Below are 144,179 nucleotides of genomic sequence, written 5' to 3' on the forward strand. Positions count from 1 at the left end.
CTATTGGCTTCGGTAGGATGGGAGGTTGAGTGAGGTTCTCCTTTAGGGCTTGGAAAGCTTTCTCACATTCCTCGGCCCATTGGATATTCTTGCTGCCCCTAAGTAAATTAAAGAAGGAGACACACTTGTCCATAAACTTCAATATGAACCTACTGAGGGCTGCTACTCTCCCTGTTAAGCTTTGCAATTCTTTGATTGTGGTAGGTGACTCCATGTTGATCAATTCCTTGACCTTCTCGAGGTTAGCCTTGATTCCACGTGAATTGACTATGTATCCAAGAAACTTACCAGAACCAACTCCAAGCGAGCACTTGAGAGGATTTAACTTCATGAGGTACTTTCTAAGTATTGCAAAGCATTCCTCCAAGTCTTGAACATGCCCTCCAGCTTCTTTGGACTTGAACAACATTTCATCGACATATACCTCCATATTTTTGTCGATCCAGTCTCGGAACATGCCATTCACTAAACGCTGGTAGGTGGCTCCTGCATTCTTCAAGCCGAACGGCATTACCTTATAACACTACATTCCCTTGTCTGACCAGAATAAGCTGGTATGTTCCTCATCGAGAGGGTGAATACTTATCTGATTATACCCAGAATATGCATCCATGAATTAGAGTATTTCATGACCTGCAGTTGCATCAACAAATTGGTCTATTCTGGGTAGAGGGAAGCAGTGTTTGGGGCAAGCCATGTTCAGATCTGTGAAGTCCACGCATGTCCTCCACTTCCCGTTTGGTTTTGGGACTAGCACGGGGTTTGATACCCAGTCTGGGTAGTAGGCCTCCCTTATAAAACTATTTTCATTGAGCTGCTCGACCTCCTCCTTCAAGGCTTGAGATCGGTCTTTGTCAAGCAGTCTCTTATTTTGTTGCATCGGTGGGTAGTGTTTGTCCACATTGAGGACATGGCTTATCACAGACAAACAAATTCCAACCATGTCCTTATGTGACCAGGCAAAGACGTCTTGGTTCTTCATCAAAAATTCTACCAACCGTGCCTTAATCACTTCATTAGTCCTCCAAACCAATTCTAACCAAAATACTTCTTGTCTCTCATCTCATTCCTTGTCTCACTATATCTTATTTAGAGTCATTCTAATTGTTAACCGGCATTCATCGCTGTGACAATCCAATCAAGGGATCGTACTTACCTCAATGTCTCGAAAACTTACACATTCGAGGTAAAATTCTTACAGTCTGGGTCGTTCTTTCAGTTGACAGTCTGTCTAAAGGTAACCAATAATTCTATCTTATACTCATCACCCTCTATGACCCTTTTCAAAACTTGGGAGGATCACAATCCGACACTGTCGACTTCGGTGTCCCACGAAGACATACGGTCTCCCTTCACACATATGCATTCTTGTGATACTTATTCACACGAATCAAAGTGTGCTAACCCAATCTGTTGAGTCAAAGCTTTTCATATCCACTCATGTTACCTGCAATATAAGGCAATCCACCCTTATGGTCCATAACTATATCCCTCCGTACTAACTCTAGGATACCCTAGAGTCATAATAGACTTTCTGGCTTATAATTATCATCTCCGACATTCTAGAAAAATTAGGCAGTGCACCTCCCTGTATACAAATTTAGGTCCTAATACCCATTCCAACTTCTTGGATACAACAATTATAAGGAGGTAGTACAAGACTCATCCAGAATCTCCACCTCAACGCCAACTTCCATCGGATCACTCTCTTGATCCTTGTATCATAACCTAACCATGCTAAAATAGTAGGATTGTTAACCGTTCCAACATGATCTTCTTTCTGTATTTCATTTTTCATAGAGGTATACGTGCCAACTATCAACCGCAGATTCTATTCCAATCCCCGTCATTAACTCATCTAACTTTACTGTAGTCCATGGCGAATCATACAATTAGCATGAACTTTTCCCACTCAAGGTGTTAGCCTCCACATTAGTCTTCTCTAAGTAATAAGGATTCCAATGTGTGTTCTTCACTAGTTCCCACTAGTGCCTTTATCTCATGGTTAACCTCCTATGGGTGACAAAACTCTTAAACTTCCATGCTAGGGTACGCACCTATTTTCCATAAGTGTTGTCACCTCACCCTAACCATGGCTATCTGGCATTGCTGTCAACTCAATGAACCATGTAGAACATCTATGTACTTATACCTTCATCCACCGTGAAGCACGAACAATCGCATTTTCAGTCTACACACGGGGGCACCTAATCTTTGAAGCACGCACTATAATTTCATGTTTTTAAGCAAGCACAGTATCCATCATGTCGTCCTCCTATATCATCCCATCACATACATATTCTTATACCATGGCATGCTAATCAGTCTTTAATTCAACTCCTGAAATTCTCGTGCGCGACTATTCATCCAGAAAAACTTTACGTTCTTACATTACTTCGGTCAAGGGTATGGTTGTCTTCGTAGATGCTTCAAGTAATAACCAAGGCGTTCCTTTCGCAATTTCCTTATGGTTTCTATCTTAATTACCTCATACATGACCCCATCACACCCCTTAACGTGACCTCGAATATAATCTAGAGGAATCGGAACTTGTTCCTTCTGGAACCTTACCTGCAATCCCTGCTTCCTCGGCCTCGGTAGTATCAGAGAAGTTGTTATTCGCGTTCTACGTCTAATTGGGAATAGTCTAAAATATTCTCAATTGATCCGAATACGACTTGTCCAAATCATCTTTGTACCCTCTTCTTGTTGAATTTACATGGGACTTTGGAGCATTGGTTGGTTCAAGAGCTTTCGCTGATAATCCATCACATCATACTTGGTGTGAGAGGTAGTTCTTGAAATGTCTCTTCCTTGATCCTCAACTAGTAATAACTAGATCGAGGGTCCATTCGTAAGAGTACTATCCTACCTTGCAACCAGGCAATTGAATCCTTCATTCTTGGCAACGGGTACATATTCTTAATAACTACTTTACTTGGCTATCCATATGTTGTACACATTCTCGCAAACTTGGCCTCCTTCTTGACAAATGGTGTTAATATAACCCATGGTGAGATGCCCCGTCCAATCAACCCTCAAGTCAAACAACTTCTTTGACCAAACCTTTAATTATTTCTTCTTAGCTATGTCGTTCTTCTGATGTCTCTGATATCGGTTCTATCCCTTCCTTAATCCCGAAGCATACTTAATTCCTTAACGCGACATTGATCCCAACGAATCCTTGTTAACCCATTTGAAACCTTACTGGCTGTTCTAGTTTTCATATGGTCTAACTGATATATCCCTAGTGGTACTTACTGTAGGAAATACATATTGCATGATCTTTAATTATTTTCATGTACATATTATCAAACAAACATGTAAATTCCTAGAACATGCTCCTATGAAATTGATACAAAACATAGTTAAGTACGATAACTTCCATATACGCAGCGGAACTGGAACAACTCCTTCAATCTCTCTAACCCTTGATTCCTTTCTATAGCAGAGTATTATCAAGAGATTGAACTAGACCTAGAACTAGTGTGGGTTGGTTCTCAACACATGAGATAGAGATCTAGAAGAGATAATAGCTAAGAAAGGATTAGATTGTTTAGGTTTTCACTTACCCAATGAATCAACTGTGACTTCCTTATGAAAACCCTAGATATCATATTCCTTCTATAGCCAACTTAGTGGAATTTATTTAAATTTAAATTAATTAAAAATAATAAACAAAAAAATAAAAGCCTTTGGCTCCCACAAAAGGACTTGGGCCCAAACTTTTTGTTTTGAATTTAAATCCAAATTTGGCCACAATTCAAAACTTTTTATTTATTTATTTTAATTAATTAATTAAATCCTTATTAAAATTAACTAATTGCAATTTGAAACATGGATTGACATTATATATTTATATTGACACCAATTTATCAATATTAATAAATTTACCCAAAGATTCTCTTTTATTCTCTAAATCTCATATCTCTGTAAATTTTCCAAAATTTACCTAGTCAACTTTAAAAATATTAATTGATAATTAAATCAATTAATTGAGACATTCTAGATGATTTAATCAAAGGTGATGTGGGACTATGGATCCTTGAAATCAAGCTCCAATAAGTTACCATGAATTTATTTATGAATAATTTCACTACCTTATTAATTCCTTGTGACTCCACTATAGACTCAGAATTGAACTCTTGAGTTCATAGAACGTATTTTCCAAACCATAAATACGTTATCCATTGTTATGACCATTACAGTCAGTCAATCCTCTATCGATGACTTACTAATGAGTTGGGTGCAAATTACCATTTTACCCCTCATTAGTATTTTATCTTTTACTCCCACTAAGGTCCTTATAAATGATATTTCTGTGAACTTAATCACATAAATGAGATCTCAACCATTTAACATTTTGAACAAACCAATCAAGGAAATCATCTTTTCACTTCTCATGCAGAAGTTATAGATTTCATATCTATGAACAATACTCACACCCAATTACACTACTAAATCTCTAAGATGTAAGTATGGGCTAGACTGTAGGGTAAGCTGATGACGAACAAGTCAAAAGATTTAAATAATATAATTAGACGAATATTATCACTCAGAATTAAGATTGACTTAACCTATGGTCAACATTTTGACATTGATTAAATCCGATAACAACGATACTTATTTATCAATCAATAATCAATATCGATCCTAGTCCGATGTCCATATACATCTGATCTTATCTACTTTGTCAATGCTCGTGACAAGACATCACACCCTGAATGTGTAAGTAGATTATATCGTAGATTACCAGATTAGTGAAAACCCACTGCACTGACTTAATCTTAGGAGTCGTTCTTTTGAACATATAATTACAACTATAATCCATTGTAACGTAGTCACTATAATTGTAATTATCCATATGTTCGGGATTTTAAAATTGTTTTATTATTTCAATAATCATGTAATAAAGTAAGCAAGAAACACAGTTATCAAACTAAATGATTTCTACTACTTTTATTGGCAATATAAAATCGTGCTACATGTCCGACATGGTTTTATAAGGGCATAAAACCCAACAAACTCCCACTTGCCCTTTTAAAACAAATGGGAAATGTTTCTCAAAAACCATGCATTCTACATGCTTCACAACTATGCTCTCTGCTTATATCTTTGTAAAGGGATATCAAAGATTGCCTTCCAATGCTATCTTCGTCACCTTCACATCACGCCTTCACCACACATCCTCGATAATGTGGTGCTTTCTCGCTATATGCTTTGCTCTTTTGTAGCATCGAGGTTCTTTTGAATTGTTATTGCCACATTACTGTCACTAGACAAAATGAGTGGTTTATCCATTTCTGGAATAACAGTTAGATTCGTATAGAACTTCCTCAGCCAGACTATTTCCTTAGCCGCCATAGATGCATCTATGTACTCAGCCTCCAAGGAGAATTATGAAATGGCACATAGCCTAACGCTTCTCCAAATCACAACTACTGAGATGGCAGACAACCTATCGCTTCTCCAAATCATAGCTCCACCCCCAAGAGTAAACACCTTTTTTCATAAGTATACTTCCTGTCATCAACATCAGTCTAAAATCTGAATCTGGGTAGCCTAACAGGTTCAAAGATCCACCTAAAAAGACAAACATATAGTCTCTAGTCCATCAAATATATCGACCTCCATCTATTGTTTATTTCCAAGGTTTTACTAGCACTTGCTCACCACTCCCACTGCATAGCAGATCTTCGGTCACAATACACAACATAGCATGCATTAGACTTATAATTGCAAATGCATAAGGAATTTGTGACATCTTTTTTTTCTCTTGTGGAGTCTGTGGAGACTGTATCTTAGAAAAATAAATTCCATGTCAAGATGCTAAACATCCTTTCTCAGAATTTTATACATAGTAACGAACAAGCACCTCACCTAAGTAGGTCGCTTGAGTTAGAGCCAAAATTAAGTTATTCTATCCTTGATGGTCTGAATACCAAGAACATGACTTGCTTCAACGAAATTTGGAATTTCGTTTCCAGCCAGTTCTTTATGTCTGATAATTTCTTGACATTGTTTCCAATGAGTAAGATATCATCCACATAAAGGATTAAGAACACCAAAATGTCTTTTTGTTCAAAACCATAGGTCTTAATGTTTCCATTCAACCTTAATTCCAGGAGCACGAAGCTTGTTTAAGTCCATAGATTGACCTACTCAGCTTGCCAAATTTGTTGTCCAACTACTTTGAATCCTTCTGATTGATCCATGTAAATGGTCTCATCAAGATAGCCATTAAAAATGCTTCTTTGATGTCCATTTTCCTTATCTTTTAATAAAGAGTTGTGGCTATGGATAAAAGTATACTAAATGAATTTTAACATGGCTACCGGAGAAATTTTTTTCTCTAAGTAAACTTTATCTCTCTGCCATGAGCTGAGCCTTAAATGTCTCAACCTTTCCATCAGCTCCTCTCTTCTTCTTATAGATCCACTTGCACCCCATGGCCTAAAGTCCCATGGCACATCTACAAGATCTCAGACAAATTTAAAGTACTTAGGCTCTATTTCCTGGTACTTGGCTTTGAGTCAAAGATCCCATTCAGACTTACCCATTGACTGTTTAAAGGACAACGAATCATTGTTACTTGTGTCCCTAACCAGCTTGTGGGTTTCACTATCCATTTCATAGGTACCGGGTTCCGAGAAACCCTCCCACTATGACGAGGCACCGTAACTTTCTGACTTGGATTAATGGTTTCTAAATTTGCCTTATTTTCACCGACGCAAAACAATAGTTTATTGTTTTTCCATCTAATATTATTTTTCTACGAGGCTTGAAATTCTTTATGTAGTCGTTATCCAGAAAAGTAGCATTTCTAGAACTAAACACTTTCTTGTCTACTGGACTATAAAACAGACCACTATGAGTACCTTTAGGATAGCCAACAAACAAACAAACCTCAGTTCGTTGTTCTTGCTTTCCTACCTTTTTCCTCAGGACATCCCCAAATTCCATAATGACGTAAACCAGGTTCACGACCATTCCATAATTCTAGTGGTGTCTTGGAGAAAGCTTTGAGACGGCACAACATTTAAAAAATGTCACATGCGGTCTAGGTAGTATGTCTCCAGAAAAGATCTAGGTAAGAAGTTGGTAGAGTTGAATAGCTTATCATAGAACACACATGTTCATAAAGGCGCGATTCACACCGCTCAGCAACATCGTTCTGTTGCGAAGTCTTTAGGACAGTTGCTTTAGACAATTCTCCAAGTTCAATTAAATTATTTTGGTTCTAATTATCCAAATATCCTCCACCCCAATCAGATCGCCAAATCTTTAACATTTTACCTAATATAGTTTTAAAGCCATAGCAATGTATTTTTTTTGAAATTCTTAACAAATTCTCAGAATTCCTATGCTATAGGTACTTACATGAGTCTCTAGAGAAATCATCGATGAAGGTGAGGAAATACTCATAAAAACCCCTCACTTGACCATTCATTTGTCCCCAGACATCTGAATATACTAGCCTTAGTGGTTCTTTGGCCCCTTTCTCCTATCACAGAGAATGGACTCTTTGTCATTTTGCCCTCAAGATTAGATTAAAAAAAGGTAGGTCACCCTAGGTGAGTTCCCTCAAAGGCCCAACTTTTGTTAGTCTTTGAATCCTACAATAGCAAATATGACCAAAGCGAAGATGCCAAAGGTATGTCATTTCTAACGTTATTGACCTTTTTCGTTTAACGGTCCTAGAATTAGCTATCTTAAACAACTCATTATTTTGAAAATAGGGTTCATTTAGTTGCAATAGGTATAGCCTGTTTTCATACATCCATCTCACAATTCACATCCATTTAAAGAAATAGGATTTTATTACTTTTGAAAGTAACTAGAAATTGTTGTTGATGTAATAAGAAAAGCTTAAATTAAAAATTTCCATTGAAAATTGGAATAAAGTAAACATTTTCTTAAAATAATATATTTATTTCCAAAATTCATTCAAGCTTATCCTTTTTCCTTGTTTGATACGAACAACCCTTGATGGATTCCAAGTTGTGGTTTTTTATCCTTCATGGCTTTCCTAGTGCTAAAAATTTGTGAAATGGTACATGCATGTTTAGTAGATCCTGATCTAGGGATCCAAAACTGATGTATCATCCTCTAAAATCACTTGCATCCAAGAAAATTTTCATTATCTTGGGTTCCATATGCTTTGAGTGTTGGGCAATCTTGTTCCAAATCCAGTCTCCTTGCAGTTGGAAACACTCCCCTTTTCGTGTACTTATAATCAGGCCTTGCTCCAAGATACTTTGCAGCATTTGGTGTCTTTCCAGTGGACTTCTTGTTCCTTTTGTTTGAATTTCTTCCTCATTTTCTCTTCAAAGAAGAAGCTTAAAGCAGCCTCTCCTTGGGCTTGTTTAGTAGTATTAGCATTCTTTCATTTGCTCGAACCACCATCAACAATCCTTTTTGAATGATTTGGTGATCATTGCATAGGGAAAATATGAATATCTTTTACTATCACAAAATCGATGTTGTCCATAATCAACACCATGTTGATGTTAGACAAACATTTCGTGAGGTTCTCACCATATAGTAACCTTCTAGAGATTAGAGAGAGTATGGGGTGGGAAGCCTAAAGCTATGATTATCAACTAAGTAGAAATCAACACATTGCTTGACAAACATGTATTCATTAAATTTTTAGAAATAGCATAACATACAAAATGTTTTTAGATAAGAAAAATACTAAAACACTTATCTTCTATTTCTTAGGTACTTTAACTAGCCATGAACCCATGTGTCTCGGTAGGCGAGAGTCACAAATATTCACTTAGTTAAATAGAGAAACATCTCAATTAATAAAATTTCATAGAATTTTATTAACTACCTATCCATACGATAAAAGTAACGAAAACTCATGTGTCCCAGTAGGCGAGAGTCACAAATATTTCTTACTTTATGAGTTTGACCCACAGTTTCGATTATTATAGACTTAATTCCTATAATCATCATAGGGATGAGTCTATAGAAAGTCCATCTATAACCATCTATCCTAAGAAATTTAACCGTGTTAAGAAGTCCAGCGACCACCTTCCGTAGGGAGGCAAAATCAAAGTGCCATGAGGCACCACTGAACTCTAACCTTGTTAAATCAACTATGGAGATCGAATTCAACTTTATAAAACTCATTATTAAATCTTTTAGTATTTTTATTCTTTTTGAAAAATATTGATAAATGAGTTTTAGACTCATTTATCTATGTGTTTTTTTAGGAAAAATATTAGGTGTTTGTTTTGTTTTGTTCTAGTTTACGTTTGTTTTTGTATGTTTTCAGGTGTCGAAGGGCTTAGGTGACTTGGGTGTGGAAACATGGTGGAAAATCGACAAAATGAAAAAAATTGGTGGAAAATGTGTTTCGGAGCACTTTCTGCGACCGCATGAAGTGTGTCTTGCGGCCGCAACTCCAGAGAAGTTTTTGCATTTCTAGAGCATTCCTGCGACCGCAGGAATGACATCCTACAACCGCAGGATATGTCTACAAAAGAGAAAAATGCAGATTTTTAATTAAGGGTGTTTTAGTCATTTCATGTTTAACAAAACACTAATTAGGTTTAAATGATGATAAATGAGAGGGAAGAAGGCACTTTTTGATATCTGGACTGGGAGAGGAGGCTAAGGAGGCTTTGGATGACGATTGGATTGATCATCTACAGTTCTTTTCTTTTCTTTTCTTTTTCTTTTAGTTTATGTTAATTTCATGATTATGGATTTCTTAATGATAAACATGAACTAAATTTCTGTTTAGGTTTTCTAATTGACTCTCTTGAAACTCTATTATGATTTAATGCATTTATCTATTTCTTCCTCATCTGAAATCTATTCAGTTTGTGTTTATTGTGTATGTGATTGATTGATCAACTTTTACATACGAATTATGAATTTGAATCAAAATCTGAAAAGTGAGATTTAAATATGCTAAAATTGAATAGACATAGATTTCAATTTAGAACAAGAGTATCAAATTGGTTTATATGATTTATGACTGTATTAATTGCTTCCTATTGTTTGAATTGATCATAGAAATATAGGGAATTCACATTAGGTCGAGTTTTCTATTTCTTAACTCGAATAGTTAACACTTTTGCATGCCGATCATTTCAGTGAGAAGAGTTTCAGTAATAATTGAATTAAAGAATAATAGAGTGGATAGTAGAGAAGATTAGGATTCCTAATTATTTTACAGTGAATTTAATCCTTGTGTTCTTGTTATTATTTGATTTCTGCAATTTTTATTTATTTCTGTTTTCTTGTTTTAAAAATTCACAAATCTAGTTTTCATTAGTCAAATAGAAACTAAAAATTAATTATTTGGTAATTGATAAATCAGTCTCCGTGGGAACGATATCGGTCTTACCGAAATAAACTACAAAAGCGTATACTTATGTAGCTTTAAATTTCACAACAAGTTTTTGGCGCCGTTGTTGTGGACTGAAAAATTATCAATATTAAAATAGTTAATTTTATTTCTAATTTGGTTGTCTTTCACATAATTTCTAATTTGTTTGGCTGCGGTTGTTCTTTATTTCAGGTATTTTCCTTATATGCGCAGTAGAAGGGGAGTTGACAGTCCAATTCCAATTAATCTTGAGATCGAGAAAGAGTGCAAGCGAAACAAAAAAAACAAGAGGGCTGAAAGTTCCACTGTTGTTATAGCAGATATTAATAACAACAGTGTGGAAAACATGAGCGGGGGAGCACCACAAAATCATAATCCTGCCCGTCAAAGAGCTCTACGGGACTATGTACTCCCTACTGTCACAAGGGTACACTCATGCATCCGTCCTCCAGCAGTAGAGGCAAATAATTTTGAGATCAAGCCTGCTATATTGCAGATGGTCCAAACTGCTGTTCAATTTAGTGGCCTCCCCACTGAAGACCCCAATATGCACATAGCCAATTTCCTGGAGTTGTGTGCTACTTTCAAGATGAATGGGGTGAGTGATGATGCCATTAGATTGTGCTTGTTCCCATTTTCACTACGGGAGCGAGCGAAAAGTTGGCTGAATTCACTTGAGGCCAATACTATCACCACTTGGGATGCTCTAGCTCAGAAGATTTTAGCGAAGTTCTTTCCACTTGCTAAGGCTGCTAAACTGAGAGGGGAGATCAATAACTTCTCTCAATTTGAGGGAGAATCCTTGTATGATGCTTGGGAGAGGTTCAAGGATTTAATCAGAAAATGTCCCCACCACGATATTGAGAAGTGGATGTTGGTCCACTACTTTTACAATGGTTTGTGCGATACCACTCGCACAATCATTGATGCAGCAGCGGGTGGAGCGTTTATGAGCAAAAGTGCTAATGAAGCTTATGAACTCTTAGAGGAAGTGGCCACTAATAATTACTAATGGCCAAGTGAACGAGCGGGCAGTAATAAAAAGGTTACAGGGGTTCACGAATTAGATGCCATCACAACCTTAACTGCTCAAGTTGCGTCTCTAACTAAGCAGAAGCAACAAAATACCATGTCTGCGCAGGTTGTGCAAGCCCAAGTAATGTGTGAATTCTGTGGTGGGGTCTCATCCTTTTGACCAGTGCCAAGCTGCTTTAGATCCCAACAATGTCCCATTAGTTCAAGCTCAAGTTCAGGCAGTGGGTAATTTTTAGAGGCCCTACAACAACCCCTACTCTAACTCGTATAATCAAGGGTGGAGAAACCATGCTAACTTTTCTTGGAGAAATAATCAAGGCCAAAAACAATCGTTTCAACCACAGTATCGACGGCCTATGACTCAAGCTCCACCACAAGCATCAAACTCTCAGTAACCTAGGCCACCAGCTCCTACAGAACAACCTAGTGAATTGCAGGCTGCCCTATTGACTCTCACCAACACTCAAACTCAGTTTATGACTGAGACTAGATCCGCCAACAGAAATTTGGAGATGCAAGTGGGGCAATTGGCCAATATGTTGAATACTAGGCCTCGAGGGAATTTTCCTAGCAATACTTTGGTAAATCCTAAGGAGAAATGCAAAGCTATCACTCTGAGGGGCGGGAAAGAAATTGAGGGTCCTTCTCTAAAAGGGACTCAAGAAAAAAAGGCAGAAGAAGAGGAGAGTTATGAAAAAGTTGAGTCCCAAGTGGAGAAAAAGGTTACTGAAGATCTTACAATCCAAGAGAAGATTCAACTGGTAGTTGTTGATTCTAATGTCAAAATCCTGTATCCATAACGACTCCAGAAGAATTCTCTTGACAAACAATTCTCAAAGTTTCTTGAGGTGTTTAAAAAGCTTCACATTAACATCCCATTTACTGAGGCTTTGGAGCAAATGTTGAGTTATGTGAAATTCATGAAGGAGATTCTGTCCAAGAAGAGGAAGATGGAGGATTATGAGACGGCGGCGCTCACTGAAGAGTGCAGTGCCATTCTGCAAAGGAAGCTTCCTCAGAAACTAAGAGATCCTGGGAGTTTCACAATACCCTGCACTATTGGGAATTTTGAGAGCATGAATGCTCTATGTGATTTGGGGGCGAGCATTAATCTAATGTCGCTTTCTGTGTTCAGAAGATTGAAGCTTGGGGAAGCAAGACCTACAACAGTGACTCTTCAGTTGGCAGACAGATCAATAGCACATCCTCGGGGTATTATTGAAGATTTTTTGGTAAAAGTGGACAAGTTCATCTTCCTAGAAGACTTTACTGTACTTGATATGGAGGAGGATGCCAACGTCCCAATCATTCTTGGAAGACCATTCTTAGCCACAGGACGAGCTTTAATCGACGTACAAAAGGGGGAGTTAAGGTTGCAAGTCCAAAATGAGGAAATAAGTTTTAATCTTTTTGCAGCAACTGAAATTCCTACCTGTTGTAGAGTTTATGTGGTGAATGATTGTCAAGAATCAATTGGTAAAAAGAAGAAGAAGAACAAAGAACGATTTCGAACAGTTCGACGTCGTATGAAAAGATTATTGTGTGGCAAGTTTGAAGGTTTCGATGACATTGGGGGTAATTTCAATATTCTCAACAGTGGAAGGGAATTCTCCTCGTATGACACGATGGCTCTCAAGGATGCAAGGGGTGGACTTGACCCAAGTTGAAGGTGTAGAGAGTTCAGCATCCGGCTAAATGATGTTAATGACAGCGCTTTTGGGAGGCATCCCATTCTTTTAGTTGTTTTGCTTTAGTTTTGAACAATTTTAAGTGTTGTTTTGGTTTTTATTATTTTGGACTATTTTGTTTTTTGATTATTTTTGTAAGTTAAACCGTGAAAAGCGTGAAAAAAAAAAGGAAAAGAACAAAAATAAATAAATAAACAAACAAATCTGAAAAAAAAAATAGAAAAAAAAAAGAGAAGAATAAAAATTGATGAAAGTGTGGTTTATAGAACAATCCTGCGACCGCAGGAATCACTTTCTACGGCTGCAGGATCAGAGAGCTGGGCGAAAATAGAGCTATCCTGCGACTGCAGGATGAGCATGTTGCGACCGCAGGTCCAGAGCTCCAGGCGAAATGGGGACATTCCTACGACCGCAGGAATGGTGTCCTGCGGCCATGGAACCCCGTATTCTTCTTTTAAAAAAAATAATAATATATTTGCATCAGGCTTCTTCTTTTACTATTTTCATTTTCATCTTCTCATTTTAATCTTCTTTTTCTCCCCAAAATCTGATTCTCTCCTTCTTTCATTTTTTTTTTTTATTTTCTCAAGAGGCCATCTCACTCTAAGGTTTTGTAAGTCTAATCCTTTTCTACTCATTTTCATATCTCTCCATTATCATCTACCATTGTAAGTCCCCTCCCTGTTTCTCCTTTCAATTTCTACATTGTGTTCTTAAGAAATTTTTCATGCTACTCTCTTAAATCCAAAATTTGTGTGCAGTGTTTGATAAATATATGTTATTTCTGGATTTTTAAGATATTGTTGAAATAATTGTATTGCATGTTGGTGGATTAGCATGTGTATTGAGATTCTTTGATTTTGCAATTGGGAAATTTTGACCTAATTTTGGGTCCGAATTTTTCTTTGTGATTTGGTGAAATTTAATTGACATTGGTGAAATTGAGAACTATAGTTGCTTATTTTTATGTTCAATTTCATTGGGTCTTCAATTTATTTGGACAATTTTTCCATTGTCTTATTATAAGGTGTCAATTTGGGGCTTTTGCAATTTGAAGGAATTGTTTTGTGCTTGTTTTGATTGGGGAATTTTTTTAAATTGAACATTGCTATCACTTTGGCAATTGGTGCCCTTGAGTAAATTGTTGGTGGAGTGAGCACTATTTTTAGTAGTTTTGGTTCCTGAGTCATAATGTCCACAAGTAGAAAACGCCCTAACACAGGAAAAGCTAAAAAACGTCAACTACCTTCCCCACCCATAGAGAATGAGGATGACCTAAATTTTGAGGATGTGCCTAGGTTTTCAACCCAACGGCCAATTCTAGGTACATTCAAGATAAGGAGCGTAGCCTTATTAGAGAGAGAGGGTTTTCTACCAATTGGAAAGATGAGTTTATTGTCCCTGAAGAGTATACATCAGTGATTAGAGCCCATAAGTGGGAGGTTTTCTGTGCTCCTCCAATTGCTTCTATTATCCCTGTCGTTAGATAATTTTATGCAAATGCTTTTCACCATGACTATATCTGGGAAGCAACTGTTAGGGGCAAAACTGTGAAATTTCACAGAAGTGATATCAATAAAATTTTCAAATTGCCTACCTTAGAAAATGATGAATGTAGGGACTTACAGGACCAACTTTGTGAGGAGAGTACCTGGGACACTATCTTGCAAGCTTTAACCCCGCCAGGTACTGAATGGACCTTCAATGGCACTCATTGAGTGGGGTTTCCCTTCAATTTGTTGACGAGGGAGAAAAGAGTGTGGTTGTATTTTATTTGTTCAAATCTGACACCCACCAAAGCCTTTACCATTGTCACCCCTAGTAAAGCGGTATTGCTGTATGCTGTCTTACACAAGAAATCTATAGATGTTGGCAATATTATTGCTGCTAATTTAAATGAGTGTTGTATCACTGGTTATGTGGGGCTTTATTTTCCTAGCCTCGTCACTAGTTTGTGTCTGCAAGCAGGGGTCCCCATTAATGACTTAGAGGAGAAATTGCCCCCTCTAGTTTATGATTTGATCAAGATTAACAAGGTCAAAACTTTTTCAGCTGATCCTAGTGCAGGTACCTCAAATCAGTCTGCTCGTCCACCGCCCAGAACTCAGAATGTCAACCAAAGGTTAGACACTTTGGTGTCACAGTTCCAGCAGTACCACTTGTGGAGTGTCAGCGTGGCGCAGAACCAATATGCCTACAACCAAGCTTTCGCCACTCATTTTGGCATTGACACAAGTGGCTTTCCACCATATCCACAACCACCCAATTTTGCGTATCCTCCACCTGAGGGGGATGACGAGGCCGGCCCTTCATCGTGAGTCTAGTCAGGTAAGTTTCCTTTCCTTAGCTTTTATTTAAACATTGGGGACAATGTTTTTGGTAAGTTTGGGGAAGGGGAATTTTCTTTTAGTTATTTGTGTTATTCTTTTTGTTATTTGTGTTAAGTTAGTTGAGTCAAGTGGCTGTTTCGTTTGATGTTTTGTGTTTTGTTAAATTGTGTTTGGTTTTTTTGTGTTAATAGTGTTTTGTGTTAGGGTATTGAGAGAGTCTGTCGAATCAAGATAACAATGATTAGCCGATGAGAATACGTGAATGACTTGTAATATAATTTGAGAAAAATATATATAAAAATCTGTGTGCTTGGTTTGACCACTTCTTTGGATTACTTTAATTCATTATAAAACTGAATATTTGATCATGATTGGTAAATTTTTATATTTAAATATATTTACACTTGCTGAATTTTGAATGTGGAAAGAATGTATGAATAATTCTAGAACTTGCTTGCTTACTATTTGAGGCGAAATCATAGACAATGCTTGTTTAGGAAAATGATTTAGGCGATTTTTTTTGGAACGTTTGAGCCTTTCAAGCCATCCTTGATTAATTGATCCTTAGTTACCATTTTTCGAGCCTAAAAGTATAACTTTTTATTGTTAACCACTTATTTTGAGCCGAATTGAACATTTCATTATAAATTTTTCATTCCCTTGATCTATACCATAATCATATAAACATATAAATGGGGATTGAATTGTAATGGGTGTTATTTTTTGATTTGTTTGTGACAATAGAAAAATAAAATGAAAGATTGAGAGGAAAATTCAGAAGAGAAAAAAAAAGATTGAAAATAAATTACACTTCTTATGGTTGTTCACATTGAAAAACATAAGTTTGGGGAAGTGTAGTTGAAGAAAAAAAAATTCAGAAAAAATAATAATAATACAATTAGTGTGAATTCTGCTCAATCTTGGAAAATAAAGGGAAGTTTAGGGGTGTTTGGATTACAATGTGGATATCAGGTTTGAGTTGTTTGGATTATGTGCTTATGGTATATATGAGCCTGAATGACTATCTTATCTACCGTTACCTAAGCCTCTCAATAGAAGCCTAAAAAGACCTATTGATTCTTGAACAGGCATTGATTTATATTAGTGGAGAATAATAAGTTAGCAAGCATATGGAAATTTGGGATTTGATGGATTGATGGTGAGAGTTCAGCATTTGTAAATTATTTTAAATATGGTTTATTTACTGTTCATGATTGAGTAGACAAAAATGATCAATGGGTTAAGGTAAGTTGAAGAAGTGGTTGGATTGAAAATCTGGATTACTTGTAAGTTATTTTTCGAAAATTATATATGATTGTCATTCATTAATTTTGAGGCTTTTAAAAAAAATTGTGGTTATCTTGATTCATTTGTTTAGTGTTTGTATCTGTTTGTTTAGTTTTTCTTAAGTTTTGTTTTCTTTGCTCGAGGGTGAGCAACGGTTAAGTTTGGGGAAGTTTGATAAATGAGTTTTAGACTCATTTATCTATGTGGTTTTTTAGGAAAAATATTAGGTGTTTGTTTTGTTTTGATCTATTTTACGTTTGTTTTTGTATGTTGTCAGGTGTCGAAGGGCTTAGGTGACTTGGGTGTGGAAACATGGTAGAAAATCGACAAAACGACAAAAATTGGTGGAAAATGTGTTTCGGAGCACTTCCTGCGACCGCAGGATGTGTGTCTTGCGGCCGCAACTCCAGAGAAGATTTTGCATTTCTAGAGCATTCCTGCGACTGCAGGAATGACATCCTGCGACCGCAGGATATGTCTACAAAAGAGAAAAACGCAAATTTTTAATTAAGGGTGTTTTAGTCATTTCATGTTTAACAAAACACTAATTAGGTTTAAATGATGATAAATGAGAGGGAAGGAGGCACTTTTTGATATCTGGACTGGGAGAGGAAGCTAAGGAGGCTTTGGATGAAGATTGGATTGATCATCTACCGTTCTTTTCTTTTCTTTTCTTTTTCTTTTAGTTTATGTTAATTTCATGATTATGGATTTATTAATGATAAACATGAACTAAATTTCTATTTAGGTTTTCTAATTGACTCTCTTGAAACTCTATTATGATTTAATGCATTTATCTATTTCTTCCTCATCTGAAATCTATTCAGTTTGTGTTTATTGTGTATGTGATTGATTGATCAACTTTTACATACAAATTATGAATTTGAATCAAAATCTGAAAAGTGAGATTTGAATATGTTAAAATTGAATAGACATAGATTTCAATTTAGAACGAGAGTATCAAATTGGTTTATGTGATTTATGACTGTATTAATTGCTTCCTATTGTTTGAATTGACCATAGAAATATAGGGAATTCACATTAGGTCGAGTTTTCTATTTCTTAACTCGAATAGTTAACACTTTTGCATGCCGATCATTTCAGTGAGAAGAGTTTCAGTAATAATTGAATTAAAGAATAATAGAGTGGAGAGTAGAGAAGATTAGGATTCCTAATTATCGTTCTTGTTATTATTTGATTTCTGCAATTTTTATTTATTTCTGTTTTCTTGTTTTAAAAATTCACAAATCTAGTTTTCATTAGTCAAATAGAAACTAAAAATTAATTATTTGGCAATTGATAAATCAATCTCCATGGGAACGATATCGGTCTTACCGAAATAAACTACAAAAGCGATTACGTATACTTCCGTAGCTTTAAATTTTGCAACAAATATCAACTTAGGTTTGCCAAATTATTAAAGTAATCAATAAACCAACTTAGGTTTGCCAAATTATTAAAATAATTTTCCCATTAATTCTAAAATTACCATTGAAAATTATGTCAAAATAGAATTAATTTGTTTCTAATCAATTATTTGGTCCAACTAAAAAAATAACCTAATACAATTAAGTCCAACTTAGGTGAGTTGGGTTCAGTATGTCAGACCCACTACTAAGCCTCCCTAACTTCCACACAAATCTCAAAAGACAGGAATTTGAACCTTCGTTTTATTAATTGTTATTCAATTGATTAAGTTCAATCTAGTAATGCAAAGCAAATGGGCCTTCACAAGTGGGAAAACCCACAAGAGAGGAATTTAATTTTTACATGTTCAATTGGGCCCAAATAAAACCTAACATTTTATGAAAGTTTTATTTGAGTTTTCACACATATTTTTTAACACAAAAATTGCGTCATCATTATACTTAAATTTAAAGCCCAAATGCAAAAAATAACTCAATTATGATGCTTGATATGTTAATAATTGGATGGGTCTAACATGTTACTATATAAGCATGTATTATTAAATTATACAAATATACCGCAACAATATACTATTTTGCAAAATACCATAATTAATTAACATATAATTCATCAAAAAAAATTCAATATAATTAATTGAACAAGTTGCAAAATATTAAATTAATTAAAATATAATTTATTAAACAAAATTCAATATCAAATAATTAATTTAAACTTGGTTGTTAAGTTATTAAGAATAATAAGATAAAATATTTTAACCAATTTTAAAATATCAAAATATATTTTACCAAAATTGAAAATATCTAAAATATCTAGAAAAATCTGATAACTAATTTCAAATATTTTAAATAATAAAAATATCTTGAATAATCAAATAACTAATTTTAATATTTCATTTATAACAAAATAAAATAATATCTTGTTTATGAGATAACCAATTCAAAATATTTTTAAAAGCTAAAATATCTAAAATAATCAGATAATCAATTTTACATATTTTAAACTTAATTGTACAAAATATCAAATTTAAAAAAAAAATTGTGAAAAAGCTCGTTGTGGGCTCGCGCGGGCCTGCTGTACGACCCCGGGGTCCTAACAACTGTTTCATGCGTGCTCGGCACGCATAGTGCCCAATCAGTCCAAAATAAAAATAAAAAAATCTGTGCAATTTTTCAATCCCAAAACAAGCAAAAAATCAACCAAATTATTGCTAAATTTACATAACAAAACATAAACATGCATCAATAACACGTACCATCCAATTGACACCCTAACATATCAATCAATTTCATACATGTTCATTCATGAAAATAAACTAGCAACCTATGGCTCCAAGGCCAATTGTAGGAAATACATTTGCATGATCTTTATTTATTTTCATGTAATTTACATATTATCAAAAAAACATGTAAATTCCTAGAACATGCTCCTATGAAATTGATACAAAACAGAGTTAAGTACAGAAACTTACATATACGCAGCGGAACTGGAACAACTCCTTCCTTCAATCTCTCTAACCCTTGATTCCTTTCTGTAGCAGAGTACTATCAAGATATTGAACTAGATCAGCAACACAGTCTTCCTCACCAAGCCTTTTATAAACCTAGAACTAGTGTGGGCTGGTTCTCAACACATGAGATAGAGATCTAGTAGAGAAGAAGAGATAATGGCTAAGAAAGGATTAGATTGTCTATGTTTTCACTTACTCAATGAATCAACTAAGACTTCTTTATGAAAACCTTAGATATCATATTCCTTATATAGGAAACTTAATGGGCTTTATTTAAATTTAAATTAATTAAAAATAATAAACAAAAAATAAAAATATTGGGCTCCCACAAATGGACTTGGGCCCAATATTTTGTTTTAATTTAAATCACAATTGGGCATAAATTCAAAACCATTTATTTATTATTATTTTTTAATTAATTAATTAAATCATTATTCAAATTAATTATATTGACACTAATTTATCAATATTGATAAATTTACCCAAAGATTATCTTTTATTCTCTAAATCTCATATCTCTATAAACTTTTAAAATCCTAATTGATAATTAAATCAATTAATTGAGACATTCTAGATGATTTACTCAACGTTGATTCGAGAACCATGGATCTATGAAATCAAGCTCCAATAAGTTACTGTGAATTTATTTACGAATAATTTCACTACCTTATTAATTCATCGTAACTCCACTATAGACTTGGAGTTGAACTCTTGAATTCATAGAACGTATTTTCCAAACCATAAATACATTATCCATTTTTATAATCATTACAATCAGTCAATCCTTTATCGATGACTTACTAACGAGGTAGGTGCAAATTACCGTTTTACCCTTCATCAATATTTTATCATTAACTCCCACTAAGGTCTTTATAAATGATATTTCCGTGAATTTAATCACAGAAATGAGATCCCAAACTAAATGATTTCTACTACTTTTATTGGCAATATAAAATTGCGTTACATGTTCGACATGGTTTTATAAGGGCATAAAACCCAACACCTACCACAATAGCTAGGCATCCCGTAGACGCAGCCGAGTCCTTTCCTTTTAAACCCAGAAGTCACCATCATTTCTTACAATCCATGGTTTTCCCGTATTTGGAAAACTAATCCATACTCAGGATCGTATCAAAATCCTCATATGAAAAACTCAATCAATTCTACTATCAACCTTCTACCAATAGTACTCTAACCCTTCTTCTTGAATTTACAATTTTCCCGGCAGGCACTAAAATCTCAAGCCCCATGTCGTAATAATCATTCACCATGTGCCACTTATCTATGTCCCTTCTAAGAGGTACATAGTACCAAACTCATTCAGCACAATATAAATGAACGGGAGCTAGAAAACTGACTTGCCGCCTCTAGGGGACTAGCCCCAGGCTCTGACCGCGTCAAGACAAACACTCGTGCTAGGGTTGAGCTACCTGTACTCCTTGGTTCTCCCTTCTTTAATCTTGGGAAATCCTTCTTGGAGTGCCCAACCATTCAAAATAGAAAACATGCCTTCACTCAGAATTCTCCCATATGGCATCTCCTGCACCTGGGGCACACTGGATAAATCCTCCAGACCTTGTTTCCACCATGGTGGCCACCCTGTATACTATAACCTCCCCTGTAAGGACCAGGAATAGTAAAACTATCACGGGTCTTTCTTTTTTGGTTATTGGGCCTTCGCCCTTACGTGATCTCGCAATGGGGATACCATTGCCTGAGCTTCCTACCCTACGACACTCTCACTCCATATCTCATCTCTTCCGTCCTCTATAACAAGGGCCCTCCCTACTGCCTAAGCGTAGGTAGAAATATCATACACTAGAGCAAGCCTAACTCTCTGGGATGCCCCAGAATTCAATCCGTGAATGAATCGTTCCTTCCGGACCATATCTGTTGGTACCAAATTAAAAGTGAATTTGGCCAACCCTTCAAATTTATTGCGAACTCAGAAATTCCAGAACTTGTCCTGCGTTTTCCCCGAACCAAAACCATCAAAATTTACCCTAAACATAACTAAACCTGAAAATCGAGTCTAGAATCCACAATAATACAACTCAAAACTAAATAAAGTCAAGTCCATGTCCTCACCAAAACTTGAATTCAGAACTAAATTTTAAACCTCAAAAAACACTTAAACTTTAATGAATATTCTCTCAAAACCAAAGCATGAGTCTTACCTCAGCTGGACAAATTTGAACCCCTAGCTACACTCTTTTACATCCTAGCTTTATGAACACTTCCAAGCACTTTATCCCCAAGATATCCTCTTCAAAAGCTCAAAGAAACTCCCAATTGCCTCAGGGAGAGGGATAGAATCGAACATAGAGAGAGAGAGAGATAGTGTGTGTGTGTGTGTTTGTTGAGCTAAGTGTTCTGTCTTGTTCTGGTTTCTAAAGGCTTCTAAGGTATTAAGTCTATCCCCTAGCAAAATGACCATTATACCCCTGCCTTATAACTCTCCCATCAAAGCCCCTCAAGGGCAAAATGATCTTTGTGTCCCATTTCCCGCTAGTCCTCAAATAACACTATAAATTCCCAAGTAATCCTGACATACCCAAGTAATCACCAAATAACTACTTATTACCCGATAGATCCCGAGCACTCACTATGTTTCCCCAAAATACCCCTAGGCTCACCCCGAGCCTGATATTTAACCCAGTTGTGACTATTCCTCTAATCTACTCACTAGGATCACCTCAAACTATGCTTCTCAAATATATCCACATAATAATGTGGCATCAATCATTTAACACACATATAATCACATTTATACCCTCAATGAGTCAAAATTACAAATGTGCCCTTATTAACAAGAACGGGCCCACATGCATATTTAATACACATAAACATGCACATATATTCATATTACCATATAAATCATGTATGCCACATAGTCACACATTTATTCGATCAATTCCACATATATAAATCCACTTATGCCCTCTTGACACACTAAACAAGGCTCTCGGCCTTAATAGAAAATTTGGGACGTTACACGTAGTCTATATTTAGTGCAGTCCTTTTTGTATTAATTCAGTATTAACACCCCAGAATAGGGGAAGTTTGTATTAATGATAGATGATTAACATTAATGACCTCAGCCGCTATAAATAGGGATAGGGTATCTCCTTGTAAATGGTTCGGTTTTTTAGAGAGAGAAACTCTATAACTCACTGCAATATAAACACTACCTGAGAACCACCATTGAAGCTTTCTATAACAATCTTCAAGCTCACTAAATAATGGAGACTCGTGGACTAGTTCTCTTTTATAGCCTGAACCACGTAAAATCCTTGTGTTATTTCCTAGTATTTCCTTTAATCTTTTAGATTAATTTGATAGCGAAAAATGCAGTCAACATTTTGGTTCTTTCGTTGAGAGCTTGAAGGAAGCTTGACGAACATAGTCTTGGTGACTGATGCACCCAAAACGGGTATGTTTAAAAATTTATATATCGCAAGCGCACGAATCGTCCATATAGAATAGTGATCGTAAGCAAGGATGTCGAACCCAAAGGAGTTGTCTAAAATCGAAAATGAAACTATTTTAAATCAAAAGTAATAAATTCTAACCTAGTTCCAAAGATTGATAAGTTTCAATATCATGAACATAAAATAAAAGATTGACAAATAAAGCTATTTAAGATAATGAAAATAAACCAATAATGAGTTGAAAATAAGTGTTAAAAGAAAAGATTATTAAGATACTAGAATCCACAAAATGTAAGTTTAATAATATTTATTAGTATATTGATTCCCAAGTTTTAGTGATAGTTAAAATAATTTAAACTATCATTTTCCAAAAATATTTATAATTTTAAGCACAATTTTCTTATAAAAAGATAGGATTTTTCTTCACTTTTCAAAATTATAATTTCAAAGCATTTAGTGTAAATCAATCTAATGATATAACAAATAAATCAATGAACATTATTTATAAGGCAAAACATAATATTTTTGTTCTAAGCATGGATGTGTACAATTTAATGACACATCTTACACAAAGAATATTATGTTTATGCACTAATGAAGAACAAAGTGTAAAAATGTTCTAACAATCTAAAATACAAGATATTTAAGATGAAAGAAATATATGAAGAAGAAAAATCCATAGACTTTGTTGTATTACAAGGGAAATCAACATACAACATAAATATTACCTAGTTACAAGTTGCTTCATCATGATCTTAATAATCTTATGAAAAAGATTAGAAGCACATAACTAGAGTAGAAATTACAAAATAAAAGACATACATACTTGCAAAATGCTCTTGAAAAACCCAAATGGAAGAGAGAATGGTAGATAGAAAATGAGAGAAAAAGATGGTAACCAAAACATTCAGCCCCCTAAAATGGTCTTCAAAACCCTTATTTATAGCCAAAATGAGATTATTAAAATAATCAATTTAAATTAAGTAAATTGATTAAATTAATAATAATATGGTAAGTAGGGGTAAATTGTAGGAGTGATGATGATTTTGGGGTAAAAATTGTGTAGAAAATGGGTAAAAATGTGGCATTTTAGACAAGGGGACAATGAGTAAATTTATGGGCTCAAGGGGCGCTTGGACAGCAGTGACAGGCGGCTGGGATGCTTAGGGGCCTGCTGGGCCGTACGGACGGGCTGGGGCAAGGCTGGGGTTGGGCCTTGTGGGCTGAGTGATCCGAAGAGGCCCAAGGAGCTGGCCTTGGAAGGGGCAGGCGGTTTGCTCTTGCTGCTGGGAGAAGTGCTGGGTCATGTGAAGGCTGAAGGTTGAATGACAGCTGGCGTGGGAGGCTTGCCAGGCGTGAAGACTCAAGCTGGGAAGAGAGGCTGATGGCTGCTTTGTGGGCCGTGGGCTGCTGGTGACTGCTTCAGCGTCCGTACGGCAGGCTTGTAGGAAATGGTGGGCCGGCTGGAGCATGGGCAGGAGGCACGGGCCTGGGCTTCACGTGGCTGGGCCGAAATTGTTACAAAAATGCTACAATTTCTTTGTTTCTTCCACAAAAATGTCACAAATGAAATAATTATCCTACAAAATAAATTATAAACTAAATTAAAATTAAATATTTTCATTAATAAAATATACCATATAACTCTCATGAAAACATTAATTAAAATTTAATTTACATAACATTTAAGCTCAAAATTGCATCTTTTAACTCATTACTTAACAATATTAATTTTAAATAATTAAACTATAACATAACACAATAAAATATCTATAAAAACATATAGAAAATCTAGAAAATTACAATAAGACTAATAAATGCAAAATTACTTAAAAACTTAATAAGTTAATTAAAAACTCAAGAACTAAGCAACAATTAGCATATAAAATATGGTAAAATAACTCTATTTTGTAGAGTTATCAGTGACCACTCGAAGAAATGCATCAGACAATGTCGCACCTCATGCCTTAGCTGAGGCAGGAGAAACCAATCGTCTAGCATCGCAAGACCTCCCCGAGACGGTGGAAGACTACGACAAAAATGTTGAATATGACAACATATATGACGAGTATTATGAGGAGGAATATCCTTATCCCATGGACGTGGAGGAGACACCAAAAGTGGTGGCACTCCGCAACCAGGTGGCCACTCAGCAGCAGAAGATCAACACCCAAGAGGGTAACATCTCCTACGGGGCGGCCCAAGGGCTGCGAGTGGACCCCCATGGTGAAGTACCATCTAGGCAGCCAGTTGGTGTGCCACCTGTGCACCCAACTGGAATGCCACCTATCGACCTAGCCGGTGTGCCTCCCGAGAATTCGGCTGAGTTGGCACGAGATCCGCGAATTGGCCTGCCCTCCGTGCACCCAGTTGGAGTTGGAACCGCACATGTGCCACATGACCGTGGCAAAGGTAAGGTTGACGATAACACTGCTCCCAAGCCAAAGAAGGCTCGTCAGACCTCCGAAGACAATCAAGCCATGAGGGCGGCCAGTGTGGGTGAAGGCTTAGGAGCCCAAGGACATTGTCACGCCATTAGCACCCGTGGAGCCTGGGGCATTCCACCCAGGCCCAACAATACAGATCGCGCGAGGCTCGGAGGTGGTGTCCCCCCAACCCCAGCATCCCGCCATCACCACAAGAACAATGGCCAACGGGCCAACAAGTGAAAGGTCTCTGTCAGTTGAGAACGCGACATCAACATCTCACTTGACAATGAGAATATTGAGTCCGACGGGGAAACAGAAGTGGAATACCTTGAGGATAGTGGTGCGGTCCAAGGTTAGGCTGACCTATGGGATGACCTTAATGCTCATCGGTGCAATAAGGCCCACAGGCGTGAACCCGCGAAGAAAGGTCAATCGGATCTTAGAGACAATCTCAACGCCCGAAGGAGAAATTACCCAACACAAAGTGCCAACCAAAACCATGACCTGCTCCGCATAGAGTTAGAGAGCTTGAAGAGGATCATTCTCAGAAGGGTCCGACGATAGGGCCATGACTTCGACTCGAAGGATGAAGATATGGAGCCATGCGCTCCTCACATAGTGGAAGCCCCTTTGCCACAGGACTGCAAGATGCCTGCCATTATGTCTTATGATGGAAACACAGATCCCACCGACCATCTCTCAAAGTTTAATAGGTTGATGTCGGTGCATCGCGTCTCCGAAAACGCCAAGTGTCATGTGTTCCCGATAACTTTGACAAGACCAGCAGACGAATGGTTCAAGAAACACAGGTCAGGATCCATTCATTCGTGGCACCAAATGTCATCATCATTCCCGAGACAATTCATAGTAGCTTTGAGGTCAATGCTTTGGCAACCATAAAGAAGGACCCTTCAAGGAGGAAGCTGCAAGGACTGAGAGGGATGATGACGGCCAACAACTATTGGCCTTACAGGCCGGCATCCATGCGGGGTTCCCATTGTGGGATGACCTCCAGCGGAGAGGGTGTCGATAGCTCGACAACTTCATCCGTCAAGCACAAAAATATATCAGCTGCGAAGACGCCAATATTGGAGCATTTGGGGGACCCGTTGCCTTTCCCACTCTGACAATGCCTGGCCACGTGGCTTTCAGGACCCAGTATCCACCCTACCCTCTTGTCCAACCGAGTATGGGGGGAGCCTAGCCTAGTCTGAACACCCCGTCAACTGGCTTTAATGTCGTGTCGACTGCTGGATTCAGTGCGGCTCTGACGGGATATGGAGCAGCGCCCATTAGATACAGTGCTTATCAGCCTACATACAGTGTTGGAGTTGCTGCTCCATCCCAGTCCACTGCACCTAGTCTAACCCTCAACAACAATAGATGTGGGGGCAAGGGGAAGGGCAGAAAGCCCAAAGGAAATGGGATAGCGTAGGCTGAACAGGGAACTGCCCCTGACTTAGTGGACTCTTAGGAGAATATCTTTGTGGCCACGAAGCAGCATGTCCATTACCGAAAGTTGCAACCCATTCAGTGGGACCGGAGAGGCGAGATCCCAGCAAGTTTTGTTTCTCATAATGATATAGGGCATCACACAAATGACTGCAGCCAGCTCAAAGATGAGATTGAGAACCTCATCAAGTTGGGACACCTCCACTAATATGCTCAAAGGCCAAGGGCCTCAAGATTTTCAATGACTTACAACTGGTAGTTAATCAGGTCCTCTGGGAGTACCAGGCTTGAGGAACGGAAAAGGCCGTTTACCTAGCGAAGACCCAAGAGATGTTGCATGGCTTCAAAAAATTCACAATTTGACAAGTGTTGCGGGAACAGAACTTGAACACTAACGCCCTAGCCAAGCTTGCAACCACCAAGGACACTGAACTGATCAATGTAGTCCCCATCGACTACTTATCTTCTCAAAGAATCTCAGCTCCCAAAGAGGTGGAAGCAATGCAGACCCAGGAAGGTTGGATGGAGCCCATAGTGAAATATCTCGCCTCAAGGGAGTTTCCTCAGGAAAATAAAGTAGCTCGGGAGCTACTATACCAGGTTCCTCGGTATATTATCATGGATGGGAAGTTGTACAGGTAGGGATATTCATTTCCCCTGCTGCGATGCATGTCCTAGTAAGAAGCCAGTATGATACTTCGAGAAGTGCATGAGGTTTTTTGCGAGGACCACGCTGGGGGCAGAGCCTCGCCATGAAGATCTTGAGACAAGGATACTTTTGGCCCATGATGAACGAAGATGTGATAGACTATGTCAAGAAGTGTGATAAGTGCCAACATGCATTGAGCTCCTCTGAACGAGTTCACTCAGTTGACAAGTCCTTGGCCCTTTGCGGTCTGGGGCATTGACCTTATCGGGTCATTGCCCACGAGAAAAGGAGGAGTGAAGTATGCGATAGTGGTGGTTGACTACTTCAAGAAGTGGGTCTAGGTCGAGCCACTCATTACTATCACGTCGAAGAAGGCTCTAGATTTCGTCATCATGAACGTAGTTTGCTACTACGGGTTCCTTAGGAAGATAGTCTCCGAAAACGGTTTGCAATTTGATTACGAGGTGTTCATGGACTTTAGTCAGTGGCACAAGGTTATGAAAATCTTTTCCTCATTCGCCCACCCGCGGGAAAATAGGCAGGTGGAAGCAGTCAACAAGATGCTCGAAGCCACCTTGAAGAAAAGGCTTGAACAGGAGAAAGGCGCTTGGCCCGAGGAGCTGCCTAGGGCATTGTGGAGTTATCGCACCACCGCTAGGACCTCCACTGGCCACTCACCATTCTCAATGGTCTATGGGTATGAGGCCATGCTCCTAGTTGAGGCAGAAATCTCCACGCACCGATGGGACACGTATGCCCTGACCACAAACCACACTTTACTCCGAGATTCCCTAGACCTCGTGGAGGAGCTTCGTGAAGCTTCTCTGCTTTGAGTAGCGTCTTACCAGCAGAAAGTGGCTAGGTATTTCAACTCTAAAGTGAAGGATAGAAAGTTTGGGGTCAGAGATCTAGTGTTGCGAAGAGCCTTCTTAACCACCCGAGACCCCGATGCGGGAGTGTTGGGACCTAACTGGGAGGGCCCATACCAAGTCCAGAGCATTGTATGACCAGGGACATACAAATTAGCCCGACTGAATGGGGAATTGATACCCCATCTCTGGAATGTCGAGCATCTTCGCCGGTATTACAAGTGATATGAGCAGTGAACTTTATTAAATTTTGTATTCTCCCTTGTAGCTTTCGGGCACATTTAATGAAATAGTGTAGATAAGACACAGTAAAGAAGAAATTTGTTTATGTTTCTTCTTATATTTTTTAGTTTCCTTTATTCTGTATGTACTATGCGTAGAGCACCCACTTGCTGGCCTGGACAAGTGAACGCAGACTAGTCTCCGATCACTTGGGGGTCATGGAGTTAGGGTAGCCTTGCAAAGCATCTTGCCTCACAGGAAACGACCTAGGAAACTAAGCTTGTCAAAAGCGGAGTAAGCATAGTGTCACTACCCCGAGAATAGAAAAACCTAGAAAACTAGTCTTAAGTCCGTGACCTAAGAAACTAAGCTTGTTCAAAGCAGAGTATGCTTAGCATCTAGAGACTAAACTAAGAATCTTAGTAGTGCGAGAATGGACCTGTGTCACCTCCCATGGACATTGCGCTTAAGGAGCTCTAACCAAATCCCTTAATCTCGAGCTTGTTCAAAGCAGAGTAGGATTACCATCTAGAGACTAAACTAAGAATCTAAGTAGCGTAAGAACAGACCTTCGTCACCTCCCGTGGACATTGCGCCAAAGGAGCTCTAACGAAGTCCCTTAATCTCGTGATGCGAACGGAAGACTGAGTACTTTGTACTCGGTCCCGGGGCATGGACTTGGGGCACCTTCCGTGGAGATTGCACCTGAGGAAACCTGACCAAGTCCCCAGTATGCCTCGATCAAAAGATCCAAGTAGCGCGATATTAGATTTAGCATATTCTCCCAAGGACGGCGCATGCCCGAGGAGTAATACAAAAATTACAATCCTTGAGATGTGAACAGAAGCCCGAGTCGTCAATACTCGGGCACGAGCTTAAATCGCCTAAGACTTAAGTAGAATACTCTACGGGACCATGACACTAGTTGCCCCAAAGTAGTGTGAGAATGAACTTGGGGTTACCCTTCGTGGATTCCATGCTCGGGAAGTTAGAACCAAGTCCCTCGATCTCGACATGCAAGTTGGGGCCCAAGTCACTTGCACTCGGAGTCAAGAATCGACCCTAAGAGTAAATAAAGCCCAAGTAGTGTGAGTACGAACTGATGTTACCTCCCAAGGACACCGTCCCAAAGGGCAGTAACTCAGTCCTAAGATCTTGAGATGCGAACGGAGTCCCGAGTTGTTGGAACTTGGAGCTAGACCTCGAGTGATAAAGCTTGAATGTCGCGAAATACCTAGTTAAAGGGCGGGGAACTCAACCTCCTGGGCCTAGGAAGATGAGTTCACAACTTCCACATGATTAGGTCCAGAGTTGTATACTCGGGGGGGGGGGGGGGGGGGCAAACCAAAAATCCCAAGCTAGCCCACAGGTGACCACGTACCCAGGGGCAGATAGCTTAGTGTGGTTGACCTCCTAAAGTTCCGAGTTATCAGGACTCAGGGATATGGGATGACATTAAAGTTTCTTTCAAGGAAATTGAGCCTAGAAGGCAACATTAAATGTCTTAAGCGTCGAGCACTAAGGCATAACCCTACAATACAAGACCTCCTAAAAGCCCGAGTTGTGGAAACTCGAAGGCGTATGGGGAATTTAGTGCAGTCCTTTTTGTATTAATTCAGCATTAACCCCCAAGAATGGGGGAATTTTGTATTAATGATAAATGATTAACATTAATGACACCAGCCCCTATAAATAGGGATAGGGTTTCTCCTTGTAAATGGTTCAGATTTTTAGAGAGAGAAACTCTATAACTCAGTGCAATATACACGCTACCTGAGAACCACCTTTGAAACTTGCTATAACGAGCTTCATGCTCACTAAATAATATAGACTCGTGGACAAGGGCTCTTTTATAGCCTGAACCACATAAATTCCTTCTGTTCTTTCCTAATATTTCCTTTAATCTTTCAAATTAAGTTGATAGCGAAAAAAGCAGTCAACATTAGGCTTGATTAAAGATTGGCGAGGAAGATTATGGTTGCATTTTGTAAAGTGCTTCAGTTCTTGGCAATTCCTAGTAGTTAGAAAATGACAAAATGATAGAAAACTGAAAGGGTTGAGTCTTTCATTAATTCCGCTGCAGATAACTAAATAATTTATTTTGTCTCTGTTTTATTATTTATTTCAATAGATACTTGTTCTAGGATTTCTATTTATGTTTTTATTAAATGAGAAATCAGATGATGATAAGCAAGATTCGGTATATTTTTCCTACGTATATTATCAAGATGGAGTGAGCTATGTGGTCAACAATGGAAACATTTAGACCTGCAAACAGCCAATTCTCTCCAAAATTAAAGGTCAATCATCAAAAAAATGCAAACAAAAAGAAACGACACTCAACAACAGATTAAACACAAATTAATTCAGCAATTTTAAAATCTCCAAATTTAAATATGCAAATATGAGTTTCTAAAAAAATTAGGTACTAGATAGTGTAACTGGTTACATTATTTCTGCAAATTTTAGTTTGAATGTGAGTTTAATGCATAAAGATGATTTTAACAAACATCATACAAAAGCATTGCAATCCATGCTTAAAAACTTTTTGCAGCAACGAATGATAAAAACTTGAAACTTGTTACAGTTTTATAACTTGGTTTTGTTATGGTTTATTTATTCTTTTGTAACTAGTATGGGAAAATGGAAATGAAGCCCACGGAACCTTCATAGAAGTTTGAACAATAGCCGAAACTAAAATGAGAACCAATACTGCTTGATGCTAAAATTTGAGGTAATAATTGCACCAAAGAAACATGAAAAATAAAATAAATCTGGTTTGTTTTTTCTTCATAAAAAATGCTAAAACCAATAACAAAAAAAACTATATAAATTTAGGCTAAAACGTAAAAAAATTTGTAACCGATTACATATATCAAAATACCAAAAAAATGTAATGACTAACCAAAACTAGAAGCTCTAATACTCAATATTTTATGAAAATCTTAGATAATCTTTTATGTTTTATGTAACTGGTGACAGATGAACCCTGACAACATTATGCTATACCAAGTGTTGACTGTGAGAACTCGTCAACTAAGCTAAGTCGGAAAAATCACAGAGCTAAGATTATGCAAAGAAAAACTCTCAGAATCTAAGTATCAACTCTAAGAACAATTGTAACAGAACAATAGTGAAATCAATTTTCATTCACTAAGATGCACTTGCTACAGTAAATTTTCCAACCCCCCTCAATGTTGAAGAGGGGTTCCTTTTATAGGGGGCTCTAATGGCTCATGATACATTGTGGTCCATGGGACCAATTTGTACACAAGTACGCTATCAGGAGAATGGTATCAGATGTAGTGGTGTCGGCTCTGGTACACAGTCAGAGTTCATGGGAGCACCTCAGCTTTTGTACCCGGTCATGACACCACCACTCGCCTTGTATGGATGTCAGAGACTTGGTGGTGGTGTAGCCACTCCTCGTACTATTCCCAACCGCCACTATTTGTCGGGTGTAGGTGTCAGGCCTGTCCCATGATCCTTGCAGGCATGTACGTACCCCTTTAGAGGTACCTTGTTCGTATTCTTTTTGTCTCTTGTGGGCCACCTCGAACACTGGCATCATGGACGCGGGGCCTTGGGACGAGACTCATTGGGGCGAGGTCGCCATATACGCTTAGCTCTTTGGGAGAGGCCCTCACGAGATGCCGAGAGGATGGCACGGCCTCGCGCAAGCGAGCTGAGAGCAAGGCGGGGCCTCGCGCCTGGGCACAGGCGAGGGCCTCGCATGGCCTTGCGTGGCCTCGGGTGACTGGCGCGCGGACACGGCCTCGCGGCTAGGCACGGACGAGGGCCTCGCGTGGCCTCGGGTGACTGACACGCAGACATGGCCTCGCGGCTGGGCACGGGCGAGGGCCTCGCATGGCCTCGCGTGACTTCACGTGACGGATGCGCGGACACGGCCTTGCGGCTGGGCATGGGCGAGGGCCTCGTATGGCCTCGCGTGGCCTCGGGTGACGGACGCGCGGACACGGCCTCGCGGCTAGGCACGGACGAGGGCCTCGCATGGCATCACGTGGCCCCGGGTGATTGACGCGTGGACACAGCCTCGCGGCTGGGCATGGGCGAGGGCCTCGCATGGCCTCGGGTGGCTGATGCGTGGACACGACCTCGCGGGCCATATGGGCGCCCCGCGAGACGCTGAGTGGGTGACAACGGCCTCGCGCTTGGGCACGGGCGAGGGCCTCGCATGGCCGAGACTATATGAGGATCGGGTGGCTCGGATCACCTAAGGCTATATGAGGATAGACCCCCATATTTTCCCTTGGTGGATTTTGAGCATCCACACTTGCCCCCCAGTCTAGGAGAGGACCTTTAGGTGCTTTTGTAGACTATTCTCCTTTATTCTTATAAATAGGCCCTCACGCAAGGCTTATTTTTTCCACCTTACTTCATTGGCTTAGTGGTTTTGAGAATCCTTCCTCTTTCAAGAGGTAAGAGGTTCAATCCCCCACATCCTCATTTTTGCCATAGTTTCCTTCATTTTATTTTTTCATTCCATCATTTTTTTTTATCTGAGCTAATTTTTTGGTATGTCTATTTGAAGGCTAACACATCCTTTTGGTCTATTTTTGCAGACGCATATGTTCGACCATTTGGTGCTTTTGGCCCTCAACATCCTTTTGACCCCGACAGCGCTCCATTTCACCTACTTGAGGTATATTTTCTTTTTTCCTCACGTTCATTGGGTCCAAATTAGCATTATTCGGGATGGGGTACCTTGGCCTGAGCTTGTATTGAGTTTGCCCATTTGCATGCCCCTCTTTTTTATACCCCGTAGTGAATCATCTAGGGAGCATGCCTCTAGAGGTTTTAAGCCCATTCCTTTGTGTTTTGTAGCCATCCCCTCATTCATACGTGAGCCCTTTTTTGCTTTCGGGACGAGGTCTCATGGCCAGTGACAGTCCGTTCGACGTACCTCCGGGGGTTGAATTTGTTGACCTATCCTCAGACTCAGAGTCCCATGAGGAAAATCCTTACCAATACTATTATTCCTTAAGGCAGACCCGTATCCGCCATCTTGAGCACCTAGCTGAACTTAGGCGTAAAATTTGGGTGGTGGAGAGCGAAATTGACTCGGTGTTGAGAGGAGACGGAGCACCTTTCCCCCCAGACCTTAGTGACCATGTAGCGAGCCTTAGGGTGATCCTTTTAGAGTTGCAGAGAGAGTTGGAGTTTATGGAGGGACACCTTCTGCTTGAGCCCTCCAACCCATCCTCGCCTTATGACTGTCATGGGGCCACTACCACTTCTCCTCAGCCCTTAGTCTCGATTTTCCCTAGCTTAGCGCTTCCGCAGTCGCTCCCCCGATGGAAGACTCTTGATAGGAGGAAAAAATGGAGGGTCAAGTGTTCCGTCTCTTTCTCACCTTTTTCTTTTGGTTTTGCAGATATGCCGAGGGCACGACGACAAGTGGCTTCCAACGAACCGGACGATGCTCCTTTACTGGCATCCGAACTGGTGTCGCGCGTGTCCAAAAACAAACTAAGGGACATTGTGGATCACTATCGCATCCCTCCAGAGTACACATTATATGTTCCTCAGGAGACATGCCGGGCTGACTGTCCTAGGCCCGGTTTCGTGGCCCTCAGCGAGCACATCCTGAAGGCGGGTGGTACCATCCCGTTACACCCGTTCTTTGTTGCAGTCCTCAACTACTTCGACCTTGCCCCGCTTCAGCTGGCACCCAATGCCTGGCTGACTTTAAGTTGCCTCTTCGTTGCATTTACAAAGCTGTTGAAACGTGCTCCTACGGCGACAGAAGTGCATTTCCTCTACAACCTCATGCCCCTTCCCAAGTCAAAGAGCTTTTACTATTTACAAAAAGCTAACAACGAGGCCTCTTTGATAGAGGGCTCGGTGTCCTATCCGGGGTCCTGGAAGCAAGACTTTTTCTTCGTGGAAGGCCCTATCTCTGTCCCCGAGGACTTCCGGGCCACCCCCAGTAAGTACCCTGAGCATCACTTTCTCTCTTTTACTTTTCTTACAACTTATTGTTTCATGACTTACGTTCATATCGACCATGGCATGTATTATGCAGAGCAATTCGCCGAACCCACAATTGTTGGGTCAGAAGCGAGAGACATGAGAAAGTTCCTCAGCGCTGACCCCGCTACGAAAAAGGCGGTGTGCCTATTCACCGTGAATAATCTAAACCGCCATAAATTGTCCCCTGTCTCGAACCCCAAGTTGCTGTGGACCATCTCTGGGTCTAAGAAGATGAAGGGGGTATTGGCCGAGCCTTGCCCAGATGACGATGAGGCTGAGGAAGAGCCAGAGGAAGCCCCCCTTGACCGCGGGGGACCTCACCAGCTGCCTCCATCTCCTGGGGGATGCCCTCCATGTGCCTCTTATAGTCCGGACATAGCCCCTCATTTTCAAGACCAGCAGGCTGTTCTGGGGTGTTTTGTTTGTCCTGACCCTGAGGGCTATGACGCCTTCACTCATGCTCCTCTCGACCCTGGACCATCAGGGACTTATTTCGCCGATCTTCCAGAGCCTCCCTCTGATCTACCGGGGCCTCACTTTTCCACTTTCACCGCGGCCCCTCCCATTTCAGCGAGCGGGTCGTCCGTCCTCACCCAGCTAGGTGCCCCTGGTGTGGATGGGGAGCCCTGGGTGACTCAGATGGCGATGTCTTACGGGCAGCGATACATCCAACTTGCCTTGGGCCTCCCCGTATCTGACTGAAACGGTCTTGGGAATGTTGCTCTGTCGGACCTTGGGGAAAACCTAAGGCGCACCATGACTTGGGTGAGTTCATGCACCTTGCGTCGGCCCTATTATGTATAGATGTACGTGCATATATTTTTTGTTTTTGTTACTTATTGTTGCTGTTGTTAACTTTCTTGTGCAGGCCTATACTGTGGCTCTACGGTTTGTCGACTCGACTAGCAATCTCTCCGCGTCGTGCACCGAGAGGGACCGTCTCGCAGCATGGGCTCAGGAGCTCGAGAGAGAGCTTAATGAAACCAAGGATAAATTGACAAGGGTTCGAACCAAACTTTCCAACTCGTTAAAAAAGAGGAAGAAAGCTATTGCCAAGGCCTCGAAGCTGCAGGACACGGTTACCAAACTAGAGAACGAGCTCCAGGGTGCCCAGGCTACCGCGGCTACTGCGCAGGCGAGGGTCTCTTCCCTAGAGATCGATCTTGAAGCTGCTAGAGCTGAGGTTGCTGCGTCGCAGGAGAGGGTTGCCTCTTTAGAAGCGGAAAGGGCGACTACTGAGCATAGGTCTATAAAGCGCGCCCTCTATGGCGTATGGAGGCAAGACCCCAATCTTGACTTCTCCTCCTTTGGCGAGTATGCCGTGACTCGGGCGGCTGGGTGGAGCGCCCGGGGCAGGAGGCCCTGAGGTTGCTATTTCATTACCACTACCAGCCCGTTGTAGATGTATGCTCGTTTGAGCCATTGTAATATTATCGTTCTTACTATTTTTCTTTTGTAAATCTTGTACTCTCTTCAAAACTTTCTTTTTCAATGTACATATACATGTGTTGCTATTTATCTCTTATTCTACTGCAATTGAGGTCCTTTTGAGCCTGTATGATGGGCTTTGGTTGGTTCCCCTTTTTTATTTACCAGGCTGGAGGTCCTTTGGAGCCCATGTGAAAGGGTTCACTGGGACCTCTTTTGGTGCCTCTTGATTACTTTTATAAGGATATTTTGACCCCTTGGGTCCTAGCTATCCTTTTATATATTCTTGCGCGCGCTTATTATTTTTTCGCGAGAAGCGTCCTTCTCGTCATTATTCATAGTACTATTTCTGCAAGGGTCTCTTTTAGGACCTTTTTTGGCTAGGCGGCTTGGTGGCTGCTCTAGACTTATTACTGTCGTTACCACTTTTTTTTTTATAAGTCCCTTTGGCCTCCTTGATGTTCACAAGGGTAGCTAATCCTTGTGAACCCCAAGATATGCCTTGCAAGGTCCTCTCCCTGTTTACTAGGGTTCGCCATGAATTATATTCCTCTTTCAAAGAATTTTTCTTAAAGCTCTAATGCAGGGGGTCCTTTTTAGGATCCTCCTGATAGGGGGTCGTTTTTAGGGTCCTCCTGATAAAGGGCCCTTTTTAAGATCTCCTGTTAGAGGGTCCTTAATAGGATCCTCCTGGTAGAGGGTCCTTTTTAGGAGGGCAAGGGGTCCTTTTTAGGATCCTCCGTTAAAGGGTCCTTTCTACCATCCTCCTGATAGAGGGTCCTTTTTAGGAGGGCAAGGGGTCCTTTTTAGGATCCTCCATTAAAGGGTCCTTTTTAGGAGCCCTTTTTAGGTTCCCCTTGCTAGCTGTATGTTTTTGCCTCCTGTCCTACCCCCCAAGTGTTTGGTGAAATTTATTTCGGCAGGCACTTTGGCTGATGCTCGCGTAGCGAAGAAAAATAACACATGAAGTTGCAAACAGTTTCATTCATAGCATGTGGTTTACAGCCAACCTTGTAAATAAAAGGGTTACATCTAACTAGGAGGTTACCTAGGTAGCCTCTTTTATTCTTACTTACTTAAGCTACAACTGTTGGGGTTTTATGCCCTAATTAAAACCCAAATTCTTTGTAATCTCATTTTATTATCAATAAAAGAATAAAAATCATTTTTTGACTTGGTCAATCACTTTGCTCACATGTTTTATTTTCATGATTATTTGTTTAATATAAACTCCTATTAAATCCTGAGCATATAGTTAATCTTATTTATAGTGACGTAATCACAGTGGAATATAAATATGATTATATGTTCAAAATAAGTTAGTCCTAAGATTAGTCAGTGCACCGGATTTACACTGACTTGCCAATCTACGATATGATCTACTTACACATTACAGTATTATGTTCTTTCCAGAACATTAGCAAAGTAGATAAGATCGGATGTATTTGTTACATCGGACAGGACCGATATTGACAGTTGATAAGATAAGTAAACATACCGTTATTATCTATTCTAGTCATATCATATAGTTGACCATAGGTCAATTCAATCTCAATTCTGAGTGGTTAGTATTCTAACTGATTGTATTATTTGAGTTCTTTGACTTGTTCGTTACCAGCTTACCCTACGGACTAGCCCATACTTACATCTTGGGAACTCGGTAGTATAATTGAGTGGGAGTGTTAATCATAGATATGAACATCTATAGCTTCTAATGAAGAAGTGAAAATGATGGTTTCCTATCTCATTGTAGACTGTCTATAGAGGATTGAGTGACAATTATGGTTGTAACAATGGATAATTAATAGCGTATCTATATTTGTTATAGAGCGTTCTATGAATTCAAGAGTGCAATTCCAAGTCTATAGTGGAGTCACGAGGAATTAATAAGTTAGTAAATTTATTTGTTAGATTTATGATAACTTATTGGAGCTTGAATTCATAGGCCCATGGTCCCCATTGTACCTTGGATAAAATCATCTAGATAGTCTCAATTAATTGATTTAATCATCAATTAGAATTATCAAAGTTGACCAGGTCAATTTTGGATAGTTTCACAGAGTTGTGTAATTTTGAGAAGAAAAGAGAAATTATGGCAGATTTATTAAATAATACAGGCCTTGATTTTAAGTCCAATGGGCTTATAATCAAATGAGAATTTTCATGGGCCTAAAACCTATGATAATTTTGACCTAGGACTTCAAATTTACTATTATTTTATTGATTTTTTAATTAAATTAAATGGCCTAATTGAGTCTATAAAATGAGTGCTTAGAGAGAAGTCAAAACAACAAGTTTGACAAGTCACAAGTCAGATTTTCTGATAGGTTTTAGAATCTCTCTAAACACAAGTCATTTTCTAAGCCTCTTAGTTATTTTATCTTCTTCTCTCTGTATCTATCTCATGTGTTAAGAATTGCCCACACTAGTCTAGGTGATTCTAAGGATACATTGGAAGACTGTGAAGAAATTAGAAGAATAGTTCAGTTTCTCGATAATACTCTGCGACAGAAATGATACAATAGTTAGAGAAACTGAAGGAATGACTCTTTCATTCTGCTGCGTATACTGTAAGTATTCTTATTTTTTTTCTCTTTGAATTCTATTTTAGAAACATGTTCTAGGTTATCTCATATTAATTTGTTTAATATTAGATCTACATGAAAATAAATTAAGATCCTGTATAAGTTACCCAACATTAACCTAGTGACATGCTTAATGAGTAGTTAAATGTTTTTAATGGTGGATAATATTATGAGAAACCCCTAGTTTTCTCTAATCCTCTTATTGGACCGCCGCCCACTTTCTTCATTGCCTTAGGCTAGGGCTCACTTAACCTTTTTAGGGTTTGGGTGTGGCCTTGGTCAGGAGGCATTGCTATGTGCATATCAGATGCTCCAATGGTCAACATCGTTCCCCTCTACCTTGGGTTTTTCTCTCTTCTCCTGCCCCGTGGCTCTCGTGTTGTTTGGATCATGGGGGTCTCTTTCTCTAGCCTGTGTGTGGGCCTCTCCTCTAATTGGTTCGACTTGGCTGGGCTGCAGTTTTCTCGTCTGAGAGGTATGGGCGCCTGGTCTGGCCTGCATTGGTGAGGATGGTGGTGCGTCAGTGGCTCACAAGAGATAACTTTTTGATGATAGTGGTTGGCACCGGAAGAGCAAGGGACTTCAAGGTTGGGTTGGTGTTGGATTGCATTTGGAGTTCTCTCTGTTTGTGTTCTAATGTCTCAGTTTTCTTTTATTTTATTGTCTTTTTTTTATTTCCAGAATAAAGGTGTAGTTTATCCAATGCCCTGCTAGATTAGTGGGGGGTTTAGTTTGTATGGCGAATGGGGATAACTTTGAGTCCTATTGGGTGGTTGGTGTTTATCTAATTGCTAAATTTGCTTTTGCAGGGATCTCGATCATGCTTTCCTTCAAATTTGGGGAATTCCTCGATCTCTATCTTTGACCCTGTGCTTCGTGAATTTTCATTCTCTTGAGCCATGTTTCATGAGCATAGTTGGGCGTTACTATATTGCCCTTATTTTTTGTTTGAATAATGGATTTGTTTTTTCTCAAATTTTATTGGAAGACTTTTGGCTAATTGTCATTAGTGCGATAAATCTATCAGATGCTCATTTGGTTTGGAAACCTAGTTTACCTCACACTCTTTTGATGCTCGATAGTTGGCGGCTTATTGGGTTTTTACTTGGGGTAGCTATTAGGGTTTTCTTAATTTTTATTGCAAACGACTTGGTAAGCCTATTATTATTGATCATGCTCTATGAGCGTTATCTTCATGTAATGGACTATGTTCGATTTTTCTATTAATGGAAATTTTCTTACCTTTCAAAAAAAAGTTAAATGTTTATTTATTTAAATTGTAATTAATTGTTAAATTTTGAGAGATGCTTACTTTTTAATATTTTTTTAGAGATACTTACTTTTTAATAGGGTTGTGCAAAAAATCCAAAATACCGAATAAACCGCTCAAATCGACTGCCCGAAGACCGAAAAAATCAAAACCGACGGAACCAAAAGTCACTGAAACCGCCTTGGCAAAAATTGACATTAGGTCGGTTAGTTTATAAGTTGGTCGCAAACCGACCGTACAAACTAAAACTGACCGAATATGCTTAGGTTCCAAATTTATGGATGTAACATTGTAACCATGTGTTTAGGTTTTCCAATCTTAAAGTTAAAATCTTCAAGTTAACAAATTAAATGAATCATTTTCATATTAAAGAAAAGCTCAAAATGGATTCCAATAGTCTACACTTTTTTAACTTAAATTTCATAAAAAAAATATTTAAAAAAAAAATCAAGTTCGCTTTGGGCAATTTTAACCAACCAAACCGCAGTCTAAATCGGTCGATTTTTTTTGATGTTGTAAGTAGGTTGGTTGGTTTTTGGATTGCACCAATCCGAACCGAAAACTGAAATCTAGATTTTAGAATAGTAAAAAAGTATCCAAACCGACCGATGCTCAGTCTTACTCTTTAATATCCGAAAACTGAAATCTAGATTTTAGAATAGTAAAAAAACGTCCAAACCGACTGATGCTCAGTTCTACTCTTTAATATTGAATTTCGATAGTTCATATACTAAATTGTACTAGTTATCTTAATTGTCAAATATATATTCTTCTCAAATTTTAGATATGTTATAAAACTATCAATAATTATGAAAACCTAAGTACTTGTGAAATTAACCTTAGCGAGTGATCTCTCTCATATCTACATGGCCATGTAGCATAACCACATCCAATAAACACAACAACAACCTAAGTTACACACTTACGTACCATGGGCCCTACTTTTCAAATAGTGTTTATGAGAAAACAACCAAGTCTCCCAATCCCAACCCAACTCCGTTTTCTAAGAGATAAGTCATAAGTGGATAAGACCCCAAAATGGCCGCCTCAACGCCCATCCTCTCATCCCCGGCGACTACCTCCGCCGCTCCCACTGCCACTGCAACTAACCAATCCTTCCCTCACTCCTCCTCCAGCAGGTCTCTTTCGTTCCCTAACTTCCCCTCTAAATCTTCTTACAACTTCAACAAACCACTCACCAAGCTCCACGTGTCCTCTCCAACGAACAAGCCCTCCGTCACCGCCGCTGGTGCCACCTCCAAAAAACCCACCGAAGAAACCATCTTCTTCGACGGTGGGGCCCACTACGGTGACCTGGTGTCGAACCTTCTTCTGGGCTTCACTCTTGTTTGGCTGCCTCTAACATTAGCGGCGGTTTCAAGGGCCTTCTTTCTGAGATACAGGTTCACTAACCTGAGGGTGACTGTCATATCGGGACTGACGGGTCAGGATAGGAGCGATTTTTCGTACAAGGTGATAAAGGACGTGCAGGTGGTGCCTCGATTCATCGGTGAATGGGGTGATATTATCATTACTCTCAAAGACGGTACGAAGGTCGATCTTAGGAGTGTTCCTAAGTTTAGAGAAATTGCTAAGTATTGCCTCTCTTTGGCTGAAAACCCTGAGCTTCTCAGCGAAACCGGACCTAAAGGATTTTAAACCATTTATGACCTTCCTACTTCTGTCTCAAGAGGTATGCACATCATTTTGCTACCTGCTCTAATTATTTATTTTTGTACATTGTATGATCATGAACATGATCATCTTGACTATTCATTTCCATAGTTTGCCCATTACATTGAAAATTATTGCCTAATGTTAATCTATTTGTTCATACGGTATTAATTAGAGTGATCAAATTTGTTGCCTACTATTATTATTTAGTTCTCTATAGTCTGGAATATGCTATTTGTGTTTGAAAACTTAAAATTTGTTTCAATGAGGCCGTGACTAGTCGATGAGGCCATGAAATTGAAAAAAAGACGGGATCAAATAAGTTCATTACTGAACTAAAAAAAATGTTATTTTAATGTTTAATGTATAATAATATGGCATTAACATGTAGGAAACTTTTAGAAATGAAAACAATTAAGGAATAAGGTATTTTAAGGTTCTTTAACGGGAATTTACTCATTTGGTACCTATGATTTTGCAAAGTATTATTCTGGTACTCTCTGTTTTCAATAATGCTCATATGTTATATTTTAAAATTATATATATTTGATACCATAGACTCAGATTTTGATAGATAAAATTTTGTCAATATGATCAAACTGTCATCAGTTATATGTAATTAAATTTAAATTTGGAACTTACATAATTGACAACAGTTTGATTAAATTGGTAAAATTTTATTAATTAAATTTAAGTTTAGGGTACCAAATATGTACGATTTTAAAATACAGAGTATCATATGAGCATTATTGAAAACAGATGGTACCAAAATGATACTTTGCAAAATCACAGGGTACCAAATGGTTACCTACCCGTTCTTTAACAAACATTCCAAATTTAATTTTGAAATTTTGAGGCAAAATTAGCGAAACCCCAATAGAGAAATAATAGGAAATAGCCCAAAATAAAGCCATCAATAAGCTAATGTCCTCATTTTTAAAATTGTAGATAAATGACCATTTTACATTGTTGATTACCTAAATTGCCATTTTTTATAATTTATTTATTTATTTAGGATTGTATGACTTTAATATAGTGATATATGTATATTAGTTTTGTTTAATTAGTTTTTATTTTAAAGTTATATTGATTTTTTAAGTTTTTTATAGGTTGTTGGTATATCATTTTCTAATTAGTGTATATGTTTTTTTTGTGATATAGTATATAATTTTTCTTTTGTAATATTTAATTTATATTATATTATAAATAATGGTAGTATATAATTTTGTATCATGATATATACATTTTAATGGTAGTATATAACTTTGTTAGCATAATATATACGTTTTTGAGTAATAATTTTGTAAGTTTTGATGGTATATTATTTTTCAACTCAATATATATATTTTGTGGTATGGTATATCATTCAACAACCCATAAAAAACGAAAAAAAATCAAAATAACTTTAAAATAAAAACTAATTAAACAAAACTAATACACATATACCATAATATTAAAATATTTATAATAAAATAATAATTTGTTAAATGATGTATTTGGTAATATGTGATATTAAATAAATGATTATGTTATTTTACTACAAAATTAAAAACATGAACATTTACTTACTTTCACACAACATTAAAAATCATTTTGCATCGTTCCCTTCCCATTCTCGAAACTCCTTCACTAATTCTCCATTCATGATTCTTACCTTCCCACTTAGGATGCTCCTCCATTCACGATCTCAAAACAAATAAACCGTTTTTATTTTCTTTTTTCATTTTTGTTTTTCAAAAAAAAAACAGTGAAATAGGAGTAACGTGGCTACATGGTAAAGTGAATTGAAAATTGGGAAAAAAAAATATACAATTACGTGGCATACCTTTTTTTAATTTTAAAAAGTTAAGAATTAAAACACAATTTCTAAAATATCATTAAAAAATAATACAACTTAAATATACAAAAAAACTATAGCTTAATTAAAAACTCAACTGTTTATATGGTAATTTAAATGACATATATTTGAAGAAAAAAAAAAGCCATACAAACAATAAATAACATTGCAAAAATACCATAAAAAGAATGAAAAAAAATCATACACCATGTAAATTCCACAAAAGAAAAAGCATGTTAATAAATTGACTTGATGATGAGCCTCTAAAAGATTTAGTACTCTAGCGACATCACAACCTGGCTACCAAAGATATAATTTTATATTAAAAAAATGTGCATCAAACATATTATTAGTTTATTCTTTTTTGAAATATCTCATTTTAATTAATACTGCATGTACATATGTTTTATTTGAAAAATAGTTATAAAAAATATTGGCTCTAATTTCTGTCAACTACAAAATAAAGAAAAAGCTTGTAGAAAATTGTAAAGAAAAATAAGAGGATTTTTACGTGGTTCGGCCGCTAATGAGGCCTAACCCACAAGTGATTTGTATTGTTGAAGGCTTGCTAGAATTCTAAGTCTTTTAGGGTTTACAACTTGGTCAGATGATAGTCTTGCTCCAAGGTAACAATAGGGGATCTAAAATAAGGTTTCAGTCTCTTACAAATGACCCATCAATGCCTTATTTATAGGCTGCAATGAAGGATTAGTACAAATAATTAAGTAGAGAGATTAGTGATAATCCTTCGATTAAGTGGAAGTCGTGCATGGGATGCATGACACTTGTCGACAAGAGGGAGGTTCTATCATTGGTTTGGTGAGGTAGGTGGGCATGGAGACTACTAGGCATATCTCTCGTGGGTCCCACCTTCTGGGAAATCCGCTAGTGTGTCCCCTGGGGAGGTTTCCTGAGTTCTCGAGAAATTGGTGTGCGAATATGCTCCTGATTACGTCCCTGGGGACCTCTTCGATAAGTTTTCACTGGCAGGTTACTGAAGAAGTGTTCTCGGATCTCGAGTAGTTAACGACCTACCTTTGCCTCCGATCTCTCCTCTCGAGGAGTTGGATATTCTGGTGAGTACTGGGCACGTGTCATGGATTGTTGATGTGGCATTACCCTCCAAGAAAAACCTAAAACAAAAAATATATTCTTTATAATTATTTTAACAAAAACAATTATTATTTTTCATATAATACTAAAATATCATTACCAATTTGACATTTAAAAACAATAAAGAAACAAAAATGTCTCAATATTTTAGTCATAACTTTTGATCCATGATGTAACGTCCTGGATAACCAAGACCGTTACACTGTGTGTTTGAATAGTGCAAGACTTGCTAGTCAAGTCATTTGATTCAAAATGTGTAACTAATGATGTAAGCAAGTTAGGTTAAAAAGAAATTTGGTTATAAACGATTAAGTTTTACCAAAACACATGTTTGATACATGAGATCCCAAAACAAGGTTTAAATAACGTAAATATAAAATTCTTGTTAACAAATAGACAACCGAGCCACTCTAATGGCAAAATTCACAGTTTAGGTTCCGGTCCCTGTACAATCCCTCGACCGTAGTGGCCGAGCAGCTGACAATGTACACCTCGCCCCCAGAGCTCTCCAACCCATGGCCAACTAGCATTACCTGCACCACGTAGCACCCTTGAGCCGAGGCCCAGAAAGAAAACATAACATCATAACATAACAGTAGTAGCAGCTAAACAGTTTGTTGAGCATAATCCAAATAATCATAAGGCATTAATCAATTACCAGCACACCATAAAATACATTCAAAGCAGCACACTGGCCAATAACCAATAATTTAACTCCAGATACTCATCAAGTCGTACACCATAATCAACAATAGAACCTATACCAAACAATAGCTAGGGTTAACGCTCGCAGGCCGCACCCTCTGTTTAATTCACTATCTTTGGCTCGCTTAGGCCAATCCCTGTGACATACCCACTGACTCCGGCCAGCTTAACCGAGCTCAGTGATTAATAAGCTGTCCTCAGATACCAGTGTCCGAGCCGCGCCATGTGCGCAAGTGTTGATTTCGGCACCCTTAGGCCGCTTATCACATGTCCCAGTGGCATAATACCACCTCATGACATTCATATAGTTATAGGGAACTCTTAGTCCCAACATATTCTCATAGCAATACAAACAAATATAGGGAACACTTAATCCTAACCTATCCACCTACATAGGTGTAGTTTTCTTACCTTGATTCCAAGTGCTTTAATTAGAAAGGACGACCCCCGAGCACGATCCACTTCCCGAGCCCTAGCTTATCACCTAGTCACAACCAAGATAATGGATTCCATTAATATTCAAGTATAGGTTTTCGTATACAAAACTAGCTTCCAGGAATTCGAATCCCACCAAGCACGGTGGTGAGATTGATCCCGAGCACCCTACTTTAAGACCTTGAATGTTCAAGTATGCGTCTAAGGGCTGCGGCCCCTAAAGCTTAGCTGCAGCCCTGCCCTTAAAACAGAACCAAGGCCCTCCCTGAAAGAAGAAACGCGCCGCGACCCTTGCCTTGGGCGCCGCGGCGCTCACCCTTGGCCGAGCCCTCCTGGCTCATCTTCATCCTAGGGCCGCAGCGCTCTAGAACAGAGCCGCGGCCCTTCCCTTCGAGCCCAGAATTTCCACCATTTCCAACCTCCAAACCTTACCCAAAATCATCCCAAAGCTCCCTATTTTAATATCAATCATTCCCAACACCTTTAAGACAACTTTAACATCATAATTCAACAGAAACCCAATCTAAGACCCATTGCAATCCATGTTTCAATCTCTGAAACTCAAGAACATCAAACACCAAAACCAACCATACAAAACTCAAATTTAAGCTTCTAAATCATAAATTAAAGTTTACCTTTTCAGCTGAACCCCTTCTCTAAGCAAAATCTCAGCTAGTTCCTAAGTTTCTAGCTTCAATTCAACCTTAAACACCAAAATTATAATTATCTTACTACTCAGAAAAACTCAGAGGTTCTAACCTCAAAAGCACAGTTTGATTCTCACCTTGACTTTGATTAAATGTTCCTTGGACAATCCTTGAGCTAAGCTTTTGAATCCCCACTGAAACCCTTTGAAATCCCAGCCTAAATCCTCCAAGTTTCCTCTGTTTTCCTTGTGTTTTTTTCCTAGTTTCCTTGAGAGAGAAGAGGGAGAGAGAGTGAGAGTCGGTCTAATCTTCCTTTCCACTAGCTTCTGTCTTAACCAAGTCTATCATTTATCCCGTTAAGTCAATCCCGAGCCTCGGGGTGCCGGAAACGTCCCCGAGGGAAAAATGGTAAAATTCCCCAATATTCCCGCCTAGACTTCCTAACCTCAAATATATCTCCATATATTTATTTTCATAACCCGATAGTCTAAATAACTACCCGATACCTATAATACCCCTGACTTATCCAAAGTCAACTATTAAGTCTCGTTGTGACTTTCCTGCTACTTGCTCCCTAGGATCGCCTTGTGCCGATAGCTACAAATGCACACACATGTACACATATATATATATTTATCTATCTATCCACATAATAATGTGGTCTCAGCAATTTATCACACACATTCACATTTATGCCCTAACGAGCTAAAATTACAATTACGCCCTTACCAGCCCAATAGGGCCCGCTTGCTTATTCAGTAACCATATCCATATTTTCTTGCCATTAATTCTCTTAACCTCCAATTATGCCCTCCCGGCATACTAATCAAGGCCCTTAAGCTCTATTAGTAATTTTGGGTCGTTACACATGAGTTTAATTTCAATGAATTAGATACTATTGGAAATATAATTGAAATATTTATCATTTTGTGTGAAAATAGCATTTTTTTTTTTCAGATTCAAATTATTTTGGGGTCAAAAACTCATCGTAAGTTACAGGTTTGGTTAATAATGAAATTTCACATTTATTATAAAATTTTGATTTAATTTCTTATCAAAATTATGTTTATTTGACTTGATTTTGGAATTTAAAACAAAAAGTAATAATAAGGATGATAAAATTATTCCATTTGAATATATGATTGGGATATTCACATTTACGATTTTATATATATAAAAATATTTATTTATCTATTGTACAGTGAACTAACTATCTCAATTTATAATATATTTTTTAATTCACATTTTAGGTAAAAGTGTTTGTGTTCTAAAAGTCTCAAGGTAATATTTATGCTTTCTAACATAATGGGGTAATTGAATTTTTCATTGCTCTTGATCTTTACAATTATATTAACAAAAATAGTTATTATTTTTCATATAATACTAAAATATGATTAGCAAATTGACATTTAAAAACAATAAAGAAATAAAAATACGTCTCAATATTTTAGTCATAATTTTTTATCAATGAGTTGATTATTTTTAAAGATTTAGATATTAATTGAATGAGGTATTTGCGGCATAAATACCACATGTTTTCAGTTTTATAGACTTATATACCACATCTTTTTTTTTTGACGGATTAAATAACAAATGTTATGATTTGGGCAATTCCGTCACTACCACTCCGTTAAGTGTTGATTGAGATAATTCGAATGCCACGGGTCAACATACTGTTGGTCCAAGTCATATTTTATTAAAAAAATATTAATTGATTTAAAATTATAACAAAATAATATTTTAAAAAAAATCAAAACTGATTTTTCTCTCTCTCACTCTCTCCTTCATCATCTTCAACCTTCATCGTCCGGAGCCTCGAGCTCTTCGCTGGAGGTTGTGAAGCTCTTGCTTGATGCTTCGGCTGATGTTGATTTGGTCAGCGCTAATGGAAGCAAGGCTCTTGACTTGCTTGCCCCAGGCGTTAAGGGGCCTTGCAGTTCAAGGAGGAAAGCAATGGAGTCTCTCAAAGTTCAAACTTTATTGTATGCCATGAAATACATTAGGACCAACAACCTTAAAAGGCTCTTCTCTCTTAAACGACGCAGTTTTGACGAAGCAGCTGTAGAGAAGAAAGCTCCAAATCCCAATGGTGAAGAAGACTGTGTTGGAGTTGTAGGAACCGAGTCTTTTCAGATACCCATTTGGAAATGCTTCTCTTTTGAAGAAATCTCCGAGGCCACTGATGGTTTTAGCTCAGGTTAGCTTCTTCTTCTTCTTCTTCTTCTTCTTCTTATAGTTCTTCTCTTTTTGCCATTTTTGTTCTGTTCTTTTGGATTATAATGGTGTTTTGTGATGTGGGTATCAGATAATTTGGTCGGAAAAGGAGGCTACGCAGAGGTATATAAAGGAGCTTTGAGAAATGGAGATGAAATAGCTGTGAAAAAGCTCATGAAAACAGCTTCAGATGAGAGAAAAGAGAAAGAGTTTTTGACTGAGATTGGAATCATTGGCCATGTCCACCATAAAAACATTTTATCACTCCTTGGCTGTTGCATTGACAGTGGTCTTTACCTCATTTTCCAATTCTCTTCCATAGTCTCTTTTGCTTCTCTTCTCCATGGTAAAACTTAGCACCAAATTTTTTTGGTTCTCATGACTGGACTGAGTGTCCATTTGTTCTCCCCGGGGAGAACGCCAGGAGGAGGGACCCAATGAAATACCCTTACAGAGAGAGAGGGGGAGGGTTGGATCAGTTTTAATTTTTTTTTAAAATAGTTTTTTGTTATAATTTTAAATCAATTAATATTTTTTAATAAAATATGACTTGGACCAATATTATGCTGACGCGTGGCATTCAAATTATCTCAGTCAACACTTAACGGAGTGGTTGGGACATAATTGCCCAAATCATAACATTTGTTATTTAATCCGTCGAAAAAAAAGATGTGGTATATAAGTCTATAAAACTGAAAATATGTGGTATTTATGCCGCAAATACCCCTAATTGAATTGATGTTGTAGGGTATTGTGAGTTATAGTTTATATAATTTGATATAAATATGATGATGTAGTAATAAGTTTGAGAAGACTGGTTTGATTGTGATCATAGCAATATGTAAATGATTTCATGTGGAGGGACTTGTATATTGATCATAAAAACAAAATCTAAGGGTTTTAATTTTCGATTCTTAATAGACCGCCTTAATGTTTTAGTCATAACTTTTAATCCAAGAATTTGATTTCAGTGTTTCAGATATAGCTTATCTTTTATTATATATAACATTAAAAATTTATTTGAAATTTATATGACAATTAAAAAAAATTCTAAATAAAACTAAGTAAATATGCATCATACACTAACTTTTAATCCAAATCTTTCCCTTTATGTGCACATATTTTGGAATTTGGCTCCATTGGCGTTGAAATTGGCTTGCATTCGACCATTACAAACCTTTCCAACAAATCTTTGGAATATTTTTGCTGACAAAGAAATATTCCTTCTCGCGAACGATCAATCTCTAGGTCAAGAAAGTATTTGAGTTGACCATGTTCCTTCATTTGGAAGCGTAATGATAAATTTTTCTTTGTTTGGAATATTTATACCTCATGATCACCAGTTAAGATTAAATCATCCACTTACACTAGGACGATTGCTAATTTTCCTCCAATGGCTTTCACAAACAAACTGGAATCTCCTAGTGTTACTGAATAACCACTTTGTGTTAGGAATTCAACAATTTTACCATACCACACTCTGGGTGCTTGTTTCAACCCATAGAGTGCTTTTTGAAACTTACACACATATTTAGGATGATATTAACTCTGAAAACCCATTGGTTGAATCATGTAGATCTCCCGATCTAGCTCTCTATGAAGAAAAGCATTATTCACATCTGTTTGCCATAAATTTCAGTCTTTGTTGGCTGCAAGTGCAAGTAATACTCACACGATTGTAATTTTTGATACCCGACTAAATGTTTCATCATATTCTAGTCTATATTTTTTAGAAAAACCACGAGATACCGATCGTGCCTTCTATCTTTCGATTGAGCCATCAAGACGATGCTTTATCTTATAAAATTGTTTATAGGATATGGGTTTCACATCTCTTGGTTTTGGCATCAGATCTCAAGTCTGGTTTTGCTCAAGTGCTCCAATCTCTTCTTTCATCACAGTCATCAACTCAAAACTTTGTGAGGCTTCCTCAAATGTCTTAGGTTATGTGATGCTTATTTCTTCGACTATAGCTGCATTGGCATATTTGGGATTTGGCCTTCTTGTTCTTGTTGACCTTCAGAGTTGAGATTGCGGAGATGAATCTTCTATTTCACCAAGTCCTCCTTCTCCTCTCTGTTAGTGATATACACTAGTTTTCCAAGGATTCTGAGTCACTGTTTGTTCAACATCACTTCCAATTGAATCTTCTGATTCATCTAAACTTGGTTGAAGTTGAGCAATATGCTCCCCTATCTTTTGTTGTAGCTTGTCTTCAAAATCTCTTGAATCAGGTAACACCTTCTTCTCTAAGGACCACCAAGAAGATGCTTCATCAAACACCACATTTCGTGAACTGTAGGATCTATTACTTGTTGGATCACAACATTTCCATCCCTTTCTTTGGCTATCGTATCCCACAAAGATACATCTAATAGCTTTCTTGTCAAACTTGTTGCGTAAATGATTAGGAACAAAAACATAACAAACACAACCAAATACTCGAAAGTAACTACCTGTAGATTTCATATTCCACAGTTTCTCAAAAGGTGAAACAAATTCTAACCTCTGTTGAGGAAGTTTGTTGATCAAAACGTCTGCATTCCTTGTTGTTTCAAGCCAAAACTTTCCCGGTACATTCTTTGCATGTAGCATACTACGACAAATTTATGCAAGATGCATATTCTTCCTTTTAGCTATATCATTTTTCTGCGGTGTATTAGCACAAGTGTATTAATGACATATGTGGTATTCCTTCAAGTATTGAGAGAACTCGTTTGAACTATATTCTCCCCCATTATCTGTGCGCAAGCAATGAATCTTTTTTCCAATTTCTCCTTCAACTATCTCTCTGAACTCTTTACACTTTCAGAAAGTGTCAGATTTTTCTTTCATAAAGAAAATCCACACATATCTTGAGAAGTCATCAATGAAAGTGACCATGTATCGCATACCACTAATCGACGATTGTTTAACTAGTTTGAACACATCAAAATGAACTAACTCTAATGGTTTTTTAAATTTTGATTCAATGTATGGTAGTTGGTATGCTTTACCATGTTGGCATTCTGCACATATCGCATCCGTCCGCACTTCAAGTTGTGGTAGCCCTTTCAACATCAACTTATTTGACCTCACCTTTAGCATATAATAGCTGATGTGACCTAACCGTATGTGCCATAGATCAGTTGTCTCATTTTTTCCTATCTTGACCACGTATGCAGACTCAGCTGAAAACATGTAGACTGACTCCACTCGTCGGCCATCCATTGTTGGCTTTTATAAGATTTTGATGTCACGATACACCTTCACATCTCTGGGACCAAACATAACATAATTACCTAATGATGTTAGTTGAGCTACAGATAACAAATTTTTCTTTATTCAGATAAATTTTGCAATGTCTGTTTATCCCCTGTCATATGATTTCAGCAGCCTGAATCTACAATCCAATCAATCTTTTCTGATGTTGTTGCCCCAAGATCTAACTCTTCTACGTTCATAGCGAAAAGTCCTTCCGCATCTCAACCTTCTTCATTGTCCTTAGAAGTAGAAGTAACATTATTACTTTCAACATGATTTTTCTTCGACCAATAATCCTTTGCCATGTGACCAATTTTCCCACAGTTGTAACACTTACCATCAAACTTTTTAATATTACAGCGATTCTTTGAAGCTCCCGATCAATGAGAATCTTCCTTTCCTTGTTGATGCGTCTTTTCACCATCCTTTTTAGATCCACCATTATTATGTCACTTACTGTTGCTTTTGTTGGTGTAAAGCACTTCCTCTTCACTCTTCAACAAGACTTCTCCCATTTGCTTGGCCATAGCTTCTTGACCAGCAAGAAAATTTTCAAACTCAACAAGTGATGGTTGTGTCAGCCATCCTTGTATAGTGACAATCGAATCCCCAGAAATGCACATTTGGGGTGGCCTTCGGGAAATTCCTCGTATATATTGTGAGCAACCGAGGAATAGAAGCAAACTCCGAGAATATCAGAGCGCTGATCGAGATGCCATACCCTAGGAAGCACAAAGACGTGCAGAGTCTGACTGGTCGAATAATAGCTCTCAGGCGCTTTGTATCGAAGGCCACAAACAAGTGCATTCCCTTCTTCAACATCCTCCGAGGAGGTCAAATGTTTGAATGAACAAAAGAATGTGAGTGTAACGCCCTGGGTAACTAAGACCGTTACACTTTGTATTTAAAATAATGTAGGACTTGCTAATAAAGTCATTTGATTAAAAGTGTGGTCCTAAAGTCAACAATTAGGTTAGGGTTAAAAGATTTTGATCGTAAACGGTCAATTTTCATTAAAATAGATTTTTGGTAAATGGGATCCCAAAAATAGGGTTTAAGAAATAATTTTACAAATTCTCAAAAAGTTATATACAATCTAGTCACCACTCTAATGGCAAAATACAAATTTTAGGCTCAGTCCTTGCAGTTTCTCTCAGGCGTTGCGGACGAACAGCTGACAATGTACACCTCGCCTCCAGAGCTCTCCAACTCATGGTTGATCGAACTTGCCCTTGCCTTTACCTGCACCACGTAGCACCCGTGAGCCAAGGCCCATCAAGAAAATCAATCATTCAATCACTAGACAAATATTTCAAAGCTCAACACATCATAAATATCAAATTGATAACAGTCAACATGTACATTCAATTCATAACTCAGATAATACGCAAATGCTCAGGGTCGACGCCCTTAGGCCGAGCCCTCTATTTACTCCACTGACTCCGGCTCACTTAGGCCGAGTCCAGTATTTATCTAGCTGATCCCGACTCACAATGACTGAGCCGCGTCCTGTGCGCAAATCATCATCCCCGATTCTCTTATGTTGCTCATTCTCATATGCCAAATCAATCATTCAACCATACAATACACATGTTCAAGTATTGGGAATTTTAGTCCCGTTACAACCACTCAAGGGTGCAGTTTTCTTACCTTGAATTCCAAGTGGAGATAATAGAACAGTCCCAAGCACGATCCTCAGTCCTGAGCCTTGGCAATAAACCTAGTCATAATTGCCAATGGGTAATCGCCATCTTCTAATCCAAATAAATACTTAGGAGACATAAACTAGCCTCCGGGACCTCAATTTCTACTAAACCGGGTAGTAGAAATTGTCCCGAGCACCTAGGTTCGAGCCCCCCGAGCATCACTATCCTAGAACCCAACCTAAGGCAAAAACGCCCAGGTGGGCCGCGACCTGGCCCTGAGGGTCGCGACTTGCCCCCAAGTCAGAGGCTCCATCTTCAAGCACCAGGGGAGGCGGGCCGCGACTTGCCCCCTAGGGTCGTGGCGCGCCCCCAAATCAGAGAGCCACCCAAGGCCATCTGGGCACGCGGGCCGCGACGCCCCTGAGCTGGGTCCTGGTGCGCCCCTTTTTGCCTAGAATTCTTGGGTTTCCTTCACACTTTTTCCCCATCCAATTTAAAAAAATTCAAACTCAACAAAACTCACAACCACACCCAACTTAGCTACGAATTTAAGACCTTTACTCACCCAATTTAAACACAAAGCCTCAACCCCAAATCAGAACTAACCAAGCACTTATAATTCTATCTAAAACCCAACCAGAAACTCAAAGATGAAGAACTAGAATTTACCTCAATTGCAATTTGAGTTCTCCAGCAATCCTCTGCCCTTCTTTAACTTAATTCCTCAGTTTAACCCAGCCAAGATCAGCTTCAAATCCCAGCTTGCTCCCTTAGGTTTTCCCTTCAACTTAGCCTAAGTCCTTCTCCTTCAATTCATTTAGCTCCCAAGCTCAAGTTCTTCTATGTTTTCTTCCTTAGCTTCAAAGCGTAAAGAGAGGGAGAGTGAAAGAGAGAATCATGAGGGAGAAGGAGAGTGAGAGTTGAGAGTGTCTACTACTTTCTGAAATAATTTTAAGTGGTTACTGAATATATCCCTTGTTTAACAAAAGACTTTTGCCCCTTAAGCCTATTAGTCCTCAAATTGTTGCTAGAGGTAAAATGGTCATTCCGCTCCCAGTTCCCGCTAATTCCTCGAGTGTTCCTAACATTCACCCATTAATCCCGTCATGTCCAATTAATTACCAAATATTTATCCAATATCTATAAATCCAAAAATATTCTCTAAATTCCCAAAAATACCCCTAGGCTCCCCCGAGCCGGGTATTAAACCCCGCTGTGACTATTTCGCTAATCCGCTCACTAGGACCGTCTTGAGCCATATGCTGCAAATATATCTACATAATAATGTGGTCTCAACAATTTATCACAAATATGCTCTTATAAGCTATAAATGGCCCAGATGCATATCTAATACTCATAAACATGCATATCGCATAATCATATTAATCATGGACGCCACAAAATCATGCATTTTGACAATTTAATCACACATATACCAATTATGTCATCCGACACGCTAATCAAGGCCCTTAAGCCTTATTAGTGATTTTGGGTCATTACAGTGAGCATGTCTTCCAACAACTCAGGGCGCTTATGGAAAATCCTCCGATACTATCAAAGTCAGTAGATGGAGAACCCCTACTCCTTTACATGGCCATCACAGAGAACGCCATCAGTGCAACCCTAGTACGCGAGGATGCCCGCTCTCAACAACTTGTCTACTATGTTAGTAAAAGACTCCTTGGAGTAGAGTATAGGTATCCGCTTATGGAGAAGCTCACATTTTTCTTACGATAGCTTCTCAGAAGCTATGGCCTTATTTCCTAGCACACTTCATTGCAGAGCGCACTAGAATAAATGAAGGACTCGAGGAGGCCTAACCCATTGGACCCATATGGAAGTTGTACGTGGTTGAGTCATCCAACGAGAATGGGGCTAGAGCAGAGCTAATCTTGATGTCCCTCAAGGGACACAAAGTTCATAGTGGCTTGAGATTTGGGTTCGACGCCCCGAACAATGAAGATTAATACGAAACTCTCTTAGCCGGATTACGAGTTTCCCTGGAGCTTAAAGCTGAGGGACTTGAAATCTACAATGATTCTTAGCTGGTCGTGAACTAAGTCCTCGGAGAGTACCAAGCTCGAGGAACCAAGATGGCTGCTACGTGACCACGACCCAAGATATGCTACACAACTTCAAGAGATTCACCATCCGACAAGTTCCACGAGAACAAAACTCCAACACTGATGCTCTAGCCAAGCTGGCCACCACTAAGGACGTGGAGATGCTCAATGTGGTCCCAATTGACTACTTGGCTTCTGCAAGCATCGTAGCACCTAAGGAAGTGGAAATAGTCCAACCCTAGGACAGTTGGATGATGCCTATAATGAAGTACCTTGTCTTCAGAGAACTAAGGACAAGAAAGTGGCTCGAAAGCTACTTTATCAATCTCCTCGGCCCTGATCAGGGACAACAAATTATATAAGCGATGATATTCACTATTGCTACTCCGATGTGTGGCCAAGCAAGAATCCAAACTCATCCTCCGAGAAGTGCATGAAGGCTTCTGTGATGACCAGGTGAAGATCGAGTGCGCAAACTCCCTCATGAGCTTCCCCATCTCTTGAGTTGTGTTTCTTTCATATTGGCAGAATCACCTCACGTGGAATGAAGTCACATCATCCAAGGGAACAAAGCCCCGAGGAGGAAGTTGTCTCTTCAGATGGCAGAGACGGTAATCAATCATGTCTTGGTAGTTTTGGTACTCCTCCTGAGTCTTATGCCGATTCGAGGTAAGGCCGCACCTAAGAAGGAACGGAAAAGCCCAAACGTGCTCGAGACATACCTTATCTCCCACAAACATAGCATTATAAACTATGTGGGGAATTTACCTTGATCTATGGAGGAGGACTCAATGCCCGCCTGAAGCTCCTCCTCGAGCTCCTAGTCTAACCGAGCTTCCTAGGCTACTTGGGCGGCTTGAGTGTTGTCCAAACGCTTATCCATTATACTGGTTGCGGGTCAGTTTGTCGATGTAGTTGATGTGGGTTGCAGCCATCGCCCAGGACTTGGTAGAATTCCTAGAACTAGTCAAGTCCAAGTTGCTGATGCGCTGCCCCCTCCGGAGAAGCCCAATGGCAAGTAAGTTCTCCTCCATTACTAGTTGACTGAGCTCCAAGTCTACGTTCAGGAGCTCCTTCATCACAACCAAGAGGTCTTTGAATGCCTGGACGAAAGGCGTGCAACAAAAATGACCTAAACAAAAGGAAAATCACTAAGTAATAAAAAACTCACCAACCCTGGAGAAGGAAACTTGGAAGGTAACAAGGAACTTACCAACCCTAGAGAAGTCTAGGATAAGAGTATGGTTGATCCGGAGCGGGAAGTTGTTGGTGAAGAAGAAATGGTCCTTGAAATCACATGCATGGCTCTCGTTTAGAAGGTCATTGTACGTGAAATTGGAGAACTTCATGAGGGTGTAGAACCCGTCAAGATCAGCCCCTTTCTTCTTCGGGCAGGACCGGAAGCTGTAGAGATATAAAATCTCTATTGGAGAAGGTTTGGGCCAGTTTTTTCTCTGGTACATGATGTACAAGCCCGCGAGGACCCTGTAGTCGTTGGGGATCAATTGGAAGGGAGCACTTCCTACATACTTTAAGAAATTCACGAAGTATTGATGTAGGGGTAGAGTAGCTCTAGCTTGAAGGTGCGACTGGTTCCAAGCTCCGAGGTCGTACACGCTCCGATGGGATCTCTCCTTCTCCTAGCTAAGATGGACGAGATGGTCATCCCCAATCCCATAGTGATTCATGATGCTGCTCATAGCATCAGGGTGGTATAACTTGCTCGGGATCTGCTTTGCCTAAAATCTCGAGGCCTCGTACCATGTTGTAGGGTGGGGGATGGGAGCCTCATTTACCTCCTCCTTTTGACGCCTCTCCGCCACTGGAGTGACCTACCTCAATACAAGTGCCCTCGCTTCCTCTGATGTCGTCCACCTTCTCAGGCCATCGTCGTTAATTCTCTATCAAAAGTATAGAAATCCTGCTGGTGTAGTTCACGAAGCTCCTCAGATATCTGAAACAAAACAACCCGTTAGCGCTTTTAATCAAGGAAAAATGGCCAAAATATGAGAGTATCCTAAGACAACTACTTGGGGACAAGGAGAGGGAGAATTTTCTAAACAAGTAGTTCCCTAGAGCACCAAAATGGCCCCCAGAGACACCACCGGAAGCTCAAGAACACCATCGAAATCTAGAAATTTCCCCGAAACTGATTTGGTATCAAAAAATGCAAAAACAACCACTTACACTGGGTCTCGACACCAACAATGGCCCAAAACAAGGCTAAAAAGAGGTAAAACAACCTCTAGTCCTACTAATCCAATAGCCAATCAGAAACCTAGAAACCCTAAAATCCACAACAACAAGCAAGAATAAAAAAAAAGTAGTGGGGAGAACTTACTCGATATGTAGCGCCTATAGGTGCTAATCGAGTGCGAGCATGAAGATATCATGTCTGGTTCACTAAAAAATATTAGGATCTTGTCCAACTTTCCAGAGTTGATGACGAGAAATTTCTGGAATTAATAAGCAAGTTCTTGACGAAATGGGAGTTTCTTGAGCTCTGGGAATGAGAAATTTTGAATACAAAAAGTGAAGTGTGTGAGACAATTTTTTTTGAATATATATTCCTAGACATGCGGAAAAAGCAATTCACCCCCAATCGTTGATCACCTAGGGAGTAAGTACTCGAGCGTGATCCAACAGTCACACAAATCAAGGCGAGGACCGTACTCGAAAAGTTTAAAGGGCATCTTGGGTACGAAAAGACCATACATTAAATGACATCAATTAATGGGCTCGACAATAGGGAGCCGACACGTGGCAACCCCTTTTTTGGAAATGTCAATTTTCGAGGACACCCAATGGTTTCGACCTGAGTGCAATCCCTCGAGGATACTCTTCCAATTTAAAGTCTCCACTGCCTGAGGACGAGTGAAGACTTGGGGGGCGGGGGGAATATTGTCCGTGTTTTCACCAAGTGACACGTGGCACACTTTAAAGGGAATCAAGATTCCACTTAAGCTGACTAAGTCTCCAGAGCCTACTTTGGGCTCCACGGGAGATAAGTCCATCCTTCAACCACAATTCACCATCACTGGAGGAGTAGTTCCTCCAAGAAGCATTACTTCTCGACGACCATGTTTAGAGATGGTGATCCAAGTCTCACTACAAGGCCTTATCCTCCACTCACTTCCTCCAAGTATACGAGGACCTTCCTCTAGCCTAAGAGAAGAGTAGCACAGTGACCCTGGACCACAACAACTTTCTGACATCCACTATCACATGGATCGTGGTGTCGACTCCGTACAAGCGGCAAAATGGCTCTACCACAACACCGCCTGACATGGGAAAATGTGCAGCTACCACTCTGAGAGTGTTAGAGGTGTTTCTGCCAACAAAATAGTGGGTTGACATTCCTCACAATGGTCCCACCAAGATACGCTGGAGCCCACCAGCTCATTTACTACGAGAATGTTCATTTATCATGTAATAAATCTCCATTAAGGGAGAATAATTGTAATCTTCTTTGATTGGCGAGCTTAATTGCCCCAGCAGCCTATAAATAGGTCTAGGATACACATTGTATAGAATCTGAATTCTTATTTTCAGAGTGAGCATATATGCTACCTGAAACCCCAAGAGAACTTGAGCTTTGCAAGTTCTTAACATCCTGAAACAAGTGACCCACGTACTAGGGTTGATTCACAACCCCAACCACATAAAAATCATGTATTCAATCTTCTTTTCTTTAAGCTTTAGTTTAAATAGTTGTTAGCAAAACATAAATCAAGAAACAAATAAATAATTCAATGGAATAAAAAAAATTAGAGATTTTATTTTCATTAACTATCCACTCAATTATTGTGTCTAATCAAATTTCATGACCCTTCTTCCTATAATTATAGCAAGTTCACTAAATCAATCACATTGTTTCTCAATGTTCACCATGTTTTTTGGAAACTAGAATTATGAAAGATAAGAGAGCTTAAAAAGAAAGGATTTAGAAAATGCAAACAAGGTTTTTATGTGGTTGGGGCGTTAATGAGCCTTAGTCCACGAGTCGGTTGTATTAGAGCTTAGAGAGCTTTTGACAATGGAGCTTTCTGCAAGTTTGAGCAGAGTAATTGCTTACAAGAAATATCTGGGATCCCCCTCTTCAATGCACCACTATTCATATTTATAGGCAAGCGAGTGCACTGGGCTTGGGCCGGGCTAATCCAGGCCCAATAAGGGTGTAAATATTATTTGCTCTCTGATAAAGGCTAAATACAAATGATTGAAATATAAAACATATATTAACCAAGGCCCATTGGGCCAGCCCAAACATGATCACATTACAAGACTCGCGACAAACAGTTGCTTTAGTCTGGGTGTTATAGGCTACGAGGAAGATTTGGGGGACAAGATATGTCAGTGCAGTGGCGACGCAATTCTGAACCAACAACGTACATTCCCGAGGTAGCCTCCTCTGCAGGTTACTTATGGGGACACAACTCCACACTTCTTGGGATGATGTCAGTATCGGGGATACTTTTTCACGCCAAATTCGGCCAACCGATCCAGGTCTGTTTACCAACATCCCTCTTCATTTACCAGGGTCCCGGTTCGTTTACTAGGACCCGGGTTCATCCACAGCGATCCCAGCCTAATCTCAGACTTGGGAGCCACGACCTCTTTTATTGCATCTCGGGAGACATCCCGGTACGCGATCCCGGGTTTATGTAACATGCCCCAGCGATGGTCCTGGCTTATGCTCCCGGATCCCCTTTGGGCTTTACCGAGACTTGGGTTGCCAATATTCGTTTTCTCTTCGTCTACTGGGCCCGATCTGGGCTTTAACTCCCTGGAAGGCGACCCATAACTTAGAGTGTGGATCCATACACTTGGGGAGAAACGGGGATAACACTCAAGTTATATGATCTCAATTTACATGTGAATTCTTCTACATCTTTGTGATTAGTCTAACATGTAAAAGGCATTAAGAATTAGAACTTAAAAGCTACACAAATCATACATGTATTCTCATCCAATATGTATTTATGATCATTTAATTATAGCATATACAATTCTCATTTTTCAAATCTTGAATCAAAATCATAAATCATGTAAATAGTGATCAAGCATCCACAAACATAAAGCTTAAATTAAAAAATTCAATATAGAGATAAAGAAGAAATCATAAAATTATCATAACTAATAATATAGATTCAAGTGACTATATTAAAAACCTATAAAAGAAATTTAGTTCACTATAATAACAAAAAAAAACCATTGAAATAAAATAGCAATGCATAGAGAAGAAGAAAAAGAAAAAGAAAAACTCTAAAAATGCTCTCCAATAGCCTCCAAGGTGTTTTCTATGATTCTTGTCTTCCTCGGATCTGTCTCTAGGGTTCCCCAAGTTCTATGTATAACCCTCCAACAATTAAAAATACCTAAAAATTGAAAAAGGGAAACTTTCTGGAAATTTTCATCTATATGCCCGTACTTCAACGTCGCGACCCTCTGAGACTTGCCTGCACCTGGATTCTACAGCGCCAACTGATTGTATTTTGGCCATAACTTTGTCAATATAACTCATAATTGGACAATTCTAAAAGTTGTAGAAAGCTAAGAGAAATATATGCATCTTCTTTTTGTAGGAGGTTTTCTAAAAAGTGAAGAAATAATGGTCGAAATGCAACTTGAAGTTTCAAACTTTCGTTATCGAGCATAAACGATGCATGTTGAGCATCTTCAACTTAGTATTTTCCACCCATAATATATCAAAACTCTACACTCAATGCTAATTTCATCATACTCATCTTATTTGACATGTTTATTCTCATTTTACTCCATATCATATATTGGACTATTAAAACTTGAAATAACAGAAAATTAAGCATAAAGCGAATAAAATAAGTTGGAAACGCCAAAATTACACATTAAATTATGTTCTAAAAACTATCTTAAAATCAACCTAACAAAAAAAAATTGTGACTTTTGAAGGCTTGTGATCCTAAGAGCATCTCCAATGGAGATGCAAATCTGTGATATATTACTAAAATATAACACACTTCAAACATGGTGTGCTAAAAGTTGTGCCAAATTTGACAAATGCTAAAAGTTGATCCAAATTTGGGTCATAATATAACATGATTCAAATTTGGATCAACAATAAATGTTTACTTTTTTATTTAACTTTTTGCCATCATTTATTATTTTATTATTATTTTTGGTGTCTTATTTATTTTGGCATTAAATGTTTACTTTTTTGTCATTACTAATGATTTTATTATTATTTTGGATATCTTATTTATTATAGGCATTAAATGTAAACTTTTTTACCTCAATTTTACATCTATGTGTATTGGAGCACAATTATAAATATTGTACTAAATATGTCATTTATTAACTTTTTGTGATAAATTCATCTCTATTTTTACATCTTTTATTGGAAACATAAATAGGAATAACAATTGAGGAAAGTGCGACAAATAGGACATTTCTTTTTACAAAATATATGGGATTATCTTTTTAAAACCGCGATAACTATGACAATTTTTTTCTTAAGTTTTGTATGACATATTTTATTTGTTTACATTATTATGAGATTTTTTCCCATATTTTTATAATTTTATTAACATATACCATATAAGTAAAAAGTTTTGGTATTAATTTTTTATTTACTTTTAGGGATATTGTAACGCCCTACTTCCTTAGAGTCGTTACTAAGTGAGTTTTAAACGTGCATTTAACTCGCTAATCAAGGTTTTTAGGTCAAAAGTGTAATTAAATCATAAACAGTGAAATAAACTTTGAAAATAATTCCATTTACTATAAATCGTTGAGTAGTTGACAATTGGGATCCCATGAAACTGTTTAGAAATATTTACAACGTATAATTTACAAATTTAAGTCGACTAGACGACAAAATCTAGGTTTTAGTACAACCATCTCCTAAAACCACTGGCCGTGGCAGCCAGGCAGGCCAAACATGTACGCGCCGCTTCACGCTCTCCGTACTCATGGTTGGTTGACTTTCCCCTTGCTCTTACCTGCACCACAGAGCACCCGTGAGCCAAAGCCCAGCAAGAAAACCCTCACAAGCAGATAACATATAAATAATAAACATTTATCAGTTAAACAGGCCATCAATAGGCTAAACACATACGGTCATGCCGTCCCAGGCGCTTTACCAGGCCCTGGGTTCGCGGTCCACACCGTAAGGATATCTCAAGTATCCTTTAGGGTCTCACCTTGCAACTTGCACTCCACGTGCTCAACGCTGCTCCCGGTCCCTTGCCGTACTCGGTCTAGCACTCAACGTGCCCAACGCCGTTCCCGGCACCTGCCGACCTTGGCCTGTGCCGTTCCCGGCTCTCGCCGAACATTCATCTAATCGCATTCATAGCATAACAAACATATAATGAATACTAACAAATTCAATCAAAGGGCTACGCCCTGCAATTCAAACATGTTGGGCTCAGCCCTGCATACAAGCTCTATGGGAATAGTGGTTTTCTTACCTGTGTCCCGAGCTCCTTAAGCACTGAACCCTCGAGCACGATCCTCTAATCCGAGCCTCTCCAAGAACCTAGTCACAACACATAAATAGCATCCCCATTATTAACCAATTTAAAACATCTCCCGGAACCAATCCCGAGCTCTCAGGACCTCCCGGACCCCCACACAAGGTGGCGGAAGCGTCCCTATGAGCCCCTTGAGCAAAAGCCTAAAAACTGAATTTTCCCTACCCAGAAATGGCCTAGGGCCGCAGCACTAGCCCTCGAGGGCCGCGACGTCCAGCGTGGCCTCCTTACCTGATGCAACCTAGCGCCGCGACGCCCATTCGCGAACCCAGAATTCTGGGTTTTCCCCTGCATTTTCCCCGAGCCAAAACACTCCCAAATCAACCCCAAAGCATACCTAAGTCCCAAATTCAATTCAAAAACCCACATAGACCCTCTAACAACTCAGAAACATCAACAACAAGCCTAAACACACAATCAAATCCCCAATTCACAAATTGGCTTAAAACTTTATAAAACTTGAACCAATAAACTGGAAACTTGAACCACAACAGCTAATACATAACAGAGATGCATAAAACCCTTACCTCAAGTAGAAATTCGCCCCTGAACCTTCTCCAAGTCCAACTCCAAGAAAATCCCTCTTATTCCCAAACTGAACGTAGGCAAGCTTCATCCTCAAGAATCCACCAAACAGCCGTACATATCAGTTGTTAACCTAACTATTTCTCTGCAGAATTCAATCAAGATACTGAATAAAACTTACCTTTGAGCCTGGGTCAATCCCCCAATTCCCAGCCTTGAATCCCTTGAACCCTAGCCTAGAATCCTCCAAAACTCAGCAATTCTCCAATCACCAAAGAGATGAAGAAGAAATCGCATGGAAGGAAGAGAGAGCTGAGAAGTTCTGTTTTCTTTCTTTCCTTTGTTTTCTAAACCGTTCTAAAATTCCCTCAGCCTTATCCCATCATAACCAGCTACCAAATGACCCAACTACCCTTCCATCTAACCCATACTCTAACTAATCCTCAAGGACAACTTAGACCTTTCCTAACTTCTTACAAATATACCATTTCCTCACTTAGAGTAACCATCCTCAATGGTTACCTATGGTTACCCAAGCTACTAGAACACCATTAGCCATTAACCAAAAATCCCCAAACCCAATTTATAAAATTCCGAAAATACCCCTAGGCTCCTCCCGAGCCAGGTATTTAATCCCGTTGTGACTTTTAAACTAATTAGCTCCCTAGGACTGTCTCGGAACGTGCATCACAAATATATCACCGTTATATCAACATCATCACATATATTTCATTTATGCCCTCAACGGGCTAGAATTACCAATTTGCCCCTAACAACCAAATGGGGCCCACATGCATATTTATTTCACCTAAACATGCATTCTAACCACATATTCATTAAATTCACATAAGTTAATACAATTTAACAATTATTGCCCTCCAGGCACACTAATCAAGGCTCCAAACCTTATTAGCAAATTTGGGTCGTTACAACTATCCCCTCCTAATAAAAATTTCGTCCTCGAAATTTACCCAAACACATCAGACAGTAAACCCCGTACCTCTGACCATGATTTCCAAGGTCCACCACTTTTACTTACTCCTTGATAACACTCTTACGAGAGTAACAATCTTGTTCCACAAGATCTTGTCTAATAGCCATACTTTCGTAAGCCCCCTGCTTACACCACAACCCTGCTGAAACTTCAGGGCCTTCTTAGCTCACAATGATCACCCCATTGTCTTATTCCTGATTCTGAAAATACCCATAAGTCATCACCCCTACTAGGGTGAGATCAATTTATAGGCCCCTGGCATAACCCTTGGTACAACTTCAGAATTTATGTTGAATCAGGAGTCAGAACTCCCCTTTCTTTCTCTAAACACCATTCTATTCCTTGTCTGCTCTTACTTAGAGAGACACAAATCTCTTATCCTGGAACTTTATTTTCCAAAATTTAACAATGTACAAGTTCTTTTATTCTTCTAGATAGGCAGACATTCCTGCCTTAAGAATTCCAACAACCTCCTTGGCTTTCCCTCTAGACCAATACTAAACTATAGTATTCACTATCTTTCACCTCTTACCATGTCCTATGTTCATGTTACCTTAGCCAGACGCCAGTATTTGTCACCATGACTAACTTATCAAGGATTACACTTTCCTTAACATCTCAAGTATTCGCATACTTAACACTTAATTCCTTAAGATATCTGTTAAGCTCTCAGACTGCTATTCCATTTGCAACCAACCGATAATTCCAGGTTCCCACTCTATTCTCTTCGTTCTTTAGTTCCCTTCCAAAACTTAGAATATTATAGGGTCTCAATTCAGTACCATTGACGTTCTACCCTGTTACCAGTTCACCTGAACCAACTACATTAACTCATCCAGCTGAGTTAAAACTTTTCATGTCCAAACACCTTTCTTATAGTCCAACGTGGTCTATTCCTATGATACACCACCACATCACTTTACCCTCCTGTGTCCAAAAGAAGACACTGAATTCTGTCACCCGCTCAACCCTCCCGGTACAACATACCCTAGGAGGTGGAATGATACCCATTTAGAATTCTCATTTCTACGCCAAATTCTCATTGGATCTTTCATCCGATCCTGGTATCCCAACTTGTACTACCTTGACAGGGTTCTTCCCTGTTTCAACCAAAGCCAACACTTTGGACTCCATAGTCCAGTGATACTCACCTGTTTATCATAACATACTAACGCAACACCAATCCCAGTCGTTGCCTTGTCCACTCTATTACAATCCGTGGCGTTGTTCTTTGACTAACACACGTCTCCCAGTTAGGAGTTCCGCCTCCAATTAAATTTCCCCTCGTACAGTCGAGGATTCCAAACACCAATCACCCATCTGTTGCTTTTCACTAAATCTGGGTCTTAGTGTTATCTTTCTTACGAATGACCAAATATTCGGTACCTTTTACTATGCGTACTCTGCCTACCCATTAAATCAAGTAAATTTACCATGTTCTCACTTTACTTCCCACGAGGCTTAATCCATCCTCTCATCAGTCTAAGCCTGGGCGTGCCCCAACCTGTGATGCACCCCTCACAGTTTCCTATCTTCACCAAAAGTTAGATTCTTTACACTGTAACAGTTTATCCAACCCAAAACATGCATATCCCCGCTTTACCAAGCGCTAATCAATTCTTACCCTGTCCTTTGAACTCCTGATCTAACACTATCCATTCAGTCTATCTTCAAGTTCTGATGTTTTCCCCCAATCTTCGGAGTAGGTTTCTGCAAAGATATTTGTGTAGTGGATGACGCGTTTGCCAAACTTGTTGTGCTCTCTATCCCTCAGACGTTCTTTAGTAGCTTCTCTGTGGCTTCAAACCAAACCTCTACATACCTGTCCCCTCTTCTTCTTGTAGCTTTACCCTGAATACCCCTGGCGAGACCAAATCGACACTTCATGGAGCTTTGCCTGTGACTCTGCTTCTCTAGTACTAACATCTTCAGCACAATCGTTCACTTTCTACTTCTGACTTGGAGTAGTCCCTCACACCGTCCATAAACCTTGAAGGAAATTTGTCCGTACAGTTCCTATACATTCTACCTGTAGAGCTCACCTGAGTCGCTAACGCTTAAATCAATTAAGAACCTTTGTTACCAATTCATCACACCTTACCCGGTATAAGCTGTGATTCCTGAAATGTCTCTCTCCTTGACCCCCAGCTGGTGACAACCAGACCGTAGATCAACTCCTGGAGACATTGTCCTGTCTAGTACCCGGGTATCTAAACTCTTTATTCTCATCAAATGATGCTAACAATTTCCACAATGCGATGCTCTAACTAATTCACCTCGTGATCAAACTTCTTCAACTGCTTCAGTAGTTTTTTTTTCCCTTGTCAAACCATTATCATCTTTCATAATGTCCCTGATACCGAACCTATCTGTAGCCGAGTTATGGAGCGTGCCCAATCCTTCTTTGTACACCTACCTGAATCCCTACTAGTCAACTTAGTTGCTATACCGTCTAACCAAAGTATTCCAATTGATTTTCCCCACTATCCATGGTTGTTTCTTAACAAATTTATTCCCATTCTGACTCATACCAAGACTTCCATATGACAAGCTCTATTACTCTCACCACGAGCCCTTCTATCACCTGTGCCCTAATTCCTCTTCCAAAAATTCCTAATTCCTCTTAATATTTCTAGCCCCTCGCAAAGTATCTTGAAACATATGCTTTATGTCCAACTCTTTCTTGACACACTCTCAATACCGAACTCTTCCAGCCCGTTATATATCTAGAAACGTGAACTTCCAGTTAACCGGTCAACTTTGAAAAAACTAGCCTCAGCTTCAAATGTAATAAGGCATTCCAGTCTTCCATCCCCTAGCCATGGAAAATCCATCCTAACATACCGAATCATTCTATGTAGAAGCCATGCTCTCACCTGACATCCTCCCAGGTGGCATCTCCTGCCTCTGCTGCATAGTAGACAACTTCACTGGTTTCCATCACTATCCTGACGACTATCTTATCAATAAGATTTTCCCCCCTTTCTGACAAAACTAGGAACCATAAAACTATCCGGGGTTCTTCTGCTTCGATTACCGAGAATCTATCTTTACTAAACTCCATCAAAGGAAGCACTGCCATTTGTAGCTCTGGAACTCATGCTCTATACATCATCCCCAGTTCTTCGAACAACTTGGCCCTCTCCGCTATCCACATATAGATGATGAGTTCTTACATCGGAGCGGCCCAAATACTTTGGACTATTCCAGAGTTTTAATCCTTAAATGGGTCATCATCATTTCCAACTACATCCATCTGCATCAATTTTCCCGAAATGAATTACCCAATTCACAAAACCCATTGATTTACACTATTGTTACCCTATCATTCCAAACCAAGCTTATAAGCCCACCAGTCTCCACAGTTCAAACCATGTCTTTATAACCTCTTCTATCATTTCACCGTCTGAGTTCTTTCCAACCCATCATGCCAATACCTCGGCCCGAGTACCATTTCCAGGCATCCCTCTGCCACAATACTTAGCACAACCCTTTAATCATGTTCTCTCATCCTCTTAACCAAGGGTGGAATTAACTTTGCCCATCCACTGACCAATTCTTTGTCAACCCAAACTTTCCTCAAAACGAGAGGTTAACACCATTTAGGCCTTTCATATAATACCCTTGTCTGTCCATATCCTCACAATAAACCAACACTGACAACCTTACTATCAAAGCATACAAAGCAGCTCTTTTCTCAGAGAAGTCCGCTGTTCTTCTGTCCCGTCTCAACTATTAAACTCCACAGCTTACTCACACACTAGCGACCATCTGCTGCAGCTTTCAGGGATAGATGGAGGTCTCTAGATCCAACTATTATCTAGAATTCCCCTACAGAACAATGCCAAGTCCACTTAACCATCCTAGGCACAATCAACTTGAGTTCATCTGCCACTACTGATCAAACTCCTCAACCCTGAGGTTCACGCCCTGAACCAATCCACAACTAGATCCAAATAACCACAATTATCATGCATACATAGAGCATATTAGGCCAAATCCACAGTGTCATACGTTTAGCTACTGAATTTTATCACAACTAAGTATACCCACATTCATCATGCTTCATACAAGCCAATAAATAGAAATAACATATCGATTCAATTTAGGCAGTTAACCACATACACTCAATACGCAAACCATTATCCCAATATTCATCCACATGCACTAACAATACTATTCAGCACGCTTTAATCTCACATACAATAGTCAAGGGCCAGGCCCTGTCAGTATCTCATGCATACGTCAACTCATTCATCATGCTCCATATAAACAAGCAGGGAAACAGGGCATTTAAACACATATTCAAGCATATTAATCATTCATACCAACCAACCCTGAGTCAAGCTTGTCACTAACAGCGAGCGTACATGTTCGGTCAATCTCCAGAACCAATAAACCTTGGCTCGCTCTGATACCAAGTTGTAACGCCCTACTTCCTTAGAGTCATTACTAAGTGAGTTTTAAACATGCATTTAACTCGCTAATCGAGGTTTTTAGTTCAAAAGTGTAATTAAATCATAAACAATGAAATAAACTTTGAAAATAATTCCATTTACTATAAATCGTTGAGTAATTGACACTTGGGATCCCATGAAACTGTTTAGAAATATTTACAACGTATAATTTACAAATTTAAGTCGACTAGACGAAAAAATCTAGGTTTTAGTACAACATCTCCCAAAACCACTGGCCGTGGCAGCCAGGCAGGCCAAACATGTACGCGCCGCTTCACACTCTCCGTACTCATTGTTGGTTGACTTTCCCCTTGCCCTTACCTGCACCACAGAGCACCCGTGAGCCGAAGCCCAGCAAGAAAACCCTCACAAGCAGATAACATATACATAACAAACATTTATTAGTTAAACAGGCCATCAATAGGCTAAACACATACGACCATGCCGTCCCAGGCGCTTCACCAGGCCCTGGGTTCGCGGTCCACACCGTGAGGATATCCTAGGTATCCTTTAGGGTCTCACCCTGCAACTCGCACTCCACGTGCTCAACGCTGCTCCCGTCCCCTTGCCGTACTCGGTCTAGCACTCAACGTACCCAATGCCGTTCCCGACCCTTTGCCGTTACCAGCCCTTGCCGACCTCGGCCTACACCGTTCCCGGCTCTCGCCGAACATTCATCTAATCGCATTCATAGCATAACAAACATATAATGAATACTAACAAATTCAATCAAAGGGCTACGCCCTACAATTCAAACATGTTGGGCTCAGCCCTGCATACAAGCTCTATGGGAATAGTGGTTTTCTTACCTGTGTCCCGAGCTCCTTAAACACTGAACCCTCGAGCACGGTCCTCTAATCTGAGCCTCTATGAGAACCTAGTCACAACACATAAATAGCATCCCCATTATTAACCAATTTAAAACATCTCTCGGAACCAATCCCGAGCTCTCGGGACCTCCCGGACCCCTACACAAGGTGGCGGAAGCGTCCCCCGAACCCCTTGAGCAAAAGCCTAAAAACTGAATTTTCCCTACCCAGAAACGGCCTAGGGCCACGGCGCCCAGTGTGGCTTCCATCCCTGATGCAACCTAGCGCCGCGACGTAGAAGAACAGGGCCGCGGCGCCCCTTCGCGAACCAAGAATTCTGGGTTTTCCCCTACATTTTCCCCGAGCCAAAACACTCCCAAATTAACCCCAAAGCATACCTAAGTCCCAAATTCAATTCAAAACCCCACATAGACCCTCTAACAACTCAGAAACATCAACAACAAGCCTAAACACACAATCAAATCCCCAATTCACAAATTGGCTTAAAACTATAAAACTTGAACCACAGCAGCTAATACATAACAGAGATGCATAAAACCCTTACCTCAAGTAGAAATTCGCCCCTGAACCTTCTCCAAGTCCAACTCCAAGAAAATCCCTCTTATTCCCAAACTGAACCTAAGCAAGCTTCATCCTCAAGAATCCACCAAACAGCCACACATATCAGTTGTTAACCTAACTATTTCTCTGCAGAATTCAATCAAGATATTGAGTAAAACTTACCTTTGAGCCTGGGTCAATCCCCCAATTCCCAGCCTTGAATCCCTTGAACCCTAGCCTAGAATCCTCCAAAACTCAACAATTCTCCAATCACCAAAGAGATGAAGAAGAAATCGCATGGAAGGAAGAGAGAGCTGAGAAGTTCTGTTTTCTTTCTTTCCTTTGTTTTCTAAACCGTTCTAAAATTCCCTCAGCCTTATCCCATCATAACCAGCTACCAAATGACCCAACTACCCTTCCATCTAACCCATACTCTAACTAATCCTCAAGGACAACTTAGACCTTTCCTAACTTCTTACAAATATACCATTTCCTCACTTAGAGTAACCATCCTCAATGGTTACCTATGGTTACCCAAGCTACTAGAACACCATTAGCCATTAACCAAAAATCCCCAAACCCAATTTATAAAATTCCGAAAATACCCCCAGGCTCCTCCCGAGTCGGGTATTTAATCCCGTTGTGACTTTTAAACTAATTAGCTCCCTAGGACTGTCTCGGAACGTGCATCACAAATATATCACCGTTATATCAACATCATCACATATATTTCATTTATGCCCTCAACGGGCTAGAATTACCAATTTGCCCCTAACAACCAAATGGGGCCCACATGCATATTTATTTCACCTAAACATGCATTCTAACCACATATTCATTAAATTCACATAAGTTAATACAATTTAACAATTATTGACCTCCAGGCACACTAATCAAGGCTCCAAGCCTTATTAGCAAATTTGGGTCGTTACAGATATTTTTCCAACTGATTTTTTTATTATATTTAGGTTAATAATACATATACATATATTAATAATTAATATACATATAACAATATACTTTATACCCAGTATACAAATATATTCGATTATAAAACTGTATACAAATCTATAAATATGTATAAATATATAATTGTTGTTATTGTTTTTACATGTGCATACAATTCTGAAGTGATGGTGGTGTTGATGATGTCTGGTTACTGGTTACTACTGTATAAATAATTTTGAATTTTTTAATAATGTGGTGGTAACCGGTTACCACTATAGTTTTTTTTTTTTTTTTATAGTTGTTTAGTGATATGATGGTAACCAGTTACCATCATCAAAATAATATTTAGTTTTTTTAGTGATGTGATGGTAACTAGTTACTTAACCAAGTCTGAAAAAAGAAAAACAGATATGAAAAAAAATAAACTAAACTGCTCGTGATGGTAACTGGTTACTTAACCAAGTCTGAAAAAGAAAAGAAATCCCAACCGATCGTGATGGTAACTGAGTACTTAGACAAGTGTGAAAAAAATCTAAATTGATTGTAGCTAGATCTGAAGAAGAAAAAACAGTCGTCATGGTGCCTGGTTACATAGCTAGTGGAGGGCGGAGGTGGTGTCGCTGGTGTAGGGTTGAGAAGAAGGAACCAAGTGGGGGAGGAGAGAAAGAGAGAATGAGAAAGGAGAAAAGAAAGAGAGATGTCGTGAGGGAGAGTGGGGGGACTAAAAGAGTGAGAGAGAGTTTTGTGTAAGACTATGGTAATCCATTATATATATATATATATATATTTTATTGAATTCTCATGTTTAAAACTTTTTTGTTTGCAAAATTCACCATTTCTTTTTTGTCCGTTAATATAGAAGCTAACTTATTTGTAACATATATTTGTAAACTTCTCATAATAATTTTACCTCCTTTATTTTGCTTATATAACTACTTATACTTCTATATTTTTAAAAATACCAAATTACACCTTTGTGCTTTGCTTAAATTACACTTTTTTGTTTTATTTGAATGCCTATTAGCACCCTATGTTTTCAATAATACATATTTAAATAAATTTTTGGTAGAATTAGTTTTATCATAACAATAATACCTTTCAATTTAACTCTATTTTTACTATTTGAAATATTTTTTTTATTAAATTGTGAAAACTAAAGTATATTTTTAAAAATAAAAATTCTTAAAATATTTATAAATATATTTTAATTTGTTTGACTTAATTACAAACTTTAACAAACTAAATTTTCACAATTGTTTTATATTTATAAAAATTTTAAGAAAACGAAACTTTATTTTTCACACTTTAATTTGTTTGACTTAATTACAAACTTTAACAAACTAAATTTTCACAATTGTTTTATATTTATAAAAATTTTAAGAAAACGAAACTTTATTTTTCACACTTTAATAAAAAAAAATTATTTCAAATAGTAAATTAATATTTTATTTGAATAATTTCTTTCTTATATTTTTATAAAATATTTTAAATAAAAATAATTTTAAGTAAATTAAATTATGTATAATTGTGTACTGAAATTAATTTCTACCAAAAATTTGTTCGAACGTGTATTATTGAAAAAATAGCGGAGCAAATAGTCATTTAAACAAAACACATGAAAGTAATTTGGTATTTTTTAAAATATAGGAGAATAAATGAGTATTTAAGCAAATATAAGAGAGTAAAATGGTAAGACAAAAATATTTAAAATATTAAATTTTAAACATTCTTTTTTTTTTTTTGTGAAATAATATTTTCATGAACTAAAAATAAAATTAATCCAAAAATGATGATGAAAGAAATATTATATAGGGATATTTGTGGCAAAAATACCTTATGTTTTCTTGCTTATACACTTATATACTCAAGTTTTTTTTTTATGGTAAGGCCACCTAACTTTACCTTTTTCTTGCATTCATCAAGACCAGCTTCGTTAAGTGTTGACTAGATTAAGTAAACTGACAGGCGTCAACCTTTAATTGATCCATGTCATAATTTTAATTTATTTTAAAATAATAATAAATTATATTTTAAATAATAAAAAATATAAAAATTCATCAAAAATATCTTTTTAATTAAACCTAATATCTAACAATAATTTAACAAAATTAAACACAAATTAACATTCATTAATTTAAATCTAAATTAATAAAAAGTTAAACTTAATTTTTTCGTCATTTCTCTCTCTTCCTCGTCGTTTTTCCCGATTTTCTTCTCCTCATTATCATATTTTCTTCTTCTTTCTTCTACACCATTCAATTTCTTTTTCTTCTTCTTCTTCTTCATCTTCTTCTTCCTTGTACTAAAGCAGGTAGGGGATGACTTGTATCTTGAGCGAAGCTTGGAAGAAAGATTAGAGGTGGATTTGGGCTTCAGGTGAGGTCATGAGGGATAGATCTGGGCACACTGATCCAGATTCAGGCAAGGCTGCGAAGGGCAAATTCAGGGGAGGTCGCTATGGGTGGAGTTTGGCATGCGATCTTCATTCCTCATCTCTTCTTTTTTCCTTGTGTGTGTGTGTTTTTTTTTATTTTAATATGAGTTGATTTAGTTTTATTTCAGTTTCTATTAAATCTCTAATTTTTGGAATTTCGGGTGGTTTCGCCTATTGATTTGAGTTATTACATTTGGAATTTGGGTTGGATTTACTTCATGATTTAGGTTATGGATTTGTAATTGTGAAATGTTAAGTTGATAAATATCTACTTTATCTATTTTTAATTCATTATTCTTCTATGATTATGCACTTGATTATTTATTTATATGTTTAGTTAGTTTATTTTATGATATTAGGATTTCCAGGACATTTGGGTGAAAAATAATGAATTTGTGATGTTTTACACGCAATGGTTAGGTTAAGCATTACAAGTTTTAAACTTCACACTTGATTTTGATAATTTTCTAATAAACTTGTGGAAATTTGTCTAGAAATAAAAGTTTTAGATATTGATCTTAGCTTTCCATAGCTTTTTGAATCATCAAATTCTGAGCTATATCGAGGAAGTTATGGTTAAAATACCATCAGTAATTGTAGTTGAAGAAAATCTCAACTGCTGAAGAAAAATGAAGAAAAGGGAAAAAGTGTGTATGTCCGACACAGTGGACGTTTACGGTCGCGACCTATAGAATAGAGACTCATGACCGCGATAATGGATATTGCTGGCTGCAGCCTGAGCCAGTGCTTTTGCATTTCGACTACCGAGGCTGCGACAATGCACATTTATGGGCGCGCCCTGCGATGCTTTTTCAGTTTTAAATTTTAAATTTTAATTGTAATTTCAAGGGGACTATAAAAGTGTTTAGGGCTAATTTTTAGAATAACTCTTAATTACGTTTTGAGAGACAAAAACTCGGAGAGAACTTGAGATAGGAGGAGAATTGTTCATCATCTATATTCATCATTCTAGCTTTTCTTCTTCTTAAACTCTATTATTCTATACTATTTTGAACTATGATTATGTTTATGTTTGAGGATATGAAGTAGTTTCTTTTTAGGTTAAGGGTTATTTCAAAATCTTAGACATGATTTCTTGATTTAAATGATATTACTATTTCTTCTATTCCTTAATATTGAATTGCTAATATTCTTCCGTGCTTAATTTTATATAATGACCCGACTAATTTAAAAATCTCGGACCATAAAAAACTACTAAACATAACTACTATTTTGGAATACATACATAAAATAATAAAACTTTATTATAAAAATCTAAAATACGGGATCCCATTGTTCTTACATAAAGAAAACAAAACCTTTAATTAGTTGTTGAAATACTAAATGCGGAAATAAAACATAAATGCATAATTAAAAAGACTTGAAACAAAACGTCATCATCGATCTTTCCCATCAGTCCATTCATTCAGTCCTCTCCCAATACACATGCCAAAGTTTCCATGAATCTGTCCCGCCTTCCAAGCTTTATTTTCCTGCACCATCTAAATTTAAAAGGAATGAGCCTAATGCCCAACAAGGAAAATTTACTAAAACATATCATAACTCATAAGACTAAAAACATAAATCATAAAACATATGACGTAAAAACGTAAATCATAAAACATAGGACTACAATATTAATGGAAATTAACTCATTACCGTAGTATGTGATAAAACCATTTAGGTCTCTGTCTACTAATCGAGGTATGTTAAATCACAAAATAATATATGATAAACCATCTAGGTCCTCTATCGACTAATCGAGGTAGTTTTAATCATAACTCTAATCTACGATAATGATAAAAATCTTGGAATTTATTTGCTATCTAAGCAACTATATTTCTCAAGTGACTACAACATAAAACATATACATACATATATACATAAACATAACATAGCATATAAACATATCATAACACATACAATCTAACATATGTTCCTTACCTTGAGTGTGGAGAGAAAAAGAAAGAGAAGAGATTGCTTGCTATAGAAAACGTCCAATCAACCTTAAATACAACATAAGATATTTATATTAGAGCCTTATAATAAAACTATACTTTCAAGAATTTTCTAAACATCATAAAGTCATACATTCAACTTAAAACCAAAATGATGAAATCCCAAGTCTTCTCTCTATTGTCTATCTCCAACAATAACACCAAGAGTTTGGATACTTGGGTAGATTTTGGCTATATATTGGCTTGATGAGGTTCAATATTTTGGCTATAATAGGGTTTAGAAAGGCAATAGTGTTTAAGGCAAAATAAAGAAAATAGAAGAAAAAGATCTCAAGCACTAAAAGGACTAGTGTTTCGGCTATGGCTATGTAGAGTGTTTATTGTGAAATGGAGAGAGCTTTTGGGACTATGGATTTTGATATGAGAGGTTTTTGAGAGTTTTTGAGTGTGAGAAAAATGGTGAAGGGTAGGTCTCTATTTATAGGCTTCAAACCCAAACTCTCTTCCTTGATTTTCTCCACACTATTCAACTTAAATTTTGAAAATAAAACCTTCCCTCCACTATATGGTTTTGGCCAGCCTAGTCTTACTCCCTTATTTTTGCTACATCATCTCCAAGTATGTCACATAGTCTCCATTTGGTTCAAACTTTAGTCAAAGTCCAAACTACTATCTTACATCTCGTAACTCTGGACCTTTCTGTAGTAAAAATTAACTTAACTTAAGCTATAAAAGTCCGATTTAGGTTATTTTCATACCGTTGGATAGATAATTAAATTATCTACAACTTTTTAGAAATACTATTTTTTCACAATCGTAATATAAAGAGGTAAAAACTAGGCCCGAAGTTACAGTACCCTAAAGTTACGAAAACTTTATTTACTTATCTAACTCTTCTTGATACATAGTCACTTAATTCAAATAGATCTAATCTTGTTGTTGATGCAGTTTTTTGCAAACAGTGAAATATATGAATAACTAGGATGGATTAGTGCTTAATGATAAACCGTACTAAGAAAGTGATAATACTCAAGGATGTTGGAAATTAGCTGCAAAGAAAATGATCACTCATTTTCACGTGGTTCAGAGGTTAAAATCCCCATAGTCCACGAGTCAATATTATTGCTGTAAACTTCTCTCTATTTTTACAGAGTATTTGCATTACAGAAAGAATCCAACCCCTTGCACTACCCAGTATCTTGGTATTTATAGGAGAATGATCTCTGGGTAGGTATTTGGGTCATCCCGTGATCTCTTGATCCTTCACATCATCTCTGTGACATTGATGATTAATATCTAAATTTTACATTGAAGTGTGGTCTAATCAAAAGATAAAAAAGGTAATGGGCTACATGGCCTAAATCAGGCGTGTGGTGTCTGATCACGCACGTTTATATTGCGTATCTGGGAATTCGGGAATAAAACAGACACATGATGTCTGTTTTATGAACGTTTATATTGCGTGGTCAACTTTATAAAGACCCTGAGGTACGTCGGGCCTTTGGCGTACCATGAGCTTAACGTAATGTTAGCTCGTGCCTTTTGATGCCATATTACACAAAATGGTTCCAGGTGATAGGTTGCTATATGTCTCATCAGCTCGAGCTATATGTCTCATCACGTATTTCGTAAGGACCATCCTCTTGGCGAGCATGACTTTCACTTCTGGTCGGATCTCCCCTCTGTGAGTTGAGGCGATCTCGAAGGTCGGTCCGTGGGGCGGCTGGAGGGCTTTGTCCCGAACTTAGATGATTTCTCATATCTCCACCAGAGCCTGCTGTCGAGGGTGAGGATCTGGGACATTTCCGTGTGCTCGTGGGGGATGAGTAGGAGCAGCGGGAGGAAGATTCCTCCTGCTGTTTCCGTATGCAGGAATGTCTCGAGCAGGATGAGGAAGAGATGGATATCTTATTGGCGAAGGAGGATGTCTGATTGGTGATGCAATTCTAGTTTCGTCAGGTCGGACCAAACTAGCCCGCGGTCACTCTGCTCCAGCGCCTCTAGCACTCTGTGTCTGGCGATCTGATCGCTGCGTGGGAGGGCTAGCCGGGGCAGGTTGGCCACGCGAGCTCCCCCCAGACCTCCTTCTTGAATCGTCGCGAGCTCTCCTGGGTGCATTCGAAGGTGGAGCCGAACTTGGGGTTGAAGTTCTGACTGACCAGCTGACTCGTTGATGGTCCCTGGGAAAATCATCAAACATAGTTTCCTGGTGATGGTGCGACATGGGCATAGAACTCGGGGTTGAGGTTCTAACCGATTGACTGGGCCTGGGCCGACTATCCCGGCGGGACTTGTGAATCCTGCTTTGCCTCTTTCCAACGTTAATGTTTGTTGCAAGAGGGGGTAGCCGGGCCAAGACTTCCTCGATTTGCTTATTTGCTTTGGCTAGATGGCTCCTCAACTGCATTTTTTCCATCTCCACCATCGTCAGGTAACCCGGGTTCGGATTTGGCGGTAGGGGCGCTAAACTTCCGGTGTCATCATGGCCCATTGCCTGTTTCCCCGATCGTTGCTGAATCTCTGGGTTTTGTTCGTTGGACACAGCAGTATGGTGAACCTCCTGCCCATCATTCTAATCTGTTTCGTTACCATGCCTTGAACGAGTGACCACCATGATAAACTTTTTTCGCGATAGCACTAATTTAAATCCTCTCAATGAAAGCACCAAACTGTTGACGCGGTTTTTCGCCAATAGTGAATTATATGAATAACTAGGATGGATTAGTGCTTAATGATAAATCGTACTAAGAAAGTGATAATACTCAAGGATGTTGGAAATTAGCTGAAAAGAAAATGATCACTCCTTTTTACGTGGTTCAGAGGTTAAAATCCCCCTAATCCACGAGTCAATATTATTGCTGTAAACTTCTCTCTATTTTTACAGAGTATTTGCATTACAGAAAGAATCTAACCCCTTGCACTACCCAGGATCTTAGTATTTATAGGAGAATGATCTCTGGGTAGGTATTAGAGTCATCCCGTGATCTCTTGATCCTTCACATCATCTTTGTGACATTGATGATTAATATCTAAATTTTACATTGAAGTGTGGTCTAATCAATAGATAAAAAAGGTAATGGGCGGCATGGCCTAAATCAGGCATGTGGTGTCTGATCACGCACGTATATATTGCGTATCTGAGAATTTGGGAATAAAACAGACATGTGATGTCTGTTTTATGCACGTTTATATTGCGTGGTCAACTTTATAAAGACCCTGAGGTACGTCAGACCTTTGGCGTACCACGAGCTTAACATAATGCTAGCTCGTGCCTTTTGATGCCATATTACACAAAATGGTTCCAGGTGATAGGTTGCTAAATGTCTCATCAGCTCGAGCTATTTGTATAGGGGAGGGCACCGAATGTCCTTGGATGAGAGGTGAACACGTGGTGCATCGATTACGACTTTTTATTAGCTCGATGTACCCAAGCTGTCTCAACAAGGTATGTGCTGATTTTCAGGGCGTACACTTACCTATCTTTAAAATTAAAAAAAAAAATCAAATCCTTCCTATTTTTGAGCCAAGCCTAAGACTAATCTATTTTGGTTTTCATTTTAATTCTAATACTTGGACTTAGTTTAATGCCACTTGTTCACTTCTTAATACATCAAATAACATGTGCATTTAAATACTTAATAAAACTATACACTAATTTAATCATATGCTAAAATAATTATAATTACCTAAACTATAATTAAATCTAAGTCATAAAATCATAACTTAAATAATTTAAGCTTAAAATAATCTTTATTCCACAACTCAAGTCATAACTAAATCTAACCTAAGATCATATTTAAGGAGCTTATAAGAAAATAATAACCTTGGTTATTACATTTTATGACTAATGTAAAATCTTGTTTAGACGGCTGCTAGTTAGAGTTTTGCATTATTCTACTATCATCTTAGGATTTTATTCACCTAATCATTTAGAACTCTAGGTTTTTGGTGATAAATTGCAATTAAGGGCAATGTCAAAGGTGCTTCTAATTGTGATGAAGTTTATAACCTAGGTTAAATGAATTGCATGCTTAATGTGTTTATTGCTTGGTAAAAAGAATTAATTAATGAGTGCTTAGCTTTAATTAATTGTGATATGAAAACTAAGATAATTGACTGCTTAAGTGTTATCTATGTAAGATCTTGGAATTGAAATCTAGATGCATGCTCCCTATTATTTTTAAAAAAACATAATAGAAACATAGAATAGCATGACATATATATGAACATAAGATTCGTAAATTAAAACAACCACAAAGATGTAGAGACTTACGAATATGCAGTGAAACAATTACCCATTCTTTTAGATTCTCTAACCTTTAATTCCTGGTGGTAGCAATGTATTGCCAAGAATCTAAACAGGTAGATTGTGCCAAAGTATTCCAAGCCTATCTCTAAATCAAGTCTAACAAAGAGTGGACAAGTTCTCAACACATGAGATAGAATTAGAGAGAGAATAACAAAGGAATGAGCGGCCAAGAAAGGATTAGATTGTCTAGGTTTTCACTTACTCAATAAATCAACTAAGACTTAATGAGCTTTGTTTGAATTTGAATTAATTAAAATAATAAACAAAAAATCAAAGCATTGTGCTCTCACGAATGGACTTGGACCCAATTTATTTGTTTTGAATTTAAATCCCAATTGAGCCTTAATTCAAAATCTTTTTATTTATTTATCTTTCAATAAAATAAATAAATAAATAAATCCTTATTCAAATTAACTGATTATAATTTGGAACTTTATTTAATATTATTTATTTATATTGACACTAATATATCAATATTAATAAATTTTCCCAAAGATTCTCTTTCATTCCCAAATTCTTATTACATATAAATATCACTAAATTGACCTAGTCAATTTGATATTTCTAATTAATAATTAAATCAATTGTTTGTTTGAGACTATTAAACTTTCTTTGATAAGAGACGACAAGGGGACTATGGATCCATGAATACAAGCTACAATAAATTCCCGTGAGTATATTTATTAAATAAATTATCTCACAATTTATTAATTCCTCATGACTCCACTATAGATTTAGAATTGGACTCTTGAGTTCATAGAACATATTTTACCAAACCACAAATACGTTATCCATTGTTATAACTGTTACAGTCAATCAATCCTCTATCGATGACCTACTAATGAGACAGGAGAAAATTACCGTTTTACCTCTCATTTGTATTTTATCCTTAACTCCCACTAAGTCCCTTGTAAATGATAAATCCGTGAACTTAATCACAGATATGAGCGCTCAATCAATTACCCTTTTAGACTAAGCTATTTAGGAACTCATATTTTCACCTCTCGTACAGAAGCTATAGATTCATATCTATGATTAATGCTAACACTCAATTACACTACTAAATCTCCAAGATGTAAGTATGGGATAGACCGTAGGGATACACTAATAAAATTAAAAGAATATTATCACTCAAAATTAAGATGAACTTGACCTATGGTCAACGTTGTGACATTGATTAGATTCATAACATACTTATTTATATATCAATAATCAATATCGGTCCTAGTCCAATGTACCCATATACATCCAATTTTATTTACTTGATCAATGTCTTTGATAAGACATCGTACCCTGAATGTGTAAGTAGATCATATCTTAGATTACTAGATCAATAAAAATCCAATGCACTGACTTAATCTTTGGACTCATTCTTTTGAACATATAATTATAATCCACTGTGACCTAGTTGCTATAATTGTATGTTCGAGATTTTATAAATATTTGTATTATTCCAAGAATCATGTAATAAAATAAGCAAGCAACACGGTTGTCAAACTAAATAATTTCTACTTCTTTTATTGACAATATAAAATTGCATTATATGTCCGTCATGGTTTTATAAGGGCATAAAACCCAACAATTTGCGGGGTTAATAGTTCAATTGGAATAGAGAATAATAGTAATCATTGTTAATGTTGAATGATTGATGAAGGTGGATAATTAATTCTTAATCGTTTCTTAAAATTGTTTTTATTAGTTCAATTGCTTACTTCGTTATTTCATTGCTTTACGTTGTTTTTCATTTTTAAACTTTACAATCCCCCATTAAATTCTTGTTTCTAATTTTGTATAATAAATTGAATGATGGCCCTCGTGGGTTCGACCTGTATTTACCATTATGCTGAAATAGTTGGTAATACTAAAACTAAAATCTTTAGTAAATTTGGTACGACATATGACACTCACCAAATTTTTGGCGTTGTTGCCGGTGTCTACTTTCATTTTTTATTATTCAATTTTCTTTTTGATTACTAACTTATTTTTCTCTTATTTCTTGCCCTTTAGATTTCACGTTTAAATCATCTAATCCATCTCAAGAATCTTCCACTGTTCCAAGAATAACTTCAAGTCAATTGTATTAACAAATTGTTTCACAACTAGTGGATTTAAGATTGGTGATATTTCAGATTCATCAGACGACAATTCTGAGTCGTCGAAAAAATCTTAGGCAACTATGTCTCAAAACTATCAGAATATACCTTTGAAGGAGTTGATGTCACCTGATATTGACCACTAGCCGCTATGTATTCAATATCTAAACATTAAGGTAAACTTTGAGCTAAAATCTGGCCTTATTCATTTATTGCCAACTTTCCATGGACTTGCATGTGATGATCCGAATAAGCACCTTAAGGAGTTCCATGTAGTGTGCTCAACTATGAAGCCGACAAGGATTTCTGAGGAACAAGTCAAGCTTTGGGCCTTCCCTTTTTCTTTAGCGGACTCCGCTATGGAATGGTTATATTATTTACCTCTGAGAACAATGGACACATGGAATAAGATGAAGAGGTTATTCTCGGAGAGATATTTTCTGGCATCCAAGGTTAGGAGTAAGGAAGGAAATCTGTGGGATTTGACAGTGCAGTGGAGAGACTCTCTATGAATACTGGGAGCGATTAAGAAGTTGTGTGCTAGCTACCCCCATCAATAATTAGTGAGCATCTCCTTATCAAATATTTCTATGAAGGGTTATTGCTAATGGAGAGGAGCATGATTGATGCAGCCAGTGGGGGAGCTCTAAAAGACAAGACAACTGATGCTGCTAGGAATTTAATATTGAATATGGCTGCTAATTCACAACATTTTGGGATGAGAAACGAAACATCGCAACCACCTCAGAAGGTAAATGAAGTGAGCACTCCAATGCAACAACAAATAGCTCAACTTAATTCCATGGTGCAACAATTGACCTTAGGACAACAGGCCAGACCATGCGGTATATGCATGATGGTGGGACATCTTTCTGATATGTGTCCTACTCTTCAAGAGAATGCTCACGAGCAAGTAAATAACATTGGAGGGTTTCCTGGGCAGCCAAGACAACAATATTATCCCTATTCAAATACCTACAATGAGGGATAGACGGATCATCTGTAACGACCCGAATTCACTTTTAAGGCTAAGTGCCTGGAGGGATATACATGTTGAATTAATTAAATAAATGTGTGACTATGAGGCATACCTGATTTATATGATAATATGGATTTAAATGCATGTGTTATGTGCATTAAATATGCATGCGGGCTCATTCTTGATAATAAGGGAATATTTGTAATATTGGCCCGTTGTGGGCATAAATGTGATTATATGTGAGTAAATGATTGAGACCACATTATTATGTGGATATATTTGCAATATTTGGCTCGAGGCGATCCTAGTGAGCAGATTAGCGGAAAGTCACAATGAGGTCCAATACCCAGCTCGGGGCGAGCCTAGGGATATTTTGGGGACTTTGTGCGTATTTATGATTTATTGGTTACTTTGCAATTATTTGTTGAATAATAGGATATGTTGGGATTAATTGGGAATTTATAAGACAATTCGAGGATTAGCGGGGAAGGTGCCTAATGATGTGTTTGCCCTCGAGGGCATTAGAAGATAAGGGTATACTTACGGGCATTATGGTCTTTTTGGTCAAGAGGATAGACTTACCTCTGGGTTAGCTTAGGTAGTGGTAACTGGTAGAAGCTCAAGGAAGCAAGTCCAGGGCACACTCTTTCTCCTTCCAACCGACCCTCTCCCTTTCTCTCTCAACTTTGGTGAATTTTTGAGGAGACTAAGGGGAATTGGTGGCTGAAAGCTTGAGGAATTGAAGACGTGAGGTCTAGAAGTTGGTTAGCTACAGCTAGGGGGAGTAATTCAAAGCTAAGATGAGTTTTAATTGTTCTTTCAATGGTGCTCTATTTTAGTTTTATGGTTGTTCTTAGCTTTAAGGTTTAAGATTATGAATTTGAGTTTGGATGGAAGTTTGAGTTTGTTGAGCTGGGGTTTTGTTGCTGGGATCATATTGGTGTTATGTTGTAGATTGAATTATAGTTCTAGAATTTATTTTGGAAGTTTTGATGGATTTTTGGCTGAGGAAAAATAGGGAAATATTGGGTTCGTAGGGTCAAGTTGCGACCCTGTTCTTAGGGCGCTGCGACCCAAGTGAACCCAGGGCAGGTAGAAGCTTCTGCTGTGGAAGCACACCGCGACTCTCTAAGGCAAGTCACGGCCCTCATCCTTTTTCTAGTCTGGGGGCTCTCTGTCCTGAGAGGCACGCCGCGGCCCTTAGGGGCAAGTCGCGGCCTGTCTGGTCATTTTTAGGTGACTTCAGGTTTTAATGACGGGAACTTTAACCTAAGCGCTCGAGTTGAATTCTACTACCCGGTTTAGTAGAATTCGAGGTCTCGGAGACTCGTATATCATCCCAAAGCTTTTAATTGGTTTAGGATTTTAATGGCTGTCAATTATCGCATTGTGACTAGGTTGTACCGCAATGGCTCAGGATTAGGGATCGTGCTTCGGGTTGCCATACGCTAGCAACTCGGGACTTGAGGTAAGAAAACTGCACCCGAGTTGTGAATGGGGCTTAAACCCTTATTAATGAATACGAACATATCTGTAACTGAGAATATCTGGATGAGCATGCTTGTATATGCTACCACTGATTACTTGCTATGCAGTGTGCATTTGTGATTATATCTGTTTGCAGGTCGGCCTAAGGGTGGCCCGGAAGGAACGATTCATTTGAGGACTGAACTCTGGGATGGCCCAGAATGTTAGGGTCGCTCCAATGCAAGAGACTTCTATCTATGCTTGGGTAGTAGGGAGGGCCTTGTTATAGAAGATGCAAGAGATGAGATATGGAGTGAGAGTGCCATAGGGCAGGAAGCTTAGGCAATAATATTCCCATTTGTGAGATCAGGTAGGGGCAGATGCCCAGTAACAAAAAAAGAAGGATCCCTGATAGTACTACTACTCCTGGACCTGATAGGAGGGGTTATAGTTTACAGGATGGCCGCCAGGGCAGCAATGAGGCCTGGTGAAGTTTTCTAGTACATGCCAAGTGCGGGAGATGCCATTTGGGAGGACGCCGAGTGAGGGTATGTCTTCTATGTAGAACGATTGGGCATGTCAGGAAGGATTGCCTGAAATTGAAGTTGGAAGAACCAAGGAGTATAGATTACTCGACCCCAGTTTGAGGGTTTGCCTTGGTACAGTCAGAGCCCGAGGCTCGTCCCTCGGAGGCGACCGGTTGATTTGTTAGTTCTCGTTCATTGTTATATATTGAATTGAATGGGTTCGATGCTACGTATTTCCTAGAAGAGATATAGATATGAGGCACATACTTCAAGGCTGCTATACGATGGGGCTTGAGATATTAGTGCCTGCTGGAAAAATTGGTAACCTCCAAGAGAAGGGTTAGAGTACTATTGGTAAAAGGTTTATAATAGATTGATTGGGGTCGTCATATGAGGATTTTGATATGATCCTGAGTATGGATTAATCTCTTAAATAAGGGACAACAATGGATTACAAGAGATGATGGTGACATCTTGATTTAAAAGGAAAGGACCTGGTTGCATCTACGGGATGCCTAGATATTGTGGTAGGTACTACTTGGAATATATCAGTTAGATCGAATAAAATATGGATTGGCCAGTAAGGTTTTAGATGGGTGCACAAAGAATCGTTGAGTACGCTACGAGATTAAGGTACGAATAAAATCAGTATCAGGGACATCATGAAGAGTGATATTAGCTCAGCAGAATGAATTAATGGTTTAGTTGAAGACGTATTTGATGTGAGGATTGATCAGACGGAGCATTTCATCACGGGACACGTCGACACCGCTTGTTAAGAATGAAAGGTTCAATTGCCCAGTTGTGGGATAAGACAATGTTCTCAAGAATTGACCTTCGATCTGGTTATTACCAGATGAGGATCAAGGAAAGAGACATTTTAGGAATTACTTCTTGCACCAAGTAGGATGTGATGGATTATCAGTGAAGGTTCTTAACTGACTAATGCTCCAATGACACAGGTAAGTACAACAAGCAGAGAGAGGACAGGAATTACATGGACAAGCCATGTTCAGATTGATTAGGGATGTGTTTTAGGGATTGGCGACTTACCCATTTAGTGATTGGTCTACTCCCAGTTGGAAGCAGAACGTGAATGACCACTTTGTTGATAATACTAAGACTAATGAAGCAGGGTTACAGTTAAGGCTTCAGAAAGTGTAATCTTCGATTTCTTCAAGGGTATTCAAGGTCACGTTATGGGAGGTGATGGGATCATGTATGAAGTGATTCAGTTAGAAACCACAAAGGAATTGCTGAAAGAACGCCTGGGGGGTGAGAAGTACAGTGAGACCAGTAAGATACGTTGGCTGCTACTTGAAGCATCTTTGAAGACAGCCATACCCAAGATTGAGGTAACACAAGAACCTAAAGTTTGTCTGAATGGATAGTTTCGTACTGGGTTTTTAGAAGATAGAATAAGGAATGGTTAGCACACTATGGTATTATAATATGTATGCAATGGAATGATATAGAAGGATGACATGATGGATATTGTCTTTGCTTAAGACACGAAACTATAAGGTGGTGCGTCGAAGACTAGGGTGCGCCCGTGTACAGACTAAAAATGATGGTTTTCCGTGCTTCATGGTAGATGAAGGGATACGAACACAAATGTTCTACACGAGGCGTTAGGTTGACGGTAATTCCAGATAGCCACAGTTAGGGTGCAGTGACGGCACCTATGGAATGGTAGTGCGTGCACTAGTATAATGAATTAAAGTGTTTGGTCACCCATTGAAGAATAACCTTGAGATCAAGGCCCTAGTGGAAATTAATGGGTGATTCATATTGGAAATCCTTGATTGCATAGAGAAAATTAACATGGAAGATGACATCTTGAGTTGGAAAGGTCTGTGCCAGTTGGATAAGACGCCACATATTACAATAAAGTCAGATGAGGTAATGACCAAGATTAGTATAGTATATGCAGTTGATAGTTGGTAGACATGTCTATATGGACAATGAAATTCAGGGAGGAGATCTTGTGGGAATGGTTAAGAATCCTACTATTTTAGTATGAATGGGTTAAGATAGGAAGATCTGATGAGTGATCCGATGGAACCTGGTGTTGAGGTGGAGATTCCAGATGAGTAGTGTACTACCTCTTTATGAATATTGTATCATGAAATTTTAATGGATGTTGGGATCAAAATTTGTGTATTGGAAGGCAAAAAGGTATAGTGGTTGACCGTAAGGGTGGACTACATTAGACTGCAAGTAAGATGATTGGATATGAAAAGTTCTGACTCATCAAATTGAGTTAACACACATCGGTTCGTGTGAACGGGTATCGCAATAATGAGTATGGGCGATGGGAGACTGTATGTCTCTGTGGGATACTGAAATTGATGGTGTCAGATTGAGACCCTTTATTTCCCAAGTTCTGGAAAGGTTGTAGAGGCCAAAAAATATAAGAATGAGACCTAGAATTATTAGTTACCTCCAGATAGACTGACAATTTGAAGGAATAACTCAGACTTTAAGAATTGTACATCAAATATGTAAGTAGTTGGGGCGTTGAGATAAGTAGTCCCTTGATTGAATAGTCACAGTGATGGAAACCAGTCAACAACTAGGGTGACTCTGAATAAGATACAGTGAGATAAGGAGCGAGAAGCACATATTCTAAGTAATGAAATGAGAGACAGGAAGTATGGTGATCCATAATTGGTCTGGGTTATTAGGATTGTTAAGGAAGAAGTGTCTGCCTATTTAAAAGGACATAAGAGTTCACAAATTTCAAGCATGGGAATATGGAGTTCCGGGATGGGAGACTTCATATTTCTCCAAGTATTGTGGACGAGAAAGGATAAGATATTTTGGGAAAGAAAGCAGAGTTTTGACTCCTGATTTAATAGACTTCCGAGATCTTACCAAGGACTAGGCCAGGGGCCTATGAATTAGCCTTACCCTAGTATGGGTGGTGGCTCATAACGTGTTACTAGTGCCCATGTCAAGGGAAGAGGTGTAAAATATTACCGCTGATGGGGTGAGGAGACCCTAGAATTTCAGAGGGGATGTCTTATTGAATAAGACTGTCACTCTAGTGAGAGTGTTTATAAGGGATAAGAAGGTAAAGGACTAGACTTCGTGGCTTTAGTTAGATTTGTGGGATTGGTATCCCAAGATGATTGAAAAAATTGGAGGATGAAATTTCAATAAGGAGGGGGATAGTTGTAACGACCCGAATTCACTTTTAAGGCTAAGTGCCTTGATTACAATGCTTGGAGGGCATAATGGATATACATGTTGAATTAATTGAATAAATGTGTGACTACATGACATACATAATTTATATGATAAGATGGATTTAAATGCATGTTTATGTGGATTAAATATGCATGTGGGCCCATTCTTGATAATAAGGGTATATTTGTAATATTGGCCTGTTGCGGGCATAAATGTGATGATATGTGCGTAAATGATTGAGACCACATTATTATGTGGATATATTTACAATATTTAGCTCAAGGTGATCATAGTGAGTGGATTAGTGGAATAGTCACAACAAGGTCCAATACCCGGCTTGGGGCAAGCCTAGGGGTATTTTGGGGGACTTAGTGTGTATTTAGGATTTATTGGTTAATGTGCAATTATTTGATGATTAATTGGATATCTTGGGATTAATTGGGGATTTATAAGACAATTCGAGGATTAGCGGAGAAGGTGCCTAATGACGGTTGTGTCCCTCATGGGCATTAGAAGATAAGGGTATACTTAGGGGCATTATGGTCTTTTTGGTCAAGAGGATAGACTTACCTCTGGGTTAGCTTAGGTAGTGGTAACTGGTAGAAGCTCAAGGAAGCAAGTCCAGGGCATACTCTTTCTCCTTCCAACCGACCCTCTCCCTTTCTCTCTCAACTTTGGTGAATTTTTGAGGAAACTAACGGGAAATGGTGGCTGAAAGCTTGAGGAATTGAAGACGTGAGGTCTAGAAGTTGGTTAGCTACAGCTAGGGGGAGTAATTCAAAGCTAAGATGAGTTTTAATTGTTGTTTCAATGGTGCTCTGTTTTAGTTTTATGGTTGTTCTTAGCTTTAAGGTTTAAGATTATGAATTTGAGTTTGGATGGAAGTTTGAGTTTGTTGAGCTGGGGTTTTGTTGCTGGTATCATATTGGTGTTATGTTGTAGATTGAATTATAGTTCTAGAATTTATTTTGGAAGTTTTGATGGATTTTTGGCTGAGGAAAAATAGGGAAATCTTGGGTTCGTAGGGTCAAGTTGCGACCCTGTTCTTAGGGCGCTGCGACCCAAGTGAACCCAGGGCAAGTAGAAGCTTCTGCTGTGGAGGCACACCGCGACTCTCTAAGGCAAGTCACGACCCTCATCCTTGTTCTAGTCTGGGGGCTCTCTGACCTGAGAGGCACGCCGCGACCCATAGGGGCTAGTTGCGGCCCGCCTGGTCATTTTTAGGCCACTTCAAGTTTTAATGACGGGAACTTTAACCTAAGCGCTCGAGACGAATTCTACTACCCGATTTAGTGGAATTCGAGGTCCCAGAGACTCGTATATTATCCCAAAGCTTTTAATTGGTTTAGGATTTTAATGGTTGTCCATTATCGCATTGTGACTAGGTTGTACCGCAAGGGCTCAGGATTAGGGATCGTGCTCGGGGCTGCTATGCACTAGCTGCTCGGGACTTGAGGTAAGAAAATTGCACCTGAGTTGTGAATGGGGTTTAAACCCCGATTAATGAATATATTATGAATATGAACATATTTGTAACTGAGAATATTGGGATGAGCATGCTTGTATATGCTGCCATTGATTACGTGTTCTGCATTGTTCATTTGTGATTATATCTGTTTGCAGGCCAGCCTAAGGGTGCCGGGGGCCGATAGCAAGCGTACGGAACGTAGCTCGGCCTAAGGGTGCAGGGGTTGGCTAAGAGACCAGGGGACTAAGCCTAAAGGCGTTGGGCTTGGATATTATATCATAAACAGAAGTGTGGTTCACACATAATCATTTTATTTGATTGATGAGTTTGGTTTACATATTTGACTGTGTTGAATATTACTGTTGGTTGGTTACTTATATCCTATTGTTAATTGAATATGATAATTTATGGTTACTGCTTTTATACTGTTTCCTAGTTGTGCATGCTGGTTTAAGTTTTCTTGTTGAGCCTTGGCTCACGGGTGCTACATGGTGCAAGTAAGGGAAATCGGTAGCTGGACCTGCCATGAGTTGTAGAGCTTTAGGGGCAGAGTGTACATATGCAGCCTACTCGATCGCCATGGACGGGATAACTTGGGAGGAACAAGGGTTAAACCTTGTTTTGCCGATTAGGACGGCTAAGTTGTATTCTATTTGTCTTTTACAAGTCTGTAAACTGATTTTGAAATCCCGTGTGAAAACTTTATCTTTTAATGAAAAATAACCATTTTTTTGACCAAATATTTTAATACTTGACCCTGACTTAGTGTTTAATTATACATTTAAGTTCAAATGACGTGCTTAGCGAGTTAAGCACCACTTTAAACACATAATGTAACGGTCTTGGTTAACCAAGGCGTGACATCATCCTCATTTAGGATATGGGAACCAACAACAAGTTGCACCTGCTAGACCACCATGATTAAATTTTTAGCAAAGATCTCAGCAGAATTTTGTCCCTCAATCTCAACAACCCCCACCTGCAGCTTCAAAAGAGCAAGAGATATCTCTCCCTGACATGATGAAAATTGTAGTCTCTACTAATGTTTAAATGCAATAGGGTAAAAATGTGATTATATGTGTTAAATGAATGAGATCATATTGTTATGTAGATATATTTGAGATGCGAGGTCCGAGACGATCCTAGTGAGCGGATTAGCGGAATAGTCACAATGAATTGCATGCTTAATGAATTTGTTGCCTGAATTAACTTGTTTCCACTGAATGTAATGTTTTTCCTGAGTTAAATTGATTTCACGCTTAATGAGTTTATTGCATGGTAAAAATAAATAATTAATGAATACTTAGCTTTAATTAATTGTGATAATGAAACTGAGATAATTGGCTTCTTACGTTTTATCTACGGGGTTAATAATATAATTGGAACAGGGAATAATAGTAATCATTGTTAATCTTGAATGATTGTTCAAGGTGGAGAATTCATTTTTATCTGTTTCTTAAAATTGTTCTTATGAGTTCAATTGCTTACTTCGTTATTTTATTGCTTTACAATGTTTTTCATTTTTAAACTCTATAGCCCTCGTTTTCATTCTTGTTTTTAATTTTGAATAATAAATTGAATAATAGTCCTAGTGGGTTCGACATATATTTACTATTATATTGAAATAGTTGGTAATACTAAAAATAAGATTTTAATTAAATTTGGTCCGACATATGACACGCACCATAAGTTTTGCTTCTTGAATTGGGAATTGGGTTAATGATTTGAATGCTTTACAATAGTTGAGTTCCTGTAAGAGAACATGAAGCAACAGACTTCTCTCTGTGTGATCGATTTCAGCCTCATTTCATAAGTCAAATTCTGTTTTGATAGAGCTCCTCGTTTGTCAATCTTATTCCCTAAGATATTGCTCAATGTAGGCTTGCTCAATAAATCATGAAGTTCAATTTTTGAGGTGATAAGTTATAAAGATCAACAGGATCAACAGCATAGACAATAGCATAAACTATTTTTTTTCTTGAGTTTAGAAGAAGTATCGTGGGGAAGATGAGGGAAACAAAGAGAGAGAAAATGAGGTTTAACTAAACAATTATTTTTAATTGATTAATTTTATTTTTTATTATTTAAAATTTATTTTTAATGATTTTTCTTATTTTTAAAATCAATCAATCCGATTTTTTTTAAAAATTATGAAGTGGACCACTAATACGTTGACATATGGAATTCTAATAACCCACATGAACACTTGACAGAGCTCGTAGTGACAAATGCAAAAAAAAAATATAACATTGGGTGGTTTTAATGTAATTTTTTTTAGGTATATAAGTGTATAAACATGAAAACATAATATATTTATACTGCAAATATCTATATTCTTTACGTATTCTTGATTACATATTAGGTAATTCAAGAGAGGTTAAATTTTTATTTTTTTTTATTTTAGACTTTTAAATACACAATTTTTTTAATCAAAGTTTAACAAATACAAATTATTACTAACGGAGAAATAATTACTTTGACTCTCTTAATTTAAATTTATTACCAAATTTAATGCACAATTTCAATTTTTTTTTAAAAATAATCGTATGTTAATTTAAATATTCAAAAAAGCTAATGCACCTATTTTTAGTCAAAGTTTTTTTATTTTAAAAAAGAAAGACAAAACTGTGATCTATTAAAATATATTATTATGTGCAATTTTATATATTATTAATTTATTAAATTGATTAACAAAACCTAAAATTTAAAATAAACAAACTCCAAGACTAAAACAAATTGTTTACAAAATATTATAAATATATTACCCCATACTAAAATGACAAATACAATTATTTATTTATTTAGTTTTATTTAGAATTTAATTCATTTTGAATTTTAAGTTTTATCAATCAATTTTATACATTATTTGTTAAAAAAATATATTAATACATTTTAAGTCTATCGTATTCTGACAAGATAAAAAATTTGACTAAAAACAAATAGAGAGGGACCTTTTTGATTGTTTAAAATAATCATATGGTTATTTTAGTATTTTTAGAAACCCGGGATTAATCTTAGTAATAATAGGTTTAAATTGACGGTACTAAAATTGTAATTTTCCAAATTATTATTTTAAAAAAAATACACTTGATTTCAATTTTATCAAGCCCATTCCAATCATGTTGTTGGTATTGACCGTGAAAATAAAAGTGTACAGCCGAAGAGTGACAATAATATTTTAACCAATACAATATCTAAGATCACATACATACCAATATATTAAATCAAGATTTACAAAAAATAGAATCACACCCCTCGTAGTCTATCAAGAATCTTTGCTATCTTTTCATAAACAATAACGATATTCCAATCCAATAATTCAACTTCTAGATTCACACAAAAATCTTCCAAGCCAATCCGCAAGACACAAGAACGTGTATGAGCATGTAAGATATTATGGACAAAATTTAGACTCTCTTAATGTACTGAGTACATGAGATGAAGTGAGGTTTGGAGAACACAAAAACTCTGAGAGAGTATCGTAGTTTTTCACGTTTTCTCAAAATCTGAAAAATCAATCACTTTTTTTTACGATACATTATTAAACTTTTATAAACCTAAAATAATGTAACAAAATTAGACCCAATCAAAATTGATTTAAAATTGTAATTATCTAATAAATGTTTTAATCAAATTAAAATATCCTATTTTAAATAATTATTTAATAAATAAATCATTCAAATTCTTAACAACTAAAATTTGAATTGAACAAACTGGTATGTGACATCACATACCCAGTCATAGTGCACATGTGCCTCCCTAAATTTATATTATTTATATATTTAATTAATAAGAAAACATATATATGCATTAAAATAATATAATATTTCATAAATTATTAAATATGAGTTAATTCAATATTAATTTTATCTTATAATTCAACTAATTTATTAATAAATTAATATTTTTTTTATCTCTCCTTATTAACTAACCCAAAGTTAATTAATATTTAATACAACTAATATATAGTTTTAAAATAAAACATATTACTTTATCTTATTAATTAATTATTTAATTACTCATAATTATCACATAATTACATCTTAGTCTTGGTAAATTAATTCCTTGACAATTAAGTCATTTTCTCTTTTTAATTTGTCAATTATATCCACACCCTTGACACTGTAGTTTAGAGGTGATTTGGGGACCATGGACCTATAATACTAAACTTCAATAAACTAGATTATTAATTAAACTCTTTAAGTAAATAATATTTTTTTTATTAATTCCATTATCACTCCACTATAAATATGACATTTCAGTAATTATAGGATTTTATTTTCAGAATAATCTCGATTTTCCCATTAATATAATCACTTCATGTAGGTATGTCCAATTTATTGGTTCAGTAATTAGTGCTGGTCAAAATTATCATTTTACCATTCTAATTACCTCTTGTTCCTATAGTACCATTAATTCACTAGTGAACAATTAATTTATAATCATGTTATAAATTTGAGCTTAATAACTATTCAATTTCAGAATTAACCTTATAAAGAACCAATATTCGATCTGTTTAGAAAAGATTGGATTCCATTCTTGTAAGAACATGTTCCTGGCCATTCATTCTATTGAATCTCCAAAACCAAAGTCACTAACCCCGTTATACTAAGAGACATTAACAACTGAATCAAAAGACCCAATAGATATGAACATGAGTTAATGACTACTCATGATTTAAACTGATCTACATATGATCATCTTTTTTATATGAATTAAGTATTTATGGCAAACGGTAAGTTTTATAAAGAATTTAATTCACATCGGTCTAGTCATATATAATCTCATTATATAAAGTGCATTTATTTAGATGTCTATCCATATCAACAATCCGGATCTAGATCACATGGATTATTGAAAAATGCTTAGTAAACTGTACTTGTAACTATTGATTAAAGATTCTGCAACATCCCAAATTTGCTAATAAGCCTCAGTGCCTCGATTATTGTGCTAGAAGAGCATAATTGGATGTTTATGTGTTAGTATGATTTAATTGTAATTATATATGTGAATTTTAAGAGTTGTATTATGATATGACTACTTATGCATGTTTAAGTGTATAAAATATGCTTGTGGGCCCATTTATGTTAAAAATGGCATTTTCATAATGTTGACCAACTGAGGGTATATCTATAATTATATGTGCTTGTGAGTGGGACCACATTATCATGTGGATATATTTGAGATGTGTGGCACGAGACGATCTTAGTGAGCAATTTGGCAGAAAAGTCTCATCGGGGATTAATACCCGGTTCAATGTGAGCCTAGGGTAATTTATTAATTTGTTCAATTACTGGGGTATTGGAGTATGAGTTATAACGGGGGAAAAATATTGGTATTTGGAGGATTAGTGGGTTTAATTGGGAATTTATTGTGTAATTTGAGGTTCAGTAGGAATTGGTGTCAAATGACCTTCTTGCCCTTAGTGGACTTTGGTGGTGGACTTAATAAGCTGGGAAATTGGGTCTTTTACCCTTAGGCAGCTCACACATAGCTGAGACTCAAGCCTTCCCCCAAATTCACGTTTCTCACTATCTTTCTCTACTTTGTTCCAAGAGAGAAACCGTGGAGTCTTGATCCTATAAGTGATCTAGTTGGGATTTAAAGCTTGTGGCTCGGAATTGGAGGCTGCTATAATTGTTATCTGCTAAGGGATTCGATTTTCCATAGAGCAATTCATATGGGTACTGCAAGGCTAGAGAGGAATGGATCATAGTCATTGTCACTTTACCCTATTGCTCAGGATTTGAGGTAAGAAAACTGACACTTTCACCGAGTGTAGGGCATGCGCCCCAATTATAGGGCACGAGAATGATGGTGTCATGAATCCCTTTATAGTTAAATGTCTACTTTGTTTGAATCTATGCTATTATAATTGTTTGTATTGATCGCTTAGTCGGGAGGCCATTTTCGGCATTACATGCGTAATGTATGTCGTAGTGGCGGGGCCATAACACGAATGCAATATCGGCCATAGTTGCGAGACCATTGTGAAGATGTGATATCCATCTACTCGACATGAGTCGTATATTTTTTGAAAAATCTATGTCAACCAGTTGTGGTTATAGAGTATTCAATACATGTTAATGTTTATCTAGACATATGTATGGTTTGTTTGGGTTTTCTTGTTGAGCCTTGGCGGGTGTTTCGTGGTTCAGGTAAGGGAAAAGGAAAGCTAGACCAATCATGATGATCGGATTTGGCGCGAGATCACTGCGAGACATGATGCTACGAGGATGGTACCTCCATCTACTGGATTTGGCAGAGTCGGAGGACCTAGTGACCAGAAGAGGGAGACCCCTAACACTTCTACTACTTCGGGTCCTGACAAGAGGGGTCAGAGTACTCAGGGAGGCTGCCAGGGCGACAATGAGGCCTGGAGGATTTATCCAATATGTGCCAGGTTGCAGGAGGCGCCATTTGGGAGAATGTCATGCTAAGGCATGCTTCCTTTGCGGGGTAGTGGGACATTTTCAGAGGGATTGCCAACAACTGAAGAGAGAGGAACAAGAGAAAGGCGATAGTTTGACGCTATCCTCTTAAGTCTAGTTTTGTGTTGTGTTTAGGTTGTGTTTTAGGTAGTTTTTATTAATCTTTTTAGTTGTTTAGTGCAATATTATGCTTTGTTTTTGCTTGTTTCCAAGTTTTAGCTTATAAATAAAGGAAAAGAACAATTTGAGAAAATTGGCAGAAAAATGATGAAAAATTAGCTTTTTAGTGTTGATTCAATAAAAAGATGAATCCTCAAGAAATTTTATGGCTTCGGTGAATTTTCAGGACCAAAATCACAAAAATTGAAGAAATTGTTAAGGGTCACGGCTCTATGATGCTGAGCCACGGCCAGGTCCAAGGCAGAAAGCCTGTTTTTCGAGGAAAGACACGGGTCACGGTGCAGGAATAAAGGGCTGCGATGCTAAAGGCTTTGTGTGCCCAGAAAATTTACACTGGTCACGACGCTGAAACTATTGGGCCACGACGCGCTTAATGTCCACGCAAAGCCTAAATTGACACAGGATACGATGCTTGAAATGTTGGGCCGCGACCCGCATTGCTTCTGAAGAAAAAATTATGTTTTAAACCTAATTTCGTGAGGAGAGAAATAGACAGAGGGGGGACAAAAATCAAAAGCGGAGAACACCTCATAGAGCATCTCAATTCGTTCTAAAGAGTTTTTTTTTTCTATTTCTTTTCATTATGATGTATAGCTTAAGTACTTTTGATGTTCTTAGAATGATTATGAACTAATTTCTTCATTAGGGATTCTAATTGACTTTCTTGAAGCCATACTATGATTTAATGTGTTTGTCTATTTCTTCCTCATCTAAAATTTACTCAATTTGTGTTTATTGTGTATGTGATTGATTCCACACCTTTCACATACGATTCATGAATTTGAATCAAAATCTGAAAAGTGATATTTGAATATGCTAAAATTTAGTAGCCATAGATTTCAATTTAGAACGAGAGTATCAAATTTGTCTACAAGATTTGAATTGACCATAGAAATATAGGGAATTCACATTAGGTCAAGTTTTCTATTATCCGAATAGTTAATACTTTTGTATGCCTATCATTTTAGTGAGAATAATTTAAGGGACGATTGCATTAAAGAATAATAAAGTGGATAGTAGAGGAGATTAGAATCCCTAATTGTTCTCGTTCGTGAATTTCATTCTTGTTGTTAATTTATTTGTGCACTTTACATTTATTTATGCTTTCTTGATTTTAAATTTTACAAATCCAATTTTTGTTAGCCAAATAGAAATTAAGAATTAATTAATGGTAATTGATAAATCAGTGTTCGTGGGACGATACTTGGTCTTACCAAGATTTATTACAAATTGCGATAGTGTGTACTTGCATAGCTTTAATTTTCGCAATAAGTTTTTGGCACCATTGCCGGGGACTGAAAATTATCAATATCAAAGTAATTAATTTTATTTGTAATTTGGTCGTGCTTTGAACTGTTTCTAACTTGTATTGCGTGCATTTTTTTACCATTTTTTCTAGGTAGTTCTGTTATATGCGTAGCAGAATATGATCAAATAACATTGTTCCTATTAATATTGAGATTTAGAAAGCGTACAGGCAGAATCGTAGAAACAAAAGAGCTGCTTGTCCAATTGTGGTTATGGAAAATCCTCAAAACAATGATGGGTTGAATGGAGGGGTGCCAGAAGTGGTGCTAGGACGAGCTCAGAATCCTGCTGTGAGAAGCTTATAGGATTATGTTCTCCCAACTGTTACGGGAGTGCAAACATGTATAAGACCATTGGCTGTGGAGGCTAATAACTTTGAGATTGAGCCAGCGATTTTACAAATGGTGCAATCTATCGTGAAATTTGGTGGCTTACCTTCAAAAGACCTTCATATGCATTTAGCTAATTTTGTTGTAGCTATGTGAAACGTTCAAGTATAATGGGGTGAGTGACAATGCAATCAGATTGAGGCTATTCCCATTTTTGCTGCAGGATAGAGCTAAAAGTTGGTTGAACTCCCTTCAATCCAATTCTATAAATACTTGGGAGGATTTGGCTTAGAAATTCTTTGCCAAGTTCTTTCCTCCATCAAAGGCAGCAAAGTTGAGGGGAGAGATTAATTATTTCTATCAGATGGAGGAGGAGTCTTTGTATGATGCATGGGAGCATTTTAAGGAGCTATTGAGAAAATGTCTCCATCACGGCATTGAAAAGTGGATGTTGGTCCACAACTTTTACAATGGATTGTGCAGTTCCACTCACACCATAATTGATGCCGCAGCTGGAGGGGCATTCATGAGTAAGAGTGCCAATGAAACATATGAATTGTTAGAAGACATGGCCACTAGCAACCACCAATGGTCTGATGAGAGGTCAACCGGTGTTAGAAAGGTTGTCGAAGTTCATGAACTTGATGCCTTCACTGCCGTGACTGCTCAAGTTGCTTCCTCGACAAAACTGTTGCAACACAATATTGTGTCTGTTAATGCCATTCAAATGCCAACAAGTTGTGAAATTTGTGGTGGTCCTCACCAATTTGAGCAGTGTATGACAACAAAGTTCAATAACACCATCCCTACGGATCAAGTCAAATTGATGAGTAATTTTAATAGGCAAGCCAACAACCCTTTCTCCAACACTTAAAACCCTGAGTGGAGGAATCACCCTATTTTTTCATGGAAAAATAATCAAGGCCCTCAACAACAATTTCAGCAACTCGTTTCTCATGCTCCACCTCAAGAAATGTCACAACCACCAGTTTCTCAAGAGAAGAACAATGAATTACAAGCTGCACTATTGACTTTGACCGACTCCCAAGCTTAGTTTATGACTGAAACTCGGTCATCCATCAGAAATGTTGAAATGCTGATGGGTCAATTGGAAAATATGTTAAAAAGTAGAGCTCAAGGAAATTTGCCAAGTAATACTGAGGTAAATCCTAAGGAACAGTGTAATGCAATCTCCTTGAGGAGCAGTAAGGAGTTGGTAGATCCAGTTGAGAAATCTAGTCTTCCATCTAAAATGGAGTCTGAGTAGAAGAATAAGGTGGATGAAAAGGTTACTGAGAACCTTGAGAAGAAGCAGCTAGAAATAAGTATTGAGCATCACATCAAGATCCCATATCCCTAAGGCTGCAAAAGAAGATGCTTGACAAGAAGTTTTCCAAGTTCTTAGATGTTTTCCAGAAACTTCACATCAAAATTCCCTTTGTAGAATCTTTAGAACAAATGTCGATTTATGTGAAATTCATGAAGGAAATCTTGTCGAAGAAAAGGAAATTGGAGGATTATGAGATGGTGGCACTTACTGAGGAGTACAATGCAATATTGCAAAAGAAACTACCTCCCAAGCTTAAAAATCCGGGTAGTTTTACCATTCATTGTACTATAGGGAGTGCGGTTTTTGAGAAGGCATTATGTGATTTAGGGGCAAGTGTGAATCTGATGCCTCTATCTATCTATAGAAAATTGAAATTGGGAGAAGCTCGCCCTACTATCGTGTCCCTACAAATTGCAGATCGTTCAGTGAATCACCCAAGAGGTATTATTGAGGATGTATTGGTGAAAGTAGAAAATTCATCTTTCATGCGGACTTTATTATTTTTTATATGGAGGAAGATGAAAATATTTTGATTATTCTTGGGAGACCATTTTTAGCTACTGGAAGGGCGCTAATTGATGTACAAAAATGGGAATTGAAGCTGCCAGTGCAAAATAAGAAGGTAGCATTTAATATTTTTGCGGCAACTGAAATTCCAACATGTTGTAGAGTAGATTTGATATCAGGAGGGGGCAGTAAGGTGGAAGCTATTAAGAGAAAGGCCATCGCTCAAGTTGGTAGTCGAGCAGTGCGTAATCGTGTAAAAAAGTTCTTTAGTGGGAAAGATCAAATGTTACATGAGCGATGGAAAGATCCAAAAATGTGCAACATCATAAGACGAACTTTCTCATATGACACTTTGGCTCTTAAGGATTTGAGGGGTGGACTTGATCCGAGTTAAATTTGAAGATGAATTCAGCGTTTGACTAAATGACATTAATGACATCACATTTGGTGGCGGTCCAATCCTTTATTTACAATTTTTTATTAGTTTTATTTATGTTTTGGATTATGAACATTTTAAATTTTATTATTTATTTATTTTTATTTTATTTTAGGATTAGTTTTAATTTCTGTCATTTAGTGTTAAATTTGTAATGTCGAATCTTCTAAAAAAATAGGATCACGATGCTACTTCGAGCCCAATTCATAAATTACCAAGTTCAATCCATATCAACCATCATATTTTGGCTACCTGAGGAAGACGGTGGCAAGGGTCCTTCGTCATGAGTAGTCTGAGTTTGTCAGGTCAGTTTATTTTCCTTTGCATTTATTTTGAACATTGTGGACAATGTTCATATTGAGTTTGGGGGAGGAGATTTACTTTGGTTTTGTATATATCGAGTAGTTTGTTTTACTTGTGTTTGGGTTTTATTTGTTTTTGTGTTTTAGTAGTGTTTTGTATTTGGTTAGTTTTTTATTTACTTTGTTGTTGTGTCTAGGATGTTTAGAGTGTTGTGTTTGTGTGAATCAAGTTGTCAATGCTAGCCTATGATATCGAAAAAAAATGTCGTGCAATTTTGAATTTGATTGGAAATGCTAGCTTGTTTCGATCCATGAAAAAAAATGAATGTTTAGCCATGATTGGAAAATTCTTTGCAATTTGAATTTGAATGTATGCATTGTTAAAAATTGGCTTGTGGTTTGATGTATGATGAATCTAGAACTTTCTTGTTTATCATTTGAGACGAAATCCTAGATGAGATATGCTTAGGAAAGTGATTTAGGCAATTTTTTGGAACGTTTGAGCCTTTCAAGCCAAAGCAAAAGTAATTTTTCATTGTTACCATTGTTGAGCCTAAAATTATCCTCTTTGTTGTTTGACACCAATTGTGAGCCAAATAGACATTTTGTTAGTTTTCATTCCTTTACTAAATTAATATGAGCATATGGATAAATAATGGGGAATGAATTGTAATGGGATGCGATTAGTTTTGTAATTTGGTGTATTGTAATGAAGAGTAAAAATGTTGAGAATTGAAGGAAAAAAAGAGAAAAAAAAACAAACAAAATAAAAGAAATTTCAAAATCCAAGCTACACTCTTGTTATGCTTTCACAAAAACAAGGCTGGGGCAGTTTAGTTTGAATAAAAAAAATATGACCAAGTGAAATAAGCTTTTCTCAACCTTTACTTGGGATTATAAGGGGTTTTCTTTGGAAATTCTTTGGGTGAATTGTGGGTTTGTAAGTTCATATGCTTATGGTAATTTGGAGCCTAAATGACATATATTTACCCATTGCCTAAGCCTATTGTTATGAGCCTAAAGTCCTAGTAATTCTTGAGCATATTTTGTCTACAATTGTGGAGAGTGGTGAACAATGTAGGCATATGGATCAATGGTTTTATGGGTTGATGGTGAGTTTTTGGCATGTATACATAGATTCAATTTTTGAGTAATTTTTGTGGTTGTGGTTGAATAGGCTTTTTTGGATTGAATCAGGTTCTTGGTGTGGTTTAACTGAAATTCTGGATTGTTTCTACAAATCTGAATTTTGGACTTTTGTGTGAGATTTTCTGAAATTGAGGCTAATTCAGTGTTGTTGACTTGATTCATAAGTTTGTGTTGTTTGAGTTGTTTATGTGTGGGTGTTTTGTTTGAATCTTTACTTGAGGGTGAGTAAAGGTTAAGAATGGGGGAGTTTGTTGAGTCTAGTTTTGTGTTGTGTTTAGGTAGTTTGTATTAATCTTTTTAGTTGTTTAGTATAGTATTATGCTTTGTTTTTGCTTGTTTTCAAGTTTTAGCTTATAAACAAAGGAAAAGAACAATTGGAGCAAATTGGAAGAAAAATGATGAAAAATTTGCTTTTTGGTCTTGATTCAATGAAAACATGAATCCTCAAGAAATTTTATGGCTTCAGTTAATTTTCGAGACCAAAATCACAAAAATTGAAGAAATTGTTAAAGGTCGTGGCTCTATGATGTTGAGTTGCGGCTAGGTCCAAGGCAAAAAGTCTATTTTTCGAGGAAAGACACGGGCCGCTGTGTAGGAATAGAGGGCCGTGACGCTAAAGGCTTTGTTTGCCCATAAAATTTACACTGGCCACGACGCACCTAACGTCCATGCAAAGCCTAAATTGACATGGGCCGCGACGATTGAAATGTTGGGTCGCGGCCAACATTGCATCTGAAGAAAAAATTAGGTTCTAAACCTAATTTCGTGAGGAGAGAAATAGACAGAGGAGGGGGAGGGGGGACACAAATCAGAAGGGGAGAACACCTTGGAGAGCATCTTAATTCGTTCTAAAGAGTTTTATTTTCCTTTCCTTTCAGAATGATTATGAACTAGTTTATTTATTAGGGTTTCTAATTGACTCTCTTGAAACCATATTATGGTTTAATGCATTTGTCTATTTCTTCTTCATCTAAAATTTACTCAATTTGTGTTTATTGTGTATGTGATTGATTACGCACCTTTGACATACGATTTATGAATTTGAATCAAAATCTAAAAAGTGAGATTTTAATATACTAAAATTCAGTAGACGTAGATTTCAATTTAGAATGAGAGTATCAAATTGGTCTATGAGATTTGAATTGACCATAGAAATATAGGGAATTCACATTAGGTCGAGTTTTCTATTTCTTAATCCGAATAGTTAATACTTTTGTATGTCTGTCCTTCTAGTGAGAAGAATTTAAGGGGCAATTGCATTAAAGAATAATAGAGTGGATAGTCGAGGAGATTAGAATCCCTAATTGTCTCGTTCGTGAATTTCATTCTTGTGTTCTTATTTAATTTATTTGTGCACTTTACATTTATTTACGCTTTCTTGATTTAAAGTTTCATAAAGCCAATTTTGGTTAGCCAAATATAAATTAAGAATGAATTAATTGGTAATTGATAAATCAATATTCGTGGGACGATACTTGGTCTTACAAAGATTTATTACAAATTGCAACTGTGTGCACTTGCATAGCTTTAATTTTCTCAACACAGCTTGATGGTTCACGCTGACCTAGTCAGAGGCTGAGGCTAGTCCTTCAGTAATGACAGGTTAGATTTCTAGCGCTGGCTTTACTTACACTGTATTGATTGATTTTGGTGATACACATTTGTTTGTTTGTAGTAGAGGGGTTGATATACTATGTAGGCCTTGTGATTTCTATGATCTGGGTTTGGAACCTTATTGCCTATTGGGGAATTAGTAGTTTCTAGGAGGTGGATTAGATCCTTGCCAATAGAGGTGGATAATAGAGACTTGTCAGTAGACCTGATTGAGCTAGCTATGGAGGATTTTGATATGATTCTAGGCATGGATTGGTTAGCCAAGTATGGGGCAACCATAGATTGTAAAAGGAGGATGGTGACCTTTGAGCCTGAGGGAGAGGACCCATTTGTGTTTGCGGGTGCTGTGAACGTGCCTTGTATTCCAATGATCTTACCACTGAAGGCTAGAGACCTATTACAAGGAGGTTGCATATGATTCCTAGTGAGCATAGTGGATACCACCAGGGATGTGCCAGTAGGGCCGGCATAGACCAAATTGGTCTGTGAGTTTTGGATGTATTCCCAAAGGACCTACCGGGGTTACCACTGCAGCGAGAGATTGAGTTTGTTATAGAGTTGGCACCAAGAACAGAACCAGTATCCAGAGCACCATATAGAATGGCTCCGATAGAGTTGAAGGGGTTGAAGGTACAATTACAAGAGTTATTAGATTTGGGATTCATTAGACCTAGCTTCTCACCGTGGGGCGCGCCAGCGTTGTTTGTTTTATATTATTTTATAATATAGTGTAATATTATATTATATTATATTATAGTATAATGTTTTAGATTAAATAAATGTGACAAAGAGTGTCACATATTGTAACATATAATAGAGAGTTACAATATTTAGATATATGAGAAATATCCAAATATGTAACATATTTGGTGTTACAAATTCAAATACAAATTTGTAACTTCCAAATTTTACCCTTTATTGTGTAAATTTGTTGTTACACAATATTGAGATGAATTTCATAAAAGCCCTATGTGAAATAGCTGTTAGAGATATGTTTAACCCCAATAATGTGTTTTTGGGGTTACAAAATCATTTGGGAGGGTTTGAAACCGTTTGGAAAAACAACACATTTTCAAGTGCTGAAATTGGTCAGTGGTCGCGGCCACAGGTGTATTTCTGACCAAATTTTCAGTTTTTTCAATCTTCGTTGAACGGTTCCAAAACCCCAAATAACTCCCAAATCTTATTTTTAATTCCATAAAAATCCAATTAATTATTGGTAACAACCATGGGGATTGGTGGAATTTGAAATTCAAAGGGTGTCTCTAAACTCTATAAATAGGAGCCTATTGCTCACTTGAAAGACACAACTTTTCTATCCATTAGAACACTTGGCTAGAAACACCTTGAGGCTTCATAATTCTAGAAAGCATTTCCTATAATCTGTGAGAAATCCCTTAGTGCTTGAGTTAGGGGGAAATAAGCTTTTGGACAAAGGTTTCAAACCTTGTTCAAATTGGTGATCCCCAACACTCTTCACTTTGGTTGTGTGAGTGGGAGTTGTTTATCTTTTTGTTTCTTGTTCCTTTCTTTCATTCTATTGCTTTTCATCTTTATATTCTTCTTCTCTATTTACTTGCATTTCTTGTTTAAGAGTTGTAATCTTTTCTTTTCTTTTGTTTCAAACACTTTACTTTATTTGTAATCTTTTGCTTAGAGTTGTATTTCACTATTCTCTTCTTCTTCTTCTTCTTCTTTTGTTCATTTGTATTTTCAGTTATAGAGTTGTAACACTTTATTTAATCAATCCTTGTTTATTGTAATATTTTTGCATAGAGTTGTCATTTTCTTACCATTTCCATTGAGACAAATACATATTTTCCTAACATTCAAAAGCTTATTTTTGTTTGTTTTAATGGAAGGTGAAACCATCAAGATAATGAATCAAGGCCTAGTGAGGTTGGATAGGTTTGATGGGTCCAATTTCACTAGGTGGCAAGACAAGGTGAGATTCCTTTTGACCACTCTCAAAATCGCCTACATTCTAGAATCCACTCTAGAACCTCTCCCAACGCCATCCGACAAGGACACTCCCGAGGAGGTGGAGAAAAGAAGGAAGAGGGAGGAGGACAATCTCCTATGTAGGGGTCATATCCTCAATGCCCTTTCCGATAGGCTCTATGAACTCTACACCGAGACCAAATCGGCCAAGGAGATATGGGATGCACTTGAGACAAAGTTCAAGGCGAAAGAGGAAGGTACCAAAAAGTTTTTGATATCTCAATACTTTGATTTCAAATTTTTTGGTGATAAACCTATTCTTCCTCAAATTCATGAATTGCAAATAACTGTTAACATGTTGAAAGTGTTAAAGATTGAGCTTCCCGATGCTTTTCAAGTTGGTGCTATAGTGGCTAAATTACCACCAACTTGGAAGAGCTATAGGAAAAGAATCCTTCATAAAAATGAGGATTATTCTTTGGAGGAAATCCAAAAACATATTCGAATTGAGGAGAAATCGATATGTAGAGATAAACTTGTGGAGGGGTCTAATGGAGAGACTTCAAAAGAAAATGCGGTCTCGCAACCAAAACATCCCAAAAACAAAGGGAAAAAGGGCAATGAGAAATCCTTGGGTCCAAAAACCAACCCAAAAAAATTTAAGGGCGAGAAAGGTCCTTACTTTGTGTGTGGGAAAAAGGGTCACTATGCTAGAGAGTGTAGGCATAGAAAAGACCAACAAGGACCTAAGGTGTATGCAACTCAAGAGGAAAACATATTTGCTACCCTTAGTGAGGTGAATGCGGCCCAATGCAAGGTGAAAGGGTGGTAGTATGATACATGTGCCACCGTTCATGTCACCTATGACAAATCATTGTTCAAGACATTTGAAGAGTCAAAGGGCATCCATGAGATTCAAATGGGCAATGAGGGAAAATCCAAGGTACTTGGCAAAGGTACCATTGAAGTCTTTTTCACCTTTGACAAGAAAGTTACATTAGTGAATGTACTTTATGTTCCCGAAATGAGTAGAAACTTGGTAACTGGTGATTTTCTTGGCAAGCCCGGCATTAAATCCGTTTTTGAGTCCGGTAAATTGATACTTACCAAATCAAATGTATTTTTGGGAAAGGGGTACTCTTGTGAGGGTATGGTTAAATTGTGCACCAATGATGTAACTTTCAATGTTATCAATAAACATGCTAATTCCGCCTATATTGTTGAGAATGATTCTTTATTTTTGTGGCATCTTAGACTATCGCATATAGATTTTTCAACCATGAAAAGAGTAGTAAAATGTGGTATGATTGCATGCAATATTAAAAACAATGGTAAATGTGAAACATGTGTTAAGGAAAAAATGATTAAGAAACCATTTCCTAGTGTATAAAGATCATATAATTGCATTTAGCATGTTTAGCTTCGGGGACTCGCAGTAAATTGCATTTAGCTTCTTGGCATCAAGTTTGCATGCCTAAGGCTTATGGAGGGCTTGGGCTTAGGGATGGCTCTAGCTGGAATAGAGCACTTCTAGCCAAGTATGTCTGGGCTGTCACTACTAAACAAGACTCTCTTTGGGTCAAGTGGATTCAGCATGTTTACCTAAAGGGGGTTAACTTTTGGGACTATGTATTGAAGCAAGACAGCAGCTGGTATTGGCGCAAACTTTGCCATCTAAGAAAGAGATTCAGTGAAGGATAGGTCTTGGCTGCTGGTGTTTCTGGAACATTCAGGCCATCAAAGCTGCATAACAGCTCTCTAAACCAGCAAATTGTGGCCTATAAGAATGCGGTCTGGTGTCGTACTACTCTTCCTAAGCACAGGTTCTTATTGTGGATGGTGGTTAACTCTTTCCTCCTAACTAGAGATAATTTGGCTAAATGCACCATTCATCTTGATAGCTCTCTCTGCCCGGTTTGTGAAGACCAGCTAGAGAGCCATAACCATCTGTTTTTTTATTATTGTTTATCCAAGAGAATCTTGTCTTGTATCTTTTCTTGGCTTGGTTTTCGTGCTTGGGCCACCAGGTACTCAGATTGGACTGTGAGGCTCACTTGTGGGCATAATGACAGTATGAGCATGATTCTTAATATGGTTCTAGCAGCTGTGGTGTATCAAATTTGGAGAAATAGGAATAGATGCATTTATGATGGTTTCTCATTGACAGCTAATTGTATAGCTAAAGATGTAATTACCTTAGTCCAATACAGACTATTCAGTGTTCATAGTAGGAAGGCTCTTCCTCATCTCAAGCTTTTCTTAAGGAAGCTTTATTGTATGTAGAGTAAGGTTGTAGCTTTGTTGGTTGTAATCTTGTTTTTTTGGGCGGATTGCCCTTGGTTGTACTTGCCTGTTTGTTCAATGAAGGTTATTTCTTCTTGACCCAAAAAAAAAAAGATCATATAATTTACTAGATATAATCCATAGTGATCAATGTGAAATAAATGGTGTTTTAACTAGAGGTGGTAAAATGTATTTTCTTACTCTTATGGATGATTTTAGTAGATATACCTATGTGTTTCTTTTAAAGCATAAGGATGAAACTTTTGATGCTTTTAAATTATATAAATTAGAAGTTGAAAATCAACTAAATAAAAAGATTAAGGTGCTAAGAAGTGATAGAGAGGTTGAGTATTTCTCTAATGAATTCAATACATTTTGTGAAGAAAATGGTATAATTCATGAGTGCACCACACCTTATACACCACAACACAATGGAGTTGCCGAAAGGAAAAATAGGATTTATCTAGAGATGATAAATTCTATGTTGGTGTTTTCTAAGTTGAATTTCAACTTATGGGGTGAAGCGTTATTAACCGCTTGTCACATTCTTAATCGAATACCGATGAAGAAAAATGAGATATCTCCATATGAGTTATGGGAATGAAGAAAACCCAACATAGGACCCTTCAAAGTGTGGGGGTGTCGTGCATATTGCAAGAAAAATGAACCTAATAGAACAAAGTTAGGTTCAAGAGCCATAAAGTGTGCTTTTGTTGGTTATGCCAACAATAGTAAAGATTATAGGCTATTAGACTTAGATTCTAATATTGTGATTGAATCTAGAGAATTTGAATTCTTTGAGAACATGTTACGTGACAACAATTCTTAAGCTTCAACATCTCTAAAGGAGAATTTGTTATATGAGAACAATTCTCAAGCTTCTACATCCAAAGTTGATTCTCAAGAGGAGAATTCTCAAAAGAATGTAAAGCAACCCTTTGAACTTAGAAGAAGTCAAAGACTTAAAAAGGAGAAAAGTCTAGTAGTGGATGAGATAGATTCTCAACGAATTTCATTCTACATGGTAGAAGGAAATAGAGAGGAAGTCATTAGGAAAATCTCTATTGTACTTCTCGTTGAGGATGATCCTAAGACTTATAGAGAAGTTATGCAATCAAGAGATAGTGCAATTTGGAAAGAAGCCATCAATGATGAGATGGATTCCATTCTTTCCAATACCACTTGGGAATTGGTAGACCTCCCACCAGGGTCTAAGCCAATTGGGTGTAAGTGGGTATTTAGGAGAAAATACCACACTGACGGCACTATTCAAACCTAGCTAAAGGGTTTAGGCAAAAACAGGGTATCGATTATTTTGATACCTATACGCTTGTTTCAAGAACAACTTCTATAAGAATCTTGTTTGCTTTAGCTTCTATACGCAACTTGTATGTTCATAAAATGGATGTCAAAATGACATTCCTTAATGGTGACCTCAATGAGGAGGTCTATATGGAACAACCTGAAGGGTTTTTCCTACCAAAATATGAACATAAAGTATGTAGACTTGTAAAATCCTTATATGGATTGAAACAAGCTCCTAAACAATGGCATGAGAAATTTGATCAAGCCATCATGTCTAATGGGTTTAGACATAACAATGAAGACAACTGTTTGTATTCCAAAACTTGTAAGGGATATGTGATCATTGTTTGCTTATATGTGGATGACATGCTTATTCTAAGTGATAGCATGAAAGGGATAGAAGAAACAAAGATGTTTCCATCATCAACCTTCAAGATGAAAGATCTTGGAGAAGTTGACGCCATACTTGGTATCAAAGTAAAGAAACATAGTGAGGGTTTTGCGTTGGGTCAAGCCCACTATGTTGAGAAAGTATCGAACAAGTTTAACCATATCAAGGTTAAAGATGCCAATACTCCATTCGATCATAGTGTAAAACTAGAGAAGAATGAAGAAAGAGCGGTGGCTCAATTGGAGTACGCTAGTGCTATAAGAAGTCTAATGTACGTTGCTTAATGTACTAGACTTGATATAGCATTTTCGGTGAGTAAACTTAGTAGGTTTACAAGTAATCCAAGTGTGGATCACTGGAAGGCTATTGGAAGAGTCCTAGGTTATCTCAAGAAAACCAAAGGACTAAGCCTTTACTACTCCAAATTTCCTTCAATTTTAGAAGGATATACATATGCAAGCTGGATATCCAATCTTGGGGACAACTTGTCCACAACTGGTTGGGTATTTACACTTGGCGGGGGTGCAATTTCTTGGGGTTCTAAGAAACAAACCTGTATATCTCATTCCACTATGGAAGCAGAGTTTATAGCTCTGGCTGCTACCGGCAAAGAGGCCGAATGGTTAAGGGATCTGTTGATAGAGATACCCCTAATCAAAGAGAATGTATCCACTATATCGATACATTATGATAGCCAAGCGACATTGGCTAGAGCATACAGTGGAGTGTACAATGGGAAGTCTAGACACATTAGTCTAAGAAATGGATATGTAAGAGAATTGATTCAAAGAGGAGTCATCTCAATATCCTATGTGAGAATAAGTAAAAATCTGGTGGATCATTTCACTAAGCCACTAACGAGGGATTTAGTGGCTACATCATCTCGAGGGATGGGACTTAATCTCCCTAAAGAGATTCACGATTGATGGTAACCTATCTTAACACTAGTTATTTAACTAGTGTTAGGTTCAATAGATAACAACAAGTCAATTAAGTGAATATTAGTTGTACTCAAAATAAGTCCCATCTGAGATATTGAGTACTTGCGAGTTACCAAGTTGAGGGTTAAAACTGAAGGTTTTTTAATAGAACTCAGTCTTGTGAAGACAAGTATTTTTAGTAACAAAATACTGTAAGAATTCTACCTATATGGACCTAGGGGTGGTGCCGCCTCTCATGACAATTGGGAGTATTCTCAAGAACGTCCATGAATGGAAAGTGCACATGACCATTAACGGTGCAAAGCGAGACATAGAGGTCTCAAGTGAATATCACAAAGGTGTGTGTTATCACCGATCTGTTATCATGAAAAGATGGTCAATGCCTAGTGCAACCAAATTTTCGACAAATTTTGTGATAATTACACTATAGTAAAGTTCAAGTTGAAAAACACTTTACTTTATGCACTAATGCAATGACTCCTATAAGAGAGAGTTCTTATTTAATCAAGTGGGGGGATATGTTATATTTTAAAATATAATAATTGATTAAATAAGTGTTACAATAAGATAACTATTTAATCTAGTGGGGGAATGTTATATTATAAAATAATATAATGTAATATTATATTATATTATAATATAATGTTTTAGATTAAACAAATGTGATAAAGAGTGTCACATATTGTAACATATAATAGAGAGTTACAATATTTAGATATACGAGAAATATCCAAATATGTAACATATTTGGTATTACAAATTCAGCTACAAATTTGTAACTTCCAAATTTGACCCTTTATTGTGTAAATTTGTTGTTAGACAATATTAAGATGAGTTTCATAAAAGCCATATGTGAAATGGTTGTTAGAGATATGATTTTAACCCCAATAATGTGTTTTTGGGGTTACAAAATCATTTGGGAGGGTTTGGAACCGTTTGGAAAAACAACACATTTTCAAGTGCTGAAATTGGTCAGTGGTCATGGCCACAGAATGTTGGTGGCCGCAGCCTGTGGGACAGAGAGCAGTGGCCGCGACCACAGGTGTATTTCTGACCAAATTTTCAGTTTTTTCAATCTCTGTTGAACGGTTCCAAATATCCAAATAACTCTCCAATCTCATTTTTAATTCCATAAAAATCTAATTAATCATTGGTAACAGCCATGGGGGTTGGTGGAATTTGAAATTCAAAGGGTGTCTCTAAACTCTATAAATAGGAGCCTATTGCTCACTTGAAAGACACAACTTTTCTATCCATTAGAGCACTTGGCTAGAAACACCTTGAGACTTGATAATTCCATAAAGCATTTCCCATAATCTGTGAGAGATCCCTTAGTGCTTGAGTTAGGGGGAAATAAGCTTTTGGACAAAGGTTTCAAACCTTGTTGAAGTTGGTGATCCCCAACACTCTTCACTTTGGTAGTGTGAGTGAGAGTTGTTTATCTTTTTTTTTTCTTGTTCCTTTCTTTCATTCTATTTCTTTTCATCTTTATATTCTTCTTCTCTATTCACTTGTATTTCTTGTTTAAGAGTTGTAATATTTTCTTTTCTTTTGTTTCAAACACTTTACTTTATTTGTAATCTTTTGCTTAGAGTTATATTTCACTATTCTCTTCTACTTCTTCTTCTTATTTTGTTCATTTGTATTTTCAGTTATAAAGTTGTAGCACTTTATTTAATCAATCCTTGTAGATTGTAATATTTATGCATAGAGTTTTAATTTTCTTACCATTTCCATTGAGACAAATACATATTTTCCTAACAGTTTGTTAAAAAGAAAGATGGGACATTGAGGATGTGTATCGATTACAGGGAGTTGAACAAGCTGACTATCAAGAGCAAGTACTCGCTGCCAAGGATTGATGACCTACTTGACCAATTGTAGGGTAGGACAGTATTCTCAAAGATCGATATTCGATTTGGTTATCACTAGCTGAGGATCAAAGATGAGGATATTTTAAAGACAAGCTTTCGCATGAGATAAGAACATTATGAGCTTTTGGTCATGTCGTTTGGACTGACCAATGCCCCGGCAACATTCACAGTTCTAATGAACATGATGTTTAAAGACTACTTGGACAAGTTTGTGATTGTCTTTATCAACGACATCTTGGTTTGCTCTCAGATAGAGGCAGAACATGAGCAACATCTTCGGTTGGTACTTCAGAGGTTGAGGGACCACAGGTTGTATGCTAAATTTAAGAAGTGTAAGTTCTGGTTACCTTAGGTGACCTTCCTTGGTCACATTGTTAGAAATTATGGAATTGAAGTTGATGCGGCGAAGATTGAGGCAGTAAGAGATTGGACAAGGCCGAGAAGTGCCCCAGAGATTCAAAGTTTCCTTGGATTGGCGGGATACTATCGACACTTTGCATAAGGGTTCTCAAGGATTGCTACACCACTGACAGAGTTGACACGCAAGAATCAAAAGGTTGTGTGGTTAGACAGATGTGAGAACAACTTCCAGGAGTTGAAGTGACGATTGATTACAACTCCAGTACTGAGTCTCCATAAAATCAGGAGATGTTTGTGGTTTACTAGGGTTTAGGCTGTGTTCTTATGCAGGCATGGAAGGTGATCGCTTATGCTTCATGACAATTGAAAGAATATAAATAGCAGTACCCTACGCATGATCTGGAGTTAGCACCAGTGGTATTTCCATTGAAGGTATGGCAGCACTACTTTTATGGGGAGAGGTTTGAGATATACAATGACCACAATAGCTTAAAGTATTTATTTACCCAAAAGGATCTAACCATGAGACATGGATGTTGGCTCGAGATGGTGAAAGATTATGACTGTGTGATTCTTTACCACCCAAGGAAAGCCAACGTGGTAGCAGATTCCTTGAGTCGAAGAGGTCTAGGACAGTTATTCAGTTTGAAGAAGATATCGAAAGAGTTGGCAGAGTATGTCACTAGAGAAGGGATAGAGTTGGTGGTGGGTCAGTTAGCCAACATCACCTTACGATCTAATCTTTTGGAGAGGATAAAGGAGGGCCAATTGAATGATCCTCAGTTGATGAGGCACTGGGGGGATGTCCTAGCTGGAGTTAATAAGGACTATACTGTTTTGAAGATTGATTTGGTGATGTATACGGAGCAGATTTGTGTTCCGATGGACTTTACTATCAAATGAGAAATTATGGATGAGTCTAATACTACACTGTATTCATTGCATCCAAGCACCACGAAGATGTACCAAGACTTGAAAATCCTATATTGGTGGCCTGGGATGAAGAATGATGTGATTGAGTATGTTGCTAAGTGCTTGACATGTCAGCAAGTCAAGGCTGAAGACCAAAGAACATCAAGGTTACTATACCCTTTGGGTATCTGTAATGCCCCACGTCACTATGACTGCTTCCTGGAATGACGACTGGCCCTGCAAACCAACACAAGTCTTTCCAATGTACTTTTTCTTCACTCGCATGCTTCCTGGGAAAACTTCCCACGAGGTCACCCATCATGAGACTACTCCAGGTCAAGCACGCTCAACTTTGGAGTTCTCAAGTGATGGGCTACCAAAAAGAAGACGAATCTAATTAGGATAGGTAGTACCCATCAATCCATTTAAGCTCTCTTCAACTGTTAGTCCCATACCTACACAGTCTTAGAATCATCACACTTGACCTTCCCCAGGCGATGTGGGATTGCACAGTTTTTACCCGATCTTTCCCCCTACGGATAACGAGATTCTGATAGTCACAATCACCCCCCTTAGGGGTCCAACGTCCACGACGGTCGCACTTCTGACTGGTCAAGGCTCTGATACTATTTGTAATGCCCCACGTCACTATGGCTACTTCCTGGAATGACGACTGTCCTTCCAAACCAACACGAGTCTTTCTAGCGTGCTTTGTCCTCACTCGCACGCTTCCTGGGAAAACTTCCCAAGACGTCACCTATCGTGAGACTACTGCAGGTCAAGCATGCTTAACTTTGGAGTTCTCAAGTGATGGGCTGCCAAAAAGAAGATGAATCTTGTTGGCATAGGTAGTACCCATCAATCCATTTAAGCCATATTCAATTGTGCAGTCCCATACCTACACAGTCCTAGAATCATCACACTTGACCTTCTCCAGGCGATGTGAGATTGCACAAATTTTACCCGATCTTTCCACCTGCGGATCACGGGATTCTGGTTGTCACAGTATCCATGGATGGAAATGGGAGGACGTCACTATGGACTTTGTGGTTGGATTGCCTAGGATAGTGGGTTAGTGTGATTCAATGTGAGTGAGTGTGGATCGCTATACCAAATCAGCCCATTTCTTGCTAGTAAGGATGAACTTTACAGTGGATCAGTATGCTGATCATTAAGTGAAAGAGATCGTATGCTTCCATGGGGCTCCTAGGTCTATCGTGTCAGATTGGGACCCCATCCTTACTTCCATGTTTTGGGGAAGTCTGCAGAAAGCTATGGGGACATAGTTGAAATTTAGCTTACCATCCTCAGACAGATAGTCATTCTGAGAGGACGATTCAAACATTGGAAGGCATATGAGATGTTGGGGTGGCTCCATATGAGATGTTGTATGTGTTGGGGTTTTATGCCCAAATTAAAACCCAATTTCTCTATAATCTCATTTTATTATCAGTAAAAGAATAGAAATGATTTTTGGCTTGGTCAATCCTTTTGCTCACATGTTTTATTTTCACGATTATTTGTTTAATATAAACTTCTATTAAATCCCGAGCATATAGCTAATCATTTTTATAGCGACGTAATCACAGTAGAATATAAATATGATTATATGTTAAAAAATAAGTTAGTCCTAAGATTAGTCAGTGCACAAGATTTACACTGACTTGCCAAGCTACGATATAATCTACTTACACATTGTAGTGTTATGTTCTTTCACAAACATTAGCAAAGTAGATAAGATCAGATGTATTTGTTACATCGGACTAGACCGATATTGACAATAGATAGGATAAGTAAACATACTATTATTATCTATTCTAGTCATATCATATAGCTGACCATAGGTCTATTCAATCTCAATTCTATGTGGTTAATATTCTAACTGATTATATTATTTGAGTTCTTTGACTTGTTCGTTACCAGCTTACCTACAGACTAGCCCATACTTACATCTTGGGAACTCAGTAGTATAATTGAGTGGGAGTGTTAATCATAGATATGAACATCTATAGCTTCCGATAAAGAAGTAAAACGATGGTTTCCTTTTAGTTTGGTTCGAGGTGCTAAATGATAGAGATCTCATTTTAGTAATTAATATTAGTTTATCGAATTATCATTTACAAGAAACTAAGTGTTTTAAGGATAAAATACAATGAAGGGTAAAACTGTATTTTAGTCCCATCTCATTGTAGACTGTCTATAGAGGATAGAGTGATAATTATGCTTGTGACAATGTATAACTAATAATGTATCTATATTGCTTTTAAAGTGTTCTATGAATTCAAGAGTGCAATTGCGAGTTTTTAGTGGAATCACGAGAAATTAATAAGTTAGTAAATTTATTTGTTAAATATATGATAATTTATTGGAGCTTGTTTCATAGGCCATGCTCCCCACTGTACCATGGATAAAATCATCTAGATAGTCTCAATTAATTGATTTATTTATCAATTAGAATTATCAAAGTTGACCAAGTCAATTTTGGATAGTTTCATAGAGTTATGCAACTTAGAGAAGAAAAGAGATTTTAGGGAAAATATATTAATTAAGATAAATTGGTGTCTAAATTAATAAATAACTTTAAATCAAGGTTCAATTTATAAACAATTAATTTGATAAAGGATTTAAATAGTTATTTAATTAATTAATCAATAGAAAATAATACTAGCCTTGATTTTAAGTCCAACAGGCTTATAATTAAGTGATAAATTTCACGGGCCTAAAGCCCATGCGAATTTTGACCTAATGGCTGATATTACCAATTATTTTATTGATATTTTAATAAAAAAAGTAATTTAATTGAGCCTTTAAAATGAATGCTAAGTGAGAGATGAAAATAGATGATCAGAAGATCTAGTTTTGATGCTTTAGGGTTTTAAATTCTCTCTACAACAAAACTCCTTTTCTAAGCCTCTATATTCTCTTCTCTTCTTCTTCTCTTTGTATCTATCTCATGTGTTGAGATTTTCCCACTCCAGTCTAGGTGATTTTAAGGATACTGTGGAAGGCTATGAAGAAATTTGAAGACCGGTTCAGTTTCTTGGTGATATCATGCGACAGAAAGGATACAAGAGTTAGAGAAATGAAAAGAGAGACTTATTCATTCTGCTGCATATAATGTAAGTGTTCTTATAATTATCTCTGCACAAATTCAACTATAAAAATATGTTCTAGGTTTTCTTATATTAATTTGCTTAATATATGATTTACATGAAAATAAATAAGATCTTGTATAAGTATACAAAACAACTAGCCTCAGAGACTTTGGTAATGTTTATTTTCATGCATGAACATGGTAAACTTGAATTATTTGATGTGTTGAGTAAATGGATGGATTTCATGTTTTTTGTGAAGCATATTGATTTTTATGTGATTATTAGCAAGTTTGGGTTATTTTGTTGTGTTTTCTATGCAATTAATTTTTATAAATGCTTTATTTGGTGTAAAACATTATAAAAATTATTTAGAAAATGTTTTTGGGTTGAAAAATTACACAATTTAAAAAAAAATAGTATTTTGGGTTGTGGCTGCGGCCACCAGGTATCACTGACCGCGCCCTGGGAGTTAGCAACTAATGGTCGCGACCACCATAAACTCCTGGCCGCGGCCAGAACGCATATATTGCCCAGAATCGTCACGTGTCGTGGTCACCAAGATTCATTGGCCACGGCTTGCGATATAATTTTTCTTAAATTTTGAATTTTGAATATGTTTTTTAATGGGTTAATAAAAAAATATCATATTTATTTTATCATTTAAAAATATTTTTTTTTTGAAATACGATATTTTTGTTGTTTAATATTTAAAAATTAGATATTTTCGACAAATATTCAAATTCAAATTTAAAAATAGGTTAGCTAATTAATTTTAAATCTTTTAATATATTGAAATATTAGAATTATGTTATGAGATATTAAAGATATATTTTTTTAAATACTTGATATTTTTTAAATCTTTTATTTGAAAATATTAATATCTGATTATTCTATGGATTTTAATATTTAAATTATTTGAAATTTGAAAGTTTGTTGACTAGATTTTTTATTGATATTTGAATTTGTTTAATTGTTTAAGATATTTTTAGAAAAAAAAACTAATGATATTTGTTTCAAAAATTTAAAACTGGTTAAAATTTTAAAAATATCACGTTTTGCAAACCAATTAATAAAATATTTTTTAATAAATGAGATTTTAATAACTTTTTTTAATTGTTGATAAATCCTATTTAAATAAATTAATATTTTTCCAAATGACCAAAACTAAGTTGATTGTTGATAAATGAAATTTAAATTATCTTTTGTCAATTGTCGATAAATTTCATTTAAATTGACTTATTGTTTTGAAAAAAATTAATTAGTTTGAATTTTAGATAAATTCTAGAAAATTAATTGTGGTATTTTTTGCAAATGAAATAAATTTTAGTATTTTTGCACAAATTCACAGACATGCTCATATAGTAACATGATTACGACCATCCAATTATAACATGTCTGTTTGAACTATATGTACTATTTTTACAAATGGGCTTAGATGCATATATTGGCCCATACGTTTGCATAGTATATGGTATTTTTCTAAATAAAACAATCATAAAATGATAGGTTTTATTTGGGCCCATTAGAGAATGTAAATTTTAAATTCCTCTCTTGTGGTTGATTCCACTTGTGAATGCCCATTTGCTTTGCTTAACTATAGTGGACCTAATCAATTAATAAAATGAATGCTTAAATTCCTGTCTTTTGGACCTTGTATAGAAGTTCAGGGAGCCCTAGTAGTGGGAACAACATAATGGACACAACCCTCATCCATACAAGCCTAATTGTGTAAGGCTCATTTGCCTAAGTTGGACTTAATTATATATGTTAATTATAATAGTTAAACCCAAATATTGATTAGCAATAAATTAATTTAATTGAATTTTTTTCAATGTGACACTTTAGAATTAATAGAAAATTATAGGACTTTGGTTTTAATTTTTTTAATTTTTTGGAGAACCATAGTCATTAATATTTTTGAAAATTAATAATAAAAATACTACTTTTAATTAAAAATGAGCTTATTTTAAGAATTATATTCGATCTCCACCGTTAGTTTAACAAGGTCAATAGCTTAATGGGGCCGCGAGACACTTCAATTCGTCCCCCTATGGAAGGTGTTCATTAGTTATTTTGACAAGGTTAGATTTCAAAAGATAAATAATTATAGGTCAAATTCGACTAGACTAACCCCTACGGTGACTACTAGGACTAAATCTATGATTATCGAAACTGTGGGTCTAGCTCATAAAATAAGAAATTTTGTTTTCTTATTTTGATCGAATAATAGGTTATTAAATGAGTTTACAACTCTATTTAACTAACGATATTTTTTGACTATCACCAATTGAGACAACAATATCATAGAATAGTTAAAACCTAAAGAAATAGAGATATGATTATTTTGGTATTTTTCCTTATCATACATATTTATGGTATATGTTGTGCTATTTCTTGAAATTAGAGTAAATACAAGTTTTATTGAGCAAATGTGACTGATTTCTATTTTATTGATAATATGTAGTATTATTATGGCAGTGTCTACTCCCATCCTTTTTCAATTTTCAATGGAGAAACTCACTGGAGAAAACATCCTTAAGTGCAAGAAAAACATCAACATATCGTTGATTGGTGACAACTCCATGTTCGTCATGACTGAAGAATCCCCAGAAGTTACACCTGAAGAAGCTACCAAGTATGTAAGAGACAAATATGAGTGTTGGTAGGTGGCTAATAACAAGGCACAGTACTACATGTTGACAATATGGTCGACACTCTCAAGACAAAGATGGAGAATGTCGAGGTGACCTATGAAATCCTAGACCAGCTCCAAGACATGTTCAGGGCAAAGTCTTTGTAGACTCGTTTTGAGGCCACCAAGAAATATGCCAATAGTCAGATGGCACCGTCTCAGCACGTTCGTGATCAAATGATCAAGATGATAGATGAGGAGACTCAAGTCGGCTTAATCCTCAACAGTCTCTCTCTAGCTTTCCTGGCGTTCACCACCAACTATGTGATGAATAAACTCAACTATGGTCTGAGGCAGCTCATGAACGAGCTTCAGGCTTTCGAGTCAATCATGGGTGGACCAAGTAAGGCTGGAGAAAAGAAGACTTCTATTGTTGCTGCTGATCCAGCTATGACTGAAGCTAACCTACCTTCATCTTCGAAAGCTAGAAACAAGAGGAAAAATGGACAAAACACAAACCCTAAGCCTGCAAAGGATGCAAAGATGAGTGCACAGACACCTAAGGGGATGAAAAAGAAAAACAAGAAAGGTAAAGGAAAGTGCTTTCACTGTAATGAGAAGGGGAATTGGCAACAGGACTGCCCCAAGTTTCTAGCAGCGAAAAACAAAGGTAATGATTATAGTTCATTAGTCTTAGAAATATGTGTTTTAGAGAATGATAAATCCATTTTGATTCTTGATTCTTGATCTACTAATCGTGTTTGTAACTCTTTACAGCTTCTTGAATCGTGGTAGGAAGTTGACAAAGGCGGCTTAAAGCTTAGAGTTGGGAACAGAGTGTTCTTTGCTGTCCAAGCTATACGAAGAGCTTGCATAAAGTTCAGAAATAAATATTTAATTTTGAAAGATGTATTTTTTATTCCGAATTTTAGTAGAAATTTAATTGTAGATTCCATGTTGAAATTAGAACGATTTGTTATGACTTGTACAAGTTCTAATATATCTATTTCATTTAATGGATCACAATTGTGTATTGCATGTTTGGAAAACAGGCTTTATATTCTGCGACCTAACGAACCCCTCGCGTTTAATAATTATTTATTGAAAGTAGCACCCTGGACCAATAAACGTCAAACGATCGATAACGATAACATTACAAATTTATGGCACCTGAGACTATATCACATTGGCTATGATAGAATTCAAAGACTTACAAAGGACAAGCCTTTGAGGGAACTTACCTTAGGTGAATTACCTGTCTGTGAATCTTGTCTAGAAGGAAAACTGACCAAGCATCCATTCTCTACGAAGGGTGATAAGGCCAAAGAACCACTTAGACTTGTTCATTCAGATGTTTGTGGACCTTTGAATGTACAAGCCACGAGTGGTTTTGAGTATTTCGTCACTTTCATTGATGATTACTGTAATGCCCCAAATTCCCTAATAAGGTTTAAGACCTTGATTAGGAGGCCGGGAGGGCCATAATTGATTTATTATAGTATTTAATGATTATATGCATATTTACGTGAATTATATTATTATATGATGGTGAATGCATGCATATGGGCTCATATGTTAATTGTGGGGGTAATTTGGTAATTTGACCACTGTGGGCGTAATTGTACATTTTGGGTGCATGAATGTGATTAATTATTATAGCCACATTATAAGGTGGATTGGTTCGAGCTAATCGACATGAGACGATCATGAGATGTAAGTGTTCGGTCTAGTCATAACGGGCTTAAGTTCGGGGCTCGGGGTGAGTCTCGGGGTGAATTTAATGATTAGAGCATTACGTGGGATTAAAGGGTAATGGGATATGGATTATTGGTATTTGAGATTATTGAGGATAGCGGGAATTGGAGAGCGTTAATTATAATTAACGAGATAGGCGGGAAAGGACGATTTTACCCTCGGAAGACTTTAGAGGGGTTTATTTGGCTTAGGGGTATTTTAGTCTTTTGACCCTAAGGATTTATATCAGCTTTTAAGTGTTGGAAGGCTGTGGAAATATAGGGGAAAAACAGAGCTTATCTTCCTTCTCTCCCGATAGATTTTCTTCCTCTTTTCTCTTTGGATTTTCGAGCTCAGTTTGAGGAATCGAGCCAAGGAACCAAGCTTAGCCAAGCTAGGGTTATGCTCCATCATCGAAGAGGGTGTGTTGCCAAGATTAAGGTGAGTTTCTAGCCACTAGAACTCTTGGTTTTACTCTGTTTTATAAGTTAAGTTTCAGCTGGTTTTTGGGTTGGAAACTTGGGAATTGGTTGGAGTTTTGGCTAGGGTTCTTGGGGTTGTGGTCCTTAGGACATGTGGAGATGGTATTTGGGTTCATTTGGGAGTTAATTTGACGTTTGGAAGCTTTTGGTTTGGGTTAGAAATGGTAAAATCGAAGGAAAGAAAAACTGGGAATTGGCTGGCTGAAGGTAGCGCTACAGCGCCCAGTGTAGGGCGCTATAGCGCTACCTGCAGGGAGGTTGGGCGGTTTGTGTTTCTGCCTTGAGCGCTGGGGCGCTAGAAGGGCAGCGTTGTAGCGCTCCCCTGTTTCCTCTTAACCCTGTTTTGGGTGTTTTTAAGGGCTTTTGGCTTGGGGTTTCAATCCTTAAGGCCCGGGATCGAATCTACTCACTGTATGGGCATGTTTCGAGGTCCCGAGAGTGGGGTTTAGGTTACGACCCTATCTTTGGTAATTTTCATTAATTGGAGATTGTTTTGGTTATGACTAGGTGACCGCTAAAGGACTAAAAGTTGATCATTCTCAAGGGTCACTCTTTTAATCGTTCTAGCTCGACTTTGAGGTAAGAAAACTGCACCCTGTGTATGTGTGACATGCATGGTTATTATGATGCATGTTGGTTGAGTATTATGTATGACATGCATGGCTATTCTTGATGCATGTTGATTGACTATTAAACGTGACATGCATGGCTGTTATTGGTGCATGTTGGATTGTTGGATATATTGCATATGATGCATGGGAAACATGTGATTGGGACATGCTTTATATACTGGGTATGATGTTGTTCAGAGCTTGAGCCTCTGCGTTTATGCATGGCCCTAATAGCACTAATACCTATTAAGTAAGCATGCTGAATACCTTGTTTATGGATAATAGACATGTGATGTATGTTTGGTGGCATGGCTTACCTGTGTATGGCACTGACTTATTAGTCAGAATCGACAATGGTGTCAGATCCGTCTGTGAAGCTGTGACTTATTAGTTAAGTTCACCACGGGCTGAGCACTGGTCGTGTTTCACCGACCCAAGGGTCAGAAGTGGCAGTGCGTTGTGAACGCCGGGCCAAATAAAGATTGGATCCAATCGAGGTCGGCATTGAATGACTCATATGGGGTATTAATGCTGGACCGACCGGAAGGTCAATGAGAACTATAAGCGCTTGCCTGGTCTACGACCAGATGACTATAGCCAAGGTATATGACCCCGGTGACCGTTTGTCACATGGCTAAGGGACGTTGTCCATAGTTTCGACTCTAGAGTCGTGAGGAAGGTTATGTTGGTGACTAATCACCATGCACTTGTCCTAATCAAACTTATGAAAAGATCACTTATCAGTTAAGCCCTGGTGACCCTATCGTCACATGGCTAGAAGAAGCGATGCTCATTATTGTGACTTTTGGCTATTGTCACCTATTTGCTTGGACTGATAGTCCTGAATGGTTACTATGGTTATTGTTGATATTATATCATGTTATTCTGTGTTTTCTTGCTGGGCTTCGGCTTACGGGTGCTACGTGGTGCAGGTAAAGGCAAGAGGAAGCTGGACCATCCTTGAGTTGGAGAGCTTAGGTGATGACGTGTACATATGCAGCTGCTCGTCCGCCACGGCCGAGGTTTTAAAGTGGAACTAGGGTTGAACCCTGTTTTTCCGCTTAGAACGGCCTGTTGTAAATAATTTCTGTAATAAACTCTGAAACTTTATTTTCGGGATCCCAATGTATAAATTAAACGTTCTAGTGAAACGTTACATCCTAACCAAAGTTTTAATCCCTAAACCGCTAATCACACTTACTTCACGATTTTGGCCAAATGACTCGATTAGCGAGTTTAGCACTGTTTACAAGGCACACCGTAACGGTCCCTGGAGTTTGGGGCGTTACAATTACTCTAGATACTCATGTCTTTACCTAATGCATAGGAAATCAGAAACATTTTCAAAGTTTAAGGAATTCATAGTTATGGCTCATAACCAAATATATAAAACGTTAAATATCTTGCGATTTGATAGGGGTGGAGAATATTTGGATATGCAGTTCCAAGATCATATAACTAAACTTGGATTTTATCACAACTTACTGCCCCGGGTACTCCGCGACAAAATGGCGTCGCGGAATGCCGGAACAGAACTTTATTGGAAATGGTTAGAAGCATGCTTAGTTACTCAAGTCTGCAAACTTCATTCTGGGGACATGCAATTGAAACTGCAAATGAAATTCTAAATGACGTACCATCCAAATCAATCCCCAAAACACCTTTAGAATGCTGGAATGGTCGTGAACCTAGTTTACGTCATTATAGAATTTCGGGGTGTCTCTCCCATGTCCTGAGGAAAAAGGAAGGAAAGCTAGAATTGCGAACCGAAGTTTGCATGTTTGTTGGCTATCCTAAAGGAACTCGAGGTGGAATTTTATATAGTTATTCAGAAAAGAAAGTGTTTACTTCTATGAATGCTACTTTTCTGGAAAATGACTATGTCCAAAAATTCAAACTGCGCAGTAAAGTAGTTTTAGAGGAGATGGTTGAAGAATTGACTCCAACCAGTGTTCCATCATCATCAATGCAAGTTGATGATGAAATTCTCACTCTTCATGTCCAACCGACGTAAGTTGATTTAAATGAAGAAATTACCACTATTCCTTAGCAAACAGTCACGGACCCTCGTCGTAGTAAGAGGGTTTCTAGGAAACCACTTTGCTATGGTTGTTGGTGACAATAGTGATGATGATCTGTTGTCTTTCAAATAGGCAATTGCTAGCCCTGAAAAGGAACTATGACTCGAAGCCATGAAACATGAAATGGAGTCCATGTACTCAAATTCCATCTCGGAACTTGTGGAAGCACCCAGTGACTTTAGGGCCATTGGGTGCAAGTGGATCTACAAGAAGAAACAAGGTGTTGATGGAAAGATCAAAACTTATAAAGCTCAATTAGTGGAAAATGTTTATACCTAAAGAGAAGGCGTGGATTATGAGGAAACTTTTAGTCCGGTAGCCATGCTCAAGTCCATTTGCATCCTCCTATCCATAGTAGCCGCTCTCGACTATGAGATCTAGAAAATGGACGTGAAGACAGATTTTCTTAATGGGAAGCTTGACAAAGTCATTCATATGGATCAACTAGAAGGATTTAAAGTAGATGGACAAGAAGGAAAAGTTTTCAAGTTGAAGAGGTCCATTTATGAAATTAAGCAAGCTTCCCATTCTTGGAACCTTAGGTTTGATAAAATAATAAAAACCTATGGCTTTGAAAAAAATATTGATAAGCCTTATGTTTACCAACTGAAGGAAAATGAAATAGTGGTATACCTGGTTCTTTATGTAGATGATATCTTACTCATCATAAATAATGTTACGAAATTATCAGATGTGAAGAATTGTCTGAGCACTCAATTTCAGATGAAGGATTTGGGTGAAGCAAGTTATGTTCTAGGTATCCAAATCATTAGGGATAGAAAGAACAAACTCTTAGCTCTATCTCAAGAAGCTTACATTGATAAAGTGCTTGAACGTTTTTCAATGACAAATTCCAAGAAAGAACGTCTACCGTCCCGCCATAGAATTCATCTTTCAAAGAAGCAGTCTCCCCAGACTTCTAAAGAGGAAGATGCAATGAGAAAAGTTCCTTACACATCTATAGTTAGAAGTCTCATGTATGCTATGATGTGTACTAGAACAGATATCTACTATGGAGTGGGAGTAGTGAGCAGGTATCGGTCAAACCCAGGACAGGAACATTGGATGGCAGTTAAGCATATTCTGAAGTATTTAAGGCGGACTAAGGATTATATGTTAGTCTACAAGGGTGGTGTTCTGAACCTTGTAGGCTGCACCAATTCAGATTTTTAGAATGATGTCGATGATAGGAAGTCTACATCTGGAATGGTGTTTCCTCTTGGGGGTGGAGCTGTGATATGGAGAAGTGTAAAGCAGTCTACGATCTCAAATTCCACCATGGAGGCTGAGTACATAGATGCATCTAAAGTAGCTAAGGAAAAGTCTGGCTAAAGAAGTTCTATTCAGACCTTGGTGTTATGATATGGATAAGCCTCTTGTGTTATTTTGTGAGAACACAAGAGCGATAGAAAACTCGAAAGAACATCGAAGTCACAAGAGGAGTAAGCATATAGAAAGGAAGTATCACATAATTCGAGAATATGTGGCCAGGGGAGATGTGACGATTGTGAAGATTGAATCTGAAGACAATCTTGCGGATCTGTTTACAAAGACACTACCAAAAGCTACATTTGATAAGCATATTAAGAAAATAGGATTAGTAAAATTAAGGCATTAGTTTCAATTAGTGCAAATGGGAGTTTTTTTTTGGGTTTTATGCCCTAATTAAAACCCAATTTCTTTGTAATCTCATTTTATTATCAATAAAAGAATATAAATCATTTTTGGCTTGGTCAATCACTTTGCTCACATGTTTTATTTTCAAGATTATTTGTTTAAATACAAACTTCTATTAAATCCCGAGCATATAACTAATCATATTTATAGTGACGTAATCACAGAGGAATATAAATATGATTATATGTTAGAAAATAAGTTAGTCCTAAGATCAATCTGTCTATAGAGGATTGAGTGATAATTATGGTTGTAGCAATGGATAACTAATAACGTATCTATATTGCTTATAGAGCATTCTATGAATTCAAGAGTGTAATTCTGTGTCTTTAGTGGAGTCATGAAGAATTAATAAGTTAGTAAATTTATTTGTTAAATTTATGATAATTTATTGGAGCTTGATTTCATAGGCCCATGGTCCCCACTGTACCTTGGATAAAATCATCTAGATAGTCTCAATTAATTGATTTATTTATCAATTAGAATTATCAAAGTTGACCAGGTTGATTTTGGATAGTTTTACAGAGTTATGCAATTTAGAAAAGAAAAGAGATTTTATGGATAATATATTAATTAAGACAAATTGGTGTCTAAATTAATAAATAACTTTAAATCAAAGTTCAAATTATAAATAATTAACTTGATAACAAATTTAAATAATTAATCAATAAATAATAATACGAGCCTTGATTTTAAGTCCAACAGGCTTATAATTAAATGTTAAATTTTACGAGCTTAAAGCCCGTGAGAATTTTGACCTAATGGCTGATATTACCTATTATTTTATTTATTTTTTAATAAAATAAGTGACCTAATTGAGCCTTTAAAATGAATGCTAAGTGAGAGTTGTAAACAGATGATCAGAAGATCTAGTTTTGATGCTTTAAGGTTTTAGACTTTCTCTATAGCAAAAGTCCTTTTCTAAGCCTCTATATTCTCTTCTCTTCTTCTTCTTCTCTTTGTATCTATCTCATGTGTTGAGAATTTCCCACTCTAGTCTAAGTGATTCTAAGGATACTGTGGAAGACTGTGAAGAAATTTGAAGACTGGTTTAGTTTCTTGGCGATACCCTGTGACAGAAAGGATACAAGGGTTAGCGAAACTGAAGGAATTACTTATTCATTCCACTGCATATAATGTAAGTGTTATTATCATTATCTCTATATAAATTCAATTATAGAAACATGTTATACGCTTTCTTATATTAAGTTGTTTAATATATGATTTACATGAAAATAAATGAGATCCTGTATAATTATTCCCAACAGTATGGTAGGAATTGCTCATCACCCATTCATTTTGATGAAGTGGGCGAGAGGAAATACTTAGGTTCTGAAGTAGTCTAGAGGACCAAGGAGGCCATAGAAAAGATTAGAACTCGGATGCTCGCATCACAAAGCAGACAGAAAAGTTATTCAAATCCGAAGCACAGAGACGTGGAGTTCCCAGTGGGAGACTATGTCTTCCTTAGAGTTTCACCGCTGAATGGGTGAAAAGGTTCGGGAAGAAGGGCAAGCTAAGCCTCGGATTTGTAAGACCTTTTGTGATCCTGGAAGGATTGGTCAGGTAGCGTACATGTTGGCTTTACCTCCAGCATTGCCAGGAGTTCACAACGTGTTTCATATATCGATGCTCCGGAAGTAAGTATCGGATGCAACTCATGTATTGAGTTAAGAGGATCTGGAGCAACAAACAGACTTGTCCTATGAGGAGCGTCTAGTACATATCATAGATAGAAAGGATAAAGTCTCGAGGAATAAGACTATACCCTTGGTTTAAGTGTTATGGAGGAACATCAAGGTCGAGGAGGAGACTAGGGAAATAGAATCAGACATGCAAGATTACTATCCCGAGCTATTCAGGTAAATTTCAAGGATAAAATTTCTATAAGGAGGAGATAGTTTTAACGTCCCAAATTAGCTAATAAGGCTCAATGCTTCGATTACTGTGTCAAGAGGTCTTAATTGAATGTCTATATTTTAGGATGATTTAATTGTTATTATATATGTGAATTTTATGAGTTGCATTATGATATGACTGCTTATGCATGTTTAAGTGTATTAAATATGCTTCTAGGCCCATTTATGTTAAAAATGGCATTTTCATAATGTTGACCGCTGAGGGTATATATGTAATTATATGTGCTTGTGAGTGGGACCACATTATCATGTGGCTATATTTGAGATGTGTGACACGAGACGATACTAGTGAGCAATTTGGTGGAAAAATGTCATTGGGGATTAATACCCAGCTCGGGGTGAGCCTAGGGTTATTTTAGTAATTTACTGAATTACCAGGGGTATTGGTGTATGAGTTATAACGGGGTAAAAATATTGGTATTTGGAGGATGAATGGGTTTAATTGGAATTTTATTGTGTAATTTAAGGTTTAGTGGGAATTGGTGTCAAATGACCTTTTTACCCTTAGTGGACTTTTGGGGGGGGGGGGGCCTTAATAGGCAGGGGCAATTAGGTCTTTTACCCTTAGGCAATTCACACTTAGCCGAGACTCAAGCCTTCCCTCGCTTTCACGTTTCTCACTATCTCTCTCCCCACTTTGTTCCAAGAGAGAAGCCTTGAAGTCTTGATCCTAGAAGTGATCTAGTTAAGATTTAAAGCTTGTAGCTGGGAATTGGAGGCTACTATGATTCTTATCTGGTAATGGATTCAAGTTTTCATAGAGCAATTCAGAGGGGTACCGCAAGGCTTTAGAGGAAAGGATCATGCTCGTTGTCACTTTACCTTATCACTCAGGACTTGAGGTAAGAAAACTGACATTTGCACTGAGTGTAGGGCGTGCATCCCAATTATAGGGAACATGACTGACTGTGTTATGAATCCCTTTATAGTTAAATGTCTGATTTCTTTGAATCTATGTTGTTATAACTGTTTGTACTGATTGCTCGGTCGGGAGGCCGTTTTCGGCATTACATTCATAATGTGTGTCGTAGTGGTGGGGCTATAATGCGGATACGATATCCACCATAGTGGCGGGTCCATTGTGTAGATAAGATATCCATCTACTCGACATGAGTCGCATATTGTTCGAAATCTATGCGAACCAGTTGTGGTTATAGAGTATGCAATACATGTTAATGTTTATCTGGATATCTGTACGGTTTTTTTGGGTTTTCTTGTTGTGCCTTGGCTCAAAGGTGCTTCGTGGTGCAGATAAGGGCAAAGGAAAGCTGGACCAGCCATGAGTTCGAGAGCTGTAGGGGCGGTGTGTACATACTTAGCTTGCTCGGCCGCCATGGTTGAGATATTTTGAGGAGAATGAGTCATTAGTTGAAAATTTTCGCTTAGGTTGGCTAAGTCTGTAGTTTTGATAAACTTGTATTATATTTAGAAACTTTTGGGATCCTTTGTAACTATTCAACCATTTTTAATGAAAAGTTTAACTTACCGACAAAAAGCTTTTAATACCTAAGCTTTCGTTTAACCTTAATTACACTTTTAAGTCCAAATGACTCGCTTAACGAGTTAAGCACTATTTTTAACACATGGTGTAACGGTCTTGACTATTCAGGGCGTTACAAAGTCCATACCTTAATATGTTGTTGGTGATTTTATTCATTATCAATGATCTTAATCCTCTCGTACTCATACAAGATCATACTCTCATTAATGAATATGGAATTTTATGACATTTATAAATATTCAACAATAATTCAAACATTCAATTATAAAGAAAATGTACTTTTACATAATTCCAAATAAAAATGTCTTGTTACATGCTTTTAGGGCATCATTCCTAATAGACACATAGACATAGGAGTGTCATATACAATATAGATTGTATAGGACTAGGGACATGATAAAAGAGAGAACTTCTAAATAATCTTCGTTGAATATAGAAGTTCATCAATCATCATTCAATAGTTTTCTTTAATAAGGTGATTAAATTATTATAAGATGAACTTAGACACATTAATCATCAATACTAAAAATATAAACACAATTAAAGAAGTAAAACACAATAGAATAACACAATTACAAAGTCAGGGTTTAGAGAGATACAACCTTAGATTTTGAGCAACTTGAATCTTCAAACTTGGGGAACATCTAAGGCTTATACACAATAAGTTTATTGTTGTCCAAATTTTCTATTCCAATCCTTCTCTTATTACTTGAAGCTTCACTAAAGTGGAATGAGATGTGGGATTAAACAAGCATTGAAACTCATACAAGTCAAGCAATGCTTGATGAGTTTCTTGGAGAAAAAGAATGTTGATTGAGAGCTAGAGAGAGAGAGCCAGAGAGGTTAGAGAGAGAATCGAAAAGAGTGATGAAGGCTTTACAACTATAATAACCCTTATATATAGTGTGGGCATCGTCATCAAGTCTAACCAATAGGATTAGGGCTTTTAAACACATAATTTGGAGCTAATTCACGTAACTGTATGGTCTCATACGGACCTCCCAGGCGAAGCGTTGCTTGCTAGGTGGTGATGCATCTCATGCACCCAGATGATGCGTCGCCACCCAGTAGGCGATGCATCTCCAGCTGGGTGCTTTGTCTTCCAGGCATTCTAGGTGTTGCATTGCCTCCCATTGGCGACGCAACGCAGATGCCTCTGCGAAACCAACCCAAGCATGATCCCAAAATGTCTCTAAATGCCTCCAATCTTTTAGGGAGTGTTTATATACCACATTATATCACTTTAGACCAATAAAAGTCAATTATATATGCCTACTATATATTCTCATATTTTCACTTCAACTTAAGTGAAAATCGCTAAGTGTTTTTGCACCTCTTTGTGTAAGTAACTTAACCATTATATTTAACTAAACTCAACAGCTACCTCATCTGAGCTTTGTGCCTTTGGATGATGTGACATCCTTCCAAGTGACGTGGTTTTTCCAATACGAGACTAACACTACTTAGGAGATGAGGAGGCTCATGAGGATCTTCGCGCACTCGATGCTTCACCCGGAGGAGCCTTCAAGTGGTGGGGCTTCCCAAGAAGCCCACATGCTATTGACTTGTTTTTTCTTTCTTTCTATCTTTGCAAATATTGCTCATATTGTTTCTTACAAGTATTGATCATGGTTTTTTCTCCTTGCAGATCAGATGGGGTTGGATGACCTAGCTCATGCTGCCAATCAGTTGGTTGTGGGAGCCAGTGGATCCGCAGCTAGAGGATCCCAAAGGTCCCGCGAGGGGGTGGAGCCTTCTCCACCCTCTTAAAGGTAGTGATTTTTACGACTTCGACTGAGGAGCCTTAGAAGATGGATACTCCCATCTTTGAAGTATATTCAGGTGATTCACTCCATGAAGGCGGAGTAGGAGTCTTTGGGGGTGCTGAAATCCTAGGGGTGCATGAGGTTCCTGAGACAACGGAGGTCCCAGTCATTGAAGATGTTCCCGCTTGCTGTTGTAACTAGAGCGCTATGAGGGGCCCCTCTCGAGCAGTACAAGGCCATTGTGGAGCATTTCAATGCTCGTCTGGAGGAAGGCAACAAGTCCCTTCACTCCATAGCTGACTACCTCTGTCAGTTCAAACTGCCAAGGGAGAGGCCTTTGGAGGCCTCGATAGGCCAGGCTCATCTAGAGAGTCTTTTCTCCTATAAGCTCGGTGAGGTTATTTCTCCACTGGCCATGGAGCATCTCCAAAGGGTTAGATCCACGATGTTTGAGTTGACCACTCACAACTTTGTGCAGTTGGGTGATGACAGTGAGGCCTTCCTCATTTTCACATGCTTATATTCCATAGTGAGGGTAAGTTTTTAATGCATAGTTTGAGCATTTGTCTTGTGTTATAATTTTTTACATTGATTGACTTGACTTTAATCCTTTTTAGTTGGGTCTTGTGGCCTAAAGTCTCAGGGATATCATGATAGAGAAATCCTTTGAGCTTCAGCAGGCCAGTGGAGGAGCTGACCAAGCTAAGGGCAGCCTTCGAAGAGGAGAATGCATGTTCTTGACACTCGTGGAGGTGCAACTAAGGCGGCTGAGGATGCAAAATTTACTAAAGAGGAGGTCAAGGGAGCCAAGGCGAAGACTAGCAAGGCCCAACAAGAAGCCACCAAGGCCCAGGGTGAAGCCTCTCTAGCCCTAGAGGAATCCAACAAAGCCCGTGGGGAGGCTGCTCGGGTGACAGAAGGGGCTCGAGTTGCCGAGGCCTCGAAGGCTCAAGAGGTACTTCTTGGGTGATGGAGGAGGTGGGCTATCTCAAGAAGGAGATATACAACATTGCCGAGAATGCTTTTCACCTAAATTTGTTCCAAAATCGGAGAAGGCGACCCTACCCATGCACATTTTGAGGAGCGCCTTTGGGTGGCAGAAGCTAAGGTCGCTGCTGTTTCTATTGCTAGGTCTGTTAGCCGGGTGCTTGAGGTTGATCCCATTATTGACCTCATCTAGGAGGTTCCTTAGTGGTCGAAATAAGCCATCTTCCCTCTTTTGAGTATATATTTTTTTTATATTTTCGTATAGTAGGCCTACGAGCCAGACTTTTTTGGTGTACAAACAATTTTAATACATGAGCCCCTGAGTAGTGTTGTAAATATTTATTGAATGGCTTTTATGCTTTACTTTACTTTCCATCTTGGCCTTTTTACTATCACTTTATGTACAATGTTTAATAATAATGCAAATTGGACCTAAAAATGTACATGGTCTTATCAATTTCCTTACGTGATGTAATACATGGTCTTATCAATTTCCTCACGTGATGTAATGTCACCAAAAAATCGACTTAATTTAACCTATTTTAATCCACTGTTTATGGGCCGAAGTTTTAGATAACTCGAGACTTTTGTGCCTAATTTTTGGAATCTTAGGACTTGTGATTTCAAGTTTGGGAAACTTGGGACTTGTATGCCTAAGTTTAGGCAATCTGGGATTTGGAACTTAGCTTTAATCCTCAGGTGTTTGGTCCTCATGACATAAGCTGAGTTCTCGGGCTTTTAGGCTTTATATTGCCAAATTTACTAGAAGGTACCCCATGTAGGTCACTTATGATGAGTTCTAGGCTTGTTTTTCTCATAAGTTGTGACACAAGGTTTACTCTAAGGTACCCCATATAGGTTCCTCTTGTTTAGTTTGTTAGAACTTGCTTCTCGGGGACTCGCAAGCTTTGTGATGCTAGGTTTACTTAAGGTACCCCGTATAGGTCACTTTTGTTGAATTCCCTAGGTTTTGCTCTGCGAGCAGCTATTCTTGTAGGATGACTTCAATCTTTGCTTATGCCCCCAAGTGATCGAAGACTGAGGTCTGCGTTCACTTGTCCAAGTCTGCGAGCAAGTACATCCTCGAGTAGTAAAATTTAAAATAAACAAAATAATAATACAAGCATATTTTCCAGGAATTTCATCTATCATGTTTTGTGAACACGATTTTCATTAAGTGTTCGTAAGCTACATATGAGTAATAAAATGCCAAAACATAGGGTTGCTTGCATTACTTTTAATACCGTCGATGTTGCTCGGCATTCCAGGCGTGATGGATCAACTTCCCATTTAGTCAAGCTAATTTTTATGTAATGCCCTACTTCCCTAGAGCCATTGCCATATGGTTTTAAAATGTGCCATTAGCTCACTAATCGAGGTATTAGACCAAAAAGTGTGATTAAATCAAAATAAAGACTCATTTAGTGAAACTTTAATAGAAAAGGTTGGACATTCATTTGAATCATAAAAAGTGTTACATCCGGATCCAAAAATATTGCTTTAAAATTTATTTACAACTCAAAAGTTATAGTACAGTCGACCTAAGCGTCAAAATCAAACATTTGTACAATGTTCCTCAAAACTACCCCAATCGTGGCAGCCAGGTAGGCCAAACATGTACGCGTTACTCCATGCCCTCCAACTCATGCTTGGTCGGCCTTTCCCTTGCCCTTACCTGCACCATATAGCACCCGTGAGTCGCGGCTCGAGCTATTTAGTGACTATCCCACGTATTCGCTCCCTAGAATCGCCTTGGATCACACATCTCAAATATATCTCCACAATATTGTGGTCTCAAATATATCTCGCATATCAAACTCAAGCTCCCAAGTTGTCTGTTCTACATTATTGTTTCTCCATAGCACTTTCACTAAGGAAATGGTCTTGTTCTGCCAGACTTTATCCTTTCGGTCTAGGATCTAAACCGACTTCTCCTCATAAGGAAAATCTTGATCCAACTCAAGGTTTTCATAATTTAGCACATGTGTAGGATCTGATACGTACTTCCAGAGCATAGACACATGAAATACGTTGTGGACCCCTGATAGGGCTGGAGGCATGGCTAATATGTATGCCACCTCTCCAACTCGTTCCAGGATCTCAAAGGGGCCAAAAAATCTAGGACATAACTTGCCTTTCATTCCAAATCGTTTCACTCCTCTCAATGGAGAAACTCTGATAAACATATGATCACCGACTTGAAACTCTACACTCCTACATTTCAAGTCTGAGTAACTCTTCTATCTACTCTAGGAGGTGAGCATTCGAGCTCTAATCTTCTCAATTTCCTCATTAGTCCTATAAGTGGCCTCAAGACCTATGTTCTTTCTCTCACTTGTCTCATCTCAATGAATAGGCGATCTGCACTTCCTCCCATATAACATTTCATACGAAGCAACTTTGATAGTCACCTAATAACTGTTATTATAAGAAAACTCAATCAAAGGGAGATACTTACTCAAAGATCCCCTAAAGTACAGCACACAGGCCTGCACCATATCCTCAAGTATTTGAATCATATCTCAGATCGTCCATCCGTCTGAGGATGATAAGCTGTTTTGAATCTCAACTGTGTGCCCATAGCCTTCTGCAGGCTCTCCCAAAACTTAGAAATGAAGGTGGGGTCCCTGTCGGACACTATCAAGCTCGAAGCCCCATGGAGTCGCACAATTTCCTTTACATACAACTCAGCAAACTGCTCCACCTTATAATTTTTTCTAACAAGAAAAAGTGGGATGATTTGGTGTACCTATCCACAATCACCCACACAGAATCATGTTGCCCCACTGTCCTCGGTATTCCAACCATGAAGTCCATGGTGATATCCTCCCACTTCCACTCTGGAATCCCTAAAGGCTGCAGCAACCTTGCTGGCCTTTGATGTTCAACCTTAACCTACTGACAAGTTAAACACTTAGCCACATAATCCACCACGTCCTTATTCATTCTTTGCCACCAATACATAGTCTTCAAATCTTGGTACATCTTCATCGTACTTGGATGTAAGGAATAGGTAGTGGTATGAGACTCATCCAGAATCTCTCGCTTGATACCATAATCTATCAGAACACAAATCCTACCCTTATACCTCAGTAGACCCACCTCTGAAATAGAAAAGTTTCTAGCCAATCTAGCTAAGACATCCTTCCTGTGTTTCCTCAACTGTGGATCCTCCTTCTGCGCTTCTCTGATTCTCTCAAGGAGCGTGAAATGAAGGGTAATGTTTGCTAGTTGACCAACTACCAATTCAATTCCTGTTGTCGTCATCTCTTCAGCTAACTTCACTGATATATGTCTCGAACTGAAAAACTGCCCTGGCCCCTCCCGACTCAATGTGTCGGCCACCACATTGGCCTTTCCTAGATGGTACAAAATATCACAATTGTAGTCCTTTAACAATTGAAGCCAATGCCTTTGGCGCATATTCAGATCCTTTTGAGTAAAGAAATACTTCAAACTCTTATGGTCAATGTATATTTCACACTTCTCTCCATACAGGTAATGCCTCCATACCTCCAGTGCGAATACCACCACTGCCAGTTCCAGATCATGAGTGGAATACATCTGTTCATACTCCTTCTATTGTCTAGACACATAGGCTATCACCTTCCCAGCTTGAATCAATACACAGCCCAAACCCTGCCTCGAAGTGTCGCAGTAAACCACAAACTTTTCCTTGTCTGATAGAAGACTCAATACCAGAGTGGTGATCAGTCGCCACTTCAACTCCTTAAAATTGTTCTCACATCTATATGTCCAAATATACTTGGTCTTCTTATGCGTCATTTTAGTGAATGGTGTGGCTATTCTAGAAAATCCCTCAACGAACGCCAATAGTACCCTGCTAATCCTAAGAATCTTCTAACTTCTGGTACATTGCTCGGTCACAGGAAATCTCTCACTGCCTCTATCTTGGTTGGATCAACCAGAATCCCATCCTTACTCAAAATGTGGCCCAGAAATGTTACTTGGGGTAACCAAAATTACATTTACTGAGCTTAGCATACAACTTATGCTCCCTCAGCCGTTGCAGTACCAAACGAAGATGCTGCTTGTGTTCTATCTTTGATTGGGAGAACACTAATATATCATCGATGAATACGATTACGAACTTATCCAAGTAATCCCTAAAGACCTTATTCATCAAATCCATGAAGGCTGCTAAGGCATTATTTAATCCAAAGGACATGACTAGGAATTCATAATGTTCATACCTCATATGGAATGCAGTCTTTGGTATGTCCTCCAGCTTAATCCTTAACTGATGGAAGCCGGACCGAAGGTCAATCATAGAGAACACCGTCTACCCTTGTAGCTGATCAAACTAGTCCTCAATCCTGAGCAATGGATATTGATTCTTAATAGTCAGCTTATTCAGCTCTCTGTAATTGATGCACATTCTTAAGGACCCATCCTTATTCTTGACGAACAACACGGGAGCACCCCATGGTGAAAAACTGGGTCTGATGAATCCTAAGTCCAGTAATTCCTGCAGCTGAATCTTTAGTTCCTTCAACTCTGCTAGAGCCATTCTATAATTTGTCCTTGATACTGGTTCTACTCCTGGTGTCAACTCTATGACAAATTCAATCTCTCAGTGTAGTGGCAACCCTGATAGGCCTAGTGGAAATACATCAGGGAACTCACACACTAACCTAGTCTCACCCGGTCCAACTGAAATGACCTTATAGGTATCCACTATGTTCACTAGGAGTCCCATGCAAACTTCTTGCAATAGGTCTCTAGGTTTCAGTGCAGAGATCATAGGCACTCGCAGTCCACTCACTGTCCCCACAAACACAAAGAAATCCTCTTCTTCCGGCTGAAAAGTTACCATCCTTCACTTTCAGTCTATTGTCGCCCCATACTTTGACAACCAGTCCATCACCAGAATCATATCAAAGTCATCCATCACAAGTTCAATTAGATCTACAGACAACTCCCTACTGTCTATCTCCATTGGTAATGCTCTAACCCACCTCCTATTGACTACTAGTTCCCGATTGGCAACAAAGTCCTAAATCCCCTAGCATACAGATCACAAGATCTACATAAACAGTCTATCACCCTAGCATATACAAACGAATGAGTAGCTCCTAAATCAATCAATGCAATAAACAAAGAACCAGCACTAGAAATCTGACCTGTCATGACCGAGGGACTAGCCTCAGCATTGGTCTGGGTCAAGGTGAACACTATGGCTGGAGTGAGGCTGTCACTCCTCTTTTGTTCTTCTTTTATGACTTGTGGGAAGTCCTTCCTCAAGTGGTTAACACTGCCACAGATGAAGAATGCTCTAACTCTACACTCCCCTAGATGTCGTCGCCTACACCATGGACACTTTGGGAAGCTTCTACAGTTCTCTCCCTTGCCCTGACGACCACCAAAGGCACCCGATGCCTTCCTATCTATATTAGAAGAAACGAAAGAATCTAGGCCGTTTCTCTTCTACTTACTAGGGCCACTACCTTGCCCAGAACCAGTGAAGGGAGGCACCGTCCTTCGAGCATCACACCTTGCGCTGCCATCTTTCCATATCTGATTTTTAGCACCCTCAGCAGTAAGGGCTTTTTACACTACCTGAGCATAAAAGGTAGTCCTTGGATCCAGTGTTATCTAAACATCATGGGATATCAACACATTCAGCCCCCGTACAAAGTGATCCTTCCGTGCCATATCAGTATGCACCAAATCCGGTGCAAACTTAGCCAACCGGTCGAACTTCAAGGCAAAATCTATGACGGTCATTTTGTTCTAAGTCATATTGATGAATTCATCAACCTTTGAAGCTCGAACTGCAACACTGTAGTACTTCTCATTAAAGATGTCTCTGAACTCATCCCAAGTTATAGCAGTCACATCTATCCTCTGAGACATAACTTCCCACCAGATGTGGGAATCTTCCCTCAACATGTAACTGGCACAAGCCACCCTTTCGTTCCCTTATACCCTCATAAAATCTAGGATAGAAGAAGTCATATTCATCCACTGCTCTTCCCGCAATGGGTCTAGACCGCCCTCAAAGGTTGGAGGGTGTTGCTTCTTGAACTTCTCATGAAAAGGTTCCCACCTATTCTCTATCATAGGCTGGGCTAGCACTGGTTGTGTATCCTGTGGGGCCTGTACCCCAACATCCTGAGGAGGAGCTTGTTGTCTTAACTCTCAAAGTTCATCTTTTATTCTTTGAAGTCTGGCTTCCAGTTCTAAAAATCTGCTGCAAGTTCTGTGGGGCAAGTGGAGGGTCTTGACCCTGGTTGTCATCTTCGGCCATATAGTCGCAAAATCTAATTAATTGTTGAGGCATAACTTCAATATCCTGCAATCAATGACGCCGCACATCAGACACGATAACAACATCCAAAGAAACCACCTCCTAGTTTAATCAATTAAACACAAATATCAAATCAACACAATGCACACATGGCATAGTCATAAATCAGTGAAAAGGGCCATGCCCTAGCATTATATACACTCATCATGCCATATTTATATTAATAAAGAAAACAGGGCAATTCAGACAAGCAATTAAACATATATTTTACTTAATACCGACCACCCTGAGTCAAGCTTGTCTTTGTCAGCGAGCGTAAATGTTCGGTCAATCTCCAGGAACCATAAACCTTGGCACGCTCTAATACCAAGTTGTAACGCCTTACTACCTTAGAGCCATTACCATATGGTTTTAAAATGTGCCATTAACTCGCTAATCGGGGTATTAGAACAAAAAGTGTGATTAAATCAAAATAAAGACTCATTTAGTGAAACTTTAATAGAAAAGGTTGGAAATTCATTTGAATCATAAAAAGTGTTACACTGGGATCCCAAAAAAATGTTTTAAAATATATTTACAACTCAAAAGTTTGGGTATAATCGATGTAAGTGACAAAATCAAATGTTTGCACAGTGTTCCTTAAAACTACCCCAGCCGTGGCGGCCAAGTAGGCAAAAATGTATGCATCGCTCCATGCCCTCCAACTCATGCTTGGTCGGCCTTTCCCTTGCCCTTACCTGCACCATAGAGCACCCGTGAACCAAGGCCCAGCAAGAAAACTCGACACATATAGCATATGCAGACAAAGGTGCTTTGCCAGGCACCAGGTTCACGGTCTTCATCGAGCGGGTGATTACAACACCCTGGATGGCCATGCCATGGCAGCCTGCATTCAGCTTGCTTATTGCCATTTGACCTGCATTCAACATGATTATTGCCATTCACGGCCTTTGCCGATCTCGACCTTCACTGATCCCGGCCCTCGCCAATCTTGTCCTTTTCCGATTAGTCATAAACACACAAATATGGCATAACGAATATAAAATTTCATACATAAAACTTAAACACAGAAAATCGAGTCATGCCCTACTCTACGGGCACAAACAATTTTCTTACCTGAGTCCCGAGCTTACCATGCAGTGCGATCCCAAGCACGATCGCCGAAAACCAAGCCTTAGCAGTAAAACCTAGTCACTACACAATAATAAATATCCATGAAACCAAAAACCAATTAAAAACTTCGGAATAACATTCTCACCTCCGGGACCTCAAATTCTACTAAGCTGGTTAATAAAATCCTTCCTGAGCCCCTGAGCTTAAAACCCTCTTTTGGCCATTTCTCTTAATTTGAGCCACGTCGTGCTACAAGTCATAGAGCCCCAAGGCTCTCTCCTGGGGTACACAGGCCACGGCGCGCCCTACTTGATCAGCGATGCCTGGGCAACTTTAGAGACCCTCTAGGGCCTTCTCACGCACACGGGCCGCAACGCCTGAAGAACAGGGTTGTGGCTCTAGCTCCAAAACCCAAAACTCCCCCTGCATTTTTACGAGCCAAATCCACTGAAATCCACCCAAATCAAAACTTAAACTCAAAATTCAGTCTAGAATTCACATCAATACCACATAACCAGTTTGATTACCCCAAAAACTACTCCATAACCTCATTAAAACCCAAAATCAAACCAAGGTTAAAACCTAATAAAAAATCGTTAAACTACAGCTGATAACTACCAAAAATTCAAAGTAAAACCTTACCTAAATCAGGGAATTCAACCCTTAGCTACCTCAGACTTGGTCCAAGCTCTTTTTCCCCATGTTCCCAGCCTCAAATCCTCAATTCCCAACCCATAATTCAAAGCCCTTCCTTCAAAACTTCCCAAAACCTTCCAAGCCACCAAGAGAGAGAGTGAGCCGAAGAGAGAGAGAGAGAATGACTAAGTGTTTTCCTTCTGATTGAGTCTAGAGTCCTAAGGTCACAAGTCCATGTCTATCCCTTGGCATCAAAATGAACAAATTTCCCCTAACTTAACTCTTAGCCCTTTAATACCACTAAGGGAAAATCCATCATTTGCACCATTCCCGCTAATTCCTCGAGTATTCCTATAAATCCCTAATTAATCTTGGCATACCCAAATACTCGCTAAATAGCTACCTGTTACCTCGTAAATCTAAAAAACAAGATAACTCTCCAAAATACTCCTAGGCTCACCCCGAGCCGGACATTTGATCCTGTTGTGACTATTATGCGTATCCGCTCCCTAGGACCACCTCAGATCACACATCTCAAATCTCTCTCCACAATAATGTGGTCTCAGACATTTGACAACGTAACACACCTATATAAATATACCCTCAACGGATCAAAAATTACAAATATACCCTTAACAACTTGAACGAGCTCACATGCATATTTAATTCACCTAAACATGCATATTTAGTCATATTATATCTTAACTCAAGCAATCAAATACTGATACACACATATATCACAATTAATCACGTAATAATACAATTAAATCAATTATTTCCCTCTCGACACGCTAATCAAGGCACTAAGCTCTAATAACTATCCCCTCTTTACATAAATTTCGTCCTTGAAATTGACCTGAATAGCTCAAGATATCGATCTCGCATATCAGACTCAAGCTCCCAAGTTGTCTGTTCTACATTGTTGTTTTTCCATAGCACTTTCACTAAGGAAATGGTCTTGTTCGGCAAGACTTTATCCTTTCGGTCTAAATCGACTTCTCCTCATAAGACAAATCTTGATCGAACTCCTGGTTTTCATAGCTCAGAACATGTGTAGGATCTGATACGTACTTCCAGAGCATAGACACATGAAATACGTTGATCCAAATCCGCCTTTGCATTTATGGGTATTTTGGTAATTTGGCTTGTGAGGGCAATTCGGTATTTTATGTTGATGCATATGTGAAATTTTTTTCCTTTAAATTTCATGATAATATGTGATTTGTTTCATGATTATGATATGTATATGTATGACAGCGAAAAAATATGGTTCCTTCAAGTATCAGGGGCTTAAGTGCCAAAGATATTGGAAATTATGGGTTAAAGTATAATTATGAATTAATTGTTAGAATTTCTTCTCAGGTTATTTTATGAATATGTTTTAATGTTAAAAATATGGAATGGAAGAATCAATGATGATACAGGGACTGATTTTGTTATACATGTTCCTAGCTTGGGGAAGAAGAAGTTTTTTGCATGAGATTTGTTTGGGTTATGAAGTTATAGGATTCTCATGAATTTTTGGTATTTTATTTGTTTATGAAATTTGTATGATGATATAGAAAGATTCAAGATGAGAAAAATCCAAAAATAATCGTCAAAAATAGATTTATATTAAGGGAGATATGACCATTCGAAGTTTAGTCGGCGCTTGGTTTTTGAACTAGTGCTGTGGCGCAAAAGAAGTGCACCTAGTGGCCTAGAATGCCTCGAAACAAGGAAAAATAAGGGCTGTGACACCCAAATATTAGCGTCGTCGTGCTTGACTGGGATAAGGTCCTTTTTGGTTGTTTTTAGATCGTTTTGAACCCGTTTCATATGGGGTTCGTTGGGGACTTCCATTCTAACTTCTTGGGGAAATTTTTAGGACTTTATGAGTGATTTAGAGTGCTTTGGGTCTTAGAAAGAGTAAGAGTAATTGCATGATATTGTGTTGAGTTATAAGTTTTTTTTTTAAAGTAAATATATCTCTGTTGTGACTAGGGCTTGGTAAGGATACTTGAAGGGAACAAAATTATTGTTGCTTGGATGCAAGGTTTACACTCGACGTACTTAAGTGTGGTAAACATTGTATATTACATTATAAATTATGTTATAAGTTATGCTATGAATTATATTGTGAATTATGTTAGGAATTATGTTGTGAACTTTGCTAAGAATTATGCTATGACCTATGATATGAATTATGTTATGAGTTACGTTATGAATTATGTTATTAGTATTTTTATAAGGGATGCATGTTGTAAGTGACTGAGATATGTGTGAATATGTTGTATGTTTGTGTGGCATTCTTATTCTATGAAAATGCATGCTTACATTAATTCATGGTCCATTGCACAACTAACCAAATCAACACTAGTTTATGGCCGGAACGACACTGGTAATACGTGTTATGATTGTTTTGTGTTATGATATTATTATTGTTTGTTATGTTATGCTATGGTATGTAAATTTATGCAACGAGAATGATATAATACAATATGAACAATTGTTAAAATTTATAATGTATGTAAGGGTATAACTTAGGAGTAGTATAAGTTTTAGGTTGTGGTGATATGAATTAGTTTATATCTATGTTTTATGCTTTATGTTTTATTGTTGGGCTTTGAGGATTGTGTCCTATATAGCTCTTCTTGCTGGGTGTTAGCTCACGGGTACTTTGTGTTTCAAGGCGATGAGTTGGAGCAGGCTCAGTCAGATGTGTTCATGTCATGAATAGTTGACCTGGGTCAAAGGGGTTGCTACTTATGCATGGTTTTAAAAGTCTTCAAGTCATGGTTATATGTTGAGTTTTAATAACTTGTATTTTTACCTACGATATGCATGTAAAATATTGTTTATTTTAAAATAACGAGATCTCGAGTTGCATGTTTTTTAAAAGATATTTAAATTCATGTTTTTTCAAATGAGTTTCGATAAATGTTTTGTCTTTCTGAAAGAAGTTTTTGAATATATTAATTTACTTAAATATAGATTATTTAGTAAATTATATATATTATGTCAGGCTGTTACATTTAGTATCAGAGAAATATTTTTAACGTTCCTGTAGACCCTCACGATATGCACATGAAGACCGAGAAGAGTTGACTCATCGCCCTGTAAGTTTTAGTTCTTAATTTTTATATTTTCTTTAGTTTTTTTTACGCTTTGCTACTGCATGTCAACAAAAATTTAGTAAGGGTAGACTTAATACGTTTTATGTTTTTATGATGGTCTAGGTTAATGTGATTGGAAGCCCTAAGTGAGAAAGATTGGGTATTGAGATTATGGAATAGGGTTGAGTGGCGTTTCATTTAACGCGTCATGCTATGTTTAATGCGTCATGCTATGTTTAATGTGTCATGTTACGTTCAATGTGCTGCTCTATGTGGTATTTTTTTAGGCATGATCGTGATGGTTTATTAGATATATGTTGTATCAGTTAGTGAGATAAGAAGTTATGGTCTTTAACTGGGATATTATTGTTAAGACAAAATTAAAAAAGATATAAGTATAGAAATATAGTGTTAAAATGACATGTTATCATGATATGGTTATGGGTTGCAAGTGTATGAGAGTGGTTAGACATTATGAGATTGTTCTAAGGATAAGGATTTGACTCGTTTATGAGATTTACTTATATTATGTACATGAGAAATGACAAGAAAAGTGCTAGGCAACCAATTTTGTCGTTATTTAGTGAAATGGCCTAAGGTGATTCATTATTGTAGACTGAGGATAGATGATAAAAAAAGTACTTGTTATTGTTGACTGTGATTTTAGCCAACGACGTAAGAACGTCAACTACGACAAGCCTTCAAGAGAATTATAAACGACAACAGACAATTTTTTCAATGAAAATAAATAACACGAGATTTTATAGTGGTTCAACCCCGATAATCGGTAATAGCCTAATCCACTTAGAGATTTTATTACTGTATTCACACTCAAGATCAGATGAACAGTGTCAACTGAGTTTCTTCAGTGCAAAATATTCCAGAATACAAAAAGGGGTTCTCTCAGGGAAAAACACTTTCTCTCTCTAGAACACAGGTTAGCTCTTAATTTTGCCAAAAGTCCTTTTACGATCCTCCCAACCCTCTATTTATAGACCTGGGATTCTCAACTGATATCCCCTTTTCATAGGGATATTTTATTATTCACCTTATATTTATATTACAAAATAAATGTTTGAAATACAACTGATCCTAAATTCGAGTGAGGAGTGAGATATTCCCGGATGCTTAGACCAATTCTCACTGAAGTCGTTTCGGGAAGTTTGACGTAGTCTCACATGCATGTTGATTACTCCTTCAAGCTTTTCGTGGGTCAAAGGTGGTA

General features: G+C 37.8%; 4 protein-coding genes and 2 non-coding genes across 7 annotated transcripts; 4 read left to right on the top strand and 2 right to left on the bottom strand.

The window, feature by feature from the left end:
* Positions 1 to 11,102: 11,102 nt before the first annotated feature.
* On the bottom strand, positions 11,103 to 11,209 carry LOC133827746 (small nucleolar RNA R71). The gene has a single exon (XR_009890396.1). It is a non-coding gene; the product is annotated as a small nucleolar RNA R71 (small nucleolar RNA).
* A 24,080-nt stretch (positions 11,210 to 35,289) lies between these two features.
* On the top strand, positions 35,290 to 36,035 carry LOC133824974 (uncharacterized). The gene is made up of 2 exons (XM_062257982.1): positions 35,290 to 35,434; positions 35,538 to 36,035. Exons 1-2 carry the CDS (start codon positions 35,426 to 35,428, stop codon positions 36,033 to 36,035), a joined length of 507 nt encoding a protein of 168 aa, XP_062113966.1. The 5' UTR covers positions 35,290 to 35,425.
* Positions 36,036 to 40,909: 4,874 nt separating this feature from the next.
* On the top strand, positions 40,910 to 74,062 carry LOC133823082 (uncharacterized). Of its 2 annotated transcripts, none has more exons than XM_062255674.1 (2): positions 40,910 to 41,645; positions 61,115 to 61,280. In XM_062255674.1, the coding sequence occupies exon 1, from the start codon at positions 40,991 to 40,993 to the stop codon at positions 41,609 to 41,611; it is 621 nt and encodes a 206-aa protein (XP_062111658.1). In that variant the 5' UTR covers positions 40,910 to 40,990; the 3' UTR covers positions 41,612 to 41,645; positions 61,115 to 61,280. The 2 variants fall into 2 exon arrangements, with proteins under 2 accessions (XP_062111658.1, XP_062111657.1); XM_062255673.1 differs by lacking the exon at positions 61,115 to 61,280 and adding an exon at positions 73,649 to 74,062 and having other exon boundaries at positions 40,911 to 41,645.
* Positions 47,791 to 49,316, top strand: LOC133821322 (probable receptor-like serine/threonine-protein kinase At5g57670). Its single transcript, XM_062253687.1, has 2 exons — positions 47,791 to 48,560; positions 48,669 to 49,316. Exons 1-2 carry the CDS (start codon positions 48,317 to 48,319, stop codon positions 48,932 to 48,934), a joined length of 510 nt encoding a protein of 169 aa, XP_062109671.1. The 5' UTR covers positions 47,791 to 48,316; the 3' UTR covers positions 48,935 to 49,316.
* A 24,281-nt stretch (positions 74,063 to 98,343) lies between the features above and the next one.
* Positions 98,344 to 98,450, bottom strand: LOC133828031 (small nucleolar RNA R71). Its single transcript, XR_009890677.1, has one exon. It is a non-coding gene; the product is annotated as a small nucleolar RNA R71 (small nucleolar RNA).
* A 936-nt stretch (positions 98,451 to 99,386) lies between these two features.
* LOC133824975 (uncharacterized) lies at positions 99,387 to 100,243 on the top strand. The gene is made up of 2 exons (XM_062257983.1): positions 99,387 to 99,783; positions 99,900 to 100,243. The coding sequence occupies exons 1-2, from the start codon at positions 99,387 to 99,389 to the stop codon at positions 100,241 to 100,243; spliced, it is 741 nt and encodes a 246-aa protein (XP_062113967.1).
* The last annotated feature ends 43,936 nt before the right edge of the window (positions 100,244 to 144,179 follow it).

Source organism: Humulus lupulus, chromosome 3 (genome assembly GCF_963169125.1).
Source record: "Humulus lupulus chromosome 3, drHumLupu1.1, whole genome shotgun sequence".
NCBI lineage: Eukaryota > Viridiplantae > Streptophyta > Magnoliopsida > Rosales > Cannabaceae > Humulus > Humulus lupulus.

What these genes read in the sequence shown, in the direction of transcription:
- LOC133823082 (XM_062255674.1), top strand. Translation starts at nt 40,991, where the DNA reads ATGGCCGCCTCAACGCCCATCCTCTCATCCCCGGCGACTACCTCCGCC.
- LOC133824975 (XM_062257983.1), top strand. Translation starts at nt 99,387, where the DNA reads ATGCTTGACAAGAAGTTTTCCAAGTTCTTAGATGTTTTCCAGAAACTT. An exon ending in TTCAGTGAATCACCCAAGAG is followed by an intron (nt 99,784 to 99,899) that starts GTATTATTGAGG and finishes GACCATTTTTAG; the next exon opens with CTACTGGAAGGGCGCTAATT.
- LOC133821322 (XM_062253687.1), top strand. Translation starts at nt 48,317, where the DNA reads ATGGAGTCTCTCAAAGTTCAAACTTTATTGTATGCCATGAAATACATT. An exon ending in CACTGATGGTTTTAGCTCAG is followed by an intron (nt 48,561 to 48,668) that starts GTTAGCTTCTTC and finishes TGTGGGTATCAG; the next exon opens with ATAATTTGGTCGGAAAAGGA.